Raw genomic sequence first — 133,089 nt, forward strand, 5'->3', positions numbered from 1 at the left:
GCAGCTAATTCCATACACGCACCACCCTCTGCTTGAAAAGTTGCCCCTTAAATCTTTCCCCTATCACCTTATACCAACACCCTCCAGTTCTGGACTCCAATACCCTGGGATAAAAGACCTTGTCTGTTCACCCTATCCATGCCCCTCATGATTTTGCAAACGTCTATATAGTCACCCCTCAGCCTCTGACGCTCCAGGGAAAACAGCCCCAGCCCAAAGATGCTGCCAGACTTGCTGAGTTTCTCTCGCATTTTCTGTCTCTATTTCAGATTTCCAGCATCCGTGATATTTTCCTTTTATTTCAAAGGATTAAAGTCCAATAAAGCCGAGAAACCCTCATGTCAAAATGTATGAGGGCTTCTTGCCTTTACAGAGGACTACCATTTTGTTGATGGCGCCTAAAAGATGAAGCTAAATTCGCAAACTTTTGATTTTTGCCAGAGCCTAGATGTGACCGCAATCTTCCCAGATCAGAATCACTTTCTGGAACAAGGCAAACAGCCCCAGTAGTTGGGCCAAGTGCTACAGAATTGACAATGAGAAGAGAGAGAGAGAGCTTAACCCCAGTGGGGCACGTATTTTCCTCCCTTTCATTCTTTGATGGGATGTGGTTATCACTGGCAAGGCAGCACATAACAGGTCCTCAATGGAGTGGGTTGCCTCTCCATTTGAGAGGGCATTTAAGGGTCAACCACATTGCTGCATGACTGGAGTCACGGGTAGGCAAGGCCAGGTCAGGATGGTGGATCTCCATGCCTAAAGGACATTAGTGAACCAGATCACATTATATATTAATGATCTGGATGAAGGGACTGGGGACATTCTAGCGAAGTTTGCCGATGATACGAAGTTAGGTGGACAGGCAGGTAGTACTGAGGAAGTGGGGAGGCTGCAGAAGGATCTAGACAGTTTGGGAGAGTGGTCCAGGAAATGGCTGATGGAATTCAACATGAGCAAATGCGAGGTCTTGCACTTTGGAAAAAAGAATAAAAGCATGGACTACTTTCTAAACGGTGAGAAAATTCATAAAGCCAAAGTACAAAGGGATCTGGGAGTGCTAGTCGAGGATTCTCTAAAGGTAAACATGCAGGTTTGAGTCCGTGATTAAGAAAGTGAATGCAATGTTGTCATTTATCTCAAGAGGGTTGGAATATAAAAGCACCGTTGTGCTACTGAGACTTCATAAAGCTCTAGTTAGGCCCCATTTGGAGTACTGTGTCCAGTTTTGATCCCCACACCTCAGGAAGGACAAACAGGCACTGGAACGTGTCCAGCGGAAATTCACACGGATGATCCCTGGAATGGTTGGTCTAACATACGACGAACAGCTGAGGATCCTGGGATTGTATTCATTGGAGTTTAGAAGATTAAGGGGAGACTTAATAGAGACGTACAAGATATACATGGCTTGGAAAGGGTCGACGCTAGGAAATTTTTTCCGTTAGGCGAGGAGACTAGGATCCGTGGACACAGCCTTAAAATTAGAGGGGGTCAATTCAGAACAGAAATGCGGAGACATTTCTTCAGCCAGAGAGTGGTGGGCCTGTGGAATTCATTGCCGCAGAGTGCAGTGGAGGCCGGGACGCTAAATGTCTTCAAGGCAGAGATTGATAGATTCTTAATGTCTTGAGGAATTAAGGGCTATGGGGAGAATGCGGGTAAGTGGAGTTGAAATGCTCATCAGTCAGGATTGAATGGCGGAGTGGACTCGATGGGCCAAATGGCCTTACTTCCACTCCTATGTCTTATGGATTTTTAACAAACAAAACCAAAATGACAGTTTCATGGTCACTTTTACTGATTTGATCTTCAGATGTTGTCAGTTGAATTTAAATTCCACCCAACTGCGGCTATGAACCCAAGCCCACACAGGGTTACTCGGGATTACGAGTCACCGTGCCTTTGAGAATTCACCGTCACCTCCCACCTTGTGATCAATAGGCAAATAAACAGTGTGTTATCTTACAGCTGCTTCAAAACTCGACTGCGAAAAACTAAACGCCGCAAGGCGAAATAATTTCCCACTCGTAAAGAGACTAGCCACTTCGAAAGAGATCTGGTCTCTGTTGACCATACTGAACCACCCTTGGAGAAGAGTGCTTACCACAAATGCCGTCGTTCACACGAGAGGATGGAATGTAACGAGGTCTGTGGCCAGCATTAGTGCAGTGGAAGCTACCATTCGGACAAGCAGATGTTCCTGGCAAAAGAAAAATCTGAGTCAGTCAGTGCCATTACTTTCCCTTATACAACCTAGCAAACCAACACAGAGCAAGAGCTGTCCATACAGGGAGTGAGAGCATGGACAAACAGATGCCTTTTGTTTCTGGAAGGCAAATTCATGGATTTCAAAAGTGTGTTGAAAGGTAGAGTGGATAATAAAGCAGGGCACAATCAGGACGTAATGATATAGGGCAGAAATTTGACGTAGATAGAAAGAACTGCATTAATATTGCGGCTGACAAAGTCAGGATCTCCCAAAGCACTTTACAGCCAATTCAAAGTGCAGCTACATGTATAATGCAGGAAATGCAATAGCTAAATAGACAAGGTCTATTTCCCGTGGTAAGGGAGTCCAAAACTAGAAGGCATAGTTTTAAGGTGAGAGGGGAAAGATTGAAAAGGGTCCGAAGGGACAACTTTTTCACAAGGGTGATGTGTGTATGGATTGAGCAGTTCTAAGAAGTGGTGGAGGCTGGCACGATTACAACATTCAAAAGGCATCTGTGAATAGGAAGGGTTGGGGAAGTGGGATATGGGCCAAATGCTGCAAATGGGACTAGATTCATTTAAGATTTCTGGTCAGCATGGGCGAGTTGGGCTGTCATGTCTCTATGGCTCGATGTGTAGGTTAGATGGAGTGGCCATGCTAAATTGGCTAAATGACCTGCTTCCATGCTGGAGGGATTCTATCTAACACACTTGCTCCTCAACAAATAGCACCCTGGGATCATTTACCTCTGCCGGAGGGGCTGCAGCTTACACCCAATAAACATCTCCTGGGAATACCCCAACAATGGAAGCCATTTACAAAAAGGCTTGCATACAGGCAAACCAAAGGTATGTGGACAAAATGGCCGAGAGAGGAGAAAGCATTCCTCCAGGAGATTGGAAGGGCAACATTAAAGGCTAGCTTGGCAATGAAAGACAAGACCAGAAGTTCCAGGAATGACGTAGAAAAATAAGAGAGTGCAGGTTTTGAGAAAGCGAGACCTGTGGAAGCAAAAGCTGAAATGTGTACAGAAGGTTGGCAGAGGGAACTATGTTGATAGATTGCAAGCAATTACAATTTTTGAACAACATATGTATTTCGTAAGTTATATAAATATTATGTGTCAGGATGTGCAATATGTTTGGAAAGAAAACAGGAATCAGTGGTACTTTTCCCAAAGGGTTTGCACATGACCCTTGGAACTATTCAGAAAACTGGCTTATCCTTGGGGTTGCAAAATCAACATGTCAAACAGTAAAGGAACAATGTGGCAAATCACAGACTGATGCTAATGCAAATGGGAACAAAAAGGATTATGAATGACAGTGTGCAAACCTTCTCTATTAGTCGGTCTCTAGGATACTGCGATGTGAAGAGGTATAAGAACGTTCCTCCCCCTTCACATGCACCGAGCCACTTACAAATCTGACAAGATTCACTCAAATGGTGACAACATACGAACCAAGATTGCACAGCCCAGGTCTCTATTCCCCACACTTAGCAAGAATTAGGGACAAACTCGTTGAAACAAAATTTGCAAAGATCTCAACAGGATAGATACTGGGACAATGACTCCTCTTCCAGGGGAGACTCAAGGCTCCAGAAAAGGTCAGATTAGTCATTTAGGACTGAGAGGAAAGAGAAATTTCTTCATTCAAAGGGCTGCAAACTTTGGAGTTCCCCAACCCAGAGAGCTGTGGATTCTCAATATCCGAGAAAAAGACTGAGGGGTTTTTCTTGGGTAATGAAAGAAATCACAGAACAAAGCAGAAGGGGTCAGTGAGGTAGATGGACCACGATTGTGTTGAATGGGTGAGAAGACTCCAGGGGCTGAGTGGTCTATTCTTATTTCTTTTGCTCTTGAACTTAATTTGTCTCTGTCAGGAGCAATCAGTATACCAGTCCAGTCCAGTCCAATCCTGCAATTCCTCCCCAATAAAAATAACTGAATATCAGTTTCACCCATCTGAGGAGCTCTGTAATGTCAGCACACTTCAACTCAACACCAGAAAGTGGAGTCCACAGCACTCTATAAAAAAGGTTTGCCTTCAGTAAAAGACCCAATGAATTGCAATTCATGATTTAAAAAGTCTGTGCAGTTACTTTTCCTCTGGCAGAGCCACTTGTTCACACATACATGGAAAATTCCTATGGCCTTATTTTCAACAGGTTAATTACTACATTAAAATAGCACACATATCCTGAGTAACACCACTTCATTAACCTAGATGCTAAGACAAAAAAAAATTAACCTCTCAACTGGCAAGGTAGAAAAATTCAAAATGAAACAAAGTGCTGGACAAACTCAGCAAGTGCTAAATGGCAGCACCTGTGGAAAAAGAAATGGAGTTAATGCTTCAAAATATGGTTCTTTGTCGTACAAAGCATGAACTCTTGTTTTTCTCTCCACAACTGCTGCCAGACCTAATCTCCAGTACTTTGTACTTCAAATTGCCAGCATTCATAGTCCTCTGCTTTTATTTAGTAGAAAAACGGCCAGAATTTTCAACTTTGTCACACTCAAGAAAGAAACAAATACCCATCAGAAAGCACAACACTGCAGGTGCTGAAAACGCAACAGGAGCGGAGACTGTACTTCTGCAAACAGGTCAGTTCAGGCTGCAGTTTAGATTAGCAAAATTTAGGGCTAATGTTTCAGGTTAACAACTTGCATCATTAATTCCAGGTTTGTTCCTCCACAGGCACTACTCACTGCTAACACTTATAGAGGCAGAATGTCATACAGCATGAAACAGATGCTTCGACCCAATCAATCAGTCTGTATAAAAACATTTGCAAATGTGTTGCTGGTCAAAGCACAGCAGGCCAGGCAGCATCTCAGGAATAGAGAATTCGACGTTTCGAGCATAAGCCCTTCATCAGAAAGTGTATAAAAACATTGCCTCTTGTGTCCTTTTTAAATCTTTCCCCTCTCACCTTAAAAATATGGCCCCTGGTTTTGAACTCCCCCACCCAGAGAAAAGACCCTGGTCGAGTTCTTTCTCCCCCCTCAAAGGTGGCTGTTTGTAAAGTAGAGACGTGGCCTCTGTTAATGAGGAACTGCCTTAACAGCTTCAGAATTGTCTACGATGCTGACCTGGTTCGTCTGAGCCATCCTTGCAATCACAGTAGTCATCATTCACTTCATCAAACGGAATGGTCTTGGAGCCATCCAAACATGTAAACGGCTTGGTTTCATCATAGAAGTGCCGATCTATAATAAGAAGGACAAATTATTGATTAAAAATTAGTAGCACATAGATTCTTACATTGAATTCAACTTGTCTGAATGCTGGCAACGAGTAAGAAGTAACTAGTTTGAAAATCTAATTTTGTTTTGAGTTAGAGAGATGAGCACATGGCTCAAAGATGAGAAGTGCTTTTTGTATCATGGGACATTAACAACCATACTTGGAAATGTGGGATGTGTAAAGAAGAGGATGAACCCCCGCTTGCTCTGCTGTCATGTGAAAGACATAAATAAACAGACAGGATTTGTGGTAAATGGAAGAGTAGACACAAGTCAAAAAAGAGGTGTTAATAAGGGAAATGTTAACAAGACAGTAACAGCAAGGTTAGAAAGTAGAATAAGAATATAAAATGAATGACTCAGCACAAATCATAGAATCCCTACCGCGTGGAAACAGACCATTCGACCCAACAAGTCCGCACTGACCCTCCGCAGAGCAATCCACCCAGACCCATTGTCCTACCCTATTATCCTGTATTAGCCCCTGATTAATGCACCTAACCCACACATTGCACGATGGACAATTTAGCATGGCCAATCCATCCTAACCTGCACATCTTTGGTGTGTGGGAGGAAACCAGAGCACCCGGAGGAAATCCACGTAGACATGGGGAGAATGTGGAATCGAACCTGGGTCCCTGGTGCTGCGAGGCAGCAGTGCTAACCACTGAGCCACCGTTTTGCCCTATCAGAATACTTAAGGATACAGGACATTTAAGATGGATAGGAAGCAAGGTAAAGGTAAATAATTAGAGGTAGGAATGATCTAACTTCACGATATCAGGGTGTAGAAATGGTTTGAGTACAGATGTGAAATATTAAAAGCAAGTAGTCACTGAACATTAAAACAGTTAAGAGGTAACTATCAAAACACACAGACTCCTTCGGGATCATGATGGAGTGCATATGAAGAGGATGTTTCCTCTCACGATAGAGTCTTACAACTAGGGGGGAGGGGGGTCACTGTTTAAAAGTAAGGGTTACCCATACAAAAGAGATGAGGCGTTCTTACTCCACAGGCTTGAGTCTTTGGAAATCTCCTCCTGAAAAAGACGTGGCTAAACAAACCAGTATAAATATTTCAAATGATGCTAGCTAAACAAGGAAGTGACTTAGTTGAGGAAAGATGGCAAGGATCTCAAATGCTACACGAACAGGAAGTATGGAATTGTAAAATTCTAATATTATGTAATGTATTGTTGGGCTGGATCGCTTATGCTGCCAAATTTAGGAATAATGCACAGGTCTGCTAAACAACTACATGTCTGCATTCCAATGTTTTTATAGGTGTTGCAGACAAGCTGCACTGGCTAAGACGATCAGGACACTAACATATTAGGAATGTTTGAATACTTGAGGACTCCGAGTTTATACTTGATAAGGAGTTTACAAGGATATGGGGAGATTTAATTGAAACATGCACAATACTGAATGGCCTCGACACAGTAGATGCTAGAAAGATGCTTCCATTGGTAGGAGAGGCTAGGATCAGAGGGCTTAGTCTTAGAGTAAAGGGAAAACCTTTTACAACGGAGATAAGGAGAAACTTCATCAGCCAGAGGATGGTGAACCTATGAAATTCATTGCCACAGAAGGCTGGAAGAATACAGCAAGCCAGGCAGCAGAGGTGGAGAAATCAACATTTCCAGTGTAACCGTTCTTCAGGAGCACAGTTACACCCAAAACAGCATTTTAAAAAATTACACAACACCAGGTTATAGTCCAACAGGTTTAAATGGAAGCACTAGCTTTCGGAGCAGCGCTCCTTCATCAGGTGGTTGACCTGATGAAGGAGCGGTGCTCCAAAAGCTAGTGCTTCTAACTAAACCTGTTGGACTATAACCTGCTGTTGTGTGAGTTTTAACTTTGTACACCCCAGTCCAACCTCCAAATCAGGACCAGAAACATTGACTTTGCCACCTCTGATGCTGCCTGGCTTGCTGTTTTTTTTTCCCCAGCCTCCTGGTCTACCTTGGATGCCAGTACCGGCTGTATGTTTGTCTCTAAGCAAGGCCAGGTCATTGAGTATGGAGAAAGTGAGGACTGCAGATGCTGGAGATCAGAGCTGAAAAATGTGTTGCTGGAAAAGCGCAGCAGGTCAGGCAGCATCCAAGGAGCAGGAGAATCGACGTTTCGGGCATAAGCCCTTCATCAGGAATATTTCCTGAAGAAGGGCTTCTGGCCGAAACGTCGATTCTCCTGCTCCTTGGATGCTGCCTGACCTGCTGCGCTTTTCCAGCAACACATTTTTCAGGTCATTGAGTATATACAAGACTGAAATACGTTCTGGATGGTCAAGGGTTACGGGGAAGTAGTGGAAGAATAGGGTTGAGAAACTTATCAGACATAATTGATCGGTAGAGCAAACTCAATGGGCTGAATGGCCTAATTTCTGCTCCTATCTCTGATGGACACCATTGCTCATGGATTAGAAGCATTAGACAAAGGTGCAATGTTGGTTTCTCACTAATGCAGGCCTTTGATATTATTGCATTGTTTGCATTGCATCAGTTGGTGTTGTGGAAGCGGATTGGGGGGGGGTGGGGGAGAGGGAGATAACTCACTGGACAGGGAGACTCCCTGGGGCCGCTTCACCTCCACGGCGCCTGCGCAGTTCAGATACAGCACGAGCGCCAAGACTCCAAACGGCGCCATCGCCATCCAATCAGCGATGGGGTCAGCGTCCCCCAATCAACGAACGAGCGTCTGGGACGACAACCAACCAACCAACGCAGACGCTCAAAGTCGACCAATCAGCAAACGAAGGCTTCCTTGACAAAAACGACAACCAACCAGCCCACGGCTTCGATTCCACCAATCGGTGAGCACGCTCGCGAAAGGCGGCACCCAATCAGCGACCCCCGGATACCGTCCAATGGCCAAAGGCCCCGGGAGGCAGCGACCAATCGGCGAACAGGCTGACGTCGGTCTCCGTCCAATCAGCGAAGCTTTCGACGCGTACGCGGACCAACCGTCGTTCGAGAGGCTGGCGGACTCCCCCCCCCTCCCCGGATACGGACGGTACCTCACCGGTTAATGGGACAGGAGTTTGGGCGGGAGAGAAAAACACCGCACAAACCCACGGAGAGGCCGGAGGCAGGTCTCGAGGATGCGAAGGCGTCCGGCCAAGGCAGTGAAGGGAAGCGGAAACAGGCCGTTTTTTTCCCCCCCCCACCCCCGGTTACCGCCGCGCGTGCTGCCGCTCCGGCTCCTTCGCCTGACCCGGGGGCCCTGCGTGACGTGCCGTCGCCGCCCTCTGATTGGCCAACATCCGGCGCGCATCGCGCATGTGCATGTGCATCGTAGCCCCGCCCACCCTGCCCCTACCCCCTGGTGCATTCTGGGAGTCATGTTCTCTCCCTCCACCTCCTCAACCAGAGTTAAAAATCACACAACACCAGGTTATAGTGCAACAGGTTTAATTAGATTCTGGATCAGAGTGGTGCTGGAAATGCACTGCAGTTGAGGCAGCATCCGAGGAGCAGTAAAAATTGACGTTTCAGGCAAATGCCCTTCATCAGGAATAGAGGCAGAGAGCCTGAAGGGTGGAGAGATAAATGAGAGGAGGGTGGGGGTGGGGAGAGAGTAGCATAGAGTACAATAGGTGAGTGGGGGAGGGGGTGAAGGTGATAGGTCAGGGAGGAGGGTGGAGTGGATAGGTGGAAAGGAAGATAGGCAGGTAGGACAAGTCATGGGGACAGTGCTGAGCTGGAAGTTTGGAACTAGGGTGAGCTGGGGGATGGGGAAATGAGGAAACTGTTGAAGTCCACATTGATGCCCTGGGGTTGAAGTATTCCGAGGCGGAAGATGAGGCGTTCTTCCTCCAGGCGTCTGGTGGTGAGGGAGCGGCGGTGAAGGAGGTCCAAGACCTCCATGTCCTCGGCAGAGTGGGAGGGGGAGTTGAAATGTTGGGCGACAGAGCGGTGTGGTTGATTGGTGCGGGTGTCCTAGAGATGTTCCCTAAAGCGCTCTGCGAGGAGGCGTCCAGTCTCTCCAATGTAGAGGAGACCGCATCGGGAGCAACGGATACAATAAATGATTTTAGTGGATGTGCAGGTAAAACTTTGATGGATGTGGAAGGCTCCTTTAGGGCCTTGGATGGAGGTGAGGGATGGCGGAAATGTCGGCGGATGATTGGATTTATGCGCCACCCTACCAACCTTCGCATAAACCAAATCAACCGCCAACATTTCCGCCACCTCCAAAAAGACCCCACCACCAGGGAAATATTTCCCTCCCCCATCCTTTCCACCTTCCGCAAAGACCGTTCCCTCCGTGACTACCTCGTTAGGTCCATGCCCCCCTACAACCCACCCTCCCATCCTGGCACTTTCCCTTGCCACTGCAGGAACTGCAAAGCCTACGCCCACACCACCTCCCTCACCTCCATCCAAGGCCCTAAAGGAACCTTCCACATCCATCAAAGTTTTACCTGCACATCCACTAATATCATTTATTGTATCCGTTGCTCCCGATGCGGTCTCCTCTACATTGGAGAGACTGGACGCCTCCTCGCAGAGCGCTTTAGGGAATATCTCTGGGACACCCGCACCGATCAAGCATGCCGCCCTGTGGCCCAACATTTCGACTCCCCCTCCCACTCTGCTGACGACATGGAGGTCCTGGGCTTCCTTCACCGCCTGAAGGAAGAACACCTCATTTTTTGCCTCGGAACACTTCAACCCTAGGGCATCAATGTGGACTTCAACAGTTTCCTCATTTCCCCTTCCCCCACCTCACCCTAGTTCCAAACTTCCAGCTCAGCACTGTCCCCATGATTTGTCCGACCTGTCTATCTCCTTTTCCACCTATCCACTCCACCCTCCTCCCTGACCTATCACCTTCATCCCCTCCCCCACTCACCTATTGTACTCCATGCTACTTTCTCCCCACCCCCACTCTCCTCTAGCTTATCTCTCCACGCTTCAGGCTCTCTGCCTTTATTCCTAATGAAGGGCTTTTGCCCGAAAATTAGATAGATTAGATTACTTACAGTGTGGAAACAGGCCCTTCGGCCCAACAAGTCCACACCGACCCGCCGAAGCACAACCCATCCATACCCCTACATTTACCTCTTACCTAACACTACAGGCAATTTAGCATGGCCAATTCACCTGACCCGCACATCTTTGGACTGTGGGAGGAAACCGGAGTACCCGGAGGAAACCCACGCAGACACGGGGAGAACGTGCAAACTCCACACAGACAGTCGCCTGAGGCGGGAATTGAACCAAGGTCTCTGGCGCTGTGAGGCAGCAGTGCTAACCACTGTGCCAGCGTGCAAAAAGTCGATTTTTACTGCTCCTCGGATGCTGCCTGAACTGCTGTGCTCTTCCAGCACCACTAATCCAGAATCTGGTTTCCAGCATCTGCAGTCATTGTTTTTACCCAGGTTTAATTGGAAGCACACTAGCTTTCGGAGCGTTGCTCCTTCATCAGGTGATAATGGAGGACTCAATCCTAAGACACAGAATTTATAGCAAAAATTTACAGTGGGATGTAATTTAAATTGTATATTGAAAATTTGACTATCTGTTGAGTCTTTCATCTGTTTCAATACTATGGTAGTTTCACTTCTTTCATGTGTAAATCACAAAACCTTTTTTTTAACAGCTGTAACAATGGGTAATAGCTAGACAATATGTTGAAGGTGTTGGCCCCTGTGTTCTCTGCATGATGTTTAGACTGATTCTAATCTAAAAAATGAGATAACAGAGATTTACACAAATTCATGCAGTTTTTGAGCAAAGTACAATGTAACTCTCCAAATCATGACTCCTCAACAATAGATAGCATTGTCTCAGACCTGGAGAGTGTTGGTCATGGGGGAAAATGGGATTTGACAAAGGGATTGAGGATCAGGGAGAGAAGGGACAGAACACTAATCTCTGCACAAATTGGCAAAGGGGTTGAGGATTATGGAGTGAAGGGACAGAACACCGGTTTCCGCACTCATTGTGAAAGGGATTGAGGAGAAGGGACAGAATGCCAGTTTCTGCCAAGGATAGTCAATCTGTGGAATTCCTTACAGCAGATAATGCGTGGTTAAGTACCTTTCATGGCTGAGATAGTCAGGTTTTTAGCCTGCAAGGGAATCAAGGGTGATATTGAAAGTGGAGTTGAGCATTATCGGGTTAGCCATGATCGCATTGAATGGGAGAACAGACTCGATGTGCCAAACAGCCTGCTTCTTTCCTGCAGTCCAAAGATATGCAGGTCAGGGTGGATTGGCCAGACTGAATTGCCCCATAGTGTTCAGTGATGTGCAGGCTAGGTGGAGTAGCCATGAGAAATGCTGGATTTTTTTTTCGACACTTTTTTTCTTTTTTTATTAACCCTCGCACTACCGCCTAACTGCGGTAGTGCTTATTTTTTCCCCAGCACCCATGGTGTGTGTGTGCAGGTGTGAGACACAGTGAAAGACACAGAGTGTACAAATCTTTATTTAATTTCCACCACCAGGAAGAAAGGAAACACCTGAGTGGCCAGTGACAAGCAGTGCCCTTCACATCAAAGGGCAATGCTGTGTGATCAAACAGTGAAGGGGAGGGCAGGGACTAAATCAAAATAGAGTTGGAGGAGGAGAAATGCTGGTTTATAGGGATAGGGTGGAGGATTGCTGTGGACTCGATGGGTCGAATGGCCTGCTTCCACATTGTGGGGATTCTGTGATGATTCTATCTAAGGTGAAAAGAACTTTCATTTCCAAGACAGGGCATCAACAATGTTTCCTCCCACTGACGATCTCACAATGCAATAAGCTGCCAAAAGAAATAGTCATGGCCTCCAATGCTTGGTATCCTCACCTTTAATTATTTTTTTTCTTCATTTGTGGGAAGTGGGCTTTAGTGGCTGGACCAGCACTGACTCTCCATCCCTATTTGCCTCCACACAGATCACCATCACCTTCTCAAGGGCAACTGGGGATGGGCAATAAATGCTGACCCATCCAGTGATACTCTCATCCCCTGAATGAATAAAAACAAAATGCTACTATTTCGCCAGGTGCCAGATTGTCTCTAGAATGAACTGTGGAAATGACAGTGGAATATAGGTTTTGGTTTATTATCCCAAGTCAGAGGACGAATTTAGTGAAATCTGCTGAATGGTGAAGTGGAGAAAGGAGGATTGGAAAAATAGCTTTACGTGGAGAAAGATTAAGGAACAAGAAATCATTATGGAAAAAGGAACAGCTGGTGTAAGGAATTGCACTGAATGGAGTTGGATGTAGTCTCACTTCTTACTGTAAGAAAAATAATCAAAAATAAAAATTCTGACCTAAGCATTAAATGTGCCTTTTACTAATTTGCACTTATCTACTTTGTTGTATTTTTGCAGTTTGTAGCAATATTCCAGATTTGCTTTTTTCCATATCTCTAACAAGTATGCCTCTACAGGACCACTTCGTTTCAGGTTGAACCCCTTAAGTTTCTCCAGCCTTCCCTCGTTACTCAGTCAAAGTTCGGATGAAAGCTTTTCTCCACACTGCATGTACTGTGCTGTGTATTTCACTGACCAGCACAGCGCATCCTGCTTGAGACGTTGTCTGGCCAGAGCACTGTCCAAGTTTGATCACAACTTTGAGTGGCTTGCTAGGTCATTTCAGAGTCTGCCACAGTGCTGTGGGTCTGGAGTCACATGTAGGCCAGACCAGATAAGGACAGCAGATCTCCTTTCTGAGGACATGAATCAATAGCCTATTTTTGTTAAATTAAAATCAATGACAATTATCACGGTCAACTTTCCATTCCAAATTCTCATTGAGTTTTCAAAAATGTGCCACAATAGGATTCAAACCCGTGTCCTCAGAAGGTTAGCCTGGAGTTTTGGATTATGAGTCCAGTGACATTACTACAATACTATTGCCTCCCAAAATTCCAATATTTCTACTGCAGCTGATCACAAGTCTGATGTGGCTTGCACATGTAACATTTTCGTCTGGCATCAGATGTTGTGCCAAAAATGCATCTACGTTAACAAGGTGACTAAACTCAATAGGTAAATTGAAAATTAATTTCAGTAACGATGCTCAGTTATCGAAGTCGTCATTGCTGAGATTAGTTTTCTGTTTATCAGTTGAAAGTAATTTCCAACAGCTGCCAAAGTGCGATTTAAACCTGTGTTCCCAGAACAGGCAGCCTGGGCCTCTGAATTATGAGCCCCATGCGATTGCCACTCTCTCCTCTGCATATGTCAGGAGCACAAAATCAAAACTTATATTTGATATGAGAATTTTCATCAAGCATTGAACAACAGCTCCAATAAGTAACAAAAAAAATGAAATTGCTGGAAAAACCCAGCAGGTCTGGCAGCATCTGTAAAAGGAAATCAGAGTTAACGTTTCAGGTCCAGTGATGCCTCCCCCCACCCCACCCCCCCTGAAGAGTTACTGTTGTAAATTTTCCATCTCTGTCCTCTAAAGGGCATTTTTGAGTTTTATTTTAATGACAATGAGAGTTTTCCCTTTTTATTAATTGAAATTCCACCAGTAAACAAGTAGTTTTAAATAAAATCGAAAGATTCATTTATCACTCAATGTTGTCAAGTTATGAAGTAGAAATGTGCTAGATGTATTACATAAAATAAAGACACAAAGATTGCAAGCAGACACTGATAAAAGATACTTATAACAATTAGGAAAATCACAGAACTGTTACAGTTTAATTCACTGCTGCAGAAGACTATGGAGGCGAGGTCATTGAGTATATTTAAGACTGAGAAAGATGTCAAAAGGATTAGAATTACAGGAGAAAGTGGGAGAATGGAGTTGAGAAACGTATCAGCCATGATTGAATGGCAGACCAGACCCGATGGGCTGAATGGCCTAATTTCTGCTCCTATGTCTTATGGTGCAGAGGAGGACATTCAGCACAATGTGCCTGCAATAAATAAGCTCAGTCTCTGATCTTGCAGGCCTACTAGTTGCTTGAAAATTTCTTTTTCTAAGGTGAAGAAGTTCAAAATGTTGACGTCAGATTTCAGGAGCTTAGACAGCTTCTGCAGTTGAATGTTGTTTGTGCTAGTAGATTTAGTAACTAGTGCTAAATCTAATGAAAAAGAGGTTCCTTGTTCCTCACTCGTTCTGTTGATATGGCACTTGCTAATTGCTAGGACTCTTTCAGCAGAACTGTGGTTGATTCCAGAAAGTCCTTTTCCTTGCACTCTGTTTGATTGAGAATTCTCTCTCTGAACTTGTTTACCCAGATTCCTTCCTGGTGAGTTCTGTTTTAAGACGGTGTTTCGGAGACTTTTATAAAATGAAACTTAAGACGCTTGTTAAAATTCAGTCTTGAGGAATGTAGTGTTATGCATTCATGAAAAGCAAACAAAACAAAGCAGTACAACATAAACAGGAGGAAGTTTTGAGAAAGTGGGAGACTTTTTGAGTGTATGTCCACAGGCGATTGAAGGTGGCAGTGTGGGTAGATAAGTTGGTTAAAAAAAAGTAAATTGAATCCTTTCCTTCATGGGGCGAGTTATTGAAAAAGCCACATGTTCAACTCCTCTCTCTCCCCATTCCTCACCTCATGTAGCACGGGCGACAAACCAGAGATAACAACTCTGTTGGCCCTAGCTCTAAGCTTCCACCCTAGCTCCCTGAATTTCTGCCTTAAATCCCCATCTCTTTTTCTACCAATGTCATTGGTGCCTATATGGACCATGACTTGGGGCAGCTCCCCCTCCCCTGCAAGGATCCTGAAAACTCAATCAGAGACATCACGAACCTGGCACCTGGGAGGCAACACACCAACCGTAAGTCTCTCTCATTCCCACAGAACCCCCTAACTATGGAGTCCCCATTGATTAATGCTCTACTCCTCTCCCCCCTTCCTTTCTGAGCGACAGGGTTAAACTCTGTGCCAGAGACCTGTGCCAGAGATTTAGAGTGACATGGGCCAAACGGGACTAGATTAGGTTAGGATATCTGGTTGGCATGGACTGAAGGGTCTGTTTCTGTGCTGTACATCTCAATGATTCTATGACTCTAAGCCAGGCCACGCACCATCCTCACTTGGAAAGATATCACCATTCCTTCAGTGCCACTGGATCAGAAGCCCAGAATTCCCTCCCATATAGCATCTTGGGTCTACACATGCACTGCAGTGATTGAAGAAGGCAGCTCACCACCACCTTTTCAGAGGCAAATAGGGATGGGTCATAAATGCTAGCTCAGTCAGCGGTGCCCATGGCCACAATCTTAAAAACCCAAGCAGGAGTGGGATATTGGAACTATTTATGACCCTGCTTAGGCCACAGCTGGAATTTTCTGTACTCACTTGACCACTTTACAGGAAGTGCATATTTGTCGTTAACAGAGGAGACAGTCAAGTACATTACCAGAGCTTAAAAATTGGAGCTTTGAGGAAAGATTATTAATGCTAAGGTTGTTTTCCATTGGAGCATAGGAGGGTGAGGGGTGACATAACTGAGGTGGACAAAATATTGAGGAACTTAGAGTGGACAAGGAGATCTGTTGCCCCTGGTGGAGGGGTGAGTTACCAGGGCACAGATTTAGGGTGATTGGCAGAAGGATTAGAGGGGTCATGAGGAAACTTTTTTTTAGATTCTCTACAGGTCTGCACCGACCCTCCAAAAAGGTAACCCGCCCAGACCTATTTCCCTCTGACTAATGCACCTAAACACTATGGACAAACTAGCATGGCCAATTCACCTAATCTGCACATCTTCGGACTGTGGGAGGAAACCGGAGCACCCATAGGAAATCCATGCAGACACGGGGAGAATGTGCACAATCCCCACTGAAGTTGCCCGAGGCTAGAATCGAACCTGGGTCCCAGGTGCTGTGAGGCAGCAGTATCTCTTTCACCCAGGTACGTGGAAATCTAAACCCTCAAATCATTTCAAAACAAATTGGATCTTCCCCTGAAAGGCTGCAGCCCAAGTACTGCTAAGTGACATTAGATTGGGTGGTTAATATATTCAGTCAATGCAGGCAGTGAGTTTTGTTTCTATGTTGTATATTTTCTATCTTTGTCCCCTAAAGGGCATTTATGAACCTGATGGCTTTACTAACGAGAATTAGAATTTTCCTTTTTATTAATTTAATTTAAATTCCACCCGATGCTGCTTTGTTGGCAGAGAAGTTGTTTCCACTAGGGGGTGAAACCAGAATTAGGAGGCATAGCCTCGGAATAATGGGGAGCAGATTGAGGACTGAGTTGAGGGGGAACCTCTTCACCCAAAGGGTTGTGAATCTGTGGAATTCCTTGCCCAGTGAAACCGTTGATGTTTTTAATGTGAAGATGAATAGAGTTTTGAACAGTAAAGGAATTAAAGGTTACGGTGAGTGAGCAGGTAAATGGAGCTGAGATCACTTGAAGGTAGCCATGATCTTATTGAATGGTGGAGCAGGCTCAAGATGGCTGACTCCTGCTCGGAGTTCTCATGGTGGGATTCAAACTCATTTCCTCAGGACATTAGCCTGCAGTTCTGGTTTACTAGTCCTGTAACAATACCACGACACGCCACTTCCCATTTAATGTGCAGACCTGAGGTAAATAATTCAGAACGTTTTTTAAAGAAATGTTTTTATTAATTAAGATTGGCCTTCGGTCCTGATGAAGGGCTTATGCCCGAAACGTCGAATTTCCTGTTCCTTGGATGCTGCCTAACCTGCCGTGCTTTAACCAGCAACACATTTTCAGCTTCGGTTCTTTCCTCCGGGTGCTCCGGTTTCCTCCCACAGTCCAAAGATGTGCGGGTCAGGTGTATTGGCCATGCTAAAGTGCCCATAGTGTTAGGTAAGGGGTAAATGTAGGGGTATGGGTGGATTGCGCTTCGGCGGGTCGGTGTGGACTTGTTGGGCCGAAGGGCCTGTTTCCACACTGTAAGTAATCTAATCTAAGTAATCTAATCTAATCAAACAGAGCCGCATGGTAACTCAGTGGGTAGCAGCGCCAGGGACATGGGTTCGATTCCAGCCTCAGGCGATTGACTGTGTGGAGTTTGCCACATTCTCCCCATGTCTGCGTGGGTTTCCTCCGGGTGCTCCTGTTTCCTCCCACAGTCCAAAGATGTGCAGGTTCGGGTGGATTGGCCGTGCTAAGATGCCCATAGTGTTTGGGGATGTGCAGGCTGGGTGAGTTTGTCATGGGAAATGCGGGGGTTGGGGGAAGCAGGTCTGGGTGGGATGCACTTTAAAGGGTCGGTATGGACTTGATGGGCCGAGTGGCTTGCTTCCACACTGTAGGGATTCTAACCCTAGATTGTTCACAACTTCCAATTTACACGGAAGTGGGATTATATTCTCTTTTACAAAAAAACATGAAGGGGGTAGGCTTGGGGGATGCATTTTGGCAATTTTAATTAAAAATAAAACATAAATCGTCTGGTCTGGCGGCACCTGATAGAGAGTCACAGTGTCTTAACATGAGGCGCTCCGAAAACTAATGCTTCCAATTAAACCTGTTGGACTATATATTTTTTCTTCTGTTTAGTTTTTTTTCCCCTTTTTTTATTAACCCCCACACTACCACCTAACTGCGGTAGTGCTTATTTTTTTCCCCAGCACCCATGGTGTGTGTGTGCAGTTGTGAGAGACACAAGGTGCACAAATCTTTATTTAATTTCCACCACCAGGAAGATAGGAAAACACCCAAGTGGCCAGTGACAAACAGTGCCCTTCACATCAAAGAGCAATGCTCACCCTGGAGTTGTTCAGGGAGAGGTGGGCGCCGCAGGGAGTGGAGTGCATCATTTCCCCCCTCCAACTCTATTTTGATTTAGTCCCTGCCCTCCCCTTCACTGTTTGATCACACAGCATTTTTGATGTGAAGGGCACTGCTTGTCACTGGCCACTGGGGTGTTTTCCTATCTTCCTGGTGGTGGAAATTGAATAAAGATTGTACACCTTGTGTCTTTCACTGAGTCTCACACCTGCACACACACACCATGGGTGCTGGGGAAAAAAATAAGCACTACTGCAGTTAGGCGGTAGTGTGGGGGAAGAAAAAAAAATGGGAAATTCACACAGCATTGCCCTCTTGTGTGATCAAAACAGTGAAGGGGAGCCTGTTGGACTATAACCTGGTGTTGTGTGATTATTTTTAACTTCTAACATTTAAAAACTTCAATGGGACTGCTTCAGAACCTTTAATGAACAGTTTGCACGGCCAATAGGGAGGGGGGGAGAGTGTGAGGCGGGTCATTCAATGAAAAAAAAACATGCAGTCGGGCTGAGCAACCTGAATGTTTCAGGAGCAGATTTGCAAATTTGGAACCAACTTTTTTTTTAAATTGCATAAGTTTTAATTGCAATTAACCTGAGGGTGGGCACAGTGAAAGTATCCAAAAAGGGGTGTTTTGCTTTGGTGCTTGTGAACCAGGAAGTGGATGAGTTTTGAATTGAGTTGAGGAGGGGGTGATGGCTGAGGTGCTGTTGCATGTTCTGGGTTCCTGCAGTGATGCAGGGAGCAGGGCAGACGTGAATGTTTCAGGAGCAGATTTGCAAATTTGGAACCAACTTTTTTTTAAATTGCATAAGTTTTAATTGCAATTAACCTGAGGGTGGGCACACTGAAAGTATCCAAAAAGGGGGGAGAGAGTGTGAGGCGGATCATTCAATGAAAAAAAACATGCAGTGGGGATGGACAACCGGAATGTTTCAGGAGCAGATTTGGAACCAACATTTTTATTTAAATTGCAATTAACCTGAGGGTGGGCACACTGAAAGTGTCCAAAAAGGGGGGGGGAGAGAGTGTGAGGCGCGTCATTCAATGAAAAAAAACATGCAGTCGGGCTGAACAACCTGAATGTTTCAGGAGCAGACTTGCAAATTTGGAACCAACATTTTTATTTAAATTGCATAAGTTTTAATTGCAATTAACCTGAGGGTGGGCACAGTGAAAGTATCCAAAAAGGGGTGTTTTGGTTTGCTGCTTGTGAACCAGGAAGTGGATGAGTTTTGAATTGAGTTGAGGGGGGTGGTGGATGAGTTTTGAATTGAGTTGAGGAGGGGTGGTGGATGAGTTTTGAATTGAGTTGAGGGGGGTGGTGGATGAGTTTTGAATTGAGTTGAGGGGGGTGGTGGATGAGTTTTGAACTGAGTTGAGGAGGTGGGGTGGGGGGGGGAGATGGCTGAGGTGCTGTTGCATGTTCTGGGTTCCTGCAGTGATGCAGGGAGCAGGGCAGACGTGGATAGAGCTGGGGGAGCCGGGGCTTGCTTGCTGCTGGGCGAGGAGTCCCGGGGCCGGAGCTCCCTGCTGTTCCTGGCGGCGGCCGAAGCGGCGGGGCGAGGGGGCGGCCGGGTGCTGTTCCTGGCCCCGCGCCCGGTGCAGGCGCTGCCCGCCCCGCTGCTGCCGCTGGAGCCGGCCGGGCTGCGGCGGATCGAGTTCGCCTACCCGCGGACGGCGGGCGGGCTGCTGCGGGCGCTGGCCGCCCTGCACCGGGACCCCCGCGGCGGGCTGCCCTCGCTGCTGCTGCTGGACGGGCTGGACCGCTACCTGCAGGGGGTAGGCGGGCAGGAGGCGGCCAGAATCGCCGCCCTGCTCCGGGACACCGCCGGCTGGCTCAGTCAGCAACAGCAGCCCGGCGCTGGGTGCCACATCATCGCAGCGCTCAAGGTGCACAGCGAAACATTGCATTTATTCCCCCCAGTGTGCACTAGAGGCTGGTCGGCCCATCCAGTTTGTACCAGCCGAATCTCCACTGCATCAGGAGTCCAGAACTAGAGGGTATAGGTTTAGGGTGAGAGGGGAAAGATATGAAGGTTGAAAATGTGTTGCTGGTTAAAGCACAGCAGGTCAGGCAGCATCCAAGGAACAGGAAATTCGACGTTTCGGGCATAAGCCCTTCATCAGGAAAGATATGAAGGGGCAACTTTTTCACACAGAGGGTGGTACATGTATGGAATGAGCTGCCAGAGGATGTGGTGGAGGCTGGTACAATTTAAGAGGCATTTGGATGAGTATGTGAATAGGAAGGGTTTAGAGGGATATGGGCTGGGTGCTGGCAGGTGGGACTAGATTGGGTTGGGATATCTGGACAGGTTGGACCGAAGGGTTTGTTTCCATGCTGTGCATCTCTATGACTCTACGATACACTAAATCAAGACTAAATCTACTCCAATTCTAAATTAAATTCACTGCAACTCCAGACTAAATCTGCTCTAAATCTAAACTAAATCTACTCCAATTCTAAACTACATCCACTGTAACTGTAGACTAAATCTGCTCTAAATCTACTCCAATTCTAAACTAAATCCACTGTAACTTCACAAAATCTGCTCTAAATCTAAACTAATTCTATTCCAATTCTAAACTAAATCCACTATAACTCCAGACTAAATCTAAACTAAATCCACTCTAATTCTAAATCTGCTTGAAATCCACCCCAAATCTACTGTAAATTTAGACTAAATCTGCACTAGGTCTACTCTAAATCTTGACTAAATGTAGTCCAAATCTGCTGTAAATCTACTCGCCTAATCTAGTCTAAATCTAGATTAAATCCCACTTTCCAGCTCTTGGCCTATAGTCTAGAAAATTATGACATTACAAGTGCTCTTCCACTTACTTTGTCAAGGTTATACAGTTGCCCTCTCAGGCTAAATATTTTTTTAAAAAATAATTCTCACTGTTTTTAAATGTATTTTACAGTTTGTATGGAATTCTGATATAATCTAGATTTATTTTTCTAATATATTTGCCATTTAAATTTATAAAAACATTTCATTCTGAGTTTAAGCATAATTTTAGCATCACTTTTATACATCTTTACTCTCTGGTTTTTAAATGTGTCTTTGTTATATTTTGCCAAATTACAGATGCATAATGCATTCTATTCTGTACATCAGCCTGTAAAGCTGGATGTAATCTCTGTATGTCTCACTAATGGAAAGAGATGCTTTTTTTTGGATTTTGGCTAATTATTTAATCTAGGGATTTTTTCTAAGCTTATTATTGTCATTTATTATATGACAATAAATTGCAATTAAATACTTTATCCTAAATTTATTTCACTCATGATATTTTAGCATTGTTTTAGTTTTATACTCTGATAATACATAATTATTATTTTTAATTATTACAGTTTGTTCATTTTTATCTTCCCCAATACTCTAATATCCAAAAAAACCAAAGATCTCGCTTGCATATACAAAACTATGTTTACGCAATTGAGGCATGAGGAGGGCCCAATAACTAAGGGGACCCCCATTTATCTTCAGCAGAATGACCTCAGATGGTGGTCTTTCCCTACTGAGCCTTGGCAGTAGCTGCCCAAGCTTTAGTGCGTTCCCCAGCAGGTAGTCCTGGTCCTTGGAATGTGCCAGTCTGCAACACTTGCTGAGGGTTAACTCCTTTGTTCTGGAAGACCAACAGGTTTCAGGCATTTCAAAGAGCGTCTTTCACCGAGTTGATGGTCCTGCAGTCGATATTTGTCTCGGTGTGCGTCCTGGGGAAAAGACCATGAGCTCCTCATTGCTACAGATGCCTTGCCTTCTCGTTTTACTTGGAGCATTTACCAACAGTGACTGATCACCACCTTTTCTTTTCCTCGCACTTCAGGCTCCAATTCCAGAGGAAACTGGGTCAGATTCGTTCCTGCCTATTATCGAGCGTTACTTCCCAGTGAAGTGCCTGGTGAGAGAGGAGCCGTGTGAACCGGAGGGAGTCCAGCGTTATCTCATATCCTTCTCCGGACTGGCAACGCATGACGCCGAAGGGCCTCCGGAATCACAAAACGTGGAGGACTGCACCTGGGAGCTGCTCTACGAGGCAGATAAAGTGACAGGAATCCGTCTTGTGCCAAGACAAGCAAAGCAATTTGGGGATTAGAGGGAAGGCTTACTGACTAATTTCACATCATCTTCTATAAATTCATGAGCCTAATTCAAAAACCCTCCTCCGGTTGCAAATCCAGCCACCACACAGCGCAACTGATGTCTTTAACTCTCCCTCACACATTATTTAAAACACTGGCCCGTGGGTTTACATGTTAAGTCCAAGGCTCCCCCTGCTCCCTCTGGTAGACTGACAGGGGTCAGTTAAGGGGAGAAAATCCTCAGGATCCTGAGGGAACTCCCTTCTGCTTCTCTTCAAATTGTACCCGAGGATCTTCCAAACAATTCAAAATCCAATACAGCCCAGGAGCAGGCCCTTCGGCCCTACCAAGCCTGCGCTGATTCCTCATCCTTATTCCAATCTGCTACTTATTGCCCATGTGCAATATTTGTATCCTTCTGGTTGGCTCCTGTCCATGTGTCCATCAAGATACCCCTTCAATGTTGCTCATGTGCCTCCTTACCACTTCCACTGGCAGTGCCATCCTGGCACCCACCACCCTCTTGCTAAAAGATTTTTCCCCGCACTTCTACCCTAAACCTTGACCCTTTCACCTTGAACCTGTGCCCTCTTGCAGTTGAACTTCCCACTGTGGGGTGGAAAACCACTGACTATCCACCCTCTCTGTGCCCTTGCTTTGAAGGTGCAAATGTCACCACTGACATCCTACTTTCAAAACCCTGTTGGACAATCCACGACTCCATTGACATCCGTTTTGTCAATACAGGGTGCTACCCTTTGGGATCATTAACTATGTTTATTCGGTTACCCTTCCTCACCAGGGAGGTTAGTGTTTTTTTTCAGGAACCAAGTTGCCTGTGAAGGGAAATGAAAGAAGCCCTTTTTTTTTGTTTTTACGGTTTATCTCCGTGATGAGAGGGACCCTAACTCCATGAGAGAAAGTTTTTAATGTGTTGCTTAATTAAGCCCACATTAGGCGCTCGAAGGTAAGACCTGAGAAGCCTGAGATATAGAAGGGAGCAGGTGTGGTTATGCTAAGCCCTTCCGGACAACATTACAAAGTAGCAGAATGCAGTTGGATGTCTTAATTAGAGAACTGAGAGGACCTTCGCTGAGTTAGGGTGGACTTCCTCTGACTTCCATTTTGTGCGATGGGTTCTAACTGAGAAGGGGCACTGTGCTGATTGTTAGCTATGGCTAACCTCCGCTAGTGAGGGCCTCACCTGGGATAGCGAGCCCGAGCACGGGCTGTACCATTGGGATCAGACCAGATGGCTTTGACTGAGGATTGGAGAACAAGGCACGAATTCCTGGACTCTCAAAGTTGAAACTTGGACATTCCTTTTTTTTAAGAGATATATGTGTATGTTCCCACCAAACCTTGCATCAGTCTGAATAAAAATAACCTAGTTTGACTGTGTCAAGAAGTCAAAGGGTAAAGCAATTAACTGTCATGGACACCACAGCAGTGATATCAATAAGTAATTCATTGGCCTCGCAAAGTCCAAGAAGGTGAATGTTGCCATTTATTAATACATTCTCCTTTCTATAACTAGTGTGTGATCTTGGATCCTCTCCTATTCTGATCCATAGTTTTTTGTATGTAAACAAGGCCACGGGAGTACTTTATCCCCTGGCTATTTGTGCTGAACCACAAGGACAGGCTGGTTACCTGCCTCATGGTCATTGTCTGATCACCGCCATCTGTCGGGCCTTAATTTAGTTCCTCCGCCAACAGACATTGGAGAGGAGGGGCTGAACGGAGGGTTGTTGGGTAAAGAAACAACAGTTCATGCAAAGGGCAATCCCTTACTCTGCCCTTACCCAGCAGAACGTTCCCGCTGTGTCTTCCCTGCTTGCTGCAGGAAGGTGGAGAGAATATCCCAGTGATGGAGGCCTGTCAGACAGAGCAGTCACCCTGGAGATCACCGAGTCCCCAGCATCACGCCCCGTTCACCAGCTTTGGTGGGGCTCATCCATGCCATTTGCCAGAGCATCTCAGTCTCTGCCATTTTACTGTCAGGGCAGGTTGGGGCCTAGTAGACTGATCACTGAGTGGGCATTCCACCACTCGAGCTGTCATCACTGTGAACTGTTCCCTTGGTGACATTTAATGATACCCTCTGTGTTCCCCCTCACTCAGTATCTGAAGAGGAAGGGTGGACTGAAGGAGTCACATAGTGAATATAGTTTATTCCCAGGCTCTGGAAGGGTAGGGTTTGCTTCTCAACTTCCAGTTGTTAAACCCCGATCCCTGACTGCGAGTGCTTGAGCTCCCGTGTACGGGTGCGACGGCCCTTCTGGTCGAATAGCCGACTGGCCCTCACTATCCAGGGTCACAGGCGGAATGTGACAATTCGCTGGCCATGTGGAAATGCAACGTGTCAACACATTCATAAAGAAGTGTCATTCGTCTTCTCTAACCTGACGGTTGAGTGGAAACAAAGTGAGTCACACATCGCAAAGCCCCGAGAAATTCTGTCACAGAATTGTTTTTTGGTGTTGCCATTGAATGGGTATAAAAATGAGTTGCAATTTGTTTTCCGTGTGGTTGTCGATTATGTATTGTGCCCCTCTTCTGAGGTGGGGGTGGGTGTGGAGGAAGCTCCCGGGAATCTCTGCTTCGCAAAGTGCAAGAAACAACCGCAACACATGAAGAAAATCCCCTCAGACAAGCGAAACGGAGATCAGTAATTCCTGTCGGGAAGGCAGGTACCTGACTCAGAGAACTGAGTGGCCTATCCCTGTTCCTTGTGAGCTATGTTTCTGGAGGTTCAGGCCTAATCGTAAAACATAGGAGCACAATTTGGCCATTCAGTGCATCATCTGCTCCACCATTCAATCACGGCCTACGTTTGTCTCAACCACACTCTCCTGCCTTCTCCCCATTACCTTCACTAATCAAGAACCTATTTTCCTCTGTCTTAAATGTGCTCAATAGGTTGGCCTTCTGCAGCAATGCGTGCCACAGATTCACTGAAAAAAATTCCTCCATATCTTAGATCCAAAGGGTCCGTGCACTCTGTGACTGTGCCCTCAAGTCCTACCCATGGAAACCTTCGTGAATCTCCAGTTAAAAGTGACGCCACTGTTCTGTTTGGTGATTTGGTGGTGATATTGGTGTCTGTGGTCATTTCAAGAACCTTTTTTTTGTTGATGCATTCCCTTGTAGCAGTGGAAGAGTTGACAATACTCAAATTGGGATTCAATCCTATAACCACCATAGCTTCCACCATGTCCTTTACACCCATTACCAGGTCGCGCACTGACCTGTATTGACAACACCTCAAATTTAAACTTCTTTTCCTTGTTTTCCAGTCTGTCCAGGGGCTTTTCCCCTCCCTATCCCTGTGATCTCCTCCAGCTCCACAACCCTCCAGGCTATCTTCACTCTAATATTTACCTTGTATGCCATTTTGTTTTTCCCATTCATCAACCATTGCAGAAGTTATGATTCAGAGGCTAGAATGAACAGCCCTTCCCACGATCCAAACCAAGCTTTGGGTCCGCTATGTGGATGACATCTTTGTAATCACGAAACAGAACAACTTAGAGGAAACGTACAATAACATTAACAACATCCTTCCTGGCATAAATTTCACCAAGGAGGAAGAGAACAGCAACAGAATCCCCTTCCTAGATGTCACGAACAGTCATTGGAGAACTGCAGACCAGCATCCACAGGAAAGCAACACACACACACCAGATACTCAACTACAGGAGCACTCATCCCAACACCCACAAATGGAGCTGCATCAGACGATTAAGACCGGCAGATCCCTTCCTGGAAAGGCAGGAGGGGGCGGGGAAGGTGTGGAAGGAAACTGGGTTTTCCTGACAAGAGAGTCATGATTTTCATTAGATTCTTGATTCTAGATATTCCCTTTCCCTCAGTTTTGAACTCAAATTCCATTATCTGCCTTGGTGGGAGTTGAATCCAGGTTTCTAGAACATTGCCTGGGTCTCTGGATTAACAGTCCTGGGTTCAGGGGGAGTCCAGAACTTGAGGGCATAGGTTTAGATTCGATTACTTACAGTGTGGAAACAGGCCCTTCGGCCCAACAAGTCCACACTGACCCGCCGAAGCGCAACCCACCCATACCCCTCCATTTACCCCTTACCTAACACTATGGGCAATTTCCCATGGCCAATTCACCTGACCTACACATCTTTGGACTGTGGGAGGAAACCGGAGCACCCGGAGGAAACCCACGCAGACACGGGGAGAATGTGCAAACTTCACACAGTCTGAGGCGGGAATTGAACCCGGGTCTCAGACGCTGTGAGGCAGCAGTGCTAACCACTGTGCCACCGTGCCGCCCACGGGTGAGAGGGGAAAGATTTAAAAAGGACCTGAGGGGCAACTTTTTCACGCAGAGGGTGGTACGTGTATGGAATGAGCTGCCAGAGGAAGTGGTGGAGGCTGGCACAATTGCAACATTTAAAAGGCATCTGGATGGGTATATGAAGGGTTTAGAGGGATGTGGGACGAGATTAATTTCGGATATCGGGTCAGCATGGGCGAGTTGAACCGAAGGGTCTGTTTCTGTGCTGTACTTGTCTATGAGTCTATAAACAGGACTAAGGGGTAGGTCCTTCAGGCCTGTCCCACCATTAAATATGATCATGGCTGATTATCCAACCCTGTCCCTGCTTTCTGTCCATTCCCTTTGGTCCTAGGAACTTGGGAATTTATATCAGGCTTTATATTCGCTTAAAATGTGGGAGCCGAGTTTATTCTGTGCACTTGGATCCAATTAATGTCCATGCACCCGTGGTCTTTGACTCTTCCTGTCCAATGCTATGGGACAACCCTGTTGCTCTGGGAGAGAGTTCACGCGCAATACTTAGACACGTTTCTCCTTTGCTTCTGTGTAGAAAGTTGTGAATGCTTCTGAAAACGATCTCCTTTCGCGCCCTTGCACTGGTCAGTTGGGGATTGATGAGCAGGACCCTCTAATCTTGTTCCACTGACACAGGCATATCACGAACAAGGATGTCAAAAGTTCAGGGACTGCTCACTGCCATGGAGCCTCCTAAGCCGCTACATGGCTGACGAGCAAGAGATTAACTTATCGGGTGTTTTAACAGAGTTGGGACTTCGCACCCGCCCTGGTAGCACAAGTGCATAATAGATGATAGTTTGCCAGTGTTGTAATCTTTAGCGCAAATTCTCCTTCCCAAATAATCCAGCATGTCTGTTTCCATTCTCTCCCTGTTTCTGGGCCCCTGGGTCCGTCGACATTGTTTCTTAACCAGTTTGGGTCGGTCACTGGGTTAGAAATGCCTTCACTTCTCGCGGGCTTGGGAACTTTTGAAACTTCTGCCCCAAAGAGATATGAGGATTCAGTGAACTCAAAACAGACATTCGTGGATTTCTTTGGACAGTAGGGAGCATGGGGGAAAGGAGAGGTCAAAGGTTAGCAGAGACAGGACCCATAAATACCACCTTCTTAGCAACCACCTCCAAAGACAGCCATTTTTAACACAAGTTTGTTCAGAGGTCGACAGTGCTACTTACTCCAATGAGATAGGGTGCTCCTTTACAAAGTAGTGTTAACCTCAGCTAAAGGAGGGCCCTCTGAATGCAGAGACTGGTGGCCAGTGCTAGCGGAGGGTGGGGTATAGAAACCAAGAGAACTGTGAATGTTGGAAATCATAAACAAGAACAAGAATTGATGGAAAAGCTCAGCAGCTGCAGAGAGAAAGCAGAGTTAATGTTTCGGGTCCAGTGACCGTTCCTCAAAACTGATGATAGCTAGGAACAAGATGTATTTAGTGCAGAAGACTTGGGGGGTGGGGATGGTAAGAAGTAGACATTAGGTGGAAATAGAACCCAACAAAAGAGAGAACACTTGGACAGACAAAAGAATGGATAACGATAAGTCTAGGAGAATGAATAGCTACTAATGAGGACTGTTAGGGCTAACAATGGGTTGTGTGAAATATCAGACCATGTCTTTACTATCTTCTCCCCAGTCCCAACCCACCACCACCACCACCACCCCCACCCCCCCACCCACCCATTTATCTCTCCACCCTGGAGGCTCCCTGCCTCCATTTCTGATGAAGGGCTTTTTCACACAGAGGGTGGTGCGTGTATGGAATGAGCTGCCAGAGGATGTGGTGGAGGCTGGTACAATTGCAATGTTTAAAAGGCATCTGAATCGGTATCAGGGATATGGGCTGGGTGCTGGCAAATAGGACGAGATTAATGTGGCATATCTGGTCGGCGTGGATGAGTTGGACAGAAGGGTCTGTTTCTGTGTTGTACATCTCTATGACTCCAAGTTCCACCTACTCCAGATCTGCATTTTAACATATCCAGGTGGATTGATTAAAAATGCTTAAAGGACAAGTCAGATCTGTGTGTGTGTGTGTGTTTGTGTGTGAGTGTGAGATTTCCAAGTTTTGTTGGGAGTTCCTTCAGGGATGGGTGACATGGTTGCCTCCCCTGATTTTTAATTATAATTACAAAATAAACTTTTTGCTTGTAATTAAGACAGGTATACGTTTAAACGATGTGATAATTGATAATGCAACCAATCATGCCCACAAAGGGAACAACTTAAGTGTGAGTGAGCCATAGTCCGTAACAAAGTCAAATTTTGATATTTAAGAGTATAAATACAAAAAGAGTCAACGCAGAGCAAAGAAACAAATATGCATATTAAATAAAATCAATCCATTTTATTCATAGAAAAAAATTTCCAAAATAGGGAACAGTTATCCAAAATACTTTTGAATGTTGTAAAAAATGCTTTCTGTAAGAATAAACAGTTTATGTACACAAGTTTACATTTTACAGTGAAACCAAAGATACAGGATGTTGGAAATCCGAAATAAATCAGACAAAATGCCAATGAACTAAAACGTTAATTATGTACAGTTGCTGTGTCAGGATATTGTCTGTCTTTCTGTTTTACAGCAATGTGCACCTTCAGACAAGATGGCTTTCTGGTTATAAGCAGGAAATTGAGCAGATTGCTATCAGTGGTGTTATGGCACACAATTACTCAACAGCACAATCACCAGGACATGATTTAACTTAGTCACTGGAAAACAAGAAGGGTTTTGTTCCCCTCTGCATGAGGGGAAATAAATATCCAGGAACATCCTACTTGTCCACCAAACCTAGTCCCCAGGTCACTAACGGAGGCCGTTTGCAGGTCAACTTGTCTGCAAGTTGGAACACAACATAAAAGGAGCTATTTGTGAGCGCAGGAAATGATCATACGTCAGATCTTTAAAATTACATCCCTGCCTGGGAAGGCACTCCTAAGTATTTGTAAGTCAGATGTTTGTAAATTGGGGACCCCTGTATTTTGGGGGCATGACAAGTTTTTTCCTCTTGTGGTGCAGTGGTAGTGTCCCCATCTCTGAGCTTGAAGTCCCGGGTTCAAGTCCGACCCACTTCAGGGGTGCATCAGAACAGAGTGTATAAAAATATCAACACTGCGACTCAATGCACCACCTCTATCCGGTGTCAAATGGGCTTCACCTCCATTGTTCTTTCCACAGCCTGACAGGGGTTTCGAGATTAAACGTACAAGCATTCAGAGCACAGGAGAAATGTCTTTTCCCCATTGTGCTGAGAGACTCAGCAAAACCTGAGTAATATTTAGAGCAAGATTGTCTAAATAATTCAGCCAACTGCCCTTAGGAATGTATACGAAGTGTATAATTTTCAGTAATGAGGGTTCACAAGGGTGGAGTCTGCCACATTCATGATAAGCCTCCAGGAATTAAAATGGGATGAATACAATTTCCAGTCACACTAAGTTGCTCAAGCAGTGTTCATGTGTGAACTTAAAGTATCTCCATATTGCCAGTGGGAACAGATTTCATGGCTTCCCACTGGACCCTGTATTAATATAAGACACCCAGTCTTATAGAAATGCAAGAACAAAGAAAGGCCATTGTATTTTCCCTACAAAGTCCCCACAGAATTCTTGGAACTATGCAGTGGGCGTGTTGTGATTTGAAGAACACACACATTCAGTTTTTTCTCTCTCTCTATCCACCATCCCAGACTCTGTGCTGATAATGTTTAGTCATCGATGTGACAGCACTTTAAGAACTGATAAACTTTGTGGTTAGTGAAAAAAATTCCATTGTTCTCCTGCATTCTGAGGTATGTTGGTTTCATCGCTGACTTTCAGTTCCCCACTCCCTTCCTTCTCCGTTCTCCCATTCAGCATCTTACTTCAGTCAGTTCCTGTTCATAGTTCGGGCAGTGCAAGCTGTAGTGACGATCACAATTGAGTCATCTATCCCAGTTAAATCCAGAGAGCAGATCTAATGTCCCCCTCCCTAGTCCAGGATCATTGGAGGAAGAACATATCTTCTTCCCCAGGATTTCCCAGGACCCTTTAGGCCAAGCAGGTTTTGAACCGCAGTTCTGCTGAAATATAGTTAATTTGAACACAGACAGCTCCCAAAAAACAGCAACGTGCTGTCATAATCTGTCTTAGTGCTTCAACTGAAGGATAAATATTGGTCAAGGGGGCCAGGGAAACTACCCCCCCCCCCCCAATAATCGCTTTCACACGAGAGGAAAGAATGGGTGAGATCTTGTCTGAGGGGTAGTGTTCACCTCTGCCCTGTGAGGGTCAGTCTGGACTTGAACCCCTCTCTCTGGGCTGGGACCTGAACCTTTGACCTTAGACTCACTCTGAGTCACAGCCAGCACCACAGAATTAACCTGAGGCAGATTGTACTCTCCCTACCATCACCTCAATGGAAACCAGCTAACTGTACACCGCTTGCAATGAAACGTGTCCGGGGGAGAGTGAGAGTGAGAGAGAGAGAGAGAGTGAGAGAGAGAGAGTGAGAGAGAGAGTGAGAGTGAGAGTGTCTGTGTGTGTGTGTGTGTGTGTGTGTGTGTATGTGTGTGTGTGTTTGTATGTGTGAGTGTGAAAGAGAGTGCATGTGTGTGTGTGTGAGTGAGAGACAGTGCCTGTGTGAGTGAGTGTGAGGGAAAGTGTTTGAGAGAGAGAACGTCTGTGTGTGGGTGTGAGTGAATGAGAAAGAGTGTATCTGAGTAAATGAGAGTGTGCGTGAGTGTGTAAATGAGAGAGATATGTATGTGAGAGTAATTGAGAGTGTGTGTGAGTGTGAGGGAAAGTGCATGTGTGTGTGACAGAGAGAAAGTGTGTGCGTGGGGGTGTGAGTGAATGAGAAAGTGTGTGAGTAAATGAGAGTGCATGTGAGTGTGTAAATGAGAGACAGTGTGTGTGTGAGAGTAATTGAGACAGCGTGAGTGTGAGAGACAGCGTATGTGAGTGTGACAGAGTGCATGTGCCAGTGAGTGAGTGAATGTATGAGTGAGTGAGAGACAGTGCCTGTCTGTGAGTAAGTGAGTGTGTCTATGAGTGAGAGAGACATAAAGTGCATGTGCCAGTGAGTGTGAGAAAGAGTGTGAGAGAGCGCATGTGTGTGTAAATGAGAGTGCAGTGAGTGTGAGAGAGTGAATATGTGAGTGAGAGAGAGTGCCCATGTGTGTGTGTGTGTATGTGTGTGAGTGAGACAGAAAGTGTATGTGTGCCAGTGAGTGTGAGAGCAAGTATGAGTGAGTGTGTGTGTGTGTGTGTGTGTGTGTGTGAGAGAGTATGTGTCAGGGTGGGGAAAGGGGGTATTGTAGAGCCTTCCTGATCAGTGTTCACACACCTCAAAACTCAGACAAGCATTCACATCTTCATGTCACTGCACATTCAAACACTGTCACCGAGATTGAGCCATTAATCCACTCCACATAAAGGGGTTTGTCTTCACAGTCTCTGCTCTCTTCTCCAAAGTGAACATTCCCTGGCAATGGCCTGAACCTTGCCACCCTTCCTCTTTCTCTGTAGCGAGCAGGTGCCATTGCCTCCTCTGTCTGCCTGTTCTGTAGTGCGTACATGAGCCCACATCTCTATCCCACTCGCCGACCCCGTCCTCATGGGATTAGTTGAACGGTTCCAAGCAGGAACTGTGTCTGTCACGACCGATAGTTGTCTCCAAAGTGCCGTGCTAACCTGAGTAAGGTCCCACTGCTTGCTTGCACTCGTGAGGCATGTTACTTTATTATCTGGGCATGGAAGCAAATTTGCTCACCCTGTCCTTCCAGCTCAGTTGAACGACATGAAACAACAAGACAATGTTGAGACCCTCCCAATGTGAACTCGGTTGTAAGGCAGCTCACACAAGTAAAGTGATGGGGGAAGATCTTTCATGGCCAATCGAGTAGATCTCAAGATTCCAGGTGTGCAGTGTGTAAGCACTTCGGGAGATCTTCCCTCTTGTAGAGATTTGTGTATGAGCTTGCTATGTTCCAGTGTGATGGCACATCTGTGGTGCTGAAATCAGCTGAAATCCCCGAATCTGACATCAGAAGGTACGGATAATTTCTGTCACTCTCCAACTTGAACCTTAAGGGACTCAGGTAAAGTAATTGTCCGCTGGGGTCAGAGTGGAAAGTCACCTGCTGCTCAGGGGTCCCTAACTCGATCCTGCTCGACAGAGATGACTGACGTGAGATGGAGTCTCGCCCCGAAGAGTCCTCTCCGACGGACGACTTCTCGTCCTCGGAGCCCGGTCTGGAACCCTCGAACAGCAACGTCAAAGGCATCCCTTCGTCCGAGACGTCATTGCTGCTCTGCATGAGGCTGCAGGTGTCGGGCAGAGAGGGGCGACCGGCGAAGAAATTCTGATTCAAGACGACGTAGACCTCCCTGGTGTCGGGTCCTTCTGGTGCTCCAGCAGCGGGCTTGCCTTCACCCCCCAGGCCTTTGTCTCGCTGCGGCTTGGACACCAGGCAGCTCCACTCGTCCAGGAAGCCCTCCTGATGCTTGGCTGCGGGCAGGCCCAGAGGAAATGTCTTTGTCTCGGACAAAATCTCCAGGGTGCTGGCTGGCTCGTCGGTGCTGAAGAACTGCAGGTTCCACCAGATCTGTGCGCTACTCCAGTTCAGCCACTCCTGCAACACGCAAACAAAACCATGATCTGTGAGAGGACTGGACATTGCCAGGCAAAGACTGGGCATTGCTAGACAAGTCTGGGTACTGTCAGGCTGGTGTTGGAAAAGCACAGCAGGTCAGACTGTTGGACTGGGACTAGGCATTGCCAGACTGGGACTAGGTATTGCTAGACTGGGACTGGGCATTGCCAGACTGGGACTAGGCATTGCTAGACTGGGACTGGGCATTGCCAGACTGGGACTAGGCATTGCCAGACTGGGACTAGGCATTGCTAGACTGGGACTGGGCATTGCCAGACTGGGACTGGGCATTGCCAGACTGGGACTGGCCATTGCCAGGCTGGGACTAGGCATTGCTAGACTGGGACTGGCATTGCTAGACTGGTACTGGGCATTGCCAGACTGGGACTAGGCATTGCTAGACTGGTACTAGGCATTGCCAGACTGGGACTGGGCATTGCCAGACTGGGACTAGGCATTGCTAGACTGGGACTGGGCATTGCCAGACTGGGACTAGGCATTGCTAGACTGGGACTGGCATGCTAGACTGGTACTGGGCATTGCCAGACTGGGACTAGGCATTGCTAGACTGGTACTAGGCATTGCCAGACTGGGACTGGGCATTGCTAGACTGGTACTGGGCATTGCCAGACTGGGACTGGGCATTGCCAGACTGGGACTGGGCATTGCCAGACTGGGACTAGGCATTGCTAGACTGGGACTGGGCATTGCCAGACTGGGACTAGGCATTGCTAGACTGGTACTGGGCATTGCTAGACTGGGACTGGGCATTGCCAGGCAAGGAATGGGCATTGTTAGATGGACTGGATACAGCCAGACAAGGACTAGGCATTGCCGGACGAGAACTGGGCATTGCCAAATGAGGACTGGGCATTGCCAGATAAGGATTGGACACTGCCTGACGAGGACTGGGCACTCCCAGACTTGTATTGGTGAGGAAAATCAATCTAACAAAGGCATTTCCCTTTCACTCCCCTCCTCCCCCACCAACATCTCACACAAAGCCCTCCAACAGCTTCCTAGATTACTCCAAGATTTGTCTCCGTATTTTTTAATTCCGTACTCCTCCCCCTTACAGGCCTCCCCTTTCTAGACATTACACATTAACAGAGCTCCCTTTACATCTAACACACAACAGAGGTTAGGGTTGCTTTCCATGGAGCTGTGAGCATTGACGGATCTGACTGAGACACAGGGAGTGGTACAGATTGGGTCGGGAGGAATGAGATAAACCAAAAGAACTGAAAACATGCTGAAAACACGCAAGGGCAGAAATTGCTGGAGAAACTCAGCAGGTCTGGCAATACTTGTGGAGAGAGAAACAGAGTTAACATTTTGAGTCTGCTTCTGAAGGGTCAACTGGAACCTGAAACATTAACTCTTTCTCTCTCTACAGCTGCTGCCAGAGCTACTGAGTTTTTCCCGCACTTTCTGTCCTTTCAATAAGGACAAACTGTTCCCCTCAGTAAAGGGGTAAATAACCGGGAGGCACAGTAATTGGCAGGAAACTGAGAGGGGATTTCAGACATTTGCATCTGGAAGCCAGTTCCTGAAAGCCTGGGATTGGCAGGAATCAATAAAACATCTGAGAAATATTTAAATGAAGACTCAAAATGCCGTAGCACACACGATTATGTACCAGGTCTGGGAAACTGAATAGTTAGGTGCTGGATGAGTAGTGAGGACTCAATGGGCTGAAGGGCCTCTTTCTATTCTGTAATATTTTGTGACCTTGCCAAGTGTTTTAGATTACATACAGTGTGGAAACAGGCCCTTCGGCCCAACAAGTCCACACTGACCCGCAACCACCCAGACCCATTCCCCTACATTTACCCCTTCACCTAACACTACGGGCAATTTGACTTGGCCAATTCACCTAACCTGCACATTTTTGGACTGTGGGAGGAAACAGGAGCATCCGGAGGAAACCCACGCAGACATGGGGAGAACGTGCAAACTCCAGGCAGGAATTGAACCCGGGTCTCTGGCGCTGTGAGGCAGCAGTGCTAACCACTGTGCCACCGTGCCGCCCCATGAGTTTGTGGCCAACTCTGTGCGATTGTGGTGCAGGCACAGTTGAGAATGAAGGAGCAACGACAATCAATTTGAGGACAGCAAGCTCCCACAGTGATCCGTGTCATCAGCATGAAGAGCTGCTGTTGTGACACTGACATTTATCTCTCAATCAATAGGCTGTGGAAAACTCTGCTGAACTCCGAATGGTGCCATAGGGTCATCACGACCTTACGCAAAAGGCAGATGACCCTCGATTTAATCTCTCGCTGTGGAAGAGGGTGGGTTTGGGAGCCCATCTCCATCCAGGATGCTTGGGATTCCTTCCTTCCTGTGCCCAGCGTCCATTCACTTTGCCCATGTCTACCCTGGCTGGTACCAAACCAAGCTCGAAGGATTCAATGTGGTCATGGAGCCGTACTCCACAGGATTCAGCACCAGAGACGAGACGTTGGCTTTCAGTTTCTAGAACATTCCAGAGTTTGAACGTGCAGTTGCTCAGAATGTGCTTTAAAGCTGTGATTTACCTGGAAGTTCCCCCGGTGCACAGTGAACAATCCATCGAACATGTTCTCAGGGGAGGGCACTAGGGGCCAAATTTTTTCCTTGATCATTCTGTAAATGAAAGAAGATCCAGTTGGTGTTGAACTGAGGTAAATACGTTTGATTATCTAAATGACGTGACAAGGTTTCCTTGTATGAGGGCTGCATTAATAGCGGAACCCATCCCTTTGTCTTTGCATCAAGCATTTTGAAATAAAGAACAGTTCAGTTAAATGCACGTTCAGTCAACCCAAATGGACCATGAAACTTTGGCTCCTGTCTGGGGAGTAGCGTTTCCCATGTGCCGATCTCGCTGGACTGGTGGCCTTTCTTTGTGAGACTGCCAAAGGATTCTCAACTGTGGGATGCTCAGCTCTTGGAGTCACAGAGATGTACAGCACAGAAACAGACCCCTCGGTCCAAATCGTCCGTGCTGACCAGATATCCCAATCTAATCTAGTCCCAGTTGCCAGCACTTGGCCCATATCCCTCCAAACCCTTCCTATTCATATACCCATCCAGATGCCTTGTAAATGCAGTAATTGTACCAGTCTCCACCACTTCCTCTGGCAACTCATTCCATACATTCACCACCCTCTGCGGGAAAAAGTTGCCCCTTGGGTCCCTTTTAAATCCTTCCCCCCTCACTGGAAAATCTACAGCCTCTAGTTCTGGACTCCCCCAGCCCAGGGAAAAGACCTTGCCTATCCATGCCCCTCATGATTTTATAAATCTCTATAAGGTCACCCCTCAGCCTCTGATGCTCCAGGGAAAACAGTCCCAGCCTGTTCAGCCTCTCCCTGTAGCTCAAACCCTCCAACCCTGGCACCATCCTTGTATTTTATAGTACACAGGACATAGAACATTACACTGCAGTACAGGCCCTTCGGCCCTCGATGTTGTGCTGACCTGTAAAACCGATCTTCATCTGGAGAGCAGAAGATGGATCTAAAGCCACTTGTTGCGCCCAAAGTGGGTTTGGGTTTGGGTTAAGCTTAAAAGGTTAGCATTTATCTTCACTACATTTGGATCAGGTCTCCGAGATGAGACTCAGAGACGAAGGGACCTGCTCAACCCTTTTATCTTTAATTCCCATGGTAACAGGAGGAGGCCATTCAGTCCTCCATCTTGCCCTGCTATTCCCAGCTGATCTTGACCTCAATCCCACTTTCCTGCGCCATCCCACCATCTTGACCTCGCTCGATGACGGAGCTGCCACAGCTCTCTGGGAATTCCAAAGCCCCTGAGTGAAGATGTTCCTCCACCTCTTGGTCCAAGTGAGCCCGCCCCTTATCCTGAGATTATCTCACCTGGATTGAGAGCTCTAGGCCAGGGAAAATCATCACATCCATATCCGGCGAGTCACTCCCTGTGAGGATTTTTCGTTTCACTTTGATTGCCCCCTCTGTTTTTTCTGAGAGAATACCCACGTTCTCCATTTTGGTTTAGGGCTGCACTTAGTGGTTAGCACTGCTGCCTCATAGCGCCAGGGACCCAGGTTCGATTCCAGCCTCGGGTGACTGTCTGTGTGGAGTTTGCACATTCTCTCCATGTCTGCATGGGTTTCCTCCCACAGTCCAAAGATGTGCAGGTTAGGGTGGATTGGCCATGCTAAATTACCCATAGTGCTCAGGGATGTGTAGGTTAGGGTGGATTGGCCATGCTAAATTACCCATAGTGTTCAGGGATGTGTAGGTTAGGGTGGATTGGCCATGCTAAATTACCCATAGTGTCCAAAAATGGATTGGCTATGGGAAATAGAGGGATACAGTAGGAAGCTCTTACAGAGAGTCAGTGCATGCTCAATGGGCCAAATTGCCTGCATCCACACTGTAAGGGACTCTATGATCCTACTCCAGTATTTGCTGTGTCGCCATAATCTTACCAGGCCATAGGAGCTGCTCTCTCATGAGAGAGAGAGAGAGAGACAGAAGCAACTGGTGGTGATTTAACCTGAGGGCCACCAGACCTCAGGTGAGGGAAGAGTTTGAGAAGAAGAGTCTTTCATGGCAACCTCAAACCAGTGGTGGGAATTGAACCCATACTGTTGGCATCACACTGCTCTGCAAACCAATCATACAGCCAACTGAGCTAGACCAACCTGCCCTACTCCAGTATAGAATCCTTACAGTGTGGAAACAGGCCCTGGGGCCCAACAAGTCCATACCAACCCTCTGAAGAGTAACCCATCCACATCCATTCTCCTACATTTACTAATGCACCTAACCTGCACATCCCTGAACACTATGTGACGATTTAGCACGGCCAATCCACCCTAACCTGCACATCTTTGTAACTGTGGGAGGAAATTGGAGCACATCCACACAGACACAGGGAGAATGTGCAGACTTCACACAGACAGTTACCCGAAGCTGGAATCGAACCCGGGTCCCTGGCGCTGTGAGGCAGCAGTGCTAACCACTGAGCCACCGTGCCAACCTCCTACAGCTGCCTGAAAACAGGGTTTGGTTAATAATTCATCTGATAGACAGCCACTGCAGTAACACATTGGAGGACCTGCCTAGACTGTATACTCAGTGTCTGAAAGGGGATATGAACCTATAACCTTCTGACTAAGAGGCAGATGTGCAACCAACTGAAGTGGTGTCAGTTTATCGCCATGCATTGAATTTTTAACCCTTTCTCTTCCTCTATCCCAGATGCAGCGAATTGCTAGATTAATTATTAGATTAACCCTGCCAACAGGAAATCCGGTTACCTGCGGTGGGTCATGAGGATGGTCAGAAACAGCAAAATGATGATCATGACGAGGACCAAGGACATGGTTAGAATCAGAGGATCAAAATCTGGAAAACAGAAAAGAAAAGCATGTGAATTCTTCACCGTTCTCAATAGTGCATCTGCCTCCTGTTTTCTTTAACTTGGGATCCATGGGGAACTGCAAGGGGTGGGGGTGGGGGTGGGGATGGGGACGGGGATGATATGATGTCCAACATTCATATCAGGACTGATTTAATGGTTAATACTGCATTGTTCTCTTTGGGTTTTGCATAAAATGACATTTCCACTCCTTTTAAACACTGCAAGTAATTTTGAAGGTAATTATATAAATTGCACAGAGCTCATATTTTGATGTTTGAGTATTAACTTTGCACACATTTGTGGGCGGCACGGTGGCACAGTGGTTAGCACTGCTGCCTCGCAGCGCCAGAGACCCGGGTTCAATTCCCGACTCAGGCGACTGACTGTGCGGAGTTTGCACGTTCTCCCCATGGGTTTCCTCCGGGTGCTTCGGTTTCCTCCCACAGTCCAAAGATGTGCAGGGCAGGTGAATTGGCCATGCTAAATTGCCCGTGGTGTTAGGTAAGGGGTAAATGTAGGGGTATGGGTCTGGGTGGTTGCGGGTCAGTGTGGACTTGTTGGGCCGAAGGGCCTGTTTCCACACTGTAAGTAATCTAATCTAAACATTTATATAATCCAGATCTCAGTGCAGCTTATCATTGATAATGGCACTTTGATTTGCTGTCTGTCCATGAAAATCAAATGACCTCTCAACCCGGTGTTTGAACTGAATCACACTTTGAACTCGACCTAATGTTGGACTCTGCTGGACTATATCAATCACCTAATGCTCTTGAACCTTCTGTGCGAGACTTAGGGCCCACTTTCAAAGACCACCTCAATTCGATTACTCGAACGAGGGCAATGCGAGGTGACACGAGCACTGACGTTGCAATGGCCAGAGAATCACTGGAACAGCAAAGGCTGGATTTGCGCATCTTGTGGAATCCAACTCTCAGCTCCAGCCGCAGGAACTGTCCCTGTGCAGGGAACCCTCTAAGAAAGTCCCGTAAAGTTAGGTGGTTCAGGAAGGGCGAGTTTAACCCTTCTTAGACCAGCGTCGGGTTTCTTTGTTTAAAACATTTACTCAGGGATATGTGGGCGATGTATACATCCAGAATGGTGCACAAGTCAGATGTTTGTTACGAGAATAAAGGTTTCGTACAATTTTTACAGAGAGCAAGCTTCCAATCAACTATTCCTGCAAATGATATTTTTCAATAAAAAAAGATTTTACTAACCCCTATCTGGACCCAACCATGTTTACGTAGTCGTATGTTCCATATCAGTACACATTCAACAGCATTTAAACTAATACACATAGTTATATTATTCAATTGTTTCATGATATGGTCACATCTCAATCTGTTAGTATGCCTTTGTGATTACAGAAAACCTATACTGTCTAATTTCCCTTTCAGTTTTAGATGGGTTATGTACCAGAATAGATCCCCTCAAAGATATTTTAAGAAGGTTACCTAGACATTGTCTTATTCTTATTCACAGAATCATAGAATCACAATGACATGGAAGCAGTCCATTCGGCCCATTGAATCCACACCGTCCCCCTGAAGAGCATCACATCCAGACCCACTCCCCTACCCTATCCTTGTTTCCATGACCCTGGCATTTCCCCATGGCTAATCCTCCTAGCCTGGACACCCCTGGATACTTCAGGTGATTTTTTTTTAGCATGGCCAATCCACCCTAACCTGCACATCTTTGGGTTGTGGGAGGAAACTGGAGCACCTGGACGAAACCCACACAGACACGGGGAGAACGTGCAAACTCCGCACAGGCAGTCGCCCGAGGCTGGAATTAAACCTGGGTCCCAGGCGCCGTGAGGCAGCAGTGCTAATCACTGAGCCACCGTGCCATTATTTTAAAGGCGAGTGTCTGTTCCAGATACAATGCGACTGGTCAAACTACTCAACACGAGGCAAAACACAATTTATTTAAATACTACATTTATTTAAATAACCACAGGAAAAATGAATTTAGAATAATTTAACTCTATTGGAAAACGTAACAGAATAATAGAGACAGTAACTATTACTAATTAACTGTTCCAACATGCCATCAATACACCCCTTAGCAAAAATGAAAATTCAGAAAAATACATTTGTTTCCCAGGTAACCCAGCAGCAGAGAGAACCCCCCAGCTTCTACTGTGACCAAGAGAAGAGAAAATAGCTTCTACTTTTTCAAGCCCACAACAGGAACTGCTTAAAGCTAAACCTAAAAACTGAAAAACAACTAGAATTCTTAGTCTGTGAGAACAGTCCACACCCAGCCAGGCTGCTTCTTTTGTTTCAACTTTAGATAAAATCCAAGGCCTCACAAGCTGTTTGCTTTCTTACAGACTGCTCGGAGCCTCTTGTTTAATCTCTCCTTAAAAAAACAGAACAAAATACATCTCTTAAAGCCACAGCAGCATCATCGTAGACTTACTTCAGCTTAACAGACACCAGGGAATATCAGAGGTTGAGAAACCTATTTTAACTCCTAGTGATCTTTTAAAGTAACCGCTCCTGATTCACTGCAGACACCCCATTGCCCACAACTGCACCTCCAAGTCCATACACATGTCAGACTTTTGATAACCAACCTGGAACAGCCTGCCCTCACTACCCCCCTGCAGAACCTGACACCTGTCTTCTATCTAGAGACAGTAAAAAACTGAGGATGCTGGAATCCACAGTAGACAGGCAGGAGACTGGAAGAACACAGGGAGCCAGCAGTATCAGGTGGTGGACAGGTCAACATTTTGGGTGTAACCCTTCTTCAGGACTCTAATTGGCAGACTTGGGGAATCCACAGCTGAAAATGTGTTGCTGGTTAAAGCACAGCAGGTCAGGCAGCATCTCAGGAATAGGGAATTCGACGTTTCGAGCATAAGCCCTTGGGGAATCCACAAATCGATTCATTTCAACATCTGCTTTTGAGCAGCTGAAGAAAGAACACGAACCGATAATAGCAAGGAAGAGGAGGTGGAAAAGTAAATTAGGGAAAAAATCCTTTCTTGAGATCTCCGATGTCGACGAAAGTTGCCATTGCTGAGAAACAGCTCTGACTCGGGCTAAAGACATAATGCTTCATCACTCTAAAGGGCTTATAAACCACATAACTGTTACATTCTTCAATGCACTGGGTACGTCACCTTCAATTGGTCAGAAAAAGCAGAGACAATCCTATTACCTGAATCAGTAATGGCAGACCCAGGTTTAGACCATTCCGTCCAGTAGCCATCTATGGAGAGTCCGTCGGGCTTTGCGCGGACACTGACAAGGTATTGAGTCTGAGGCTTCAGTTTCAGAATGGTGCACTCTGTCTTCCCTTTGACAGTCTCGACCTACACAGACCAGAGAAGGGGATGTTGTAATACATTGCACAGGTGGACGAGCTCATGCTAAATCATTCATTTGGAACGTACAGGGCTTTGTGTTCATTGGTTATTGATGACAGGATCTCAGAGCACGAAGCTGCCACTCCCAGACAGAATGGAGATGGTTGGATAATTCACCCCCCCACAAGCCAATCGTACAGCTGTAAGTGATTGTGATTGGACCTTTACCCTCAGCCATTTGCATTGTCCAACATTCGCTGCATTTTAATGGAGGAATAATCCTGCTGCTATTTGGGGAGCAGGCTGGTCACTTGAGCCCTGTTGGAATAGACTCTGCCACAAGCAAATTTCACAAGTCGGCTTCACCGCTGAATAAACAACCTTGACGTGCTGCCAAAGCAATTATTTTGTTTTTCTGAATATTGCTAAAACTCTGTCCTTGCTCCCAGCTCACTGACTGACACTGTGCAGCTCATCATCGCCTGTCCCTGTACCCAGGGGATGTCGGCAGACATTCTGAGCATGAACTGGGCCTGGCTTTGTTTAGTATTAGACATGAAGGCATGAGGTGAGGAGTAGGATTCAACTCTTCCATCTCCCCACTAGACGCTGTCGAATTATACGCACCTGGACCAGTTGTGAAACTGAGTGAGGCTATTCAGTCCATCATACCCATGCTAGCTCGGAAAGGAGCAATTCACCAAACCCAACAAATCTGCTTTTTCTGTCTGACCCTGCCCTTTTTAATTACCCGATTCTTTTACGGACCCCACCGTTTACACCTGGTTCCATCACACATCCCGATACTGCATTCCAAATCCAAACCACTTAGAGTCAGAGGTATACAGCATGGTACGCACCCTTCAGTCCAACTCGTCCATGCCGACCAGATATCTTAAATCAATCGAGTCTCATTTGCCAGCACTTGGCCCATATCCCTCTAAACCCTTCCTACTCATATACCCACCCAGATGCCTTTTAAATGTTGTACCAACCTCCACCACTTCCTCTGGCAGCTTGTTCCATACATGCAATACCCTCTCCGTGAAAGATTTGCCTCTTTAGGTCCTTTTCAAATGTTTCCCCTCTCCCCCTAAACCTATATCCTCTAGTTCTGGACTCCCCACCCCAGGGAAAAGACTTTGTCTATTTATCCTATCCATGTCCCTCATGATTTTATAAACCTCTTGAAGGTCACTCCTCAGCCTCCAATGCTCCAGGGAAAACAGCCCCAGCCTATTCAGCCTCTCCCTGTAGCTCAACCCTTCCAACCCTGGCAACCTCCTTGCAAATCTTTTCCGAACCCTTTCACGATTAATGACATCTCTCCTCTCGCACTCACTGCATCAAAATGTCTAGTCATTATTGCTTCTTTTGTCTTAAATCAATGTCTCGTATTTCTCTATCTTTTGACTGATAAGATCAGTTCAGCCCTATTAACTCTGTCTTAAATCCTCATAGTTTGGAACACCTGTATCAAATTTCCTCTTAACCTTCTCTAAGGAGAACCGTCTCTAGCTTCGCCAATCCATCCTTCATCCTAGGAACCCAAGTCATTATTTTTTCCTGTACTCTCTCCAAGCGTCTTGACATCCGTCCTAACCAAGGGCAGATACAATACTCTAGCTGAACAGATTAACTGGGAGGGATATCTCGAGATCAGCTAAGAATGGTGAGGAAGGGTCTTTGAATCAAGTCTTTGGTCTTTGAGGCCATAGACCCTCTTACCTTTTGCACGTTGGAACCGACGGAAGAGAAGTTGACTTCATACAACAGGGAGTTCTCCAAGTACTTTAGCTGTGGTGCTGACCATTTGACATGCAGTTGGCCAGGCTTTCCAGTCCGTTGCACGGTCACATTAGATGGTGGATCTAAGACAACTGAGGGAAGAAAAACTGAGGTTTACTTCTGGCCCTTGTGTTAGTAATACAGGAACAGGAGGAAGCCATTCAGCCCCTTGAGTCCGTTCCAACCGACGTTCAATGAGATCGAGGCTGAGTTAAAGATCATGTGAAACTGGGGATCATACAATTCCCAAGGCATCTCCTGCCGAAAAACATATATGTTTCATGTTTTGCTTTCCAACGTTCTATCCTCAATCAATGTCAACTCCGAACAGATTAGTCGAGCAATCGGAACTCTGCTCATGGTGAGACATTGATAGACTCATGCAGCACAGGAGATGCCCTTCGGCCCATCGAACCTGCCTGTCTTCATTCAGAATAACCATTGCTAGCTGCAGAAAAGTCCCTTTGGAAGGTCATTCATTGCAAAGATTTATCTGCAGAGGCTGAGACAGTTTAACGTGACAGATGGTTATAAAAGGCTTTATTTATGTTTTATTAATAGCACAGCAGTTTGTCTTTAATGTCATCCAATCGGAATCTCACGTCGGGATGTGAAAGGATCTTGTTTTATTGACCTTCGGAGAAAAGAAATGGATGTTTGTTTTGTAAGACAGATTCTCCACAGTGTCTCTCACAATGCTCTGTGAAGCACATTAAAATCCTTACTTTAATGGGGGTTGGATAGCTCAGTTGGCTGGATGACTGGTTAGTGATGCCAACAGCGCAGGTTCAACTCCTACACAGGTTGAAGTTGGCATGAAAGTTCCAACTTCTTAACTTTATGCCTGAGGGGTGGAGGCCCTCAGGCTCAATCATCATTACTCTCTAATGAGAGGGCAGGGCTAGGGAGAACCTTATAGAAACACAGAAATCTTACATTGCAGAGAGAGACAGGCTGTTCAGCCCATCGGGTTCTGCACTGACCTTTCAAAGTACATCCCACTCCTCACAACGCTGCGTTTCCCATGGGCTAATCCCTCTAATCTGCACGTCTTTAGAGAAAACTGGAGCACCCGGAGGAAACACAGACACAGGGGAGAACGTGCAAACTCCACACAGTCGCCCGAGGCTGGAATCGAATCCAGGTGCCTGGCGCCGTGAGGCAGCAGTGCTAACCACTGAGCCACCGTGCTGCCCCTTTTACCTTTGACTGTCTTGTAATGTCAGAGACAGAGCAGGCTCCCACAGTCAGCAGCGGGAGAATGGTCAGGTCGTCTTTGCTTGGTGCCGGGCTGCAATGTGTCTTACTTTCAACGGTACCCTGGGGTTTCTCCTGGCCAGACGAGAACATGGTCAGAACCTCGATTTAACGTCTTGTGAGAAAGGGGGTTTTTCTGACAATGCAGCACTCATGGCTCAAGTCTCTTGAGTGAGTCTGGGACCAACAAGAGTGTAACCCATTGAACGATGGCTGTCCCTATGGTGTTCTAAGTCACACTCACCGGCGTTGTTGATGTAGATGACTTGCCGCTGCTTGACCCGACTCGAATTCAGTGACACCTCGATTTCCAAGGGAGCAAACAGAGAAACATCCATTGTGGGAAGTGTGCAGATGTAACGGTTCATGTTACCGCCAATCCTCTGGACGGAAAGGTGACATTCTTTCCTCTCATTGTCGTCCCTGGGGAATTAAGAAACATTGCAGAAGGACAGGTCAGAATCGAACCTGGGGACACACGCGGGCAAGTCGATTTCTACCCAGTCAGTTTCTAAAGGGGAGGTGGGGAAAGGCAGGCTTAAAATTAACCCCAATGCCTTCCACTGATTCATCATCGCAGCATAGAACTTGCATTTATATAGGAACACAGCACAAAGTGACCTCGGAGCCTCAGATGAAGAGTTTAGGGTCAGGTGGATAAAAGCTTGAATCGTACGATGGTGGAGGCAGGCCATTCGGCCCATTGAGTCCACAGTGACCATCGCACCCAGATTCACCCTCCCATTCTATCCCTGTAATCCTACATTTCTCATGGCTAATCCACAGCTCCCTGGACACTACATGACAATTTAGCGGCACTACATGACAATTTAGCACAGCCAATCCACCCTCGCCTGCACATCTTTGGACAGACACGGGGAGAACGTGCAAACTCCACACAGACAGTCACTGGAATCGAACCCAGGTCCCTGGCACTGTGAGGCAGCCGTGCTAACCACTGAGCCACCCTTAGTGAAAGAGATAGGGGCTTCTTTAAAAGGAAGCATGGAGAGTTTTTGGGAGGGAGTGTCAAGGTTTAGGGCCCAACAACTGAAGACACTATCACCATTATTGACAGTAATAATAAATGATGCTATTCACAAATGCCCTTGGAGCAGTTCAACTCAGGAGAAGAACACAAGGTCAGAATTGTAGAGAGACACAATTCTCAGAGTGGGGTCGGGCTCAAATAAAGAGATTTGAAACTTTTAGAAGTCTGCATGTAAAAATGAAAAGGAATTGGTTGAATAGAAATAAATAAAAATTTGTTTTCAGCAACCACACACACTCTCATAACACTCTTACACACTCACACACACACACATACACTCTTACACACACACACACTAGCACACACAAACATTCACATTCACTCCCTCTCTCACAAACACACACATATACTCACACACACATGCACACTCACTCACAGATACATCCACACACACACGCACACTCGCGCTCTCACACAGTCTCTCACACACACACACACACGCATTCACACACACACTCACACTCTCTCACACACACACACACTCTCACAAACACACACACTCACACACACACACATTCTCTCTCTCTCACACACACATACACACACTCTCTCACACACACATTCTCTCACACACACATTCTCTCACACATACACACACTCTCTCACACACACATACACACACTCTCTCACACACACACACATTCTCTCTCACACACACATACACACACTCTCTCACACACACACATTCTCTCACACACGCACACATATTCTCTCACACACACACATACTCTCTCACACACACACTCACATGCTCATACACATACACTCTCTCTCTCTCACACACACACATTCACGCTCTCTCTCTCTCACACAAACACTCATACACACTCGTACACACACACTCGCTCACACATACACTCACAAAATAAAAGATGCAACATTGAGCATAGAAAAGAACACATTTGGTCGTGAAAACACGTCTGTCTGAGCAAAAGCGGTCGAGTCCTAAGTAATTGATAACCACATACTGGTACAGATACTGGTAGGAGAATCGGTATTTATTGGGGTCACCATCGTCCATTTCATTCCAGAAACAATAGAGATCTTCCAGGGTCTGGGTGAAGCAATTCAATGGCTGGGGTCCTGCTGCTGTCACCAGGAGCACTAGGGAAAGAACAGAGCTGATGTCAGTCACCTCGAACAGGCAGGGTAATGCTGAGGGCTGCCTGACTAACACATGGGGCCAGGGAGTGCTCTGATTGAGAAAGGCCTTCCCTCCAGGATAGTGGGTCCGAGATGGCAATCAGACGGAAAAGAAAACTTATCCCAATCCCAACTCTCTCATTCAGAGAGACGATTGGTGGTGGTTTAACCTGAAGGTCACCACACCTCGGGTGAAGGGAGATGTTGAGAAGGAGAGACCTTCACACAATAACTTCAGCTGGTGCTGGAATTGAACCCACGCTGTTGGCATCAATCTGCATTATAAACCAACCCTCTGGTGGCATGTTGGTTAGCATTGAGTCCACACTGAGTCTCCGAACAGCTTCCCACCCAGACCCACCCCGTTACTGTATCCCTGTCACCCTGCATTTCCCATGGCTAACCCATCCAGTCTACACATCCCTGAGCACTATGGGTAATTTAGCATGGCCAATCAACCCTAACCTGTGCATCCTTGGACTGTGGGAGGAAACTGGGGCAATCCCACGCAGAGACGGGGAGAATGAGCAAACTTCACACAGACAGTCACCCGAAGCTGGAATCGAACCCGGGTCCCTGGCGCAGTGAGGCAGCAGTGCTAACCACTGAGCCACTAATTATCATGACTGTGAAAATTTTCCCGAGATTAACAAATGGGCTTCTTTGCGAAGGGGTCAAGTTATTCTCAGTGATATTAGTTGGATTAGAAGAGCAGGCTTTGACTTATTATTTCGAAGGATTTTTGTCCCAACAAAATACAGTATTCCTTTCTGCTTTGTTGTTACTTTATATAATCTGTGATGGTCAAAGCATGTGGACCTTCATCTTCTGTTTTTTTTTCACTCAGGCACACAAAAACACACTTACTCGGTGGTCGCACATATACAATATACACTTATATACAAGAACACACTCACATCAGACAATCACCTGATGAAGAGGCAGTGCCTCGAGAGCTGGCGCTTCCAAATAAATCTGTTGGACTCTAACCAGGTGTTGTGGGATTTTTAACTTTGTACACCCCAGTCCAACACTGGCACCTCCACATCATGACACTCAGTGATCTCTCTCACACACACACACACACACACACTCTCTCTCTCACACACACACACTCTCTCTCTCTCACACACACAAACACAGACACACACACTCTCCCACACACACAAACCCGCACTCTCTCTCACACACATACACACACTCTCTCTCTCTCACACAAACACACACACACCCACACTCTTTCTCTCACACACACACAAACACAGACACACACACTCTCCCACACACATACACACACACACTCTCTCTCACACACACACAAACACACACACACACTCTCAAACACAGACACACACATTCTCCCACACACACACACGTACACACTCTCTCTCATACACACACAGACACACTCTCACACACACACACACACACACACTCTCACACACACACACTCTCTCACACACAGACATACATTGACATACACACTCGCATGCACACACACACACTCTCTCTCACACACTCACAAACTCTCTCTAACACATGCCCACACACATCCACACACTCTCACACACGCACACACTCTCTCTCACTCTCACAGACACACACACACACACACACTTTCTCTCTCTCTCACACACTCACACTCACACTCACACACACACACACACACACTCTCTCTCTCTCTCACACACACACACACACAATCTCACACACACACCTTTCATTTATACAGTGGTAAATGGCTGTAGGGTATCCCAACACCCCTTAAGCAATGAACTACCTTTTATGAATGTGGTCAGTGTTTAATGTCAGAAATGGGGAAAATAATGAATTGTGCATGAATCATCCAAAAAGGTAGAGGCCATGCTCTTTTTTTTTACAGTAGAGGCTGCTATATTCCACGTTTAAAGGTCTGAAAATCACCTTGTCAGTGACTTAAGGAAGACATTGGATTGGCTGGGGTGGTCTAGTTGGGGGTTCAAATTGAATGTTTATTGGAGTGACCAGTAGAGGAGGGGAACGGGTGTGTCATGGAGGGCTCAGTATGACTGATCGGGATGCTCAGTGGTGAGTTATAGAGTCATAGAGTCATGGAGATGTACAGCATGGAAACAGACCCTTCGGTCCAACCTGTCCATGCTGGCCAGATATCCCAACTCAATCTAGTCCCACCTGTCAGCACCCGGCCCATATCCCTCCAAACCCTTCCTATTCATATACCCATCCAAATGCCTCTTAAATGTTGCAATGGTACCAGCCTCCACCACTTCCTCTGGCAGCTCATTCCATACACGTACCACCCTCTGTGTGAAAAAGTTGCCCCTTAGGTCTCTTTTATATCTTTTCCCTCTCGCCCTAAACCTATGCCCTCTAGTTCTACGCCCACCCCAGGGAAAAGACTTTGTCTATTTACCCTATCCATGCCCCTCATAATTTTGTAAACCTCCAAAAGGTCACCCCTCAGCCTCCGACGCTTCAGGGAAAACAGCCTCAGCCTGTTCAGCCTCTACCTATAGCTCAAATCCTCCAACCCTGGCAACATCCTTGTAAATCTTTTCTGAACCCTGAGACCAGAATTGCCCGCAATATTCCAACAGTTGCCTGACAAATGTCCTGTACAACCTCAACGTGACCTTCCAACTCAATACTCTGAGCAATAAAGGAAAGCATACCAAACGCCTTCTTCACTATCCTGTCTACCTGCGACTCCACTTTCAAGGAGCTATGAACCAAGGTCTCTTTGTTCAGCAACACTCCCTAGGACCTTACCATTAAGTGTATAAGTCCTGCTAAGATTTGCTTTCCCAAAATGCAGCACCTCGCATTTATCGGAATTAAACTCCATCTGCCAGTTCTCAGTCCATTGGCCCATCTGATCAAGATCCCATTGTAATCTGAGGTAACCTTCTTCGTTGTCCACTACACCTCCAATTTTGGTGTCAACTGCAAACTTACTAACTATATCTCTTAAACTCACGTCCAAATTATTTATGTAAATGATGAAAAGTAGACACCCAGCACCGATCCTTGTGGCACTCCACTGGTCACAGGCCTCCAGTCTGAAAAACAACCCTCTGTCTTCTACCTTTGAGCCAGTTCTGTATGCAAATGGCTAGTTCTCCCTGTATTCCGTGAGATCTAATCTTTAACTAGTCTCCCATAGGGAACCTTGTCGAATGCCTTACTGAAGTCCATATGGATCACACCTACTGCTCTGCCTTCATCAATCATCTTTGTTACTTCTTCAAAACACTCAAACATGTTTGTGAGACATGATTTCCCACGCACAAAGCCACGTTGACTATCCCTAATCAATCCTTATCTTTCCAAATACATGTACATCCTGTCCCTTGGGATTCCTTCCAACAACTTTGGCCAGGAGTTGACATTAGTTCAGAATCAGAGACTGATTTGGAGGGTTCTGTCCATTGGAAGTTTCAACTTCCGAGGCAACTAGTATGTGGTCAGTGAGCAGGGTATCTGGGAGCTCCCATCGTATGTCAAAATGGGTACGACCAATTTCCGACAACCTGAAGACCAGAGGGTCTAGGCCATTATGGGGTCCTAGACCCCACTTCAATAAAACACATTGTCCTGTCGATATCTCACCACCATTTGGGTGGGTTTTACTGCACAAACATTGGCTGTGATGTTTCTGATGTCACAACAGGGGCTACAGCTCATTGGCTGCGAAGCTAGTGCAGAGACATCATGAGGTGGGGTACGGTGCCACACAAATGCAAGCTATTACGACTATTTCTTTTTAAAAAGTCGATCATCGAACGTTGCCATCCAATTCCTTTCTATCCTCACCTGGCACAGCTGCGTGACCTTTGACCTGCCGCTCACCAACCGCTGGAAGTGAGCATGTGCAAAGCCTGGCCAAAGGTGGCACACAGAGAGGAGGGGCTACTGTGTGCTCACCTGTCCACGGGAGTGGGGTGAGGGAGGGAGGTTCCAGTGGGGTCATGGCTCCAAAGGCAATGCGGTTGGCGACCCTTCCTGGCCTTTGGGGTGTCCCCAAGAGGAGGAAGAGGAGGACACCCTGAGGTGGGTATTCATTCCCTGCCTTTTGCCCTCATCTGACAGAAAGGCCAAATCATGGGTCTCTCGTCAACAGCTCTAAATTGGAGTGGGTGCGTGGGAAAGGGTCAGGGAACTCCTCATCCCTCGTACTGCCCATCTGATTGAATGTACCCCCATTTCCCCCGTCGCCAATGGGTTGGATGGGGGCTGTGTACATTGCACCCTGCATTTGGAAATCGGACACTTTATCAGCTCCACCACAAGGCCCTCAATTTTCCCACTCTCTAATCCAACCTGGAGAACTCCTAAAGTGCAGGAAGAGGCCATTCGGCCCATCGAGTCAGCGAACCTCCAACCACACCCAGCTTCGCACGCTATCCCCTTATTAACCATGGCCAACCTGCACACCACAATATGCAGGGATGTGCAGGGTAGGTGGGTTAGCCTTGGGAAATGCAGGGTTACAGGGTTAGAGGAGGGAGATGGGTTCAGGTGGGATGCTCAGTGAGGGCTCAATGGGCTGGACAGCCCACTTCCACAGTGTAAGGGCTCCTTGATTCACATCCCTGGACACCACGGGGCAATTTAGCATGGCCAATAATCCACCTCTGGACGGCGCAAACTCCACCCAAGGGCGGAATCGACCCCAAGTCCCTCGCGCTGCAAAGCAGGTGTGCTAACCACTGAGCCACCGTGATTCCTATTTACCACAGGAGGCAAATGGATTCAAGATGGCGGTACTGAGCAGAGAAAGGAACGGAGAGGTGTATGGACACTGGGATTGTTCAGATCAGATCAGTTGGACCCAGAAAGCTCTGCCTGGTTCCTGAACCAGCTGGCATTACCTTGAGGTGGGTAAGGGACTGAAGGGGCCCTTCCGAATCCTGCAAGTAAGATCTTTCTTCCCCCCCCCTCGCCTTCTCCCGCCCCAGTCTGACACCAGCTTCTGACGCTTATTGAATTAGATGTACAGCAAGAGCCCAGAAAGGATTGGAGCAGCGGGCGGGTGGGGGTGGGTTGTTTCTCTGCTTTACGGGTCTTTCTGAAAGAAGCTGGGAAGGACAGCTAATCTTCGCCAACCACGCACGTTCCCTCAATAAATTACACAGTCTTTGCGCGCAATTGTCAGCAGGCTGTTATCCAGAGTGCCAAATGTCCCCATCAAAACTCAAGCACGTGTTTGAAAAGATAACGCACGCTGCTCACATCATTGCTGGTAAGTCCCTGTGACAAACAACAAGCCCGCTCGGCAGTTTGCACTTTATCTCTGCCGGGCAAGGGGTATCTTGAGATACCTGAGCAAAACAAAACTGTTGTTTGTTTTCTTTGCAAACCCAACGCCTCGCTTTCTTCCCTTCCGAAGAGACCAGGTTCAGCTCAGAGTCTGTTCATTTGCCTGAAAGTTAATATTCTTTTGCATCTGTTCTCTCCAATGAAGCTATTAAATAAGAGCTGCCAGAGGAAGTGGTGGAGGCTGGTACAATTACAGCTTTTAAAAGGCATCTGGTTGGGGTCATGAATAGGAAGGGTTTAGAGGGATATGGGCCAACTGCTGGCAAACGGGACCAGATTAGCTTAGGATATCAGGACAATCTGGGCTGAAGGGTCTGGACAGCACTGTGACTCCAAGTCTAACTGTGCTTAAGCGCTTAACCGGGGACAAAAGCATTAAGTGGGATGTTTTATGCTGCTGAGGGATTCGTACAGAATCGTTACACAACAGAACATATGCCATTCAGCCCATCCAGCCCATGTTGGCTCTCCTCATACTAATCCAATCAATCCCATTTCATCCTGCGGTCTTACACGTTTAATTCACTCAAGTTCCCCTTCAAATCATCGATTCTCCCCACGTCGCAAACCCACCGAGTCAATCACATGTTGGCAAGGCCGGGTAAGGAGAGCAGATGAACGGACGTCAGTGAGCCCACTGGGTTGTTGTGACAAATCCACCAGTTTTTCTGTTCAACATCTCATCCCAAATGTGCCCAACTACTTGGATTTAAATTCCTCAAGGCTGCCACAGTGTGATTTGAACTCGCCTCACTGTGATTATTAATCCAGGCCTCTGATTTACTAGCCCTGACTGCGAGACCACTGTATTGGAAGCTGTAAATGGAACTCCATTGACTTTGTTGCATGGTTAATAAACGAACCAGTGCAGGGCTGGCTGAGGGTGTCAGAAGGAATCAAATCCCGCAGTAGCAGAGATATTTGACAACCTTGCACCCGAGTAGCTTAGCACGTGCCATGTCTTTTCAGCATGAAGGATGTGGGTTCAAGTACCAGTTCTGGAAATGATTCCCCAAGACAGGATATATTGAGTTGGAAACAGGACTATTCCCATTTTCAGGCAGGCACATCAGGATTAGAATCATAGAATCATCCAGTATGGAAACAGGCCCTTCGGCCCAACAAGTGTAACCCACCCAGACCCATTCCCCTATTACTCTACATTTGCCCCTGACTAACATACCTAACCTACACATTCCTGAATATTATGGGCAATTTAGCATGGCCAATCCACCCTAACCTACACATCCCTGAGCACTATGGGGCAATTTAGCATGGCCAATCCACCCTAACCTACACATCCCTGAGCACTATAGGGCAATTTAGCATGGCCAATCCACCCTAACCTACACATCCCTGAACATTTTGGGTAATTTAGCATGGCCAATCCACCCTAACCTGCACATCCCTGAACACTATGGGCAATTTAGCATGGCCAATTCACCCTAACCTGCACATCCCTGAACACTATGGGCAATTTAGCATGGCCAATCCACCCTAACCCGCACATCCCTGAACACTATGGGTAATTTAGCATGGCCAATCCACCCTAACCCGCACATCCCTGGACACTATGGGCAATTTAGCACAGCCAATCCACCCTAACCTACACATCCCTCAGCGATGTGAGGGAAACCTTTTCCAGGTCATCACCTGCACGTTCCCCTCTGAGCCACTCACCATCCTGACTTGGAAATATATCGCCGAGTCAAATATTCCCCCACCCCCGGAACGTATCTATGCCCCACGGACCACAGCGGTTCAAGAAGGCAGCTCACCACCACCTTCTCAAGGGGCAATGAGGAATGGGCAGTAAACGCTGGCCCCGAGCCCGACATGTCAACATCCCGTGGAAGGAGAGAGAAATGATTTTAAATTTGATGTAAATTTCACAAAGTAAATGCCTCCTTCAGTCGCTTTGAAAAATCATTTGTACGGTTCACTCAATGAGGAAAAATCAAACGATACGTCGGGGCTGTTTAATTATTCAGCAAGAGCAGCCACGTAATTTTGGGTCACAATATTGAAATATTTATGCTGTAAATCTCCCGAACAGGCAGCACTCTCAATCAGGCGTAACTCTTGTTACAGAATACCCAGCCTGTCAGACAGTCTTTTGCTCTAAGAATTGTAAATTACAGCAAAAAGGCAAATTATGTTTTGCCTCAAAGTGAAGGAGCAGGAAAAGGTGATTTCACCCTTGACCCTGACCCCTAAAACTGTCAATAAATTAAGACATGCCTTAGGTTTGTTTGGATAGAGTCAATGTTTGTTTGCATGTTTCCTTGACTTGCAACTGTAGAGAACCAAATTGCACCTGCGACTCATGCAAAGTTTTTAAATAAAGTATAATTTTGCAAAGAAAACAAGGTCCCTTCCACACTGTCCACAGAAACAGCCAAAATAATAAACATTAAGATAAAAGCCTTACTTTTGTCTTCCAGGTTCAATGATCTCGCATTCAGAACGGCAGCAGTAATGAAGACAAGGGGGTAGAATCCTGCTTTGAAATGGCAGTGAGTCATTCTGTGAGCTTTTTCCTGTGGTAATCCAGAAGTGTCCCTGTTTCTGGATGTGTTCTGAGACCAGTCACTAGTACACACACACACACACATTAACATAAAGCTGCCTTGCAAACCTTAGGGGCTGGTGGAGGCAGGGACAAAGGCATTGGCCCTCCCACTCTATTACCCAGCCCCTCAGAAAGAACTAGATATGCCCACCCTCCATTATGATTGGACACACCACCTCGCATCTCAACTGGAAGATGGGTTACGTATTTCAAAAACTTTCTTTCTCAATGATTTAAAGAATCAACGCTTTTCACCTCTCCAGAGGGAGGGGGCTGTGGTGGAAAGTGAAATTCACATTGGCTGGGAGGGTGATTAAGAGCAGATTTTGGCTGGACAGACTGGAACTAAAAATCACACAACACCAACAGGTTTAATTGGAAGCACAAATCATGGAACCAAAGGTTGGAAGGGAAAGCGGTAGCTGCAGAATGGGCTACCATCAGGCAAAAGACAGGTTTGGCAAAGTCAACACATTTTATCGCAAAAGCGAACACACCAGAACATCCCAATCGAATCAGGCATTGGAACCCTGTGTGAGACCTCTCTGGCTATGTCAAAGGCATCTTGAAACCCATTGTACAGGGGACTCCCAGCTTCGGTCGCGACTTCCTACAGAAACTCAGCACCCACGGGCCATTCGAACCAGGAACATTCCTCGTCACTCTACACCAGCATCCCCCACAATGATGGCATCGCGGCAACAGCCTCAGCACTCAACGCCAATAACTGCCAATCCCCAAACACTGTCCTCAATCTCAACTGCTTCATCCTCGACCACAACGTCTTCACCTTTGACAACCAGTTCTTCATCCAGACACATGGAACAGCCATGGGGACCAAATTTGCACCCCAATATGTCAACATTTTCATGCACAGGTTCGAACAAGATGTCTTTTCTATAGAATTTCCAGCCAATATTATACACCAGATATATTGATAATATCTTCTTCCTCTGGACCTATGGCAAGGAGTCACTGAAACAACTACACAGTGATATCAATGAGTTCCATCCCACCATCAGACTCACCATGAACAACTCTCTAGTGTCTGTCTCATTCTTGGACAGATGCATCTCCATCAAAGATGGGCACCTCAGCACCACACTTTACCACAAACCCACGGATATCCTCATGATGCTACACGTCTCCAGCTTCCACCTAAACATAGTAAAACAGCCATTCCCTATGGAAAAGCCCAACGCATACACAGGATCTGTTCAGGTGAGGAGGAATATGACGGACACCTGAAGGTGCTCAAGGATGCCCTCATAAGAACGGGGTACGATGCTCAACTCATCGACTGCCAGTTCTGATATGCCACAGCGAGAAACCGTAATGACCTCCTCAGGAGACAGACATGAGCTACAACCAACAGGGTACCCTTCATTGTCCAGTATTTCCCAGGAACCAAAAAACTTCACCATGTTCTTCGCAGCCTGGAACACGTTATCACTGAGGATGAGCACCTCGCCAAGGCGTTCCCCACGCCTCCGTTTCTTGCCTTTAAACAACCACCAAACCTTAGACCATTGTTCGTAGCAAACTGCCCAGCCTTCAGGACAATATCATCCACAACACCGTACAACCCTGCCATTGCAATACATGTCAGAGTGTCGACATGGAAACCACCATTACATGTGGGGACACCTCCCACCATGAACGTGGCAGGTACTCATGCAACTCAGCCAACATTGTCTATCTCATACGCTGCAGGCAAGGGTGCCCTGAGGCATGGTACACTGGTGAGACCGAGCAGAGGCTACAGCAATTGATAAATGGGCACCGCACAACAATCAACAGACAGGAGTGTTCCCTCCCAGTTGGAGAACACTTCAGCGGTCTGGGACATTTGACCTCGGACCTTCAAGTGACCATACTCTAAGGCAAATTCAGGACAGGCCACAACACAGAGGCTGATATCCAAGTTAGGTACCCACAGGGATGGCCTCAACTGGGACCTGGAGTTCATGTCACACTACATGTGACTCCACTGTACTACACACTCTCTCACACACATACACACACACACACACACACACATACACCCCCTCTCTCTGTCATACACAAGGTCTCTTTCATTCGCACACACACACACACACACACACGTCCCAAACCCAACGCCATGCACACGCACCCTCTCACAGGCTTATACCTCATCACACTCATACTTAACCAAGCTTCCACACTCACATGCACACACTCACTCTGTCTCTATCTCCTGCATGCACACACACATATAAGTTTATGGGGTGAATTTATATTTGCAGACACATTCTATTTTGCTTAAAAAACACATAACCCACAGGCAGTCAATCCTTGTAATATTTTCTAAATTCCACTTTCGAAATAGAACCAGTCTGACTCAAGATTGGGATACAGACAGACTTTAACCTTATACCTTTAATACGTTGTCTGAGCTGAGATGGCACCTTTTTTGTAAATATATTTATTAGCAAATTTTTTTAACTTTACAAACATGTAAAATTATTGAAAAATACAATCAAAGAGATGGCATCTTTTGTTATAAAACCTGAAGTTATCTTGAGAAGGTGACTTAAAAGAAGTTCTTGGATTTACACATTAATGAACCGAAACCTGTAACCCATTCTAAAAGGGGAAAGGTTTGTCCAATATATCATTTCAGCTGCATGATGCTGGAATCTTTTGCTGTGAATTCTGTGTCTTATGATACTGCTTCATGAAGGAGCAGCACTTCGAAAGCTAATGCCTCCAAATAAACCCGCTGGACTATAACCTGGTGTTGTGGGATTTTTAACTACCTCAAAAGGCCACAACTACATGCTGACGGACGCACTAAAACTTGGGGCAGCAAGGCACAGTGGGGAAAGACTACTGTCTGAGGTCTTCCGGCCTAAATACAATGGGGGTCCATTTGGTATTAAACTATACCAGTGCCTCAAACATAAATATATATTTAATTGGAAGCACACTAGCTTTCAGAGCTACGCTCCTTCATCAGGTGATTGATGAAGGAGCGTCGCTCTGAAAGCTAATGTGCTTCCAATTAAGCCTGTTGGACTATAACTTGGTGTTGTGTGAAATTTAACTGTGTACACCCCAGTCCAACACCGGCATCTCCAAATCATTAATATATATTGTCTGGTTCAAGGAAGAATCCTTTTGCATTGTTGCCTGTCTCGAAGTCCGCCTTGGAGGATAGTCACGTGAGGGTCTGAAGTTGAATGCCCCAGATCGCTGAAGTGTCCTCCGACTGGGAGGGAACACTCCTATCTGTTGGGTAGAGTCAAACATCAATGTTTGTTTGTTTCTTCGATATACAGCTGTACAGAACCAAACTGCGTTTGTGACTACGTATGTACAATGATATTTTTTATGAGCTGAAAATGTGTTGCTGGAAAAGCGCAGCAGGTCAGGCAGCATCCAGGGAACAGGAGATTCGACGTTTCGGGCATAAACCCTTCTTCAGGCATATGCCCGAAACGTCGAATCTCCTGTTCCTTGGATGCTGCCTGAACTGCTGCGCTTTTCCAGCAACACATTTTCAGCTCTGATCTCCAGCATCTGCAGACCTCACTTTCTCCTCGATATTTTTTATGAATCAAGTATATTTTTAAAAAGGGCAAGAGGAGGACAAACTATCCTTGATGACAAAGGAGATAGAGATTAAGTGATAGAAGAAATATTTGAGCTGGTGATGGGTGTCAGCTCGTATCCAGTCAAAAACCAACCTGAATACAGAAGGAAGGTGAACAAGCAAACACAAGAAACAACGGGAGATTACGAAAAAAGACCAACTTCAAAGGAATCCCAATAACCTCATTACAGCAAAAAAATTGGTATCAGAAGGAATAGGGCTGATGTGGGACCAAAAAATGGATCTATACACACAAACAAGAGGTTAAATTAATACTTTGCATCGTGTTTTTGGGCAGCACAGTGGCTCAGTGGTTAGCATTGCTGCCTCACAGCGCCAGGGACCTGGGTTTGGTTCCACCCTCAGGCAACTGTGTGGACATTTTCCTTGCGGTCCTTAGTGGGTTTCCTTGGGGTGCTCTGGTTTCCCCCCCCCCCCCACAGAGCAAAGATATACAGGTTAGGGTGGATTGTTCATGCTAAACTGCTCCATAGTGTGCAGGCCGGGTGTGTTATCCATGACAAATGCAGGGTGACGGAGATTAGGTGAGATCCTCTTCAGAGGGTCAGTGTGGACTCAAAGGGCTGAATGGCCTGCTTCCTATGAGACATACAAGATAACCAGAGGGTTTGATAGGGTGGACAGGGAGAGCCTTTTTCCAAGTATGGGGACAGCAAACACGAGGGGATACAGCTTTAAAGTAAGGGGAGATAGGTATAAGGCAGATGTCAGAGGTAGTTTCTTTACTCAGAGAGTAGTAAGGGTATGGAATGCTTTGCCTGCAATGGTAGTAGATTTGCCAAGTTTAAGTGTATTTAAGTCGTCACTGGACAGGCAAATGGACGTACATGGAATAGTGTAGGTGGGATGGGCTGCAGATTAGTATAACAAAGCAGCACAACATCGAGGGCCGAAGGGCCTGTACTGCGCTGTAATGTTCTATGTTCTACGAGTCTTTTTTATCAAGGAAACAGATGCTCCCCAGGGCATGGGACAGATGAGAAAACTCAGCCCTGAGAAGGGGTTAAAATTGAAAAGCAGGAAAGGTTGGATGTTGTTAAAGGCATCAGGACTGGACAAGATCCATCTCCCTTTAAGGATATTGCAGCTCTTTAGTAGCTAGCTGGGCACCTCTCATTCAATCTCTCTCTAAAAGAAACCAGAACAAAATAATCTCTTAAAGGTACAGCATCATCACAGTTCACTCTGAAAGGGCTGCTGGGGGTCTCAGTTTAATATCTCAACAAGAAACGACAGCACCCCATTCTCCACTGGGGCTCCCACCTTATAATTTGGGTTTCATGGGCCTTGAACCTGCAAACACTAAGTCAAGCATGCGCCAACTGATTCACCGTGCTGCTAGTCATCCACTTTCACCATGTGATCTGGTCTGTTTTATTTCCAAACTTTTGGAAAGCTGAAATATCTTATTTTTATTCATTCTTAAGATGAGGGTGTTACTGGCCAGGTCCAACATTTAGTGACCCATCCCTAATTGCCCAGAGGGCAGTTAAGAGTCAACCGCATTGCTGTGGGTCTGGAGTCACGTCTAGGCCAGACCAGGAAAGGATGGCAGTTTCCTTCCCTAAAGGGCATTAGTGAAAACAGATGGGTGTTTTCCAACAATCGACAATGGTTTCATGATCATCACAAGATATTTAATTCCACTGAATCCAAATTCCACGCTCTGCCGTGGTGACGTTTGAAGAACTATAACACAGCAGTGGCGAGGCAGAGAGATAGGGTTAACATTTCAAATCTGGTATGACTCTTCAGAACCGAAAGGAGTGAGAAAATGTTTTTCTTTATTACGGAATCATTCCGAACTTCAAACATTAACTCTGTTTTTCTCTCTCTTTGCAGACCAGACCAGCTGAGTTTCTCCAGCATTATTTACATTTGCTTCAGAAGGTCACCTGGTGAATTGGCAGTCAGAGGGGCACTGAGTCAATGACTCTTCCATATAATTCACCCTACAATTTAAATGCATTTAGATTTTCCATTTTATTGTTTGATTGGCCTACGTTCATTAATATTGACTCCCTCCATCACCAACCCTCAGTTGCAGCATTATGTAACATCTATAAGATGCCAAATCATGTCTATAAGATGCATTGCACAACTTCACTAAAGATCCTTCCACAGCACCTTCCAAACCCACAACCACTTCCATCCAAAAGTGCAGCAGATAGATGGGAACACCATTAACCTGCAAATTCCCCTTCAAGCCACTGACCAGCCCACCTTGAAAATATATCACTGTTCCATCAGTGTCGCTGGGTCAAAGTCCTGGAACTCCCTCCCTAAAGGAATTAGAGGTCTTCCTACAGCAAATGGACTGCAGCGGTTCAAGAAGGCAGCTCACCCTCATCTTCTCAAGGGGCAACTAGGGATGGAGCAATAAATGCTGGGCCCAGTCAGCCATGATCTACGAGTGAATAAAATCAATTTTGACATTAACAGACTGTTCTCATCATAGTTTCCTGCCCTGGTACCAAAGCCCTTTGGTGCCTTTTGCACTATCCTGGGTAATTTGATTCCTGAGCTGAAAATGTGTTGCTGGAAAAACGCAGCAGGTCAGGCAGCATCCAAGGAGCAGGAGAATCGACATTTTGGGCATGAGCCCTTCTTCAGGAATGAGGAAAGACTGTCCAGCAGGCTAAGGTAAAAGGTAGGGGGGACGGACTTGGGAGAGGGGCGTTGGAAATGCGATAGGTGGAAGGAGGTCAAGGTGAGGGTGATAGGCCGGAGAGGGGTTGGGGGCGGAGAGGTCAGGAAGAAGATTGCAGGTTAGGAATGCGATGCTGAGTTCAAGGGTTGGGACTGAGACAAGGTGGGGGGAGAGGAAATGAGGAAACTGGAGAAATCTGAGTTCATCCTTTGTGGTTGGAGGGTTCCTAGGCGGAAGATGAGGCACTCACCTTGTCTCAGTCAAATCCGCCTCATTTTCCGCCTAGGAACCCTCCAACCACAAGGGATGAACTCAGATTTCTCCAGTTTCCTCATTTCCCCTCCCCCCACCTTGTCTCAGTCCCAACCCTCGAACTCAGCACCACCTTCCTAACCTGCAATCTTCTTCCTGACCTCTCCGCCCCCATCCCCACTCCGGCCTTTCACCCTCACCTTGACCTCCTTCCACTTATCACATTTCCAACGCCCCTCCCCTAAGTCCCTCCTCCCTACCTTTTACCTTAGCCTGCTGGACACACTTTCCTCATTCCTGAAGAAGGGCTCATGCCCAAAACGTCGATTCTCCTGCTCCTTGGATGCTGCCTGACCTGCTGCGCTTTTCCAGCAACACATTTTCTGTTCTGATCTCCAGCATCTGCAGTCCTCACTTTCTCCTCCTAATTTGAATCTTACCATAGTTTCTGTTGCAGACACAAAATGACTTACAAAACTTTAAGTCAATGTGGAGAGGCTGTCCTCCTATTGGATTTTCTAACATAACATTTGCAGGAGATGATGGTGTAAGGTTAGGGTGACTGCTTAGGGGTCATGGGTTCAAATCCCACAGAGAATCTAGTGGAATCAATTAATTATATCTGCAGTTGATCAGTGATGGTGTGGCATTAAACTGTTATGTTATTAAATCCCATCCGGTTCCCTAACTGAAGCAACATGTTGGCTCAATGGTGAGAACTACTGCCTCGCAGCGCCAGTGACCTGGGTTCGATTCCACCCTCAGACAACTGCACGTTCTCCCCATGTCTGTGCAGGTCAGGGTGAATTGTCCATGCCAAATTGCCCATAGTGCCCAGGGATGTGCAGCTTAGGGTGGGCTAGCCATGGGGAATGAAGGGTTACAGGGATAGTGTGGGGGTCTGGATGGGGTGCAGTTTTGAATGGCCTGCTTTCACAACGTAGGGATTCCCTTCGGGTCCCTATGTGACTCCAGACTCATGGTGATGCGATTGACTCTCAGTTGCCCTCTGTGATTGCCTCAGCGTGCCAGTGATATTCAGGGTGATGTGGGGTGAGCAGCAACTACCACTGATGCCCCTCATTCCCTGAAAGAGTAATGAAACAATAATGTAACATTAAAGAAACAGAGACATGAAGGAAGCAGGCGGGTCGACATGTGGATCTCAAAGGACAGCCAATCTTTCAGAGATCTTGATGATGCAAAACACAATGTCCTTGGCGGATTTTCAAAAGAAAGAACATTCACTGGAATAAGCACTCGATGAAAGATGTGCAAAGATTAATTATTAGGAGGGAAGGACAGAAGAAAGGGTGAGTAGAGGAAATGAGATTAAAGAAAGTCTGTAATGTGACAATGTGGTGGTTTCGAGGGTTTTTTTATCTGATCATTCCAGCTGAATTCTTCAGAAGTGCGTTTGAGAGTCAGTGGCCCCTCGTTGCTTGCCATTGACTTGAGCACAGCAACAAACGCTTGCATTTGCAAGGCGCCTTAATGTTGATTAACCTCCCAAGGTGCTTGGCAGCAGGGTTGTCAAACAATATTTGACACCACAGCCACGCGAGTTGGTATGTAAGACAGGGGACCATCTTAAAGGAAGGAAGACTTGGGGGAAGGAGTAGCAGAGTTCAGAGTCCGAGGCAGCCAATGACAGAATTAATTAATTAAAGGTCAGGACTGCTCAAGAGACCAACGGAGGTGAGTGGTAGCATATCACTGGATTAATACTGTAGCACCTCAGGCTAATTTTCTGGGAACACAGGTTCAAATCCGACAGTAGCAGATGGCAAAATTTGAATTCAATAAAATCGGGAGTTAAAAGCCACCCTAATGATGATGAGGTAACCACTGCCAATTGTTGTCGAAAACCCACCTGGTTCACTAATGTCCTTTAGGGAAGGAAATCTGTTGTTTTTAACTACATATGACCCACAGCAATGTGCTTGATCCTGAAATGGCCAGAAATGTTATGCAAATGGGGTGGTACGGTGGCTCAGTGGTCAGCATTGCTGCCTCACAGAGCGAGGGACCCGGGTTCAATTCCAGCCTCGGGCGACTGTCTGTGTGAAGTTTGAACTTTCTCCCCGTGTCTGCGTGCTCTGGTTTCCTCCCACAGCCCAAAGATGTGCAGGTCAGGGTGAATTGGCCGTGCTAAATTGCCCATAGTGTTAGGTGCATTAGTCAGAGATAAATATAGGGTAGGGGAATGGGTCTGGGCGCTTTACACTTCAGAGGGTCAGTGTGGGCTTGTTGGGCTGAAGGGCCTGTTTCCACACTGTAGGGAATCTAATCTAATTCAAGGACAATTAAGGATTGGCAACAAATGCTGGCCTTTCCACGGATCCCACATCCCATGAAGAAATGTTTTGAAAAAGTGACAGCTAAGGCTGTTCTGAGGAAGGGTCACTTGATCCGAAACATTAACTCTTTCTCTCCACAGGTGCTGCCAGACCTGCTGAGCTTTTCCAGCAATCTTTAATTTTGTTTCTGGTTTACGGAATCTGCAGTTGTTTTGATTTTTACTAAGGCTAAGGCTGATCATCATCAGCTCACATCGGCTATCCTAACAAGAGCATTGAGGTAAACCATTAACATTTAATAATTTTTTGTCACAGCCCGAAATTCCAAGTAAAAGGAGTCACTACATTCCTGACGACATTCCCTTTCTTACCTTCGGCATTTCACTTGCAAGCATTTCCGTGGCCACTAGAGTTCAACAGTGTCACCCCTCGTATCTTGTTTTGCTGTTTCCCTTCTGAACGAGGCCATTCGGCCCATCACAGTCAATTTGACTCTTTTGAAAGAAGCTATCCAGTTTGCCCTATAGCCCTGCAACTGTGTTTTTTTTTCCATTTCAAAGGTATTTATCCTTTTGCAAATGAGCCTTGAATCTGCTTCCAATGCCCTTCCACTGGGGCTGTTTTCAACTGTCGAGAGGTGTATAATGTTGCTCCAATCACCAAGCACAGGGTGTGTGGGATAATGCCAACGTTGGGAGGCTTGGCGCTGGAAGTGACAGGAACAGAAAAGAAACAGCCAGTCCTTTGTCACACACGGAACTATTCCCTCGTTTTAAGATTCCACAAATGGAACTTTACAGCATTAGGGGAGCTCACTGCGTCCATTCCAACTGAGACTCAGCGCAATCCCACTTTCTCGATTACAATCTATACACTTGTGGTCTTGACAGCACTTTAGGTGGGCATCCAGGGACCTCTTAAAATGCATTGAGGGTTTCTGCCTTGATGACCCTTTCGGATAGGGAGTTCCCATTGGCTCCTTTGTGGGAAAACCAAATTCCCTTCCAAACCTCCTAATTCTTCCTAGAGATCATAGAGCCCGTACGTTTAAACAGGCCATTAGGCCCAATAAGTTCACACCAACCCTCCAAAGAGAAACCCATCCCCCCACCCTACATTTATCCCTGATTAACACACCTAACCTACATTGTCCTGAACATTATGGACAATTTAGCATGGCCAATTCACTCTAACCTGCACATCTTTGGATTGTGGGAAGAAACCCACACAGACACAGGGAGAAGGTGCAAGCTCCAGACAGACAACCACCTGAGGTGGGAATTGAACTCAGGTCCCATGGGGCTGTGAGGCAGCTAACCGCTGGGCCACAGTGTCGCCCCTGATGGACTACTCAGGAAAACAATATGTTCTCCTCTGTCTCGGCCACACGTGTATCTACAGGACGCACGATCTCAACTCCTTCTACACTCTTCAGTTACATTTCGTCTCAGCCTCTTCTGGTCCAAAGCAGACAACTCCAGTCTTGCCAAATTTTCCTCAGTGCGAAGACGAGGATCAGCTAGAAGAGGTCCGTAGCTCAGTGGTTAGCACGGGTTCAACTCCAGCCTCGGCCAACTGTCAGTGTGGAGTTTGCACGTTCTCCCCGTGTCTGCATGGGTTTCCTCTGGGTTCTCCAGTTTTCTCCTGCAGCCCAAAGAGGTGCAGGTCAGGGTGCAGTGGCCAGGCTAAATTGCCCCATGGTGTCCAGGGATCTACAGGCTGGGTGGATTAGACTTGGGAAATGCAGGGGTGACAGGAACCAGGTAGGCCGAGGTGAAATTCTCTTCGGAGGTCGGTGTGGACTTGATAGGCCTGCCTCCACACTCTAGAGACTTTGTGCATGCAAAACTATATGTAAATGATCACACTTTTGTCACAGGGCTGTTTTATTTATAAAGCACCAATGGGGCGGATGATTTGGGCACTTTCTGCAGAAAAAGTCCCATTTCCTGTCTCCTGATTTCTATCCCAGAAGAAAAAAACCCAATAAAATCTGTGAATGAGACATACTGATTATGGAAAGTAAAATGGAACTCCATTGCAGCCAACATATACTTACGATTTGGAGATGCCGGTGTTGGACTGGCGTGTACAAAGTTAAAAATCACACAACACCAGGTTATAGTCCAACAGGTTTAATTGGAAGCACACCAGCTTTCGGAGAGACGCTCCTTCATCAGGTGGTTGTCGATCATAACACAGAATTTATAGCAAAAATTTGCAGTGTGATGTAACTGAAATTATACATTGAAAAATTGATTGTCTGTTAAGCCTTTCATCTGTTAGAATACAGTGATAGTTTCACTTCTTTCATGTGTAAATCACAAAACCCTTTTTTAAAAAGTTGCATTCTCGGTTAACTGTTAACAATGGTGATAGCTAGACAATATGTTGAAGGTGTTAGCCCCCTGTGTTCTCTGTCTATAATCTGATGTTTAGATTGATTCTAATCTAAAAAGTGAGATAACGGAGTTTTACATGAGTTCATACAGTTTTTGAGCAAAGTACAATGTAACCCTGCAAGTACAAATTCACCCCACAAAATATATGTGTGCATGTGGGTCTGTGTGTGTGTGTCTGTCTGGGGTGGGGGTTATGAGTGTGAGAAAATGTGTGTGTGTGTGTGTAGTGAGTGCAGAGTCGAAAAGTGGCCGAGCAGAGGCTGATAGCTAAGTTCAGTATCCATAGGGAGGGCCTCAACCGGGACCTTTGGTTCATGTCACATTACAGGTGACCACCATTGCACTACACACACACATTCTCACACACACAGGCACTCCCATACACACATACACACACACATATACACAGATGCACACACAGCACTCCACATGCACCCTTACAGACACACCCACTCCCACACTCACACATGCACCTCCTCACAGATTTAAGACACTCTCCCAAGTTTTGAAAAATATGTTTTCTTTTAACTTTAGTAAACATTGCGTGAACTTGAAATGGTGCCCTGTTGCTAATACATTTTCCTGTCCTTGTAACAGCGTTTTTTTTCCCTCTCTGTTTTGACCTGTTGACTTGACACCCGCGGGAGGCTGTGAGATCTTGCATAGCCTTGCCAACAGCCCAGGGGCAAAGGGGAAAGGTCGTGGTGGGGGGGGGGTTGGGAAGGACATTCTCGCTGTTCCTTATTTACGACGGAGTGGGTCCTGTGGCTTTGGCTGGTGACATAGATAAACCCAGCAAGTACACAGGCCGGAGGCGTCACAGTTAACCACACAGCGTAGTCAATCCTTGTGTTTGCTCTGTCTGGCAGGGAGAGCTAGTCGTAATCAGCTTTGAACAGAAGAGTCAAGTGGGGAGGACAGTCATGTGAAAAACAAAATACAACAGCAAAAAAAACACAACAAAATCCCAGCCCCTACAGCAGCTGCTGAAGTGAGAACAATCTCATTTTCCTTTCCCTCAGTATCTTTTTCCGATCGAAAGACCTTCAATCATGCTAGATTAGAATCCCTACAGTGTGGAAACTTCAGCCCAACAAGTCCATGCCGACCCTCCAGAGGGTATCCCACCCAAACCCAATACTCTACATTTACCCCTGACTAACACACCCAACCTACAAGCCCTTGGACACTACGGGGCAATTTAGCATGGCCAACTCACCCGAACCTGCACATCTTTGGACTGTGGGAGGAAACCAGAGCACCCAGAGGAAACCCACACAGACACAGGGAGAATGTGCAAACTTTACACAGACAGTCACCTGAGGCTGGGATCGAACCCAGGTCTCTAGCGCTGTGAGGCAGCAGTGCTAACCACTGAGGCATTGTGCCGCCAATACACTGCTGAGTCGCCACACAACCTCTGACAGCAGGGAACTTAGCCAAAGGTGGGAATTATTCTGTAGATTATTGGGCAGCACAATGGCTGTTGTTAGCACTGCTGCCTCACAGCGCTAGGGACCCGGGTTCGATTCCAGCCTCGGGCGACTGTTTGTGTGGAGTTTGCACGTTCTCCCTGTGTCTGTGTGTGTTTCCTCCCACAATCCAAAGATGTACAGGTTAGGGTGAACTGGCTGTGCTAAATTGCCCATAGTGTTAGTTGTGTTAGTCAGGGGTAAATATAGGGGAACGGGTCTGGGTGGGTTACTCTTTGGAGGGTCGGTATGGACTTGTTGGGCTGAAGGGCCTGTTTCCACACTATAGGGAATCTAATCTAATCCCAGCCAATTACAGGGTTACCAATATAACTGCTATTTTACAAAAGGAGGGAACAAGAATTACAAACAAGTTACATCAATAAGGCAATCCCTAGGTTACAAATGGCTTCCATTCTTGAGAATGTAAAGGGTGGCTTTAAACAGTTTTCTAAAACTGTGAGGGACAAGGATAGGGTGAATAGCCAAGGTCTTTCCCCTACCATGGGGGAGTCCAAAACTAGAGACGCATAGGTTTAAGGTGACAGGGGAAAGGTTTAAAAGGAACCTAAGGGGTAACGTTTCCACACAGAGGGTGTGAAATGAGCTGCCAGAGGAAGTGGTGGAGGCTGCTACAATTACAACATTTAAAAGGCATCAGGATGGGTGGATGAATAGGAAGGGGTTAGAGAGATATGGGCCAAATGCTGGCAAATGGGACTCGAGTAATTTAGGATATCTGGTCGGCATGGACTGGTTGGGCCAAAGGGTCTGTTTCCGTGCTGTACATCTCTATGGCTCTACATTTGTAAATTGATTTGGAACACAATACCATGCAGTATAAAATAGCCATTCGCGAGCAGAATCGGACATTTGCTTTTCCATCCTTATAATTTACATTATCATGGGATCTCCGTCAGAAATGCAAATGTTTGTAAGTTGGGAATCCCCTGAAGTAGGAGAAAACATTGGAACATTCTAAAGGATGTGATAACAGAACACTTAACAGATACAAAATGGTATCATAGAGTCAGAGGGATACCCTGCACAGAAACAGACCCTTCAGATCAACTTGTCCACACCGACCAGACATCCTAAATTAATCCAGTCCCATTTGCCAGCATTTGGACCATATCCCTCTAAACCCTACCTATTCATATACCCATCCAGCTGCCTTTTAATGTTTTTTAACAGAATGTCCAATACTCCTGTCTCTTCCCCCACATTATCGCCTATAGCAGTAGTGCTTATTTTGCCCCAGCACCCAGGTTGTGTGTGTGCAGGTGACTGACATAGTGAAGAACAAGTGTATAAATGTTTATCCATATTCCACCACCAGGAAGAAAGGAAACACCCGAGTGGCCAGTGCCCTTCACATCAAAGGGCAATGCTGTGTGATCAAACAGTGAAGGGGGAGGGGCAGGGATTAAATCAAAACGGAGTCAGAGAGGGAAATAATACACTCCACTCCCTGCGGCGCCCACCTCTCCCTGAACAACTCCAGGGTGTAGGTGGACACCGCGTGCTCCTTCTCCAAGGACACCCGGGCCCTAAAGTAACCGCGAAAGAGGGGCAGGCAGTCGGCCCTAACGACTCCCTCCACGGCCCGCTGCCTGGACCTGATTCTGGCCAGTTTGGCCAGGCCCAGGAGCAGACCCACGAGGAGGGGCTGCCTTTTAAATTGTACCAGCCACGCAATCCGATAGGATTCGCAACCAACCTGCAGACATAAGCATCAGTATATTACACAAAGTCAACATGGGCTTAAGAAAGGGAAGACATGCCTGAGAAGTCCAGAGGAGATTTTTCAAGGAAGTAACGAGTAAAATTGATGAGGGGGATCTGGTCGATATAATGTACAGAGGAACCTCGATTATCTGAAGGACACGGGCAAGAAGTATTTTCTTTGGTTAATCGAATTTCGGATAACGCAATTCAACCGAACATCGGGACCTTGCGATCTTGCCGGACAATTCGATATTCGGATTATCAAATGTCAGATAATCGAGCTTCCTCTGTCTTTGGATTTTCAGAGAGCTTTTGATGAACCCATGAAAGGTTATGGCGTGATATTAAAACACACAGGGTTAGTGGTAATGGACTGACATGGATTGAGAATTGATAAGCACGCAGAAAACACAAGGTGGAATTTTCCCAGATCCTAAACAACTTGGGCATTGGCAAAAAAAAGTCAGAAGACTTGCAAAGAGGGACTTCTTGACAATGAGGGCAGAAAAGACCCATTTTTGAACCAAGTGACAAAAGGTGAGCTGGGATTGTCACTAGATAGGGCTATTTTCATTCATAAATTTCTCTGTAAGACTTCATCAGGCCTCAGTCAGTTTCCCATTTTCCCATCCACTAGACAATGACAATTCCCGATGGGAAAGTCCAAGCAGATGACTAGTGACTCCAGCTCCTCTGCATCTCCATCAGTTACCAACATCAAAGGGGACATTCCATGGACAGTGATAATGCACATTTCCCCAACATCCAGTAAACCCGCCAGTTACCCTGTTGGCATAGCAGGCTGCCAACCAACCTCAGACTCACATACCCGGGGTAAATAAACCATGCCGAGCAAGGCAGCAGCAGACCGCCAGATCTTGACCAGGAGCACGTCTGCGCAGATCCTGGTGGTGATTGGTACCACCCCTTGTGGTGACAGAGATGATATGACAAGGTGGAGAGCACCCATAGGGGCATGGTGCAGAGGCATTGAAGTGAGTATAGGAAGATCGTGCAAGAAGACTTGCCAGGACTCTTGGAGAAAAACTCGTCAAAGTTGGCACTGAGCTAATTTCTAGGGAGCTTAAGCCCAGAGAGTAGGTGTAGTATTTGGAACGGAGTTGGCCAGGATGGATCTCAATGAGATCCCTGATTGGGTCTGTTAACCAGGGCCAGTCAGGGAGCCCTGCCTGACACATAGAAGCAGGGGTGGCAGGGGCTTTATTCACTCTAGGTACTAGCTCTGAGCTTGCTGGTCAGAGCCCATATACTGTGCATGTCTAAGTAAAAGGTGACTTGACGATGGGATACCGGTCTCCGTGCAGTTATGTCACTCAGAATAAATGGGTCATTTCTGGGGTGGAGGTCAAATACCACACTGGCTCAGTGCTTGGGCCCCAGCTATTCACAATCTGTGAGAAGGTGAGGACTGCAGATGCTGGGGACATCAGAGTCGAAAAGTGCGGTGCTGCAAAAACACAGCAGGTCAGTCAGCAACACTATACACCAGGTATATTAACAGTATTTTCTTCCTCTGGACCCACAGTGAGGAGTCACTGCAACAACTACACAGTGATATCAAGGAGTTCCATCCCATCTTCAAACTCATCATGGACTCCTCTCTGTATCTGTCTCATTCTTGGACACACGCATCTCCATCAAGGATGGGCATCTCAGCACCTCGCTCTACCGCAAACCCACGGATATCCTCATGATGCTACACTTCTCCAGCTTCCACCTGAAACATATTAAAACAGCCATCCCCTACGGACAAGCCCTGCACATACATAGGATCTGTTCAGTTGAGGAGAAACATGACAAACACATGAAGGTGCTCAAAGATGCCCTCATAAGAACGGGGTACAATGCTCAACTCATCAACCGCCAGTTCCGACGTGCCACAGTGGGAAACCGTAATGACCTCCTCACGAGACAGACACAAGCTGCAACTGACAGGGTACCCTTCATTGTCCAGTACTTCCCAGGAGCTGAAAAACTACGCCATGTCCTTCGCAGCCTGCAACACATTATCAATGAAGATGATCACCTTGCCAAGACCCTCCCCCATACCTCCACATCCCACACTTAAACAACTACCAAGCCTCCAACAGCTCATTGCTCACAACAAAATGCCCAGCTTTCAGGACAACACCATACAACCTTGTCACGGTACAAGACGTGTCAGAGTGTCGGCACGGGTACCACCATTACGCGTGGGGACACTTCCCACCATGTACATGTCCCTCAGCCAACATTGTCTATCTCATATGCTGCAGGCAAGGATGCCCTGCCACATGGTACATTGGTGAGACCAAGCAGAGGCTACGGCAACGGATGAATGGACACCGCACAACAATCACCAGCCAGGAGTGTTCCCTCCCAGTCGGAGAACACTTCAGTGGTCAGGGACATTCAACCTCGGATCTTCAGGTGACCATCCTCCAAGGCGGACTTTGAGACAGGCAACAAGGCACAATGGCTGAGCCGAGGCTGATAGCTAAGTTTGGTTCCCATGGGGATGGCCTCAACAGGGACTTTGGGTTCATGTCACACTCCAGGTGACCCCAATGCACCACACACACACACACACACACACACACTCATTGATAGACAGACAAACACATACTCCTACAGAACCATACACTCACGCAGATCCTCTCTCATACACAAGCTCTCTCTCATACGCGCACACACAGACACCCACGCTCACACCCTCCCTCACAGACTTATACCACTTTACACTCACACACATACACACTCTATCACAGACACTCATATATACGCACCCACACACACGTAAGTTTGTGAGGAGAATTTTTACTTGTAGAATTACATTTTATTTTGCTGAAAAACTGTATGAATCCATGTAAGATTCTGTAACTCCCTTTTTTTGATTAGAATCAGTCTGACCATTGGGGCACAGACAGCCTCACACAGGGCACCTCACACCGTCAATGCATTATCTGGGCCGACATGGCACCTATTGTTAAAGGTACCTTTTAGAAAGTTCTGGAATTTACATGTGAAAGAACTGAAATCAACATGGTCATTCTAATAGATGAGAGACTTAATAAACAATCCAGGTCTTTTGCAATATATCATTTCAGTTCCATCACACTGTAAACTTTTGCTATAAATTCTGTGTCTTATGATCTTAGACGCCACAATCACCTGATGAAGGAGCGTCGCTCCGAAAGCAACTGCTTCCAAATAAACCTGTTGGACTATAACCTGGTGTTGTGGGAAAGCAAGGACCTTTCTTAAAAGGAATATTTAATGTTACCCCCCACCACTGCCTTCAATGGCAGAGAGTTCCAAAGTCACAATCCTACAGGTAATTTGATAGCTATCAGGACTAAGGGCCTTTCGGCCCATTCGTTCAAGGGATAGTCTCCCTTCCCTCAACACAGATTGGATCCCGGAGTTAATGCCTCACTGTGCCAGGGACCCAGGTTTGATTCCAGCCTCAGGCGACTGTCCCTGGTGTGGACCTAATCTATCTGTGTGGAATTTGCACCTTCTCCCCATGTCAGTGTGGGTTTCCTCCAGGTGCTCCAGTTTCCTCCCACAACCCAAAGATGTGCAGGTTAGGGTGGATTGGCCATGCTAAATTGCTCCATAGTGTTCAGGGATGTATAGGTTAGGGTGAATTGGCCATGCTAAATTGCTCCATAGTGTTCAGGGATGTGCAGGTTAGGGTGGATTGGCCATGCTAAATTACCCATAGTGTTCAGGGATGTGTAGGTTAGGGTGGATTGGCCATGCTAAATTGTCCCATAGTGTTCAGGGATGTGCAGGTTAGGGTGGATTGGCCATGCTAAATTACCCATAGTGTTCAGGGATGTGTAGGTTAGGGTGGATTGGCCATGCTAAATTACCCATAGTGTTCAGGGATGTGTAGGTTAGGGTGGATTGGCCATGCTAAATTGTCCCATAGTGTTCAGGGATGTGCAGGTTAGGGTGGATTGGCCATGCTAAATTACTCCATAGTGTTCAGGGATGTGCAGGTTAGGGTGGATTGGCCATGCTAAATTGTCCCATAGTGTTCAGGGATGTGCAGGTTAGGGTGGGTTGGCCATGCTAAATTGTCCCATAGTGTTCAGGGATGTGCAGGTTAGGGTGGATTGGCCATGCTAAATTGTCCCATAGTGTTCAGGGATGTGCAGGTTAGGGTGGATTGGTCATGCTAAATTACCCCATAGTGTTCAGGGATGTGTAGGTTAGGGTGGATTGGCCATGCTAAATTGTCCCATAGTGTTCAGGGATGTGCAGGTTAGGGTGGATTGGCCATGCTAAATTGTCCCATAGTGTTCAGGGATGTGTAGGTTAGGGTGGATTGGCCATGCTAAATTACCCCATAGTGTACAGGGATGTGCAGGTTAGGGTGGATTGGCCATGCTAAATTACCCCATAGTGTACAGGGATGTGCAGGTTAGGGTGGATTGGCCATGCTAAATTACCCATAGTGTTCAGGGATGTGCATTTTAGGTGCATTAGTCAGGGGTAATGTAGGGGAATGGGTCTGGGTGGGTTCCTCTTTGGAGGGTCAGTATGGACTTGTTGGGCCGAAGGGCCTGTTTCCACACTGCATGGATTCTATGAGAAGGAGGATTCTGCAACTTTCGCACAACCCATTCCGAAACTTGCCTTGTGGTGTCTCTCAGAAGAGACGAATTCCTGGATAATTATTGCCTGCACTGTTGCTGATTGAGAAATCACTGGGATGATTAAAAACGAACTGAACATAATCCCAACCCCCCTCCCAAACTCCTTTCCTACTCTCCCAGATCTTTCTCCTTCTGGTCCTTTTGCCTGTGGGTGTGGCTGGACTAGGAGGGGGTGGGGAGCTCCCCCCTGGCATGCCTGGGTTTTGCACAGCTCCCCGGGCTGTTCCCAAAAGCTGGGACGGCTCACCTGAGGCAGCGCCCTTAAAGGGGTGGGTCCCTGACAGATGTACCTGCCGACGCTGACGTGGGCGTGTGACTAGGGACAACCTGGAAGGCAGGAAGGAGGAAGTTGCTCTCTGCCTGGCTCCGTGGGACTCTCTGCAACTTCTCCAGCTCCCAATGTCAGCCTCTGCAGTCTTTATTCTGGACCTTAAAGGCAAGGTAAGGGAAGGGGGAGGGAGTTTAACCTGCATGGCTCGGGGGTAGGTGGGAGTTGTTCCTGTCCACACGATCTGGAGTCTGGAGTCTGGAGTCTGTGCCTCCCAGAGATTTAGTGGGTCAGAAACACTCCAGCCCTCACCTTTCCAGCAGCTAAAGATGGACATCAACTGTGAAGGGAAGTTAATGTTGTTGTAAATTAATCTGGCTTTTGCAAATAAATGCAGAATCATACTTACTTGGGTTTGATGTGGTAAGGCCTTAATGATGTCACTGTATCTGCACTTAAGATGGTTTTTTATTCTTAGAAGGTACACACTAATTTCTCGACTTTCGCCTGGTTTCACGTAACACGGTTTGTTCTAATTTCCGAAGGTAAAGTTCCTACTTCTAGCTGGTACCAGGTCTTGGTAATCTGCATTGTACACAGCAGTAATCAAACAGGTAGCGGACTCAGCAGTATTCGCCGGTTTAATGTTACTAACTCAGTGGATGGCTTCCTTAGCCCAGAGTCCGAAGATCCTGGGTTCAGGTCTCACTCCAGTGAACCGAGTGTTAAGAGAGAAAATGTAAACTGATGCCCCACTGTTGCCCCTAAGTCTGGGGGTTAGTGCAGTGGAGAGTGACTCGGGGATGGGCTATTCGATGGTATTGGCTCCCTCAGGTTAAAAAAAAATACTGTGTTGTGATTTCACAAAGAAATGGAAGGTTTTCCCTGGTCTGTATTTATCCATCAAATGATGTCACAAGAAAAAAAACCTAGATTATTAATGATTGTGGGAGCTTGTGTTATTGCAGTTTAACAATCTGTGTTCACGGGATGTGGGTGTTACTGGTTAGACCAACTTCTGGTGCCCATCTTTAATTGCTACTGAGAAAGTGGGGGTTTGGCATAAGATTTGAGTTATAAGGAGAGGTGAGACAGGTTGTGAATTTTTTTCACTGGAGTGTAGAAGGTTGAAGGTGACCATTACAAAATCATGAAGGGTATAGATAGAGTTGATGGTAGTTGTCCAAAATGAGGAATTTCAAAACTAAGGGCACATTTTAAATGCGAGAGGAGAGAGATTTAAAAGAGATGGGGGGGGGGGGGCAATTATTTTTATGCAGAGGGAGTTCATGTGTGGAATGAATTTCCTGAGGAAGTAATGGATGTGGGTACAGTTACAACATTTAAAGAATAGCCAGGTAAGTACACGATAGGAAAAGTTTGGAGGGTTATGGACCAGGAGCAGGCAGATCAGACTAGTTTAGTCTGGAATTATGGACAGATTGGCCCGAAGAGTCTGTTTCTGTGTTGTATGGCTTGTACCCAGTCTATTATGATTTGGGGACGCTGGCGTTGGACGCGGGTGATCAGGTGACAATCACCTGATGAAGGAACAACGCTCTGAAAGCTAGTGCTTCCAAATATACCTGTTGGACTATAACCTGGTGTTGTGATTTCTAACCTCATTTTATTAGGTAGCAGAGATCGGGCAAGGTTCCCAGAGTTATTATAGTTCTTAGACAGGTACACCAGTTTCAGCTCCTGTGCCTCCTCCATAATGAGGAGGGATAAACTGGTTCCCTTTCGTTATTCACCCACAGACCACCTCCTCCCCCACCCCCCACCTTGGTTGGTCGCTACAATGTAAAATTGAAAAGGTTCACCAACCTTTTTGATGACATTCTCTGAGACTAAATTATTATAAAAGGAGCCCATTTCTTAAGTTAACAAAAGAGTGAGTTTGAGTTACTAAACATTGGAAGAAAGAATAACTCAACACACATACATGCAGATTAGAAATGAGAAGTGAGTTTGAAGAAAAATGATGGAAGTTATTAGATTAGATTCCCTGTAGTGTGTAGGGACAGGCCCTTTGGCCCAACAAGTCCACACCGACCCTCCAAAGAGAAACCCACCCTGTTCCTTTTTCCTCTGATTAACACTATGGGGCAATTTAGAGTGGCCAGTTCACCTGGTTTGCACACCTTTGGACTGTGGGAGGAAACCAGAGCAAACCCACGCAGACAGTGTGTAAACTCCACACACAGTCACCCACAGACCAGAATCGAACCTAGGACCCTGGTGCTGTGAGGCAGCAGTGCTAACCACCGTGCCACCCTAATATGTAGAGGTTAGTTTCTGAACAGTGGATAGTATCAATGGCTAAGCGGTTGATTTTGAGATTCCTGGCACGTCAGTTGGAATTATTTTATCCTGTTTACATTTGTCTGTCTGACTCCTTCTGGCAGTCAAAGAGAATCATTTTACCTTTGGTACAGGGGAGCCTGGTGAATTGTTCTTCCAATGGTGACTTTAATGCACACTAATGTTAGCATCCGAGCTAGTTCACATGGATACCTCATTTGAACAAATGGGCACCTTTTTTGATTTGATTTATTACTGTCACATGTACTTAAATACAGTGAAAGGTTTTGTTTTGCGTGTTGGACAGGCAGAGCAAACTCTACAGAGATCACAGGGTGATTGAACAGAGTGAGGAAAACAAAATTCTGGCTGCAACGAAGGTGCAGAAAAAGCAAGATTGACGTTAGATTTGTAGTTAGAGGTCCATTCAGTCTTCAAAAATAGCAGGGGAGAAACTGTTCCTTAAACTTTTAAACCTTTTCCGTTTAAGCTTCTGCCAGGAGGAAGGGGGTGAAATAGATTATAACCAGGGGTGGGAGGAGTCTTTGATTACGTTGGCTGTTTTCCTGAGGCAGCGGGGAGTGTAGGTGGATGGAAGGTCGGTTTGCTGGGCTGTGTTCACAACTCTGTCATTTCTTACTGTCCTGGGCAGAGCCATATCAACCATGATGCATCCAGATAGAATGCCTGCTACGTTGCAGCTCCAGACATTGGCGAGTGTCCTTATGGACGTGCCAAATTTCCTTGGCCGCCTATGAAAGAAGAGGTGTTGTGTGCCTTCTTGACTGTCCATTCAATAGCACATTGGATTCTGTTAGCGCACACAGACAAGTGTTGAAGTGCCTTTTGCCCTCTATTTTTGAAAGGGGAAAAAGGCACAAAACATGTCTTGCCTAGACTGCTGTGCTACCTACCGTCATGTTAGCATTCTACGATAACTCACAAGCGGTTACAGATTTCTTCCATTTTAAGTCCATCCCTTTAAATATTCCTAGACACCCCACCAGGTGATATAGTCCAGGTTCTCTCTCTGTCCAGCTACCTAGTGATTTTGCATTCTTTAGACTATGTGTGTGTTTTTTTTCAAACAAACATGCATGTATAATCAGGTCCAGTAGGCTTTTCCAGAACTAGAGGGCACAGGTTTAAGGTGAGAGGGGAAAGATATAAAAGAGACCTAAGGGACAACCTTTTCACACAGAGGGTGGTGTGTGTATGGAATGAACTGCCAGAGGAAGTGGTGGAGGCTGGTACAATTGCAACATGGGTATATGAACAGGAAGGGTTTGGAGGGATATGGGCTGGGTGGTTGCAGGTGGGACTAGATTGGGTTGGAATATCTGGTTGGCATGGACAGGTTGGACCGAAGGATCTGTTTCCGTGCTGTATATCTCTGAGTCTCTGACTCTATGTGCAGGTTGGATGGATTGGCCATGCTAAATTACCCATAGTGTTCAGGAACATGCAGACTCGCCCTGGTAAATGCAGAGATATAGAATAGGGGGTACATCTGGGTGAGATACTCTTCAGTGTAAACTTGATGCTTTGAATGGTCTGCTTCCACGCTATAGAGATTCTACGCTTCTAGCTGGATATGCCCAGGTCCCACTGCACTGATGTACTTTGAATCTGCTTCCACTTAAATAATAATTTGCCCTTTTGCACTAGCTGAATCTCCACTATGTCAGAACTCGAGGGCATAGGTTTAGGATGAGAGGTGAAAGATATAAAAGAGATCTAAGGGGCAACTTTTTCCCGCAGAGGGTGGTACGTGTATGGAATGAGCTGCCAGAGGAAGTGGTGGAGGCTGGTACAATTGCAACATTTAAAAGGCATCTGGATGGGTATATGAATAGGAAGGGTTTGGAGGGATATGGGCTGGGTGCTGGCAGGTGGGACTAGGTTGGGTTGGGATATCTGGTCGGCATGGGCGAGTTGGACCAAAAGGTTGGTTTGCGTGACAGACTGGGCTGTGTTCACAAACTCTGTAGTTTCTTACATGACTCTATATAAAAGTTCAATATTTCCACAAATACTTTGGGGCTGTTTGGATGTCATGACACTATTGATGGCTCACAGAATTTGCCTGAAAACATGTAGTTGTACTTCTTGCTATCGTACAATAAGCCTTCTTGTTTTCAAAGAACAGTGCTTGTTCTATAGATACTCTACAGTGGTGTATCCTCTACCACTGAGTACTAGATTGAGCAAAAATGGAGGATTGGTGGCAGTGAGCCTCTGCCAACACCCATCACCCGTACCACACACTGATAGAGGTGGCAAATACCACAAGGTGTGAGCAGTGGTCCATCTGGGTAAATACGATGACGAGTGAGTTCATTCTTGAACTGCAGTAGTCCATGTCTGGGATGGCATGGTGGCTCAGTAGTTAGTACTGCTACCTCACAGCACCATGGACCCAGGTTCAATTCCACCCTCGGGTGACCGTCTGTGTGGAGTTTGCACATTCTCCCTGTGCCTGTGTGGGTTTCCTCTGGGTGCTTCAGTTTCCTCCCAAAGTCCAAATGCGTGCAGGTTGGGTGAATTGGTCGTGCTAGATTGCCCCTAGTGTTCAGGGATGTGCAGGTTAGGTGGGTTAGCCATGGGAAATGCAGGGTCGGGATGGGGTGGGTCTGGGTGGGATGCTGTTCAGAGGATCGGTGAGGACTCATTGGGTTGAACACCCTGCTTCCACACTGTACGTACACCCACAGACCAACCAAAAAGGGAGAAAGTTCTAAAGTGCTCTGAACTGTCCTGAGATTGTGAAAGGCGCTATAAAAATGCAGGTCTTTCTCTCCCAGTGTTGTGAGGAAATCTCTGTTTGACTTCAAATGGGGCACTGAGTGAACCCTGGAAATCTGAAAAGTAGCCTACTCCTGACCCACAGATCCATCTGGACGTAACTGCCCTCTGAAATAGGTTGCAAGCCATTCAACTCATGGGACAACTAGGGATGGGTAAACAACACTGGCCTAGCCAGAAGTAAGTCAAGATCGACCCGAGTTGCTTTTTCAGATGGGTACGTCAGATGCTGCATCAGTTTTTTTCATTGACCGAGCATTTCCTCCACAGTTATCCTGACCAATATTTTTCCTTCAAACAGTGTCAGGTTAACAGGTTGTTTACCTCATGGCTGTTTGTGGAACGTTGCTGCTCTCCCAAGATGTTTGACTATAAGTCAATTCCTCCAACATACTTTATGATTCTTATATGTGAAGCATTTTCTGTCGATAGAATCATTGAAAGATTCAGCACAGGAAGAAGCCATTCAGCCTGTGGTACCTGAGTGTTCCAATTATTCCCAGTTATTAAACTCTTTCACCATCCTCTTGATTTTTCTTTATATCTTCAAACATTTACCTTTCAAATGTTACCATTGAACACTTTAATCAGCCCTTCAGGCAATGCAGTACAAATCAATTTGTCTCACTGCGTTTAACAAAACCTCTATCGCCAATTTACCTGGGATCTGTGTTCTTGGATTGTCACCAGGAAGTTTCTGTTTACTTCCTCAATCAAACATCTCGATCAAGTCACCTCTTAATCGATCAAACCAAAATGTGGAGGGGGCAGGGAGTGACGTGGAAGTTGTTGGTCGGGGGGGGTTCCCTGATGCATTGGGGAAGGTGTTGCTGTGGGGAGATCATAGAATCCCCACAGGATGGAAACAGGCCATTTGACCCAGACCAACACTCCAAAGACCATCCCACTCCCTGGATTTCCCATGGCCAATCTACCTAGCCTGCACAGACCTGGACACTATGGGCAATTTAGCATGGCCAATCCAACCTAACCTGCACATCCCTGGACACTATGGGCAATTTAGCATGGCCAATCCACCCTTACCTGCACATCCCTGAACACTATGGGTAATTTAGTATGGCCAATCCACCCTAATCTGCACAACCCTGGACACTGAGGTAATTTAGCATGGCCAATTCACCCTAACCTACACATCCCTGAACATGATGGAGCAATTTAGCATGGCAAAAGTGAGGACTGCAGATGCTGGAGATCAGAGTCTAGATTAGAGTGGTACTGGTAAAGCTCAGCAGGTCAGGCAGCATCTGAGGAGCAGGAAAATCATGGCCAATCCATCCTAACCTGCACATCCCTGGACACTATGGGGCAATTTAGCATGGCCAATCCACCCTAACCTACACATCTTTGGACTGTGGGAGGAAACTGTAGCACCCTGACATGGGGAACAGTGTGCAAACTCCACACAGACAGGGTGGAATCGAACACATGTCCCTGTCGCTGTGAGGCGCAGTGCTAACCAAAGAATCACCGTGCTGCCCAGGATCCTGTTGCCATCCATCCACTTGCTAAATTGTTGTTCCCTTTAAGATTTGGCATTCTTGCGATTCTGTCCTGATGAATGCGAGGCCAAAATATTCACAGAATTATGTTATTTTTCAACAATACTCCAGTTCTATAACACAAGTGACTGTTGATCAATCTGTCTTCCACCCCCACCCCCTCACACAATTTACAATTGAAAAATACATTGAAAAATATCTTGATTTTTTTAGATTAGAATCTGTCTAAACATTATGGCACAGACAGCAGCACACAGGGGACCAACACTTTCAACATCCTATCTGGGCTGACACCAGTTAACCTGAGAATGTAACTTTCTAAAAAAAGTTTTGTGATTTACATATGAAAGTGGAACTAACATGGTCATTCTAACAGATGAGAGACTTAACAAACAATCAAGGTATTTTTCAATGTATAATTTCAGTTACATCACACTGCAAACCTTTGCTATAAATTCTGTGTCTTATATTTGTGTTCTCCACAACCACCTGATGAAGGAGCAACGCTCCGAAAGCTAGTGCTTCCAATTAAACCTGTTGGACTATAACCTGGTGTTGTGGGATTTTTAACTTTGCACCCTCCTGTGAAGTAACATTCTTGCCACTCTCAAAGGTGTGGTATGTTAATTGCAAATTGTTGTTACTTATGTGGAGATTAAATATAAAATTTCAGACCTTCTAAAAGCCAAAAAAGGATCAAATTCCATTTCATTTACAACCAATTTGAAGTCAGTCACTTGCAGATGTTACAGACGCTGGCAAAAGGTAATGAAGGCAGGGTTTAAATTGAAAGGGCTGATTCTTTGTAAGTAAAGTTATCAAATACTGTACCATATGCCGATAGAGTGCACTTTATTGGCTCAAAACAGAATTCTGACGTGACTCAACAGTGACTAGTCCGCCATTTTGAAATCTGGGTTGCTATGGCCACTGCCTATCCCATTTAGTTTGCCACAAGAATAGTTTTGACTTCACTCATCAAGGTTACAAATCAAACTGCATGTCTTGGAATTGAACAAGAAGGGAGCACACGTGGGAGGTGATGACCTAGTGGTATTATCGCTGGACTTAATCCAGAGACCCTGATAATGTCCTGAGTTCAAGTCCGACAACAGTGGATGATGGAATTTGGGTTTAAGACTCTAATGAGGTCCATTAAACCACGATTGTTATGAAAATCCCTCTTGTCCTTTCCTGGTCTGACTTCCATGTGACTCCAGACCTGCAGCAATGTGGTTGACTCTTAACTGCCCTCTGGGCAATTAGGGGTGGGGTAATAAATGCTGGGCCTGGCCAGTGACCGTCACTGACACCCACATCCTGTGAGACACAGCACCTCCTTGCCAACTCCCACTCACAAGAATCGCAGATTAATCTCCGGAGAAAAGATTGCTCCTGAAATGGGGAAAAAAGAGACCATAAGACATAGGAGTGGAAGTAAGGCCATTCGGCCCATCGAGTCCACTCTGCCATTCAATCATGACTGATGGGCATTTCAACTCCACTTACCCGCATTCTCCCCGTAGCCCTTAATTCCTTGTGACATCAAAAATCTATCAATCTGTGCCTTGAAGACACTTAGCGTCCCCACCTCCACTGCACTCTGCGGCAATGAATTTCGCAGGCCCATCACTCTCTGGCTGAAGAAATGTCTCCGCACTTCTGCTCTGAATTGACCCCCTCTAATTTTAAGGCTGTGTCCACGGGTCCTAGTCTCCTCACCTAATGGAAAAAATTTCCTAGAGTCCACCCTTTCCAAGCCATGCATTATCTTGTAAGTTTCTATTAAGTCTCTCCTTAATCTTCTAAACTCCAATGAATACAATCCCAGGATCCTCAGCCGTTCCTCGTATGTTAGACCAACCATTCCAGGGATCATCCGTGTGAATCTCCGCTGGACACGTTCCAGTGCCAGTATGTCCTTCCTGAGGTGTGGGGACCAAAACTAGACACAGTACTCCAAATGGGGCCCAACCAGAGGGTTATAGTCAAAGGTGGCTAAATGGTGATCGATTGTTTGATAAACTTTGCATATTTTGCATTTAGTTCAGACTGGCATTGGGGGTGTAACCATTCTCTCAGGACATAGTTGGTGCAGGAAAAGTCATTATTTATTGCTCAACTGGGAAGCAATTGATGACAAGTGTGTTCCTTAATAATGGGAATGTCTACTGCAGGATGGAGTGCTGCTGAGCAGATATGAAAAGAAGTTGACTTCAAGCCTGGTCCTGCTGGTATGCCTGGCCCACAAGATCTGCTATTCGGATCTGCTCGAAGTTCCTTGATGTTACAAGCATTTGGTTCCTGTGCCCTGCAGCTGTGGCAGTAGATGAAGGAGATTAGATTAGATTAGATTAGGTTTCCTACAGTGTGGAAACAGGCCCTTCGGCCCAACAAGTCCACACCGACCCTCTGAAGAGCAAACCACCCAGTCCCATCTCCTTCTGGCTCATGCACCTAACACTATGGGCAGTTTGAGTTGAGGAAGAGGTGAGAGTGGCACGATAGTTAGCACTGCTGCCTCACAGCACCCAGGGACCCAGGTTCGATTCTATCCAGGGGCGACTGTCTGTGTGGAGTTGGTACATCCTCTCCGTGTCTCCCACGATCCGAAGATGTGCGGGTTAGGTGGAATGGTAAATTGCCTTATCGTGTCCAGGGATACAGGTGGGAGTGATCGGAACGGTCTTCAAAAGAGGCAGCAGAGACTCTGTGAGCCCCAGTGAGCTCATTTGTATGGTGCTGTCTTATATAACAGTGGAAAAGGCAGAAACCAGTCTGCACATAGCAAGCTGCACATCAACAATGATGGTTTTGGTGACGTTGGTTAAGGGGTAGATATTGGTCAGGACGCTTGAAGATAACTCTGGTCCGAGCTGACTCAGTACACCTTGTACATCTACCTGAGAGGGCAGACCTGTGAGTAGCACGAAAGGGGAGAGCAGTGATGTTTTGGCTCATCTTGTGGCTCAGGGGGTAGCGTCCCTGCGTCTGAATCAGAAGTGCCAGGTTTGAGCCCCACTCCGGCTCTTGGAAGCCAAGAAAGATGTGTTCATAACATGGAAGTAATGAGCTCCAATCCCAGAGGTCTTATGAGGAGAGATTGAAAAGTTCAGGCCTGTACTCTCTCTCGAGTTCAGAAGAATGAGAGGAGATCTAATTGAGGCGTAGAAGATGCTAAAGGGGAATAGGCAGAGCAGATGTAGAGAATCTCTCCTCGCGTGGAACAATCTAGGACGAGAGGTCATCGTTTTAGGATAAGGAAGGGCAGATTTAAAACAGAAATGAGGGATTCCTTCTCTCAAAGGGTCATGAATCTGTGGAATTCACCAGCCCTCAGGGTTGTAGATGTTGGACAGCGAATAAATTTAAGGGAGAGCGAGACAGATTTTTGATGACTAACGGGTTAGGGAGAGCGGACGGGCAAGTGGAGTGAGGCTGAGATGATCCCAGTGAACAGTGGGGCAGTCTGGTGGGGCTGAATGGTCTGCTGTTGCTCCAGACTCTTCCGACCTAGTGTATCAACCTGTGCCAGGCAGTAAGGGCAGGGGAATCTCTGAGTTAGTCACACTCAGCGGAGAGTGATGCACCGCTAACTGCAGCCTCTGGATTCAGGCCGGCAAACAGCTCCGTGAAAAGCAAGACATCAGCGTGTGCAGTGTCTGCCTCCTGTGTCTCTAGTTGTCTTCGAACTCGAGAATCGGGCAGCACGGTGGCACAGTGGTTAGCACTGCTGCCTCACAGCACCAGAGACCAGGGTTCAATTCCCGCCTCAGGCGACTGACTGTGTGGAGTTTGCACATTCTCCCCGTGTCTGCGTGGGTTTCCTCCGGGTGCTCCGGTTTCCTCCCACAGTCCATAGATGTGCGGGTCAGGTGAATTGGCCATGCTAAATTGCCCGTAGTGTTAGGTAAGGGGTTAATGTAGGGGTATGGGTGGGTTGCGCTTCGGCGGGTCAGTGTGCACTTGTTGGGCCGAAGGGCCTGTTTCCACACTGTAAGTCTAATCTAATCCTTTCCTGAATCTTTCCGTTGGGGCAGCTGCTGATATGTCGGAACTACAAAGGGGATGTGGATATGTCGGAGATTGAGCACTTCATTCCAATGTTAACACAGAAGGAAGATGAAGGGGCCGTGTCTCCACTGCTGACTCGTGGCAAAGTGCACTTCCTGTGGATTAAGCACAGCAACCTGTACTGTATCCTTTCACCATCCGGAGGGAATTCCGCGCTCGGAATGGTCTGGAGCCATTGGTGAGAATAGACCCACAGGCTCTTCAGACAGACAGACTGTTTGGTCATAGATTAGTCTGTGCTGGAAAGCTCAGTGAGGTGTCCGGGGCTTGTCACTATCTATTGGTGTTAACTTCATTATGCTCACACCCTCCCCACCACCACCACCCCCCCTCTATTCCATGCACGCCCACTCTTTCTCTCTCGCTCTCTCTTCCCCTCCTCTTTCTCACTTCTTCCCAACTAACTCTCTTCCATCCCCCCATCTCTTCTCTCTTTCCCTCTCCCCTCCCCAGTCTCCCTTTCCCTTTCCCTCTCCTCTCTCCCCGCCTCCCTTTCCCTCTGCCCTCCCCGTCTTTCTTTCCTTCTCCCCTCCCCCAGTTTCTCTCTCTTTCTCTCTTTCTCTCCCCCTCTCCACAGTCTCTCTCTCTCTCTCTCTCTCTCTCCCCTCCCCAGTATCCCTTTCCCTCTCCCCTCTCTCTGCCTCCCTTTCCCTCTCCCCTCCCCCAGTCTCTCTTTCTCTCTGCCCTCCCTGTCTTTCTTTCCTTCTCCCCTCCCCCAGTTTCTCTCTCTTTCTCTCTCTTCCTCTCCCCAGTCTCTCTCTCTCTCTCTCTCTCTCTCTCCCCTCCCCAGTCTCCCTTTCCCTCTCCCTTCTCCCCAGTCTCCCTCTCCCCAGTCTCCCTCTCCCCAGTCTCCCTCTCCCCAGTCTCCCCAGTCTCCCCAGTCTCCCCAGTCTCCCTCTCCCCTCTCCCCTCTCCCCAGTCCCCCTTTCCCCTCTCCCCCCCTCTCCCCCCCTCTCCCCAGTCTCCCTCTCCCCTCTCCCCATCTCCCTCGTCGTTTTGAATAAAGCCCTTCATTTTGCCGGAAAAGTCGATTTTCCTGCTCCTCGGATGCTGCCTGCCCTGCTGTGCTTTTCCAGCACCACTCTAACCTAGACTCTGACTTCCAGCATCTGCAGTCCTTATTTTTACTTATTTCATTCCCTCTCCCCTCCCCCAGTGTCTCTTTCCCTCTCCTTACACCTCCCAGGCTGATCTGATGTAGCCTTAACTCCACTTCCTTGCCCTGTAATCCTTGACTCATATGTCAATCCAAAATCTGTCGCACCTTACCTGGAATATGTCCAAGGATGCAACCTCCACTAACCCTCAGAGTTCCAAAGACTAACTCTGAGGAAAAACATCCTTCCTCATCTCTGTTAGGATTGGGAGATCTCTTTATTTTTAATTAAACCATGCTCCCCGAATTCATGTTCCTTTTTCCACGTACGGAGTCAGCTATTACGAGGGGGCATAGCTTTAAATTAAGGGGTGGTAGGTATAGGACAGATGTTAGGGGTAGATTCTTTACTCAGCGAGTCGTGAGTTCATGGAATGCCCTGCCAGTAGCAGTGGTGGACTCTCCCTCTTTATGGGCATTGAAACGGGCATTGGATAGACATATGGAGGATAGTGGGCTCGTGAAGGTTAGGTGGGCTTGGATCGGCGCAACATCGAGGGCCGAAGGGCCTGTACTGCGCTGTATGTTTCTATGTTCTATGTCTGTTGAGTGTGTGCACATTCTCCCTGTGTCTGAGTGGGTTTCCTCCGGATGCTCCGGTTTCCTCCCATAGTCCAACGGTGTGTAGGTTAGGGTGGATTGGCTATGGTAGATTGCCCATAGTGTCCAGGGATGTGCAGGCTAGGTGGGTTAATGATGGGAAATGTAGGTTTACAGGGATAGGGTTGGTCTGGGTGGGATACTGTTTGGAGGGTCAATATGGACTCAACGGTCTGTAGGGATTCTATGATTCTAGTTCTAGATCTCCCCCTACCCAACCCCATGAGGGAAAACAAATCGCCTACCCTGTGAAGTTCCCTCTCACAACTTTGTAAGGGATCCTCTCTCATTCTTCTAAACTCCGAATGCTATGGGCCCAACCTCTCTTCATTAGACAACTCCCTCATGCCAGGAATCAGCCAAGTGACCCTTCTCTGAACTGCTTCCAATGTAAGTAGGTCTTGCCCTTTAAGTAAAAAGCCCAGAGCCCATGATCTCATTTTTGTGCCCGATGCCCATCGGAACAGGGATAGGCCATTCAGTCTGTCAACTCTGCTGTGCTGTTCAGTCCGACCGTGGCTGATTTGTGCCCCAGTGCAGGGAGACCATCTTTTGGCATTCCTGGCCACTTCCTCCACTGGATGGGTTTGTGGAATGGACTACGGCTGAGGAAATGGCAGAGTTTAGCATCAACGCCGTCGTCCTTCCCTCTGGAGCCGGGTGGTCTGAATGAGGCACCAGAGCCAACCAGCAACCTGCACCCTCTCAAATCAGATCATGGCCGTGTGGCGGGAGAGGAGGACACGCAGATCGGTGGGGAGGGTACGGAGGTTTTACGCTGAATACAGCCAAATGTTTTCTTAACCTGGGTGATCAGTGGTTGCAACGACGACAAGAAATGCAAACGCTTCACTTGTCTACGCATTTTTGTACAAAGTCGTCCAGGTAAGAGGACTCCATTTATATTTAAATCATTGGATGAGTGACACTGTGGAGTCTTAGTTTTGCAATGGATAGAGTCCCTGTCTCTGAGACAGAGGCCCTGGGTTTGAGTCCCCCTCCAGGACATTGGTTAAAATTCACAAAATGGCCAAGCAAACCAAGTGTCCCAATGCCCACCCCATTAGCAGGCAGAAAGATCGGGAGAGATTGTCCCATCGCTGTGTATAGCTCTAGGCTGCATCAAAGCGCTCTCAGAGTGACTCACTGTCGCTCAGTGAGCAGGACACATCACCGTAGACACATGTTGTAACAAAATCGCCAAAATGCTCTCCAAATGCCCCAGGGTTGCTGTGTGAGCACTTAACCGAGGCTGGTCCAAAAACCTGGCAATCGGTCGTGACGTTGGGTCAGAGGTGGTGGAAACGGTGGCCCCCATGGGCCAGGATCCCCTCAGCTGGCGTAACCACCACCTGAAGTTGGGAAATGAGCACTCTAGGTGATCGGCTGGGGTAGGAGGAGAGGGGTGAACAGACAGGGAGGCTTTGCTCCTGAACTTAATGCCTGGACCTCCAATGGCAAGTGTGTAGACATTGGAGGTGGTTGTTGGCTCTCTCTCTTTCCCGCTCTCTCCTACCTCCCCCTCCCCCCTCCCTCTTACCCTCCTCCCTCTCTCCCCGTCTCTCTTATCACCCCTCCCTTTCCCCCTCCCCTCACTCCCTCCCCCTCCGTCCGTCCGTCCTTCTTTCCTTTTTTTTCTTTTTCCCTTTTTTCTTTTTCCTTTTTTTCATTTTTCTTTTTCTTCTCGCTAGGTTTCCTGGCACCCCTCATTATCAACATTTCCAAGTGGATCAGATAGCGGAGGGCGTCAGTGAGTGGTCTAGGCTGGGGAGGGGTAAAAGACAGAGTTCCTGGTCTAACAGCATCATACCTACCAACAAGAATCCCAGATGGCATGGTGGTGCAGTGGTGAGCACTGCTGCGTCACAGTACCAGGGATCGGGTTTGATTCCACCCCTGGGTGACTGTCTATGGGTTTTCTCTGGGTGCTCCCGTTTCCTCCCAGAGATGTGCAGGTTAGGGATTGGCCATACTGAATTGCTCATAATGTCCAAGGATGTGAAGTCTAGGTGGATCAGCCATGGGAAATGCAGTATGTCTGGGTGGGTTACTCTTTGGAAGGTCTGTGTTGAGCAGAATGGTCTCTTTCCACACTGGAGGGATTCTGTGAATCATGGATTTCAGGTTAAGGTCAAAGCAAACTTTTATTTTCCTTTCTCTTTCACCTTCCGACCGGGTTCTGAAATCTCCTCCTTTGCTTTTATTTAATATCCATTCACAGGATGTTGTTGGCTGGACCCACACTTATTGTCCATTGTTTTCTCACTTGAACCCGTTTCTCCTAAAAGCTCCAAACTGCACTCTCTCCAGGTCTTCACCGAATACTTTAAGGAGCTGGAGGAGGAGAGCATTCGAGACAACTTTGTCATTATCTATGAGCTCCTGGATGAAGTGATGGATTTTGGTTTCCCGCAGACGACAGACAGCAAGATCCTTCAGGAGTGAGTGTGTTTGCGGCTGGTCTCTCTGCTGTGCGCCTGTTCGAGGGCTGAACTATGGGTCGGTCGCTGTGCAGAGATTTCTTCTGCGAGGCCTTGTGTAGGTCCTGTATGAATGCACCAGTGTGTCCTCTCCCACTGCCATCACTTGTAAATGCTTCTGGGATACAGCAATGTAGACCTCTCTCTTCCACATGGGAGTAAGTCAAGGCCTTTCAGCCCCACCAACTTGCCCCATTATTCAATGATATTCCCGGCACACACTGCACGTCCTGGATAAGGAAAAAAATGATCCACAGCATGGTGCCTCATTGGTTGGCACTGCTGCCTCACAGCGCCAGGGACCTGGGTTCGATTCCAGCCTCAGGTGACTGTCTGTGTGGAGTTTGCACGTTCTCCCCGCATCTGTGTGAGTTTCCTCCAGGTGCTCTGATTTCCTCCCACAGTCCAAAGATGTGCAGGTTAGGGTGGACTGGCCGTGCAAAATTGCCCATAGTGTCCAGGGATATGCAGGTTAGGCTGGATTGGCCATGTTAAATTGCCTGAAAATGTGTTGCTGAAAAAGCGCAGCAGGTCAGGCAGCATCCAAGGAGCAGGAGAGTCGACGTTTCGGGCATGAGCCCTTCTAGGTTAAAATCTTCTAGGAGAAAGTGAGGACTACAGATGCTGGAGATCAGAGCTGAAAATGGGTTGCTGGAAAAGCGCAGCAGGTCAGGCAGCATCCGAAATGTTGAATCTCCTGCTCCTTGGATGCTGCCTGACCTGCTGCGCTTTTTCAGCAACACATTTCCAGCTCATGCTAAATTGCCCCATAGTGTCCAGGGTTGTGTCGGCTAGGTGAATTAGTCTGGGTGGTTTATCTTCGGTGAGTTTGTGTGGACTTGTCGGGCTGAAGGGCCTGTTTCCACAATGTAGGGAATTCTGATTCTCTTGTTTTTAAAGTCACTCTAAATTAATAAACTCAGAAAATAGGAGTGGGAGTAGGCCATTTGGCCCTTTGAGCTTGTTCCACCACTCAGTATGATCAGGGATGATCGATCATTTGACTCCTGTTCCTGCTTTGACTTAGCATCAGTTTTGATTCTCAGAAGAAATGTTTCCCCATGTCACTCCTGAAAGATCACATGCTATTTTTGAGGCAGTGGCCTCACAAACCTGGCTGGCGATATCTTCGATGTCGGGCCGAGGTGTGACGAGATTCTGTTTGTTAGTGATGATTAAGTCTGTGAAACTTGAAAGGGTTCAGAAAAGATCTACAAGGATGTTGCCAGGGTTGGAGGATCTGAGCTATAGGGAGAGGGGGAACAGGCTGGGGCTGTTTTCCCTGGAGTGTCAGAGGCTGAGGGGGTGACTTTGTAGAGGTTTATAAAATCATGAGGGACATGGATAGGGTAAATAGACAAGGTCTTGTCCCTGGGGTGGGGGAGTCCAGAACAAGAGGGCATAGGTTTAGGGTGAGGGGGGAAGATGTAAAAGGGACCTAAGGGGCAACTTTTTCACACAGAGGGTGGCACAAGTATGGAATGAGCTGCCAGAGGAAGTGGTGGAGGCTGGTACAATTCCAACATTTAAAAGGCATCTGGATGGGTATATGAATAGAAGGGTTTAGAAGGAGACTGGGCCGGGTGCTGGCAAATGGGACGAGATTGAAGTTTGTGAGAAGAGTTGTAGCTCGGGTGCTCGTTGTTGTGGTTCTGTTCGCCGAGCTGGGAATTTGTGTTGCAGACATTTCGTCCCCTGTCTAGGTGACATCCTCAGTGCTTGAAAGATCACCTCCCAACTGTCTCTCCTTAACCCTGCATTTATATATCCAGGACTGGACCTCCTCAGCTCTCTGGTGTTGAGAATACCGAGGTTTAATTGCCCTCTGAGAGAGGTGATTTCTGTTCATCCCATTCCAACAAAACTCATCCCCTCCCCCAACCTTGTGGTCCTTACTTCGAAAATCTCTAACCAGAGGGTTATAGTTACCCCAGTGCTTTCCCGCCAACCAAATGTATTGCCCTCGTGTGACCCCCCCCTCCCCAGTTTCGAGAGGCTTGAAAGATGTCTCGACCCTCCCCCCTCCTTCCTCCCCACCAATGAGTGGTAGCTGGGAAAGTGGAGGGGGAATTGAGAGCAGTGTCCTGATAGGGTGGGACAACAACTGTTACAATTTGGAGTCTCGAGCTCATGATCACAACGTAGCAGCTCACTCAGGGTCACAACCCTTACTTTGAGAATCCCCGATCTACCCTCTCAAGTTCCCTTTAGATATCTCAATGAGATCATCTCCTGTCCCTCGAAACCTCTGACAACATGAGGGGAGGTAATGGCCTCATGGTATTGTCACTGGACTGTTAACCCAGATACTGTTCTGGAGACCTGGGTTCAAATCCCAACATAGCATATTGTGGAATTTGAATTCAATAAAATATCTGGAATTAAACCGCCGAATGATGATCATGAATCCATTGCCGATTGTTGGAAAAGCCTATCTGATTCATGAATATCCTTGAGGGAAGGAAATCAGCCACTCTTACCTGGTCTGGCCTACACTTGACTCCACCCCCACAGCAATGTGGTTGATCCCTAACCGCCATCCGGGCAATCAGGGATGGAGCAATAAATTCTGCCCAGCCAGCGACGCCCTCATCCCATGAATAAATAAATAAACTGTGGGACGCCAAAAGCCTTGTGATTCTTCACCTGACTGGATTAACGGGAAACAGCCAGAGTAAAACATAGCCCCAGGTTTTCAGAACATCCTTTGTAACAGGAATTGGTATCGTAGGTTGGCTTCCATTCTCTCCATCACCTTCCTTTGTGTCCTTCACCGACCCCAATTGTCACTATCACCACCAACCCCCTTCCCCCGCGCCCCCAAGATCTTCAGAGACACTGATTCAGCTCTGATCAACAGTCCAACATGGTTGAATGCTCCTGACCCTTTCCCAGGTTGCATTGCGTTCATTTCAATTGAGCGGTTGATGGTTCTGTTTGGAGCCCGCCATCTTTGATTGGAAACGGGCCGAGGGAAAGCTTTGACTGGGTATTCTGGGAGTTGAGATTGGGGATGGTCGCCACTTGAAAGGAGGGGGGGTGGGGAGGAGTCAAGTTAGGGTTCCACACTCTCTCTGTCTTGCTGTGTTCTGATTGGGAGCGAGGGTGAGCTGTCTCACTGGAGGGTTGCTTTTGTTTTGATTTGAACAGGTACATCACGCAACAAGGACACAAACTGGAGGTAGCTGCACCACGCCCTCCGCCTACCGTCACTAACGCGGTGTCCTGGAGGTCGGAAGGCATCAAGTACAAAAAGAACGAGGTGTTTATTGACGTCATTGAAGGGGTCAATGTGTTGGTGAGTGTTGCCTTTCATGGGGAATGTTACGATGCAGCAGTGAATCTTTCCATTAATTAAACCAAACTCCCAGAAAAGCCCATCTCGCCTCATAATCCGTTAAAATATGAGTGACAGAGAACTCACCAATTCCACTAGTTAAAGAAAATAACATCAATTTATTCTTTTAACTCTAAAGGTGAACATTAAATAACAACTATTCACAACTCTAAGCCCTGGTTTCCCTTCAGTGCTTATTACCTGCCTCCAACTCTACAACAATATGCTGTTCCAGTAAGAGGGAGAAATTGAGGACTGCAGATCAGAGTCAAAAAGTGTAGTGCTGGAAAAATACAGCCAGTCAGGCAGCATCCGAGGAGCAGGAGAGTCGATATTTTGAGCATAACCTCCTCTTCAGGAATCTCCACATACCTTGACATTGTCCTATCTCCCCTAGTCCAGGAACTCCCCACCAATGTTTGATACACCACCCACGCCCTCCACCACCTCCGTGACTTTCGTTTCCCCAGCTCCCAACACCGCCTCTTCACCATTGACGTCCAGTCCCTGCACACACCTATTCGTCATGACGAAGACCTCCAAGCACCCCATTTCTTCCTCTCCTGTCGTCCCCACCAGTATCCTTCCACTGACTGGTCTTCACGCTCAATAATCTCTCCTCTGTTCCAATCACAAATTAAAATTACATCAACTTAATTTCAAAGCTGCTGTCATCTTCTGTGACTTCACTCTTCTGGTTGCTGAATTCCCTTGGTCACCAAGTTGGTTTTTACTGTGAGTATGTTTCAGATGAAAAGGTACCTTTTGATAGAGACTATTTCCTAATTCCTTAGATCTGTCGTGATGGCAGTTGCTCTTGCTCCAATTTTCAAAATGTCCACATTTTTATACCCCCAACATCAGATCATCTCATTGGTTTGATGTTGACAAAACAATAAAGTCAAACTCGATGGGGTTTTAGTATCCTGGGGCATAATTTAAACTGGTTAAATTCGAATTGCTGTCAAAACAGCAACCAAAACTCAGGTATCCATTTCACAGCCAAGTGTTACATATTTTCAATTTTCCAGTACATGCTGGAACTGCCATCACATCATATCACACAGGTGCTTGCAATCTCTCAGTTCAGAACACGGTGGCACAGTGGTTAGCACTGCTGTCTCACACTGCCAGAGAACCGGGTTTGATTCCAGCATCAGGTGACTGTGTGCAGTTTGCACATTCTCCCTGTGTTTGGGTGTTCCGGTTTCCTCCCACAATCCAAAGACATGCAGCTTAGGTGAATTGGCCATGCTAAGATTCAGTATGTGGATGTACCTACTAGAGAAGGCGCAAAACTTGACCTACTCTTGGGAAATAAGGTGTCAGTTGGGGAGCACTTTGGGGCCAGCGACCATAATTCTATTCGTTTTAAAATAGTGATGGAAAAGGATAGACCAGATCTAAAAGTTGAAGTTCTAAATTGGAGAAAGGCCAATTTTGACGGTATTAGGTAAGAACTTTCGAAAGCTGATTGGGGGCAGATGTTCGCAGCTAAAGGGAGGCTGGAAAATAGGAAGCCTTCAGAAATGAGATGACGAGAGTCCAGAGCAAGTGTATTCCTGTTAGGATGAAAGGGAAGGCTGATAGGTGTCGGGAAGGCTGGATGGCTAAAGAAATTGAAGGTTTGGTTAAGAAAAAGAAGGAAGCAAATGTCAGATATAGACAGGAGAGATCGAGTGAATCCTTAGAAGAGTATAAAGAAAGTAGGATTATACTTAAGAGTGAAATCAGGAGGGCAAAACAGGGACATGAGATAGCATTGGCAAATAGAATTAAGGAGAATCCAAAGGGTTTTTACAAATATATTAAGGACAAAAGGATAACTAGGGAGAGAATAGGGCCCCTCAAAGATCAGCAAGGCGCCCTTTGTGTGGAGCCACAGGAAATGGGGGAGATACTAAACGAATATTTTGCATCAGTATTTACTGTGGAAAAGGATATGGAAGATATAGACTGTAGGGAAATAGATGGTGACATCTTGCAAAATGTCCAGCTTACAGAGGAGGAAGTGCTGGATGTCTTGAAACAGGTAAAGGTGGATAAATCCCCAAGACCTGATCAGGTGTACCCGAGAACTCTGTGGGAAGCTAGAGAAGTGATTGCTGGGCCTCTTGCTGAGATATTTGTATCATTGATAGTCACAAGTGAGGTGCTGGAAGACTGAAGGTTGGCAAACGTGGTGCCACTGTTTAAGAAGGGTGGTACGGACAAGCCAGGGAATTATAGACCAGTTAGCCTGACCTCGGTGGTGGGCAAGTTGTTGGAGGGAATCCTGAGGGTCCGGATGTACATCTATTTGGAAAGGCAAGGACTGATTAGGGATAGTCAACATGGCTTTGTGCGTGGGAAATCACGTCTCACAAACTTGATTGAGTTTTTTTGAAGAAGTAACAAAGAAGATTGAGGGCAGAGCAGCAGATGTGCTCTATGTGGACTTCAGTCAGGCGTTCGACAAGGTTCCCCATGGGAGACTGATTAGCAAGGTTAGATCTCATGGAATACAGGGAGAACTAGCCATTTGGATACAGAACTGGCTCAAAGGTACAAGACAGAGGGTGGTGGTGGAGGGTTGTTTTTCAGACTGGAGACCTGTGACCAGTGGAGTGCCATAAGGATCGGTGCTGGGTCCTCTACTTTGTGTCAATTACATAAATGATTTGGCTGCGAGCATTAGAGGTACAGTTAGTAAGTTTGCAGATGACACCAAAATTGGAGGTGTAGTGGACAGTAAAGAGGGTTACCTCAGATTACAACAGGATCTTGATCAGATGGGCCAATGGGCTGAGAAGTGGCAGATGGAGTTTAATTCCGATAAATGCGAGGTGTTGCATTTTGGGAAAGCAAATTTTAGCAGGACTTATACACTTCATGGTAAGGTCCTATGGAGTGTTGCTGAACAAAGACACCTTGGAGTACAGGTTCATAGCTCCTTGAAAGTGGAGTCGCAAGTAGATAGGATAGTGAAGAAGACGTTTGGTATGCTTTCCTTTATTGGTCAGAGTATTGAGTACAGGAATTGGGAGGTCATGTTGCAGCTGTACAGGACATTGGTTAGGCCACTGTTTGAAATATTGCATGCAATTCTGGTCTCCTTCCTATTGGAAAGATATTGTGAAACTTCAAAGGGTTCAGAAAAGATTTACAAGGATGTTGCCAGGGTTGGAGGATCTGAGCTACAGGGAGAGGCTGAACAGGCTGGGGCTGTTTTCCCTGGAGCATCGGAGGCTTGAGGGGTGACCTTATAGAGGTTTACAAAATTATGAGGGGTATGGATAGAATAAATAGACAGAGTCCTTTCCCTGGGGTGGGGGAGTCCAGAACTAGAGGGCATAGGTTTAGGGTGAGAGGGGAAAGATATAAAAGAGACTAATGGGGCAACTTTTACCCACAGAGGGTGGTACGCATATGGAATGAGCTGCCAGAGGAAGTGGTGGAGGCTGGTGCAACTGCAACATTTAAGAGGCATTTGGATGGGTATATGAATAGGAAGGGTTTAGAGGGATATGGGCCAGGTGGGACTAGGTTGGTTTGGGATATCTGGTCAGCATGGACAGGTTGGACCGAAGGGTCTGTTTCCATGCTGAACATCTCTATGACTCTGTAACTGACTGTCCAAAGAGTAAACCAGCCAGACCCATTCCTCTACCCTATATTTACCCCTGACTAATGCACCCAACCTACACATCCCTGGGCATTATTGGACAATTTAGCATGGCCAATTCACCCTAATCTACACATCCCTGAACACGATGGGCAATTTATCATGGCAAATCCACCCCATCCTGCACATCTTTCAACTGCGGGAGGAAACCCACGCAGACACAGGGAGAATGTGCAATCTCCACTCAGATGGTCACCCAAGGTGGGAATCGAACCCAGATCCCTGGCGCTGTGAGGTAGCAGTGCTAGCCACTGGACCACCCCAGACATGGTTTCACCCTTTTCACTCCAGCAAAACTCTACGTGATTTTGAATGCCTCGATGGAATCGTCTCTTCACTTTCTCTGCTCAATGGGGAACAGCCCCAGTATCTCTGGGTTCCCCCACAATTCCCTTGTCTCTGTTCCCATTGCAGGAAAACTGCTTCGATTTTCCACCCCCCACCTCACCTCTCCAAGGCCACGGTATGATGAGATCAGGGCTGAGGCGGGAGGTGAGTGGGACGGAACATTGTAAATCCCACGTGTGGTTTTATATTTCCCGCTCACTCCTCCTCATCTTTGGGCAGGTCAGCGCCAACGGGAACGTTCTGCAGAGCGAGATTGTCGGCAGCGTGAAGCTCCGGGTTTTCCTGTCCGGAATGCCGGAACTCCGGCTGGGGCTGAACGACAAGGTGCTCTTCGAGCTAACAGGACGTGAGTAGCTGATTGACAGCCGTCCTTGTCAGCTCGGGCAGCTGTCTCATCAGATGAGATAACCCCAAAGAGCTGTGCCATCAGAGGAAGTGGTTGCTTTGTGTGATGATCCTTGGTGTCGCGTGTGAAAGAACATTTGCCTGGAGAAGTGATAAGAATGTGGCTCATCCCTTTTAATGGTCTGTTTCAGGTCAAATCACCATCAGCATACTCCCATCAGAGAGATGATTGGTTGAATTGAATTGAATTTATTGTCACAAGGCACAGTGAAAAGCTTTGTCTTGCGAGCAATACAGGCAGATGACAGAGTTAAGTGGCATAGATCAGTAAATAATAGGTAAGCAGCAACAAAAACAAAAACCACAGGTACAGGCGAGTGTTAAGAGTTTGTGAGTCCATTCAGTATTCTAACAACACTTGGGTAGAAACCGTTTTGAAACCGGCGTGTGTGTGTGTGTTCAAGCTTCTGTACCTTAAGACCATAAGACATAGGAGTGGAAGTAAGGCCATTCGGCCCATCGAATCCACTCCGCCATTCAATCATGGCTGATGGGCATTTCAACTCCTACCCGCATTCTCCCCGTAGTCCTGAATTCCTCGAGACAACAAGAATCTATCAGTCTCTGCCTTGAAGACATTTAGCGTCCCGGCCTCCACTGCACTCTGCAGCAATGAATTCCACAGGCCCACCACTCTCTGGCTGAAGAAATGTCTCCGCATTTCTGTACTGAATTGACCCCCTCTAATTTTAAGGCTGTGTCCACGGGTCCTAGTCTCTTCACCTAATGGAAACAACTTCCTAGCGTCGACCCTTTCCAAGCCATGTATTATCTTGTATGTCCCTATTAAGTCTCCCCTTAATCTTCTAAACTCCAATGAATACAATCCCAGGATCCTCAGCTGTTCATCATATGTTAGACCAACCATTCCAGAGATCATCCGTGTGAATCTCCGCTGGACACGTTCCAATGCCAGTATGTACTGCCTGAGGTGTGGGGACCAAAACTGGACACAGTACTCCAAATGGGGCCTGACCAGAGCTTTATAAAGTCTCAGTTGCACAACAGTGCTACTCTCCCCAATGTAGAGAAACATTGCCAGGGTGGGATGGATCTTTGAGAATGCTGGCGGCCTTTCCTTGACAGTGGGCCTGGTAGATGGATTCTAGAGATGGGAGGTTGGCCTTTGTGATTGTCCGGGCTGAGTTCACCACTCTCTGTAACCGTCTCTGCTCTTGAATGGTACCGTTGCCATATCAGAGTTTAACTTGAAGTTCACTACACCTCAGCTGAGGGATGTGGTCTAGAGGGCAGGACCTTCATGGTGATCACAGCTCAGAAGGGAATTGAACCCACGCTGTTGGCATTGCTCTGTATTGCAAACCAGCCATGCACCCAACTGAACTAACTAGCTTCACATTTATAGCCTCCTTTATTTGCTGTCTCTCTGTTTGAGCAGTTGACTTGTTCCTCCCTCTCCAATTAATTACAACGCTCACAAGTCATGATGTAAACAGATTTTGTTTTGTACATTTCAAATTCTTTGTTGATACGGCTTTTGGTGTTTTATTCGAAGATGAATGTTTCTCCCTGCCCACCCCTCGCACTCACTCTCAACAAATCATATAGTTTCCCCATGTATTGAGCAGCTGAAGGACAAGGAGCAACAGAGGCATTGCATCACGTGCCAACCTGTGCCAGCCCTGGGGCACATTGACTGGAGATGGGCACTGATTCAGTTGGCTGCTGCCTGCCCTGGAGGACAGCACCTGAGCAGCGCTGTGAAGAGCTGAAGGGACTGGCAAAGCACAAGAAGTTTCGGAGTAAGAATCTCTCGCTGGATTTGAATCACCTGAGGACTGTCGGACAGATTGTAACCACACGAAAGCAGAAGCGGATATGGTTGCCACGGAAGTGCGGGATGTGGAAAAGAATACAAGGTTTTCAAAACGCCGAAAGGAGGAATGAGTGGTCTGTGGGCTGTAACCAGAAAAACAGGAAGAAGTTGCAAGAGGATAAGGATGGACTCCATCATGTTCCATGTGGGTGCATTCTGTCTGCACAAATCATTCAGTTGTGCTGATGTGCCACTATCTCTGAATACAACTCAGTTGAATCAGGGAATCACTCATATTTAGTACCCCATCCCTCTAACCTCTGCCCACCCTGCGGTAGTGCATCGTTATATGCACCCTGCTTTTAAGATCATTCATCTTCCAAACTCTGAGCTCTGCTTGTGACACGGCCTGGCAATGAGAATGCTTGCTTGCATGCAGACACGCAAATCAGTTGGTTTGCTCACTATCTGCATCATAACTTACAATGTGCTCTAATGCTTTAAATAAACTAATCCTGACTGAGTGATTGCTAGATGATTGCTGTGACAATTGCATTCATATGAGGTAGCACTGTGGATTGTAGGTCAGTCCTAGCTGCATCAGTATGACCATTAATTCTGTCTTGGTGCATTGTTGAATTAGTCTTGCAGAGGGATTATAATCTCCAAATAAGGCATCACTGATTTAAGGAACAGCAAGATCTCTTCGCCCAGTGATGTGAATCTTTCCCCACCTCAGAGCAGTGGTGATTCAGTCAGTGAATATATTTGGAACCAAGACTAGCCTGTTAGAATCTTGGAGCATGAAGGCCAATGGGGATTGGATGTGGAATGAGGTACTGAGGTAGCAGGTCAGCTGGGATAGTCTGAATGCAAGAGGAAGTCGGAGGAGATCTACTCGACTTGTGCTTCTTATGCTCAATCATTCTCTTTATTCGCTCGCGCTCTCCCACTCGCTGTCCCTCGCGCTCTCTCGCTCTCCCTCACCACGTCCCTCGCGCTCTCTCGCTCTCCCTCACCCCCTCCCTCGCGGTCTCCCTCTTCCTCCTCATGCTCCCACTCCCTTGCCCTCTCTTGCTATCTCGCCTCCTCCCTTGCCCTCTTTCCCTCCCTCACCCTTACCCTGGTGCTCCCTCGTGCCCTCCCTCGCACGGTCTCACTCCCTCGCCCCCTCCCTGGTGCTCCCTCGTGCCCTCCCTCGCGCACTCTCTCTCACCCGTGCCCTCCCTCGCACTCTCTCACTCCCTCGCCCCCTCCCACGTGCTCTCCTGCTCCCACGCACCCTCCCTCCCTCTTGTGCTGTCCCACCCCCTTCCTTACATGCTTGCTTGCATCCACCCCCCCCCCCACCCCACCCCCTTCTAGCTTTACGTCTCTTATCTTTCTTAAATCATATTTAGTGAGAAGCGACCTTTTGGGTCCTGCGCGCTGCTTCCAGATTCTGCTAGTGCTTTTCTCTGTTCCCTGGGTTTAGGAGGCAAGAGTAAATCCGTCGAGATGGAAGATGTGAAGTTCCACCAGTGTGTGAGACTGTCTCGTTTTGAAAACGACCGAACGATATCCTTCATTCCCCCGGACGGAGATTTTGAACTCATGTCTTATCGACTAAACATCCACGTGAGTGACAAATCCTCTGAATTAAATGTTTTGTTTTGCACTGTGTTCCCTCTGTTTTCTGGAGAAGTGCAAATGATAGTATGGAGGTGTGGGGGTGGGTCAATCTTTCACAAAGAGGAGGGTTTTTTTTAGATTAGATTAGATTACTTACAGTGTGGAAACAGGCCCTTTGGCCCAACAAGTCCACACCGACCTGCCAAAGCGCAACCCACCCATACCCCTACATTTACCCCTTACCTAACACTACGGGCAATTTAGCATGGCCAATTCACCTGACTCGCACATCTTTGGACTGTGGGAGGAAACCCACGCAGACACAGGGAGAATGTGCAAACTCCACACAGTCAGTCGCCTGAGTCGGGAATTGAACCAGGGTCTCTGGCGCTGTGAGGCAGCAGTGCTAACCACTGTGTCACTGTGCCGCACTAGTTAGGTCACTCGATAAGTAACCTAGAATAATACTATTATGAGGGGGCATAGCTTTAAATTAAGGGGTGGTAGGTATAGGACAGATGTTAGGGGTAGATTCTTTACTCAGCGAGTCGTGAGTTCATAGAATGCCCTGCCAGTAGCAGTGGTGGACTCTCCCTCTTTATGGGCATTTAAACGGGCATTGGATAGGCATATGGAGGATAGCGGGCTAGTGTAGGTTAGGTGGGCTTGGATCGGCGCAACATCGAGGGCCAAAGGGCCTGTACTGCGCTGTATTTTTCTATGTTCTATTTTCTATGTTCTAATGTTCCTGGGATGTAGATTCAAATCCCACCAGGGCAGATGGTCATCTTCAATTCAGTTAGAAAGTGGACTGACCACTGATTTATTATGAAAGCACCTCTGGTTCACTGATGACCGAATGGAAAGGAAATCAACTGTCCTTACCTGGTCTGACCCTTTACGTGACTCCAGACTCTCAGCAATGGGAGTTGGAAAGCCATGTTGAGGTTGTACAGGACATTAGTGAGGCCTCTTCTGGATCACTGTGTCCACTTCCTGTCACCCAGTTACAGGAAGGACATTGTTAGGCTGGAGAGATTTCGGAAGAGGTTTACCAGGACGTTGCTGGGCATGGAGGGTTTGAGTTATAAGGACAGGCTGGGACTTTCTTCGCTGGAGGGTAGAAGATTGAGGGGGGACGTTATAGAGGTTTGTAAAATCATGAGGGGTATAGATAAGGTGAATGGCAGGTATCTTTTCCCTCGGGTGGGAGATTTCTAGACTAAGGGGCATGTTGTTAAGGTGAGTGGGGAAAGAATTTTTAAAAAAGGCCATTTCTTTAGCACAGAAAGTGGTTCACTTGTAGAATGAGCTTCCAGAGGAAGTGTTGGATGTGGTGACAATTACAATTGTTAAAAGACACTTGGATAAGTACAAGAATAGGCAAGGGTTTGGAGGGATATGAACCAGGAGCAGGCAGGTGGGACTAGTCTAGTTTGGGATTATGGTCGGCATGGACTGGAAGGGTCTGTTTCTGTGCTCTAGGACTCTGTGATCTTTGCTGCTCTTGGAATTTTTTGATTCCTTTCCAGGCAGGTATTCATTCCTAACTGCCCAGAGAGTTGAGAGGCAACCACATTGCTGTGTGTCAGGAGTCACATATGGGCCAGGTTGGGTAGTAATGGCAGATTTCCTTCCCTGATTATTATTGAGCTTTAGTCCTGCACAACCTCAACATGATGTCCCATCTCCTATTGTCCCAGATCTGAGCAATGAAGGCAAGCGTGCTGAATGCCTTCTTAACCACTCTGATTCAAATCTCAAAGAACTGTATGCCTGAACCCCGAGGTCTCTCTGTTCTACAACACCGCCCAAGACTCTATCATTAAATGTACAAGTCCTGTACATGTTTGCTTTACCAAAATGCATCACCTCACAGTTATCCAAATTGAACTCCACCTGCCACTCCTCGGCCCATTGACCCAATTGATAAAGATCTCTTTAATTTTAGATGACCATTTCTGAAAACTGAGTATCTGGATTCGTAGTTTGGGCAGCACAGTGATTAGCCATGCTGCCTCACAGCGCCGGGTTCAATTCCAGCCTCGGGTGACTGTATGTGTGGAGTTTGCACATTCTTCCTGTGTCTGCATGGGTTAACTCCAAGTGCTCTGGTTTCCTCCCACAGTCCAAAGATGTGCAGGTTAGGGTAGATTGGCCATGCTAAATTGCCCCATAGTGTTCTGGGATGTGCAGGTTAGGGTGGGTTGGCCATGCTAAATTGCCCCATAGTGTTCTGGGATGTGCAGGTTAGGGTGGGTTGGCCATGCTAAATTGCCCATATTAAGACCATAAGACACAGGGTCAGCTTCAAAGGAGGTGGGTGGCACAGTGGCTCAGTGATTAGCACTGCTGCCTCACAGCGCCAGGGACCTGGGTTCAATTCCAGCCTCGGGCGACTGTGTGGAGTTAACCCATGCAGACACAGGGAGAATGTGTAAACTCCAAGTGCTCTGGTTTCCTCCCACAGTCCAAAGATGTGCAGGCTACAGTGGATTGGCCATGCTAAATTACCCATAGTGTTCCGGGATGTGCAGGTTAGGGTGGATTGGCCATGCTAAATTGCCACATAGTGTTCAGGGATGTGTAGGTTAGGGGCATTAGTCAGGAATAAATGTAGAGTTGTAGGGAAATGGGTCTGGGTGGGATACTCTTCGGAGGGTTGTTGTGGACTTGGGCCCTAGGGTCTGTTACTGTACTATAGGGATTCTATGAATAATACTCAGAAATCACCCCCACTTAAATGGCTGAACAAACAGTTCGGTTCAGGGATAGACAGCATTCCAGGGACATTTCCATCCCATCAACAAATGAAAAGGAAACCAATGCCATAACAATGCAGGGCACTTTTCTAGAACCTTCCTGAGGCTGGCTATACATTCTCGATCTAAGTACCATTTGTCTTTTACAAAGAAACAGAGATTGACTGAGACGCTCCACAGAGGGGTCACATCATTGGAGAGAGGAGAAAAACAGAGTTAACATTTCTGAAGAAGGAAAAGAAATACACAAGAATTGTGGATGTTGGAAATCAGAAACCAAGAGAGAAACTGCTGGAAAAACTCAGCTGATCTGGCTGAGAGCGAAACGCAGTTAACGTTACCCTTTCTGGAGAAGGGTCGCTGGATTTGAAACGTTATTTCTGTTTCTCACTCTCCGCAATTTCTGTTTTTGTTTCAGATTTCCTGCATCATCAATTCTTCTTATTTTCTCTTAATGTTTTCTTCAATTTGGTTCATGTGAGTTAGGCCCAGTATTTATTGCTGGCCCTGATGATGATCGTAGCAATAATCCCAAGTGGGAATTACTGAACTGCTGAAGCCAGGCATGCCACGGGGGAACTAAACAACCCTTTTGTTCAACCTCTGCTTGGGGGTTTTAGAGTGGAATGTTTAGGAGAGGGAGGCGTTGGATGAAAGTTACAGTGGGGAGGGAGTGAGAATCAGAGAGAGAGAGAGAGGGCGAGCAAATCTGAGGGATGGTGATGTCAGGCATGGTGTTACTAACCATTTGTTGGATGTTTCAGTTGTCCATTTTGTACAGTCTTGGGGTCCCATGGAATGCCGTGGGCGGCATGGTGGCACAGTGGTTCGGGCAGCACGGTGGCACAGTGGTTCGGGCGGAACGGTGGCACAGTGGTTAGCACTGCTGCCTCACAGCGCCTGAGACCCGGGTTCAATTCCCGCCTCAGGCGACTGACTGTGTGGAGTTTGCACGTTCTCCCCATGTCTGCGTGGGTTTCCTCCGGGTGCTCCGGTTTCCTCCCACAGTCCAAAGATGTGCGGGTCAGGTGAATTGGCCATGCTAAATTGCCCGTAGTGTTAGGTAAGGGGTAAATGTAGGGGTATGGGTGGGTTGCGCTTCAGCGGGTCGGTGTGGACTTGTTGGGCCGAAGGGCCTGTTTCCACACTGTAAGTCTAATCTAAATTCACTGAAGATTTTCACTGAGTCCCCTTCCACTTCACTGTGGGATCTGAAGGAATCAGCCATCCATTCCCCCTCGGGGATGCATCATACAGCAGACTTTTCGGCCCAACTCGTCCATGCCAACTAGACATCCTAAATTCATCTAGTCCCATTGGCCTGTATCCCTTTAAACCCTTCCTATTCATGTACCCATCCAGATGCCTTTTAAATGTTGTAATTGTACCAGCCTCCACCACTTCCTCTGGCAGCTCATTCCATACACGTACCACCTTGTATGTGAAAACGTTGCCCCTTTTAAGTTTTGTTTGAGTCTTTACAACAGTTACAATATTTAAAAGACATTTGGATAAGTACATGAATAGCAAAGGTTTGGAGGAATATGGAGCAGGCAGCTGGGACTAGTTTAGTTTGGGGATTATGGTCAGCATGGACTGGTTGGACCGAAGGGTCTGTTTCCATGCTGCATGACTGTATGGCTCTAACCTTTCAAAACGTTGTCCCTTTTAACTCTTTCCCCTCTCATGTTAAACCTGTGCTGTGTAGTTTTGGACTCCCTTACCCTGGGAAAAAGACCTTGGCTATTTACCAAGTCCATGTGCGTCATAATTTTATGAACCTCTATAAGGTCACCCCTCAGCCTCTGATGCTCCAGGGAAAACAGCCCCAGCTTATTCAACCTCTCCCTGTAGCTCAAACCCTCCAACCTTGGCAACGTCCTTGTAAATCTCTTCTGAACCCTTTCAGGGTTCACAACATCCTTTCGATAGGAGGGAGACCTGATCTGCGCACAATATTCCAAAAGTGGCCTAAACAATGTCCTGTACAGCTGTAACATGACACCCCAACAACTATACCCAATGCGCAGGGGTCAACAGCTTCTCTATTAACACCTTTCCAACTCACAACCTCAACCAGCTTGTCGGACAAGGGCAGCAGATACATGGGAGTACCACCTTTTGCAAGTTGCCCTCCCCTCACCGCTCACCATCCTGACTCGGAAATATATCGCCGCTCCTTCAAGTGTCAAAATCCTGGAACTCCCTCCCTCAGGGCATTGTGGGTCGACCTACAGCAGGTGGACTGCAGCAGTCTGAGAAGGTGGCTCACCCCCACCACCTCAAGGGGCAGCTGGGGACGGGCAAAAAATGCCAAGTGATGCCTACATCCCATAAATGGTGAGAAAGAGTGGACTTTATCGGGAACAATAACTGGAACAAAGCAGCGAGGGCACTCCAATATTGTCAGGGGCTGAGGGCTCACAGATACAAACCTGTGTTTCTCAGCTGTTTTCGAGCAGCTGCCAACCGTTCCTGGGCCTAGCATGGGGTGGTAGTGTCCTTCCCTCGGAGCCGGGAGACCTGGGTTCAAATCCCACCTGCCCCAGGGGTGCGTCCTCATATCCCTGAACGTTTATCGTTTAGAAAAAAACCTTCGCTTTATATAAAAAAACAATTGACCCTGTGTTCACGAGTTGGAAGTTTTTAAGAAACGAGAACCTATTTTAAGAATTTTTTTTTGTTGTTTTGTTCAGGTGAAGCCTCTGATTTGGATTGAATCTGTAATCGAGACGTTTTCCCACAGCCGAGTGGAATATCTGATCAAGGTAAACGATAAAATTGCTGAGATTCCACTTGCTGAATATTGAGCGAAGTGACTGACAGCCACGAACACATGGAACAGTGGAGTAAGCTTGGAAGGGCCCTGGAGGCTGGTACAATTGCAACATTTAAGAGGCATTTGGATGGGTATATGAATAGGAAGGGTTTGGAGGGATATGGGCCAGGTGCTGGCAGGTGGGACTAGATTGGGTTGGGATATCTGGTCAGCATGGACGGGTTGGACCAAAGGGTCTGTTTCCGTGCTGTACATCTCTATAGCTTAAATTTTAATTGAAGTCTTAATTTATTCACGGGGTGTGGGTGCCATGTCTAGGCCCATTTATTGCCCAGAGGGCAGATAAGACCCAATTGCTGTGGGTTTGGAGTTGTGTGAAGGCCAGACCGGGTAAGGATGGCAGATTTCCAAAATGAGTGAAGCAGGCAGTTAACTCTGGTTGCCATTAGGCTAACTTTCTACTGAATTCAAATTTCACCAAATGCTGTGGATTCGAACCCATAAGTAGAGTCCTACAGCCAGTTTTCCTATCGCCACGCAAGAATCCAGGCTGATCGTTGTGTTTATTTTTTGTCCTGATAGTCTTGCGGGGGCAAGGCCAGGGTGGTAGACTCCGAATTTGAAAGTGGAGTCACAGGTAGATGGGATAGTGAAGAAGGCGTTTGGTATGCTTTCCTTTATTGGTCAGAGTATTGAGTACAGGAGTTTGCGAGGTCATGTTGCGGCTGCACAGGACGTTGGTTATGCCACTGTTGGAATATTGCGTGCAATTCTGGTCTCCCTCCTACTGGAAGGATGTTGTGAAACTTGAAAAGGTTCAGAAAAGACTTACAAGGATGTTGCCAGGGTTGAAGGGTTTGAGCTAAAGAGAGAGGCTGAGCAGGCTGGGGCTGTTTTCCCTGGAGCGTCGGAGGCTGAGGGGTGACCTTCAAGAGGTTTACAAAATTATGAGGGGCATGGATAGGATAAATAGACAGTCTTTTCCCTGGGATCGGGGAGTCCAGAACTAGAGGGCATAGGTTTAGGGTGAGAGGGGAAAGATATAAAAGAGACCTAATGGGCAACCTTTTCACATGGATGGTGGTGTGTGTATGGAATGAGCTGCCAGAGGATGTGGTGGAGGTTGGTACAATTGCAACATTTAAGAGGCATTTGGATGGGTATCTGAATAGGAAGGGTTTGGAGGGATATGGGCCGGGTGCTGGCAGGTGGGACTAGATTGGGTTGGGATATCTGGTCGGCATGGACGGGTTGGACCGAAGGGTCTGTTTCCATGCTGTACATCTCTATGACTCTATAATATCCCCAGCCAGCGTATTGCACCCCCTACTACTAGTTGGTGGTGTTATCCAGTATCATTCTCCAGCCATCCCTCTGCATGAGCTAACCAGTCCCTTCTGAGTGTGGTATCTCCGCAGTCAGCTTTGGAATATCCAAGCCCCTTTCCACACTTGTCCAGCCATCTCCAAAAGAAATTGTGGGGGCAGTGTGCAGTGTCCATGTCAGAAACAGCCGAGGCTGTGATGCATGTGTCGTGCAATACAGGTATCCCCCAAATTTCGAAAATTCACTTTGTACCAGTTTGCTTTCACTTAGATTTGGTACCTGTTCTCGCTAACTGAAAGAAATTGGAGGATTTTCACTTTTAAGAATAGCATGATTGCTTTGCCCTTTGCGCCGTTTTGGCTTACGGAAGATTTCATTAGAAAGCCCTAGTTTGGGATAGCAGGGGAGGCCGGTAGCCAGTTAGCATGGTCCATCCCTACGAGGAGAGGGAGTGTGTGAGAGTGAGCTCTGGAAGGCTCTGCTGCACCAGGAGAAATCCATGCCCTCTGGGAATGAGCAGAGGAATTAGCTGGCAATAAAGGCGTCAATGTCTTCCTCCAGGCCAGGAGTCAGTTCAAGAAGCAGTCGGTGGCCAACAACGTGGAGATTGTAATCCCTGTGCCCAGCGACGCTGATTCACCCAAGTTCAAGACGACCATGGGCAGTGCCAAGTGGGTTCCTGAAAACAACACCGTAGTGTGGACCATCAAATCCTTACCTGTAAGTAGGAGCCAATGCGGTGCTCAGGGGGATCAATGTGAGCCACTCAGGGCTCTGAGTCAGCATTTAGGGGGATCGAGCCCCGTTTTGAGATTCATGGGCGGAGTTGTGTTCCAGGGTTTGCGCTGTCGGGGTGGGGGCGGAGCGGAGATGATGAGGTGGGAAAGGGATGCCCATCGACACAATCATGGGTGGATGTCAGAGATCCACACGGCAGCCCCCCTGAAGAAAGGCGACCGGGTTGATGCCGGTACCTCAGCCAAAATGTACTCCTGCGTTGGCATCACCAAAACGCACTCGGATGTGTTGCTGTTTCTGGGACCTTGCTGTGTAGAAATTGGCCGCCTTGCTTCCTGCATCCCAACACATCTTCCGCCAGCCCTGAAGTATTTTGGGATGACCTGGGGTTGTGAAAGGTGCTACATAAATGCAGTTCCTTCTTCCCTTTATGAAGGATGAATTTTGCAATGACAAAGCCCTGAAACCCAAAGAGTATCAGTTATTCTGCAGAGAGGACATATCCTGGGTGTAATGCGCAGTGTTCTTTGCGTCACTCTTCAAGTGCGTGAGGAGGGATTTTATAAATCATTCACCACATGAGGGTGTCGTTGGCTAGGCAGCATGTATTGCCCATCCCTAACTGCGAGTAAAAAGTGAGGTCTGCAGATGCTGGAGATCAGAGCTGAAAATGTGTTGCTGGTTAAAGCGCAGCAGGTCAGGCAGCATCCAAGGAACAGGAAATTCGACGTTTCGGGCATAAGTCATTCCTGATGAAGGGCTTATGCCCGAAACGTCGAATTTCCTGTTCCTTGGATGCTGCCTGACCTGCTGCGCTTTAACCAGCAACACATTTTCAGCCCATCCCTACCTGCCCAGAGATCGTTAAGAGTCAGTCACATTGCTGTGGTTCTGGGGTCACGTGAAGGCCAGGCCAGGTAAGGATGGCAGGAAGGACATGAGTGAATCAGATGGATTTTACCCAACAATTGGCAATGGATTCATGATCATCATTAGACTCTTAATTCCAGATTTTTATTGAATCCAAATTCAGCCGTGGTGGGATTTGAACCAAGGTCTCCCAGGAAACTGCGTCTCTATAAAACATTCGAGGGATAATACCACTAGGCCGTCGCTGGCCCAGTCATGGACTGTGGCCTCTCCTGAACCTGTTTAGCCAGGAGCCCTCTGGTGGTGGCTCAAAGCCTTGTTTTCAACACAAATCATTTGCCTTCCCATGTAACATCTGACTCGGGAAGTAGAGGGCAACCCTAGAGTTGAGCAATCTGCTTTCTTTAAGAGCTGCAGCAAATGTGATCGAGGAGAAAGGGAAAGGACAGGATTAGTGAGTTTTAAAAAAAAACACACAACACCAGGTTCTTGTGGTTCTGCTCGCCGAGCTGGAAGTTTTTGCTGCAAACGTTTCGTTCCCTGGCTAGGGAACATCATCAGTGCTGTTGGAGCCTCGTGTGAAGCGCTGCTTTGATGTTTCTTCCGGTATTTGTATTGGTTTGTTCTTGCCGCTTCCGGGTGTCAGTTTCAGCTGCAGTGATTTGTATGTGGGGTCCAGGTCGATGTGTCTGTTGATGGATGTTCTTGCCGTTTCCCCACATACAAATCACTGCAGCTGAAACTGACACCCGGAAGCGGCAAGAACAAACCAATACAAATACCGGAAGAAACATCAAAGCAGCGCTTCACACGAGGCTCCAACAGCACTGATGATGTTCCCTAGCCAGGGAACGAAACGTTTGCAGCAAAAACTTCCAGCTCGGCGAGCAGAACCACAACAACGGATACCCGAGCTACAAATCTTCAATCAGATTTTAAACACCAGGTTCATGGCGCAACAGGTTTATTTGAAGGTACAAGCTTTCGGAGCGCTGCTCCTGCATCAGGTAGCTAGTGGGGCAGGATCATAGGACACAGAATTTATAGTAAAAGATCACCGTGTCATACAACTGATGCAACATATTGAACAAATTGATTGCTGTTAAATGTGGGATTAATGTATCGAAACCTGTATCCCCCATTCTACATGATTAAAGACCTAACAGTAATCTTGGTTTGTTCAATTCAGTTATGTGACACTTTGATCTTTTACTATAAATTCTGTGTCCTATGATCCAGCCCCATGCTGCTTCATGGAAGGAGCGTCGTTCCGAAAGCTAGTGCTTCCAAATAACCTAGTTGGACTATAACCTGGTGTTGTGAGATATTTGTCCACCCCAGTCCAACAGCAGCCCTTGCACGTCAGGATTAGACTTGATAGCTTGGAAGAAGTTGGGACCAATTGGACTTGGTTCTGCAATTTCTAATTGCTTGTTCCGATTGTAATAAACGGGGTTTTTGTTTTTATGGCTTTCTTTCTCATCAGGGCGGGAAGGAGTATCTAATGCGAGCTCACTTTGGTCTTCCAAGCGTGGAGAGTGAAACCACCGAGGGGAAACGGCCCATCTCCGTCAAGTTTGAGATCCCATACTTCACTGTCTCGGGGGTGCAGGTCAGTGCACGTGCCTGACGAGGGGACCGTTAGAAACTGCTTATCTAACCCGGGCGGCTGACATGGGTGGGTGGTGAGCCTGCGCATGGTGGCAGTGTAGATGGCAGAGAATGTCAGCAGGTGGCGGTGTTGGTGGAGGGGAGATGGTGGCAGAAGCGCATTCGGAGCAGTGCCGTCGGCTCAGCATTGGGGTGGAGGAGCTTGGATCTGGACCCCACCCTACTTCATTGAGACAAGGCTAGAAGGTGAACTTTACTGTTTTATTTCTCTTGTTTTATATTCTCTGGTTTTGGTTTTAAGATGGCACCCGGGGAGTGGCGCGACTAAACAATGCTTTTCATTGTATTTGTAATACGCGGCATTAAGTCAAATAAAACCCTGACAAGCCAAGGCCCAAACTCCAGCTTAACCAGCCGGGCGCCTCCGTATTATAGCACCAGCACGGGAACAGGAGGAGGCCACCCAGCTCCCTGAGCTTGTTCTGCCACCATTCAGCAACAACATGGCTGACCTGTGCCAATCTCCAAATGCCAGCCTTTCCCCTCGTGCCATCGCTGGACAGAGGCGATCTTTCACAGGTCAACGATGACCCAACATGAACATCACTGTGAGGGGCGGGGGGGTACACGGTCAAAAGGTTTTTGAGCGAAAATTGTTCTCATGGTGATACCTCGGAGTTGCTCCTGTCAACTAGCATCATTCTTCTCATACAGTATAAATAGCTGTTCCCTTCCCTTTGATATTTGGTATTCTTGCAATTCCATCCTGATAAACTCAAGACAAAGAACATTGATAATATGTTTCTTCTGGCAGCAATCCTCAAAATCCTTATGAACATATGTCTAATTGACCCCATAGAGGAACAGGGGAAATCAGGAATAGGCCATTCAAGCCTTCCCCTCCATTCAATACCACCATGGTTGATCGAACATTTCAAAATCTTTTACTTACCTCAGTCTCATCCCATAACCCCTTATATCACTAGTAATCAAAAGTCCATCAATCTATACCTGACACATACTCAAAGATAGAGTTTCCACAGCTCTCTAGGATAGGAAATTCCAAAATCTCACTACCCTCTAGTTGAAAATATTCTCCTAACTCAGTCCTAAGTAGCAACCGCCTTATTTTTAAACTGCGACTCTGGTTCTAGACTCCCTCACCAGGGAACCATCTTGCCTGCATCTACTCTGTCAACCCCTTTTGAGTGTTGGAGTGAGATCGCCTCTCATTCTTCGAAGCTCTACACAATCCTGGCCCAGTTTGCCTGATCGCTCTCTCTAGGATAGCCCCACCGTCCCAGGAATCAGCCTGGGGAACCTTTTGCCTCCTGAGGTAAGGATTCCAAAATTGCACACAATGCGACATCAGTTATCATTGTGGAAGTAAGTTCTGAACTACTGTCTTTCACAAGTAGAGGTGTATTCTAATTTTGTTCGTGAAATTGTCTTAATTTTTAATGTCGTCAGCATTTCCTTGTAGCATCAACAGGGATAAAACGGGGAGCTTGTTTAATGTTCCCACAGCCTGTACTGTGTACTTAATGAACCATCCCTCCTCTTCATAAACCCGCTTTTGAATCCCAAATTTACCAAGATCTCATCTCTACTGTTCAACTGACCTTTGGTCTATCTCCTAATGGTGGTTTCCTGCAGCTTAGTGCATTATCTGAGTTTGTCAGTGACTAGCTTTGAACAACAGAGTACGGTCTTCAAAAACGACCCGAGATGATAGGATAGTGAAGAAAGCGTTTGATATTCTTTCCTTTATTGGTCAGAGCATTGAGTACAGGAGTTGGGAGGTCATGTTGTGGCTGCACAGGACATTGGTTAGGCCACTGTTGGAATATTGCATGCAACTCTGGTCTCCTTCCTATCAGAAAGATGTTGTGAAACTTGAAAGGGTTCAGAAAAGATTTACAAAGATGTTGCCAGGGTTGGAGGATTTGAGCTATAGGGAGAGGCTGAACAGGCTGGGGCTGTTTTCCCTGGAGCGTCGGAGGCTGAGGGGTGACCTTATAGAGGTTTACAAAATCATGAGAGGCATGGATAGGTTAAATAGACAAAGTCTTTTCCCTCGGGTGGGGGAGTCCAGAACTAGAGGGCATAGGTTTAGGATGAGAGGGGGAAAGGTATAAAAGAGACCTAAGGGGCAACGTTTTCACACAGAGGGTGGTACATGTATGGAATGAGCTGTCAGAGGAAGTGGTGGAGGCTGGTACAGTTGCAACATTTAAGAGGCATTTGGATGAGTATATGAATAGGAAGGGTTTGGAGGGATATGGGCCAGGTGCTGGCAGGTGGGACTAGATTGGGTTGGGATATCTGGTCGGCATGGACGGGTTGGATCGAAGGGTCTGTTTCTGTGCTGTACATCTCTATGACTCTATGATTTAAAAAAAAATGGGCGGGGTGCACGAGGAGCCTCCGCCTGTCCATCTCCTGTTTGTAACCTTCTCGTTGAAAGTATTCCGTTTACCTGACGAAGAAGTAGCACTTTGAAAGCTTGGGATTTCAAATAAGGACACTGACCAGGGTGACTTTGTCCACCCCAGTCCCAAAGCTGGCACCTCCTCATCAGAAAGGATTCAATTGTGCGACTTCTGCAATGTGATTAACTCCTGGCTCTCTCTGTTCGCATCCTAGGTGCGGTACATGAAAATTATAGAGAAGAGTGGTTACCAGGCACTGCCGTGGGTGAGATATATAACTCAGAGTGGAGGTGAGTACTCCCTTGCTGCAAGAGAGATATGAGTTTAAACCCTTGGGTTTAGTGTGTCTAGCTATTACAGTTCTGTTGAAGAACAAATACACCCGCAATGTGTTATGGATCAGACCAAACCCCATCAAAATAGTCAGAAGATAAGTCTTGACCTGGGGGAGGCACAGTGGCTCAATGGTTAGCATTGCTGCCTCACAGTGCCAAGGACCCCAGGTTCAATTCCTGCCTCGGGTGACTGTCTGTGGGGGAGTTTGCACATTCTCCCAGTGTCTGCGTGGCTTTGCTCTGGTTTCCACCCACAGTCCAACGATGTGCAGATCAGCTGAATTGGCATGCTAAAATTGCCCCATAGTGATATGTAGGTCACGTGAGTTCATCAGAGGTAAATGTAGAGTAATAGGGGAATGGGTCTGGGTCGGTAACTCTTTAGGGTGTCAGTGTAGACTTGCTGGACTGAAGGGGATTGTATGAGACACAAAAGTTTTCTTATTTTCAAGGTAAATGTAAGAAGTTGCCTTTCAGGTGCAATTCGATTGATCAAACTACCAGATTTAAAGCAAAATTTTAATCATCCGCTATATTAAAACACTACAAAAAAAAGAATGAATTGGAACAATTAGATTAGATTACTTTACAGTCTGGAAACAGGCCCTTCAGCCCAACAAGCCCACACCGAAGAGCAACCCACCCAGACCCATTCCCCTACATTTACCCCTTCACCTAACACTACGGGCAATTTAGCATGGCCAATTCACCCTAACCTGCACATTTTTGGACTGTGGGAGGAAACCGGAGCACCCGGAGGAAACCCACGCAGATAACGTGCAGACTCCATACAGACAGTTGCCTGAGACAAGAATTGAACTCAGGTCTCTGGAGCTGTGAGGCAGCAGTGCTAACTACTGTACCACTGTGCCACCCACATTCTACTGGAAAGCCTAAGAGAATAATAGATACAGTAACTATCACTAATATAGGAGCTTCCCATGAATACACCCTTGGCAAAAGGCAAATTCAAATTGTCTCACAAGCAATTCAAGCAGAAAGAAGAGAGCCCCCAGCATTTTAGCTGTCACTGAAAGAGGGGAAAAATAGCTTCCCCATTTCTTCAAGACCTCCAACATCAAGTACCAAAAGCAAAAACTAAAACTCATGGTTCTGTGGGAGTTTGACCACACCCATTCAGGCTGCTTCTATTGTTCCAACTTCTATTTTTAAAAAAAACCCAAGGCATTACCTCTCGTGGCTCTGGTAGACTGCTCAGTGCCTCTACCTTAAAACCTCTCTTCAACTGAAAATATATCAGGACAACCTAACCCGTTTAATAAGACAATGGCAGATCATTTTCAAGCCTGTACTCTGCTAGTCCCTGATGACCTTTGCTCCCTAACTAGTCATGAGTCTATCTACCTCCACTTTAAGAACATTCAACGATCCCACCTCCATTAATGTCTTTGGAAGACACTTCCTTTGACTCTTGACCCTCTGAAAGAAAATCATTCTTGTTGTGTCCAGATGGGAGACACCTTATTTTTAAACCATATTCCTTGTTTTCCTATTCTCTCTCTCTCTCAGAGAGGGGGGGGATATGTCCTCCCAGAATCCACCCGTGTTCTCAGAATTTTATACCTATCAATGATTCATCCAAACTCCAATGGACACAGGCCCAACCTTTGTCAATTTTCCATTGCTATGAAGGAACAGAGTTCATGAGAGGCAGACGTTAATTTTTAAGCACTACTCCAATTAGCTTGCGAATCATAGAATCCCTACACTATAGAAGCAGGCCATTCGGCCAATCAAGTCCACACCAACCATCGGATCACCCCCCATCCAATCCCTGTAACCCTGCATATCTTGCAGCTGATCCACCTAAGCCGAACGTCTATGGACTGCGGGATGAAACCCACCCCGCCGCAGCGGGGAGAAAGTGCAAACTCCACACAGTCGGCCGGGTCCCTGGCGCTGAGAGGCAGCAGTGCCAACCACTGAGTCACTGTGCTTGCCCCAGAGCTTAGTGAATTGCAGCACAGAGCAGACTTGTGACACCACTGCATGGTAAGGTCTGAGTCACTCTGAAGCTTGTAAATTGTAGAGAGTGGGACTGAGCGTTGACAATGTCACACCCGCCCCCACACCCACACCCACCCCCCACCCTTCACTTTTGACAAAGCCGGGAACTCTTAGTGGGCGGCATGGTGGCACAGTGGTTAGCACTGCTGCCTCACTGCGCCAGAGACCCGGGTTCAATTCCCACCTCAGGCGACTGACTGTGTGGAGTTTGCACATTCTCCCCATGTCTGTGTGGGTTTCCTCCCACAGTCCAAAGTTGTGCAGGTCAGGGTGAATTGGCCATGCTAAATTGTCCGTAGTGTTAGGTTAGGGGTATGGGTGGGTCGCGCTTTGGCGGGTTGGTGTGGACTTGTTGGGCCGAAGGGCCTGTTTCCACACTGTAAGTAATCAAAACTCTGGGGCTGGGGTTACTAAGGTAGCTTTTCTGTGTATCTAATGGTAGAAATGAAGAGTTCTGATGTTGGAGTGGATTGAACTTGTTTGTCTCGGAGCACGTGAAAAATGTTCAAAATCGATTGTCCTTTAACTGTGTGTCTTGCATTACAGATTACCAACTGCGGATACATTAACAACCGAGAAGTTTAACCCTTACTCTGCCGTATGGGGAGAAAACAAATAGGCTGGTTCTTCCCACCAAACCAGTGGCTTTCACCATCCCATTAATATCTCTCCTGATCCATTCATGCATTCATTTATTGTACCACAGTTAACTGTTTTTTTGTCACCTTTCTTGAGTAGAGATTGGCAGCAAATACTTTGCGAAGGCAGCCTGCTGTAGCACCATGCAAGCATGACGAGGCTGTTCAGCCCCTTGAGACTGTCCTGTTAGACCGACTCAACGCTCAAATCCATTTCACCTTTGCTCCGCATTCCTTCAACGTCCTTACTGAAGGAAACTCCCTCACCATCTTGAAGACTGTGCTTGACCTTTTGAGAATCCCGAATGCCTCCCGATTTCACCCCTGGTTGGCCTGTCTTAAAGTGATGCACCCATAACCTGGAAATGTCCTGGCTCAGCGGTTTGAGAATTCGAATTCCGATTTCTTCTTCCTGGGGATTATAAACTTGGAAATTAAAGCATCGATTTTGTTGGAAATGACTATGCAGCTGTCAGATTGGAATCAGAGAGAGTGTTACACTGGGAAGGGCAGGACCTAGAGGCTGTAATATAAGGTAGTTTGTAAGAAATCCAACAGGGAATTCAGAAGAAACTTCCATATCCAGGGACAGAAATAAGACTAATACTTACCACCATAGGCAGCAGTTGAAGTGAATGGTGTAAATGTATGTCAGGGGAAGCAGATGAGAGAGAAAGAAATGGATAGTAACAATCCTGGATTTAGATGAGTAAAGGTGAGAAGCATTTATTGCCTAAACCTAATTCAGAATCATTGTGTCATACAGCACAGAAACAAAATCCCTTCACTCCAAGACATGCTTGCCTTCATTGCTCAGATCTTGGACAATAGGAGTTGGGACGTCATGTTGAGGTTGTGCAGGACTAAAGCGAATGCCCTTCAGGGAAGGAAATCTGCCACTGCTACCCAACCTGGCCCATATGTGACTCCAGACCCACAGCAATGTGGTTGCCTCTCAACTCTCTGGGCAGTTAAGAATGGGCAATGAATACCGACCTGGAAAGGAATCAAAAAATTCCAAGAGCAGCAAAGATCACATAGAGTCCTAGAGCACGGAAACAGACCCTTCCAGTCCATGCTGACCATAATCCCAAACTAGACTAGTCCCACCTGCCTGCTCCTGGTCCATATCCCTCCAAACCTTTCCTATTCATGTACTTATCCAAGTGTCTTTTAAACATTGTACTTGTCCCCACATCCACCACTTCCTTTGGCAGTTCATTCCACACTCTCTGTAAATCAAGTTGCCCCTCCTGTCCTTTTTAAATCTTTCTCCTCTCGCCTTAAAAATATGCCCCCTCATTTTGAACTCCCCCACCCTTGGGAAAAGACCCTGGTCATTCTTTATCTTGGCCCTCACCCCCCCCCCCCATGATTTTATAAACCTCTTCAGTGTCACCCCTGAACCTCCAATGCTCCAGTGAAAAAAATATTCAGTCTATTTTTTTATATCTGAAACTCTCCATTCCCAGCAACATCCAGTTTAATAATATCCTTTCTATAACAGGGCAACCAGAATTGCACACAGTACTCCAAACAGGCCTCACCCAATGTCCTGCACATCCTCCACATGAACATCCTAAATATCTGAGTGATGTGGACAAGTGTGCTAAATGCTTACTTAACCACCCTGTCTCTGTGTGACACAAATTTCAAAGCATTGTGTACCTGAACTCTTAGGTCTCTCTGTTCAACATTAATTGTAAAAGTTCTGTTTTTGTTTGCATTAACAAAATGCAAAACCTCACATTTATCCAAATTAAACGCGATCTCCCACTCCTCGGCCAGTTGATCCAATCCATCAAGATATCTTTGTAACCTTCTTCACTGTCCACGATGTCACCAATTTTGGTGTTATCAGCAAACTTTCTAACCGCACCTCTTATATTCTCATCCAAATCATTGATATAAACGACAAACAAAAGTGGACCTAGCTCCAATCCCTGTGGAACTCTGCTGGTCACAAGCCTCCAGTCTGAAAAAAACCACCCTCCACCACCACTCTCTGTCTCCTACCATAAGCCAATTTTTTAATCCAGTTGTTATGCTCACGCTGAATCAGATATGATCTAAATACCTGGTTTCGTCCAAGTTCCTCAAGACTCCCCCAAACCCCAGCCATCTTCATTGGGCAACAGAAACACTGGAGGCACAAGTGTCCCATTCTGAGGAAGAGTCGTGACACATATATCTGTTTCTCTCGCCACCGATGCTGCCAGACCTGCTGAGTTTCGCCAGCAATTCCTGTTCCAATTTTCTGATCTCCCAGTATCTGCAGGTATTTGCTTACATCCACAGATTGTAAAGTTCACTAAATCTTTTGGAATGACCCCTAATAAGGAGTGGGGGAGGGGAGCCAACAGGTCATTCTGAATCTAATTAAGAATCTCAGGCCCAATAGTCTGGGGATGTCGGTTTGATGGTGAAATTTAAATGCAATTTTAAACAAAACACCAGGAATTAAAAGTTTTTCTTGATGGCAAGGTGAGTGGATGTGACCCTCTGCACATTTTACTTCATCTCCACTGTCAATGTCATCTTCTGTTTCTCTCTTGTTTAGAATCTTAGAGCTGTGCAGCATGAAAACAGAGCCTTCGGCCTAACTCGTCGATGCCGACCAGATATCCTAAATTAATCTAGTCACAGTTGCCAGCACTTGACCCATATCCTTCTAAATCCTTCCGATTCATATACTCTTTTAAATGCTGTAATTGTACCAGCCTCCACCACTTCCTCTGGCAGCTCATTCCATACACGTACCACTCTCAGTGTGAAAAAGTTGCCCCTTAGGTCCCTTTTATATCTTGTCCCCTCTCACCCTAAACCTATGCCCTCTAGTTCTGCACTCCCCCACCCTGGGAAAAAGACCTTGTCCATTTACCCTATCCATGCCCCTCATGATTTGTAAACCTCTATAAGGTCACCCCCTCAGCCTCTGACGCTCCAGGGAAAACAGCCCCAGCCTGTTCAGCCTCTCCCTATAGCTCAAACTCTCCAACCCTGGCACCATCTTTGTAAATCTTTTCTGAACCCTTTCAGGTTTCACAACATCTTTCCAATAGGAAGGAGACCAGAATTGCATGCAATACTCCAAAAGTGGTCTAACCAATGTCCTGTGCAGCCGCAACATGACCTCCCAACTCCTGTACTCAATGCTCTGACCAATTCCAATTCCAAATATTTCCCTCACACCCAAGTGCAGTTTAATTCTGGAGATGTTCAAGAATGGAGTTTATTCCATTGCCTTTAATTGCACTGACTCGCCAAATGATCTAAAACTGTATGGCTGAAAGCTCATGGATTTTATACATTCTTCCTATCAGCAAGACCGCTGGCTGACATCACATTTAGGTTGGGAGATTTCTCTGCTTTTCGTGTTTGTTATTTTACGTTTTATAGAAAATTGTGAGTGCATGGGCGACATGAATTGGAACTTTTTGAAGTTTTTATGAATTAAAAGGCTATGGGGTTTGTCATATTACTAAAAGCACCCCTTTGTAATTTTGCATTGACCGATGAAGGGACTTGGGTGTCCCTGAAAGCTAATGTTTTTTTTGTGACGTCAGTTAATGTCAATAAACAGATGAAAGGCACTTGCTGTGTTGCTGCTGGATTCTTGTGTCTCATTTTTGCTGTTGATGGAAAGTTGAACAGAATGGTGGCACGGTGGTTCAGTGGTTAGCACTGCTGCCTCACAGCACCAGGGACCTGGGTTCGATTCTGGCCTCGGGCAGCTGTCTGTGTGGAGTTTGTACATTCTCCCTGGTGTCTGCATGGGTTTCCTCCCACAGTCCAAAGATGTGCAGGTCAGGTGAATTGGCCATGCTAAATTGCTCATCGTTTTAGGTGCATTAGTTAGAAGGGAATGGGTCTCGGTGGGTTACTGTTTGGAGGGTCGGTGTGGACTTGTTGGGCTGTAGGGACTGTTTCCACACGATAGGGAATCTAATCTAGTCTGGAACCCTAAGGGTGCAAGATTCCCACAGTGTTCAGGGATAATGCAGGCTAGGTGGATTAGCCATAGGAAATGTGGGGTTACACGGTAGAGGGGTGGAAGTGGGTGGGATGCTCTTCGGAGGAGCAGTGTGGACTCGATGGGTGAATGGCCTTCACTGTTGGAAGTCTATGGACTCTCAACTAAGGAGAGCTCCATCAGCCCAGGAGCCTTTGGCGTGAATCTCCTGATGGCAAATTGAGGTTGTCTTATTATGATGCTCAGGCCCACGTACTGGGATAGCTGCATTCAGCAGGGGGTGTGGGGTTACAGTTGTCTGTGATGTCTCAGTCTCAGAGGGAATGAAAATAAACCAGCTGAAAATCCCCCTCTTAACATCTGATAAAGACCGCAGTAACCACACTGGGAGAAACCATCAGGTGAATTTGTGTGTTAAAACACATAGCAAATGATGGTGTACCATTTTGGAACTCAGATTAGATTCCCAACAGTGTGGAAACAGGCCCTTCGGCCCAACAAGTCCACACCGATCCTCCGAAGAGTAACCCACCCAGACCCAATCGCAACCCCACACCTACCCCTGACTAACGCACCTAGCACTACGGGCAATTTAGCATGGCCAATTCACCTGACTTGCACATCTTTGGACTGTGGGAGCAAACCCACACAGACACTGGGAGAATGTGTTAAACTCCACAGACAGGTGCCCGAGGTGGGACTCGAAGCTGGGCCCCTGGTGCTGTGAGGTAGCAGTGCTAACCACTGTGCCGCCTTAAAGATCCTTCCACGCCGACACAACCCTGTAACACTGCATTTTCCATGGCTAATCCACCATAGCTGGCATATCACTGGATGCTAATGGCAATTTGTCATGGCCAATCCACCCTAACCCACACAGAAACAGGTGGAAGCATACAAACTTCACGCAGACAGTTACCCGAGGGTGGAATCGAACCCAGGTCCCTGGCACTGTGAGGCAGCAGTGCTAACCACTCAGCTACCGTCCCACTCCTAATCAAACTGAATAGAAATTTGTCGACACATCCATGGAGCAGGTGGGGCTTGAACCCAAGACTGCTTGCTCAGAGGTAGGGACACTACTACTGCACCACTACAGTTTGTATTCTAGAGTTCACACAGTTGATACTCAAGAGGGTGTATTTCTGGGTCACTGTGATCACCAGTCTTACTGAGGCCACTCGAATGCAATCAGGTCCCTTAACAAACCAACTCAAACAGGTCTTCTCCATTCCACTTGCTTGCTGAATGTATTCCAACTGAGTATAACACAAACCCTTCTTGAATGCTCACTCCATGTCGGAAACATTTCCCTGCATCCGTGCCTCTCCCTCAGCCCCAATAGAGTAACACTCACCAAACACACAGCAATGGGAAGTGTCCTATCCAGATGCCTCACAGCGTGGTATGGCAACTGCTCTGCCCAAGATCGCAAGAAATTGCAGACAATTGTGAACACAGCCCAGTCCGTCCCAGTCGTCGTTCCATTGACCCCACCGTTACTTCCCGCTACCATAAGAAGGCAGCCAACATTATCAAGGATCCCTCTTCCATCAGACAGAAGTTTGAATACACATATCGACACATGTAAGAACAGCTCTTCAGACTTATGCACGAACCTCTCAGATATTAGAGTTGATCTTTGCACCTTCCCTGTAGCTGTAATACTATATTCTGCACTTTTCTATTACCCATAGAACAATACAGCACAGAACAGGCCCTTCGACCCTCGATGTTGCGCCGACCTGTAAGCTATTCTCAGCTTGTACCCCTACACTATCCCAAAATCATCCATGTGCTTATCTAAGGATTGTTTAAATCTCCCTAATGTGGCTGAGTTGACTCCATCAGCAGGTAGTGCATTCTACGCCTTTAACATTCTCTGTGTAAAGAACCTGCCTCTGACATCTGTCTCAAATCTATCACCCCTCAATTTGTAGTTATGGCCCCTTGTACACTCTGATGTCATCCTCCTAGGAAAAAGACTCTCACTGTCTACCCTATCTAATCCTCTGATCATCTTGTATGTCTCTATCAAATCCCCTCTTAACCTTCTTCTTACCAATGAGAACAGACCCAAGTTTCTCAGCCTTTCCTCATAAGACCTTCCCTCCAGACCAGGAATCATCCTGGTAAAGCTCCTGTACACCTTTTCCAATGCCTCCACATCCTTCCCGAAATATGGGGATCAGAACTGCACACAATATTCCAAGTGTGGCCACACCTGTATTTTGGATAGTTGCAGCATATTGCGGCTCTGGAACTCGATCCCTCTACGAATGAAACCTAACACACCGTATGCCTTCTTAACAGCACTATCCACCTGGGTGGCAACTTTCAGGGATCTATGTACATGGATTCCAAGATCCCTCTAATCTTTCCATTGAGCCAGTACTCTGCCTTCCTGTTATTCTTCCCAAAGTGCATCACCTCACATTTAGCTGTATTGAACTCCATTTGCCACCTCTCAGCCCAATTCTGCGGTTTATCCAAGTCCCCTGCAACCTGTAACATTCTTCCAAACTGCCCACTACTCCACCGACTTTAGTGTCATCTTCAAATTTACAAACCATCCAGCTATACCTGCGTCTAAGTCATTTATAAAAATGACAAACAGCAGTGGTCCCAAAACAGATCCTTGTGGCACACCACTAGTAACCGGGCTCCAGGCTGAATATTTTCCATTAACCACCACTCGCTGCCTTCTTTCAGAAAGCCAGTTTCTAATCCAAACTGTTAAATCACCCTCAATCCCATGCCTCTGCATTTTCTCCAACAACCTACCATGTGGAACCTTATCAAAGGCTTTACTGAAGTCCATGTATACCATGTGAACTGCTCTATCCCCATCTACACGCTTGGTCACCTTCTCAAAAATCTCAGTGAGGTTTGTGAGACACAACCTGCCCTTGACGAAACCATGTTGACTATCTGAAATCAAATTGTTGCTTGCTAGATGATTATAAATCCTATCTCTTATAATCCTTTCCAAAACTTTTCCTACAACAGACGTAAGGCTCACTGGTCTATAATTACCTGGGTCATCTCTACTGCCCTTCTTGAACAAAGGCACAACATTTGCAATCCTCCAGTCCTCTGGTACCAAACCTGTAGACAATGACAACAAATATCAAAGCCAAAGGCTCCACCATCTCCTCCCTAGCTTCCCAGAGAATCCTCAGATAAATCCCATCTGGCCCAGGGAACTTGTCTACTTTCACTCCTTCTAAAATTGATAATACCTGTTCGTAACTAACCTCGAGCCTTTCTCGTCTAATATCTCGTACCTCATTCTTTTCCTGTATAATATTCTCCTTTTCCTGAGTGAAAACTGATGAAAAATGTTTGTTTAGCACCTCTCTGCTCTCCAAAGGGTCCACACTTAACTTCCCACTTCTGTCTTTGATTGGCCCTATTCCTACCCTAATCATCCTTTTATTCCTTACATACCTATAGAAAACTTTATTCTATTTGCTAAAGACTGCTTGTGTCCTCTCTTTGCTCTTAATTCTCTTTAAATCCTTCCAAGCTGCCCTGTAACTCTCCGTCACCTCATCTGAACCATCTTGCCCCATCAACACATAAGCCTCCTTCTTCTTTGGAACAAGAGATGCAATTTCTGTTGTAAACCGCGGTTCCCTTACCTTATGACTTCCTCCCTGCCTGACAGGGACATACCTATCAAGGACACGCAATATCTGTTCCTTAAACCAGCTCCACATTTCCATTGTCTGTATCCCCTGCATTTTGCAACCCCATTCCATGCATCCTAATTCCTGCCTAATCGCATTATAATTGTCCTTGCCCCATCAATAACTGTGGCATGTATCCATCCCTTTCCATCGCTAAACTAAACGTAACTGAATTATGGTCACTCTCTCCAAACTGCTCACCTACAACTAAATCAAACACCCGGCCTGGTTCATTACCAAGCATCAGATCCAGTGTGGCCTCCCCACATGTGGGCCCTACGACGTACTGTGTCAGGAAACCCTCCTGCACACATTGGACAAAAACTGATCCATCTGACATACTAAACTTATAACATTTCCAATCAATGTTGGGAAGGTTAAAGTCCCCCATAATGACCACCCTGTTCCTTTCATTCCTACCCAGAATAATTTTGCTAATCCTCTCATCCACCTCCCTGGAACTCTGCGGAGGCCTGTAAAAAAACTCCAAGCAGTGTGATCTCTCCTCTCCTGTTTCTAACAGCCCACAAAACAATACTTTCCACTGTATCTCAGTACATGTGAAAATAATAAGTCCAGTCAAGTAGTCTTTAAACAAGCCTGTTGAGGAGGTGGTGGTCAGCTGCCTTCTTGAACAGCTACAGTCCGTGTGTGTAGGTAGCTTCTTTAGGAAGACAATTCCAGGATCCTGACCCAGCGAGAGTGAAGGAACGGTGATATATTTCGAAGTCAGGATGGTGAGTCGTTTGGAGTGGAACTTGCAGGATATGCTGTTCCTAGGTACCTGCTGCCCTTGTCCTTCGAAACGGAAATGGTTGTCGGCTTGGAAGGTGGTGTCTAAGAATCTTCGGTGAATTTCTGCACTGCATCTTATAGATAGTACATGCTGCTGCTACTGAGCATTGGTGATGGAGGGAGTGGATGTTTGTGGATGTGGTGCCAATCAAGTGGGCTGCTTTGCCTTGGATGGGGGTCAAGCTTCTTGGGGCTTGTTGGGGCTGCACTCATCCAGGCAAGTGGGGAGTGTTCCAGAGTCAAAGAGTGTGGTGCTGGAAAAGCACAGCCTGTCAGGCAGCATCTGAGGAGCGGGAGAGTCGACATTTCAAGCATTCTCCTGCTCCTTGGATGCTGCCTGACCAGCTGTACTTTTCCAGCACCACACTCTTTGGGTGGCACGGTGGCACAGTGGTTAGCACTGCTGCCTCACAGCGCCAGGGACCTGGGTTCAATTCCCGCCTCAGGCGACTGACTGTGTGGAGTTTGCACGTTCTCCCCGTGTTTGCGTGGGTTTCCTCCGGGTGCTCCGGTTTCCTCCCACAGTCCAAAGATGTGTGGGTCAGGTGAATTGGCCATGCTAAATTGCCCATAGTGTTAGGTAAGGAGTATATGTATGGGTATGGGTGGGGTTCGCTTCGGCGGGTCGGTGTGGACTTGTTGGGCCGAAGGGCCTGTTTCCACACTGTAAGTAATCTAATCTAATCTTCGACTCTGGCCTCCAGCATCTGCAGTGTTCACTTCCTCCTAGTGGGGAGTATTCCATCTCACTCCTGACCTGTGCCTTGTAGATGGTGGACAGGCTTTGGGGAGTCAGGAGGTGAGTTACTCACCTGAGGATTCCGAGCCTCTGTGACTGTGGAGCCACATGTCGGCCAGATCAAGTAAGGACAAACAGATTTCTTTCCCTGACCTTAGGGTACGAGTGAACCAAACTTTTTATTTTTACAACAGCCTGATTCATGATCACCATGACAGAAAATAGTTGTATACGCCAATAAAAACAAGAACTGTGGATGCTGGAAAACTGAAACAATTAAAAAAAAGGGAAAAGTTGATTTGGACTCGAAAAATTAACTCTGATTCTTACTTTCCTCAGACTCTGGAAGACCTGCTGAGTTACTCCAGCACTGTCTGTGTTAGTTTCCCTCTCAGGTTTATTGAACCTGCCTTCTCCAGAGCACATGACCAGGCCCCTGGACTGGTAGTTTTAACAGGATCATAAGTGGACACATGAGAAATACTGGGTAGATGATCAAGGGAACTAAGGAGAGTTCAGGGCTTGATACCACAGCCTAGCTCCAATTCCAACTCTGCAACACTGGGGTAAAGTCAACTGACCCAACAGGTAACTCACAGTGGACGCAATGAAATTAAACCCTATGGTATTCTCTAAATTCGATCTGATTTCTGTGTAAATAATCCACATATATCTTGGCCAATCTTAGTTTGGATCCTTTATGCTGATGTGCAAACCAATTCTGAGAGATAAGCACAGAACTGATCAGAAATGATTGTACTGTTCAATGTAACAATTGTAGAGTGAGTTATAACAATTACGTTTGGAATGAGCTGTAACAATTATATTCAGTGAGTTGTAACAATTATATTCAGTGAGTTGTAACAATTATATTCAGAGTGAACTGTAACATTTATATTCAGAATGAGCTGTAACAAGTATATTCAGTGAGTTGTAACAATTATATTCAGTGAGTTGTAACAATTATATTCAGAGTGAACTGTAACATTTATATTCAGTGAGTTGTAACAATTATATTCAGTGGGTTGTAACAATTATATTCAGTGAGTTGTAACAATTATATTCAGAGTGAACTGTAACATTTATATTCAGAGTGAACTGTAACATTTATATTCAGTGAGTTGTAACATTTATGTTCAGAGTGAACTGTGACAATTACATTCAGAGTGAGTTGTGACCAGTGGAGTGCCACAAAGATTGGTGCTGGGTCCTCTACTTTTCATCATTTATATAAATGATTTGGATGCAAGCATAACAGGTATAGTTAGTAAGTTTACAGATGACACCAAAATTGGAGGTGTAGTGGACAGTGAAGAAGGCTACCTCAAGAGTACAACAGGATCTTGATCAGATGGGCCAATGGGCTGAGAAGTGGCAGATGGAGTTTAATTTAGATAAATGCAAGGTCCTGCATTTTGGGAAATCAAATCTCAGCAGGTCTTATACACTTAATAGTAAGGTCCTAGGGAGTGTTGCTGAACAAAGAGACCTTGGAATGCAGGTTCATAGCTCCTTGAAAGTGGAGTCGCAGGTAGATGGGATAGTGAAGAAGGTGTTTGGTATGCTTTCCTTTATTGGTCAGAGTAATGAGTACAGGAGTTGGGAGGTCATGTTGTGGCTGTACAGGACATTGGTTAGGCCACTGTTGGAATATTGCGTGCAATTCTGGTCTCCTTCCTATCGGAAAGATGTTGTGAAACTTGAAAGAGTTCAGAAAAGATTTACAAGGATGTTGGCAGGTTTGGAGGATTTGAACTATAGGGAAAGACTGATCAGGCTGGGGCTGTTTTCCCTGGAGCGTCGGAGGCTGAGGGATGACCTTATAGAGGTTTAAAAAATCATGAAGGGCATAGGATAGGATAAATAGGCAAAGTCTTTTCCCTGGGTGGGGGAGTCCAGAACTAGAGGGCATAGGTTTAGGGTGAGAGGAGAAAGTTACAGAAGAGATCTAAGGGGCAACTTTTTCACACAGAGGGTGGTACGTGTATGGATTGAGCTGCCAGAGGATGTGGTGGAGGCTGGTACAATTGCAACATTTAAAAGGCATCTGGCTGGGTATATGAATAGGAAGGGTTTGGAGGATATGGGTCGGGTACTGGCAGGTTGAGTTGAGATATCTGGTCGGCATGGGTGGGTTGGACCGAAGGGTCTGTTTCCATGCTGTACATCTCTATGACTGTATAATTACGTGAGGAATGATTTGTAACAATTACATTCAGAGTGAGTTGTAATAATTGTATTGGGAATGAGCTGCAACAATTATATTCAGAGTTGTAACAATTTTATTCAGTGGGTTATAACAAATGTATTAGGAATAAACTGTAATGATTATATTCAGAGTTGTAACAATTGTATTCAGTGGGTTATAACAGATGTATTAGGAATAAGCTGTAACAATTACATTCAGAGTTGTAACAATTGTATTCAGTGGGTTATAACAGATGTATTAGGAATAAACTGTAACAATTACATTCAGAGTTGTAACAGTTATACTCAGAGTGAACTGTAACAATTACATTCAGAGTGAGTTGTAATAATTGTATTAGGAATGAGCTGTAACGACTACATTCAGAGTTGTAACAGTTGCATTCAGTGAACTGTAACAGTTGTATTCAGTGGGTTGTAACAGATGTACTCAGGGTGACTGTAACAATGTCTAAAACACAGGCCAGTGTCAGTCCCGCTAGGAGCAGGATCAGCGCCCGTGTGCTCCCGACTCCTCCGGCCGGAGCGTGTGCATACCTGCCCCGGGGCACAGTCTCTCTGTTGGCCGGCAGCAATGAGCCTGGAGGCGGTCAGGTACCGGCGGGGCAGCCTGCACATCCTCAACCAGAGGCTGCTGCCGGAGCGCAGCGTCTACCAGGAGATCCCCAGCGTGGAAGCTGCATGGAGGGCCATTAGAGAAATGCAGGTCCGGGTCTGCATCGCGGCCTTTCCACCCCCACTGTACTGGGGAGGGAGGGGGAGAGAGAGAATGTGGGAATAGAGTGGGGAAAGAGAGAGAATGCAGAAATAGAGAGGGGGAGAGAACGGAGAAAGTACAGGGTTTAAAAGGAGAGACAGCAACTGGGAGAGAGACTGAAGGAGGGAGAGACAGACAGAGAAAGACGGTGACTGTGGGCATGCAGGGAGGGGAGAGAGAGTGTGGGAATGGAGAGAGAGAGAGAGAGTGAGTGTGGGAATGGAGAGAGAGAGAGAGAGAGAGAGGGGATGACTGGCCATGCAGGGAGGAGAGAGAGAGAGAGAGTGTGGGAATGGAGAGAGAGAGTGTGGGAATGGAGAGAGAGAGAGAGAGAGTGAGTGTGGGAATGGAGAGAGAGAGAGAGGGGATGACTGGCCATGCAGGGAGGAGAGAGAGAGAGAGTGTGGGAATGGAGAGAGAGAGGGGATGACTGGCCATGCAGGGAGGGGAGAGAGAGTGAGTGTGGGAATGGAGAGAGAGAGGGGATGACTGGCCATGCAGGAAGGGGAGAGAGAGAGTGTGGGAATGGAGAGAGAGAGAGAGGGGATGACTGGCCATGCAGGGAGGAGAGAGAGAGAGAGAGAGTGGGAATGGAGAGAGAGAGAGAGGGGATGACTGGCCATGCAGGGAGGAGAGAGAGAGAGAGTGTGGGAATGGAGAGAGAGAGAGAGGGGATGACTGGCCATGCAGGGAGGAGAGAGAGAGTGTGGGAATGGAGAGAGAGAGAGAGAGAGAGGGGATGACTGGCCATGCAGGGAGGAGAGAGAGAGAGAGAGAGTGGGAATGGAGAGAGAGAGAGAGGGGATGACTGGCCATGCAGGGAGGAGAGAGAGAGAGAGAGAGAGTGGGAATGGAGAGAGAGAGAGAGGGGATGACTGGCCATGCAGGGAGGAGAGAGAGAGAGAGTGTGGGAATGGAGAGAGAGAGAGAGGGGATGACTGGCCATGCAGGGAGGAGAGAGAGAGTGTGGGAATGGAGAGAGAGAGAGAGAGAGAGGGGATGACTGGCCATGCAGGGAGGAGAGAGAGAGAGAGTGTGGGAATGGAGAGAAAGAGAGAGGGGATGACAGTGGGGATGGAGGGAGGAGAGTGAGCAAGTGTGGGAGTGGAGAGTGGGACAAGAGGGGGGACTGTGACTGTGGGGAAATATGAAGCTGAAATCCTGCTTTTGCTACGTGGTTCCCGTCACCATGTTGTAAAAACTGCCCTTGTCGTCAGACCCTGGCTCCTGTTTCACACCCACCCCCAGGAACCAACTGAACGAGCTGCTCTTTAGATCCCAGCACCCACTTACCCACCTCCCACTCTCCTGTACTCACCACTGCCTCCCCCACCCTCTCCTCTCCATCTCCAGTCCTGGAGTAGAGGCAAGGCGTTAGCCTCACTGTCTAGGAGTTTTCACTAAACCCTTCTGTCCCACAGTTTCATGGTGTGATTCCTCCTCGGGGCAGTGCTCGCTCTGTCCTCCTCCCACCCCCTGGGTGGGGGCTCCTGTCTAACGTTGCCATGTCTAACCCCCTGCCCTTCCCTGTGCCCTTGCCAGGTGAGGGGTGCCCCTGCCATCGCGATTGTGGGCTGCCTCAGCCTGGCCGTGGAACTTGACCAGAGAGAGGAGGGAGCCGAGAAGGACGACCTGGTGACCTTTGCCCTGGAGTCACTGGCATACCTGGTGACCTCCAGGCCCACGGCAGTGAACATGTCCCGGGCAGCGCGGGATCTCTCTGACTTTGTGTCACATGAGGCCGAGCGGCCGGACTCCACAGCGGAGGGCTTCAAAGAAAGGTGAGTGGGAGACCGAGCGGCCCCTTGCAGAGAGAGGGATTGACATGGGAATGGGGATAGCATCTGAATATTCCTTCTGAAGTCAACACAGGGGACTTCACAAACATTCTGCTTTACTGATGAGCAATGTACTGTTTTACAGGTGATGTAGCATCATCCTATCCCTACTCTAGCCTTTATCCAAACCTTTACCCTAACCTTAACTTTATCCTGAACCCTAACCCAAACATCATCCTGAATCCTAACCCTAAACTTATCCTGAACCCTAACACTAACCCTAACCGTAACCTTATCCTGAACCCTAACACTAACCCTAACCGTAACCTTATCCTGAACCCTAACTCTAACCCAAACCCTAACCTTATCCTGAAACTAAATCCAAACACTAAACTTATCCTGAACCCTAACACTAACCCTAACCGTAACCTTATCCTGAACCCTAACACTAACCCAAACCCTAACCTTATCCTGAAACTAAATCCAAACACTAACCTTATCCTGAACCCTAACACTAACCCTAACCGTAACCTTATCCTGAACCCTAACACTAACCCAAACCCTAACCTTATCCTGAAACTAAATCCAAACACTAACCTTATCCTGAACACTAACTCAAACCTTAACCTTATCCTGAACCCTAACTTTAACTCAAACCCTCACCTTACACCGAATTCTAATCATAGCCCTAACCCTGCACTAGTCCTCACCCTCTCACTTCCCTTCCTGTTGACTAATTCACACGTGCTCTCCTCAAGAGCAAATGCCCTCCTCACTTTCAGTCAGCACTTCATCCTGAACCATGCTCTTGGCAGGTACTTGGCCTTTGAACGTCAGGGTCGGGGTAAGGGCACAAATCCTAGGTCCACCTGGTGGGAACTGAACCCATGCCGTTGCTGTTATTCAGAACTATCCAACCAATGAGTTCATCGGCCCCCACATCAGCTAGTATCTGTCTCCTTAACCTCCTCTCCAGTAATCTCTGTGCCACCTCCAATTCAAGGTCCTCATCCATCCTCATCATCATCTGAGCGTCCGCTTATTTGGACCCTAAACTCAGGCCTTCTTACCTGAACCTCCCAATTCGGGACACCTCTCTCCCCCTTTAAGCTGCTCCTTAAAGCCGAACTCTTCATCCACCTATCGCAACGCCTTTCTCTAAAGTGACCCAAAGTCAAATCTTGTCCGTGGAGGTGTCTTGGGACGTTTTCCTCTTGCTGCGCTGCAGGTGCTAGGGAAATGCAAGCCGAAATAAACACACAATGTCCACAAAATACAGGGGAGATCAAGAAAGTCAGGAATGCTGCTGACGGCTTGGTCAACATTTCTCAAGTAAGCAATAGCCTTTTTTATTTTGAAACACGGTGAACAAACTTACTGCTGCAGAGGACACCGTGGGCGGCACGGTGGCACAGTGGTTAGCACTGCTGCCTCACAGCGCCTGAGACCCGGGTTCAATTCCCGACTCAGGCGACTGACTGTGTGGAGTTTGCACGTTCTCCCCATGTCTGCATGGATTTCCTCCGGGTGCTCCGGTTTCCTCCCACAGTCCAAAGATGTGCGGGTCAGGTGAATTGGCCATGCTAAATTGCCCGTAGTGTTAGGTAAGGGGTAAATGTAGGGGTATGGGTGGCACTTCGGCGGGTCGGTGTGGACTTGTTGGGCCGAAGGGCCTGTTTCCACACTGTAAGTAATCTAATCTAATCATAAGAGAGTCAAAAACATTGCAATGGGTTTGGAGTCAATGTAGGCCAGACCAGTTAAGCGTGGCAATTTCCTTCCACAAAGGACATCAGTGAACCAAATGGGTTTAACAATTTATCAATGATAATTTTATGGTTATCACCTCTGATAATGGCATTTATTTCAATATTTTACTAATTGAGTTTAAATTCCACTGGTGTGGGATTTGAACCGATTAGCCTGATTGCTGGGTCAGTAACAATACCATTGATTTCCCTCTGAGCGTGACTTTGAACCTGGGTCCGCGAGGAGACATATCATCCTACTATTACAGACTGGAGCAAGATTAGATTAGATTACTTACAGTGTGGAAACAGGCCCTTCGGCCCAACAAGTCCACACCGATCCGCTGAAGTGCAACCCACCCATACCCCTACATTTGCCCCTTACCTAACACTGCAGGCAATTTAGCATGGCCAATTCACCTGACCCGCACATCTTTGGACTATGGGAGGAAACCGGAGCACCCGGAGGAAACCCACGCAGACACGGGGTAAACGTGCAAACTCCATACAGTCAGTCGCCTGAGGCGGGAATTGAACCCGAGTCTCTGGCGCTGTGAGGCAGCAGTGCTAACCACTGTGCTGCCGTGCTGCCCACAAATGGGACTAGAACCTGGCATCTCTTAGCTAAGAGGTAGGGACACTATCACTGTACCACAGGAGCCCTTTAATTTTAACATGGTATTCTGGACTGCACATTCCCATTATGCCACTGCATTCCACAATCAGTATTTCTATGGAGCCAAAAAGTGCAGTGCTGGAAAAGCACGGCCGGTCAGGCAGCGTCCGAGGGGCAGGAGAGTTGACATTTTGGGCATAAGCTCTTCATCAGGAATGGGATGAAGAGCATTCCTGATGATGAGCTGTTGCTTGAAACGTTGATTCTCCTGCTCCTCGGATGCTGCCTGGCCTGCTGGGCTTTTCCAGCACCCCACTCTCGACTCTGATCTCCAGCATCTGCAGTGACCACTTTTTCCTCGTATTTCTATGGATTCATGGAGCATGGAAACAGGCCCTTCGGTCCAACTCGTCCATGCTGACCAGATATCCTAAGTTAATCTGGTCCCATAAGCCCTTCCAATGCATGTACCCATCCAGATGTTGGAATTGTACCAGCCTCCATATCTGTGAACCTTATTCAGCTGCTAATCCTCCCCGTATAAAGTCTGATTTCCAGATGTGAGGCCCTGTTGGAGAAGGACATCCGGGACAATAAAAGTATTGGAGACCACGGGGCGAAGCACATCATCTCCAGGGCGAACACAGACAAAGTAATTATCCTCACGCATTGTAACACCGGTTCGCTAGCAACTGCAGGATATGGTACAGCGCTGGGTAAGACCTGCATCTGTTTGCGAACCCCCCGGGTTTTTTATTTTTGCTTCCTCTGTC

The 133,089-nt window shown here is 46.9% G+C and overlaps 5 protein-coding genes across 5 annotated transcripts in view; 3 read left to right on the top strand and 2 right to left on the bottom strand.

Annotated features, from left to right (window-relative positions):
• Positions 1–8,701, bottom strand: part of prkcsh (protein kinase C substrate 80K-H) — a 75,760-nt gene extending 67,059 nt beyond the window's left edge. Inside the window, exons 1-3 of the mRNA XM_060855003.1 lie at positions 8,027–8,701; positions 5,310–5,426; positions 2,105–2,200 (exon numbers count right to left, since the gene is read on the bottom strand). Of these exons, the coding sequence (XP_060710986.1) occupies positions 2,105–2,200; positions 5,310–5,426; positions 8,027–8,123 (310 nt within the window). The 5' untranslated portion in view covers positions 8,124–8,701. The remainder of the gene's footprint in view (positions 1–2,104; positions 2,201–5,309; positions 5,427–8,026) is intronic.
• A 10,851-nt stretch (positions 8,702–19,552) lies between these two features.
• Positions 19,553–24,736, top strand: swsap1 (SWIM-type zinc finger 7 associated protein 1). Its single transcript, XM_060855015.1, has 2 exons — positions 19,553–20,044; positions 21,989–24,736. Exons 1-2 carry the CDS (start codon positions 19,556–19,558, stop codon positions 22,256–22,258), a joined length of 759 nt encoding a protein of 252 aa, XP_060710998.1. The 5' UTR covers positions 19,553–19,555; the 3' UTR covers positions 22,259–24,736.
• A 4,212-nt stretch (positions 24,737–28,948) lies between these two features.
• epor (erythropoietin receptor) lies at positions 28,949–55,090 on the bottom strand. Its single transcript, XM_060855173.1, has 8 exons — positions 54,897–55,090; positions 46,972–47,107; positions 45,197–45,375; positions 43,636–43,787; positions 41,760–41,913; positions 38,479–38,566; positions 35,744–35,831; positions 28,949–33,182 (listed from the first exon to the last, which is right to left on the bottom strand). Exons 1-8 carry the CDS (start codon positions 55,084–55,086, stop codon positions 32,457–32,459), a joined length of 1,713 nt encoding a protein of 570 aa, XP_060711156.1. The 5' UTR covers positions 55,087–55,090; the 3' UTR covers positions 28,949–32,456.
• A 19,373-nt stretch (positions 55,091–74,463) lies between these two features.
• On the top strand, positions 74,464–119,606 carry LOC132835815 (AP-1 complex subunit mu-1-like). The gene is made up of 12 exons (XM_060854903.1): positions 74,464–74,586; positions 85,083–85,239; positions 87,690–87,757; positions 89,183–89,313; positions 92,503–92,650; positions 96,921–97,047; positions 100,358–100,500; positions 105,953–106,024; positions 107,923–108,081; positions 110,456–110,581; positions 113,227–113,302; positions 115,922–119,606. Exons 1-12 carry the CDS (start codon positions 74,545–74,547, stop codon positions 115,942–115,944), a joined length of 1,272 nt encoding a protein of 423 aa, XP_060710886.1. The 5' UTR covers positions 74,464–74,544; the 3' UTR covers positions 115,945–119,606.
• An 8,256-nt stretch (positions 119,607–127,862) lies between these two features.
• Positions 127,863–133,089, top strand: part of mri1 (methylthioribose-1-phosphate isomerase 1) — an 11,756-nt gene continuing 6,529 nt past the window's right edge. Inside the window, exons 1-3 of the mRNA XM_060855019.1 lie at positions 127,863–128,123; positions 129,717–129,955; positions 132,863–133,032. Of these exons, the coding sequence (XP_060711002.1) occupies positions 127,992–128,123; positions 129,717–129,955; positions 132,863–133,032 (541 nt within the window). The 5' untranslated portion in view covers positions 127,863–127,991. The remainder of the gene's footprint in view (positions 128,124–129,716; positions 129,956–132,862; positions 133,033–133,089) is intronic.

This window comes from Hemiscyllium ocellatum, chromosome 45 (genome assembly GCF_020745735.1).
Source record: "Hemiscyllium ocellatum isolate sHemOce1 chromosome 45, sHemOce1.pat.X.cur, whole genome shotgun sequence".
Lineage (NCBI taxonomy): Eukaryota > Metazoa > Chordata > Chondrichthyes > Orectolobiformes > Hemiscylliidae > Hemiscyllium > Hemiscyllium ocellatum.

Coding starts and splice junctions, on each gene's coding strand:
- swsap1 (XM_060855015.1), top strand. CDS start 19,556: ATGGCTGAGGTGCTGTTGCATGTTCTGGGTTCCTGCAGTGATGCAGGG. Junction 20,045..21,988: donor ACATCATCGCAGCGCTCAAG/GTGCACAGCGAA, acceptor CTCGCACTTCAG/GCTCCAATTCCAGAGGAAAC.
- epor (XM_060855173.1), bottom strand. CDS start 55,086: ATGTTAATGTGTGTGTGTGTGTGTACTAGTGACTGGTCTCAGAACACA. Junction 38,567..41,759: donor GTCTGCCATTACTGATTCAG/GTAATAGGATTG, acceptor TCTGTTTTCCAG/ATTTTGATCCTCTGATTCTA. Junction 35,832..38,478: donor ATCCTCATGACCCACCGCAG/GTAACCGGATTT, acceptor TTTCATTTACAG/AATGATCAAGGAAAAAATTT.
- LOC132835815 (XM_060854903.1), top strand. CDS start 74,545: ATGTCAGCCTCTGCAGTCTTTATTCTGGACCTTAAAGGCAAG. Junction 97,048..100,357: donor GCTCTTCGAGCTAACAGGAC/GTGAGTAGCTGA, acceptor CCCTGGGTTTAG/GAGGCAAGAGTAAATCCGTC. Junction 106,025..107,922: donor GAGTGGAATATCTGATCAAG/GTAAACGATAAA, acceptor GTCTTCCTCCAG/GCCAGGAGTCAGTTCAAGAA.